The following is a 117,206-nucleotide window of genomic DNA, read 5'->3' as shown; positions in this document are numbered from 1 at the left end:
TGGAAAAAAAAAAAATCAATGACCTGTACATGCTAGAATTTCAGCAGCACATGAAAACCTGAATCATTCATAGAAATTTCTGGATATGAATTAAATACATATGTTTAACACCAGAAGTACTCATATAGCAGCACCAAAATGCAAGTTCTTCTCACCTTATTGGCCAGAATGATTTTCAGGAACAAGAGATCACAGGAGAATTCAGGGAGAGATAATGGTTTTAGCTGGGGTAGAGTTAATTTTCTTCACTGTGTTTTGGACTTAGTATGAAAATAATGTTGATAACACACCGATGTTTCAGTTGTTGCTGGGTAGTGCTTATACTAGCCAAGGACTTTTCTAGCTTCCCATGCTCTGCCGGGTGCACAAGAAGCCAAGAGCGGAGGGGGCACAGCTAAGAGAGTACATTCAAACTGGCCAAAGGGATATTCCATATCATGTAATGTCATGCCCAGTATGTCACCTGGGAGGGGCTGGCCGGGGGAGGGAGGCAGCAATCGCGGCTCGGGGACGGGCAGCGTCAGTCGGCAGGTGGTGAGCGGTTGTATCGCTTGTGGGGTTTTTTTCCCCTCCTTTTCCTTTTTATTATATTATCATAATAATTATTAACATTAGTATTTTATCACAATTATTAAACTGTTCTTATCTCAACACACAAGTTTTTTTCCTTTTGCTCTTCCGATTCTCTTCCCCACCCCACAGGGGTGGGGGGAGTGAGCGAGCACCTGTGTGGTGCTTAGTTGCCGACTGGGGCTGAACCACGATGGTCACCAGATTGACAGTGGCCCCAGAAAGCAGAGATTAGGTGTGCAGCAGGAACAAAATGAAAAACTATATTGGACCATCCTAGCACTAAAGAAGGCAAATTGGCAAGAGGTCTACCATACAGCACTGGAGAAATAGGTATGTCCCCAGAGAATGGTGGTTTGGAGTCTCCTTGGTACCCTTCTGTAGAAGTGAATTTTGAACAGCCATTAAGTCAGAAGTGTATGAGGGGGTCTCATTCCAGCCCCATGACTCAGAACCAGGTGGCAATTCCCCGCAACCAGTGGTTTTGCCTCCCAAACCTGGAAGTGAAGCAGGTAGTGCTGATTTCAGCTGAAAGCAAGAGCTGAGAATGAAACAACAGCAGAAAAAGAGGCTGGAGGAAGCAGTCTTATGGCTGGAGCTGGAAACTGCCAAAAAGGCAAAAATAAGAGTGCGCAAAGCTGGCTGGACACCCAACAACCTGTAGCCAAGTTCAGAAGGGCTTTGTACACAGTGGACATGGCACGTGAAGGAGGCAGGGGAACACAGTGAGCAAGTGCAGTGCACAGAAAGAGATAGAAACCATCATGCCTTTGCTTCCCACTAACCAGCAAGGTGGTGATGGTTACAGCACGAATCTCCGTGCACCCAGCCTATGGCAGTTCGTAAACCACTCATTTCTTCTTATCCCAAATTGCTGTTAGTGGATGCCTGCATTCTCAAACATGTATGCAAAAGCCGCATGACGGCAGTTGTACAAGGGGCCTAACGTGCTGACCAGAACAGATATGGGGCAGACCGATGGCAATGTAAGGGAGGAAAGAGACAACATTAGAGAATTAGCAGACAGAGCCAGGGCAGCTCACTCCCAGTCCACTTCTGCTAGTTTGAAGTGATGGCATTTCCCTGTCTTTTCACATTAAAGCATTGAAGTCTGGAGCTGTTCAAACACCAACTAGCAAAGCCACTGTCTCTCAGCCTTTCCTTTAAAATCTCACGGAGAAGTATCACCCAGTTGAAGGGGTTGCTTTCTGGTCTGTTCTGTGCACAAGAGGGAATGTGTTTGAGCACATTTTGTGCCCAAAGGCCTGCTAAGCTTAAGATGAGTGAGACTGTATCTCAGAGTTCTGTTAGTAAATATAAAATATGCATTTCCTCCCAGGGTGTTAACAGTCAGCTGGTCAGCAAATGAGCCTGTTAATGATCTCAGAGTACCAGTGAAAAAATAAAAATCACACACTCATCCTACGATACCTCATAAAGTACTCATTGCTTCTTACCCCAAATTACAGCAGCATGCAAAGACAGGGGAAGGGTATAACCCATCTATTTCACATTTTAAAAATTAATTTGGGGATTTCAGTGTTTGTGTTCTGTGCCGCTATAGAGCTGTGTGCCTGTATGGGAACATCTGTCATGTCTGCATGTGCATGCACACGTCCACAGACTTCACCGCCATAGGTGCAACTATTCCCAAAGGAAATGAAGAAGAGAATGAGAACCTGACCCTGGGTCACCAAGAAGTTCCCACTGTACTGAACTCAGAAAAAACAACTGCACAGGGAGTGAAGGCTGTTTAAATCATCATTCTGATAAACCTTTTTCTGTATGTTAGTCTTGTTTTGCTGTAGGTGCAGCCTCCCAAGGGTGGCTGTAGGAGGGACCACCGTGCTAGTGGCAGCCGGCCATCAGCACTATGACACAAAGCTACCGGATTCCTCAGCTCCGATACCTTACCCTGGATCCCCTTACCTGCACCCTTGATGCACCTTTTAAGGCTTCTCCAGCGAGGCTAGCAGAAGTGATTGTTTCTTTAAAGCCAAACAAAATACAGAATTGCACCCCAACAATTCTGGTCATGCTGCAGCTACCACGAGAATCACAACAGCTTATTTTCTTCTGTTCCACTCACCCTATGGTTTTTGTACCAGTCTCAAACCATTTGCGGTCTAGCCTAGAGTCATTTTCAGGAACAGATACTGGTAACCTAAAGACCAGATCCCATCATGTGGAAATTCCTGCACAAAAGCTCCAGCAGTTAAATGTAAGAGAAGGAAACAATTTGCTTTGTGTACCTAATATATGCTTCTCCATGCAGCTGGGATCCAGCCTTCAATTCTCTTTACCCTACAGTAAATCTCTGAAACTGCTCACAGCTCTCCTGTGAAGATTCTGCAGAGAAATCTTCCCTTGAAGAATATACAGCTGTCCAGAAGGTGAAGCTGGTCCTGCCTTCTAGCACACACTCACTCTGTAGCATATATGCAAAGATTTGGTTCCCTTCATTTCCAGTAGTCCCCAGGGTACGTATTGCTTTTGTGTTTCAAGTGATCTGTTGTAGGAAAAGGCCATTCCTTCATGTTTTTTTCTGTCCACGTTAGTTCTTTTTAACATGTCCTCTGTCTCACTGCAGTTCTTACATCTGAGTCATCACCAGTTTTGGGTTAATGGGGATTATACACAATCTCATGTGTAAACCTTGAGCTGTGAGTCATTCAAATGCTAAAGCCTCTGTTGCTCCCATCTCCTGAGGACTGCAGCGAAATCTCTGTTGGATAAACTACAACCCAATTACGTATTGTCTTGCTGGACTAACCCTGTTCCTTCTACATTGATTTTGTCACTGCTGCCTGAAGGGAACTTTGTGACCATTTGCATTTTTAAATAGGTCAGTGTGCGTGTGTCTGAGAGAACAGTAAGTAAATGTCCATTATGTAAAACAGCTCCTTCTTTCCAATAGTGAAAGATATATAGAAGGGCTGTTCTTTCCAATAATGAGCTTTGAAATCTCATTTGTTTTCTCTCCTTGCTTTTCAAAGTCATTAAGTGGAATAACCGATTGTCCATTTCTCCAGAATACCTCGGTCTTTGTCTGTTTAATGTCTGCCTCTTACATATTCCTGCTGCTGGTGAAACACTTAATGGAATTCCCACTGCTCCACTTCTCCTCAGGACTAATGGTCATGTTCTCCTCATGTCTCAGGCAGCATCACAATAACACGCTTTTTGTCTTCATTTACTCCCCCCCAATCTTTGCCATAAAACTTTTGCACTTGCACACCCTCTCTATATGAAGTCTCATTCAACCAAAGTCTCTCAGAAGTCTTTCAACTGCCTTCTCTGTGAGACACCAGGAGTAAACAACTTTCTCCAATTGTAAAGGGAGGATAATCAAGAGGCACAGAGGTTAAATAAGAGGTCCCAAATGAGTCTTCAGCAGAGCTAGGAAAAAACCCTACTGTTGCTGTCCTCCACTAGCAGACCAGAAGATTAGCTTTCTTACTTTCTTATGAAGTAAGACAATGAAAAATTTTTAATGGAGCTATGGGGGACACTGACTGTTTCTCTGACTCTCTAACTTCCAGCTTGATTTAGTGTTAGTACTATAATACTAAATTACGGTATTCCACCTGTTATAGAACATACCTCATCTAGAGTATCTTTATCTCCCAAGAAGCCTGACCACCAGATCTCACAAAGTTTTGAATCATCCCTTTTGACAGGGCCAGACTCTTTACAATGTGCAACAAACCCAACCAGCTCAGTGATACATACGGTCCTTGTAAGTGCAGATCTCCTCAAGTTTTGGTTGTTTGCCAGCAAATACTAAAGGCATAAGGCAGAAACTTCCTTAGCTCTGTCCCTCCAAGACATGTCTGCAGAAAGTGCCTGCCTCTAAAGGTAATGTTACTGTCTGCAAAGCATAACCCATACCAGAGAAGCAATGGCTTAATAAGCTACAGAACACATTGGTAACTTCTGGTACTTCAGGAGGTAGAACATAAGCCAGAGGTAAGTTCATTAGTAATATGCAGTTTCTATCTTATCGAAAACACTTTCATCCCCAAAAAACTTTGTCTCCTTTACTCTTTTTCCTCAGGGAGAAGAATGTACCTGCTGGCTGATGTTACCTTTAATAAATTTCCCCACAAGAAAATGAAGTGAATCAGCAAGTTTAGCTTCTAGAAGATGATCAGAGTGATAGCTGAAGGTGTGATTCAGGTAATACACAAATTTGTACACTACCCAGCAGTTTTGTGAAAGGTGGATCAATATTGCTTATGTTAAGTTCTTCCTGGAGAGCATACAGCTTCCTAAACCTTGGAGCCAAACTAAAACATGGAGATACTATGGTTAATAACTGCTGAAAGTTCACAAGGAGTACTAGAAGACTCCAGGGTGAAAAACGTACATCCCAAGTTACTAAAAAAAGGAGGTCATGTTAATTCTCATCTCACCTTTGCTGAGCCATTTTTTATCCCTTGTGGACAGACAAGTGACATTCCCTGAATGTTCAGGAAGGCTGAGGACTAGAAGATGAAATTCATGCAGGATTCATGCACAGTGTTAAGGGCCCACAGGGAAAAGCTGTTGACCGGCTCTCTTACCCACTCAGATCAGGGCTTTCCATGCTGGTCTGCTTGGAACCAAATAAAGAAATTCTTTCCCCCTTCCTCTTTTTTACTAAGTAAAGGGTCCCTGAGCATTCTCACATAGCTGCTACAGCCCTTGTCAGAGGTCAACATGGTGCAGGGAGCTATAAACCATTTCTTCGCGTTGGGGACGTATCTCACTCCACGGGGAGAGAGTATTTGTCATTTGACTACTCACATTAGCCGGCCAGAGAAGGAATTCTCACACATCCAAGCCATATAAAACTCCCAACAGTCAAGTACTACATCTGTTTTACCTTACTTTACCTACCATTATGTCTGATCCACATGCTTCAGGCAAAAATATCTGCACCATAGTTGGTCTCCTCAGGGGCTTGTGCTCCCTTTATGCATTGTCTCAGACAGCAGATAGAAAATGTTTTTAGTTACACCCCTAGATTGGAGGCATTTCTGTTTTCTGTTAATATCCTGAAAGCTGCAAGATTCACTCCCTTCTGGAGAAAAAGGAAATGACAGCTATTACTGCCTATTTTTGCACATCAAAATAGGAAGAAAGGATGAGACAGGGCTGGAACTCAGTAAAAATAAGGAAGAAAACCAATCCTTTGGTTTGCTACATTGAAAGCAACATTAAAAACATTTCTACGGTCAATCTACCAATTCCATCATAGACTTCCTAAAGACTCATAGGAGACCACACAGCTGACTTGGTGCATCCAGAGGAGTCCTAAGAGTTAGTAAACCAGTAAATACATGTATGACCAAATTTAAGTACTTTTTAGTGCTGTGAAATAATGATTTGGTAACAGCAATAAGTACTGTGAGTATACTAGGCTGCTGGTAAAAGAGGTGCTTTTGATGGTCAATAGCTGAGAATTGTACTGGTAAGGCACCAGAAAGAACAGAATTGATTTCACTGTGTCTTAGTCACACTGGCTTCACAAAGTTATTGGGAAGAGGCAGCAGATTAATCTCTGTCCATCTTAAATCACTGAAGTGCAGTAAGTATGTGCAGAAAGTCCAATGAGTGAAGAGCCTATTTTAAGGCACACTTAGCTCACAGATGCACTAAGATTATGTCTGGTCTGTAAAAACTAGAGGAAGGGACAGGTTTTCTAGTTCTTGTTCAGTCCTTTTGCTTTCATAAATGCAAGCACTACTCCAAAACAGTAAAAGAGGGTAGGTGGAGGGACAGAGGGGGACACTAATCTTTCCACTAATCTTTCCACTGCGTGGAAAAATATGGTCAAACTGTAAGCTAAGCTAAGATGTGTTCAAATGTTTTCCAAGTAATTTTCTTGTACAGTAAAAAGTATCTCTGTCTCTATGCCTAATTTTTATGCAGAGTTCAATGTGCTTTTTCATCCTTTGGGAAAGGTAAGAGAGGTTAAAAATCACAGACATGACTTTTTAAATATATCTGTTTTCATTCTTCGTATCATTAGGACAGTATTACAAAAGAAAACTTCACCTATTCCTTTATTTTCCTTACTATGTGGTAATCTATTTCTCCAAAATTTTCAGGTTCAATAATTACAAGAAAAGAAGAATCCAAACCGGTGCAGAGCTTCTCCCAAAGCTGCCTTCAAAACAGTGCCCAGAAATGCTATATACATAAACTCCACTACCTAGAAAGATACGTAGCCTCTTGCAGAACTCAGTGCTGTCTTCATTTTCAACATCTTCCCAGTGGTGGGGTTTGCAAAGAAAGATGTTCTTTTCTATGCAGCAGTTCTTCAAAGAATTTAGAAACACAGGCCTGGATGGGTCTCCAGTCCCCTGCTAGCACTAGGAACACATTTTAAAATTTTATTTTATTTTTAATAATCTTTGTAACCTGCATCTCAAAAGAAGGATGAGAAAATGTGGAGGTTTTCTACATCCAATACTTATTATTGTTAATGCTGCCACACATTGCACTCCACTTTGCTTCTAATGCTGTATTAGTACCAAGAGAAGAATGAAGATGGAAAGGAAAAGGAAGCAAAGCTGAAAGTTTGGTGGAAATGAGCTTTCCTCTGTCGCAAACCAACAGGCGAAGTTAATTGCTTATTTCACTGGGGGTGTGGGTGTAGAACAAAACCAAAACAACCTTATTGCTTATAAGCACAGCAGGGATATCTACCAGTGTATTTGCCAGCTTAACAAAATACAAGCCAAAACTCTTCCTCTTTCTAGATTACCCCCAACCCAGCCGAGATCACAAGGGAACTCCTCCCTTATCTTTCATGTTCTGACTTGTGGGAGTGGCCAGCAACCTCATCCTCAGAACGGGATCTGCTATGCTAAGCAGCATGTAAATGCAGAATATAAAGATGTGCCCTGTCTGCAGAATTCGCAGCCTAAATAACTTCTCAAAGTCTTCCACAGATGACTCTGAATTTCCTGCCTCATTTTTGAATTCCAAAGACCCTGCCCCAATACCACACAGACAATTCTGCCAAAAACAAAATATCAGGACAGTTAGCAAGAAGAAAATCTACCCTGACTACTAAGAGACCGCAGTACAGCGGACTGAATCTGCTCTCATTAGAAGTGTTTGGATGGTACGTGTCCTACTTTCATGCCACACTGTAAGGGCAGAGATGGAGCCTTGCTTCCAGAACTCTCCAAACACATTGGCACTGCACTGTTGACCTGACAATTCATTTCAAGCCAACCTAGTATCTCACAAGTCTTCAACTATGTAACATTTTGGACGTTACCTTCCGCTACTTCTATGACATTTTCGCAACTGTCCAAGAGAACAAATTGTGTTTCTAATTACAAAAATTAATGAGACAAGACTTGAGAACTGTGTTACAGGATCAGCAGACCCCACTACTCAGTGACAGAGCAAGCCAATTCATTAGCAGAACTCTCATATCCTGGTTGCTTACGGATTCCAGGTACACTATTAGTGGAAGAGCCTCACTCTTCCTCTATGGCTCCCCAAACCAGTATTTTGTCCTTTCTGTAGAATAGTCAGTTTCATGCTATGGCCCCAGCTCCCATATGAATTACGCTTCCTGGTATAATACCTCCGGATACTTTCCACCTCCCAAAGTCCATGCTGCAAAATATCTTTTCTAGTCCACATTCTTCTAATTGAGTAAAAGAAGAAGAGGACCTGCAGACTAGGCAACACATGATATTCCTGATGTGACATGACAATTAGCCTGCTGGCTGGTACTCTCAGCTGCCAGGCCAGCCAAAGAGAGAAAAAAGACTGAACACTTCATTCCTTTCCCTTTCACCTCTTCCCTGCATCAACTTTCATAAAAATATTTTAAAACGTGATGCTGAAATCACTGCACCTCCATCAAAACTGACTAATACTGCCCAATGTGTTAAAGAGATATCAGAGCAGTAGATTAACAGAGGACAGACAACAATCATAAACCTTGATCTTTCAGCAAACAAGGCTAACCAAGGTTACTGTTCCACATTATTAGCACCCAAAGAGCTTTCCAGAGAGACATTCCTTCCAGGGGAAAAAAGAAAATAAACCAGTGACATATAACAAATTCACATATAACAAATTATTTTGTTTTTTTTTCAGACACTTTGATAATTTCTCTGGCTATGAAGTACAGAACCGAGGATGTTCTGCTGCTTACAAGAAAACAAGTTTCCATGGTGTTTCCTGCATATCTGCTTTTGAAGTGGAAGACTTAACTGCTCTATTGCTTTTGAAGACTGGCCAGTATTGCAATTCAGAACGAGTATCCTCAAAGTAATTAGTAACTGGGTCAGACTTTAGAACTGAAAATGTGAGCTTAGACTAAGTGAAAGATCTCTTCCAGTCATTTAATAAGAACCTGAACGCTGGCCCTTTGCCAAAAAAACAAGCATAGTATCAGGCTGCTATCTGATAGATTCTCAGTAGGACATATCACAAGCTTCTGATGACTGATGCCCAGAAGTCTGGGCAGAATGAAAAAAAACCAACTGCTTACCTTCTAAGAATTTGCTTTCACTTGTTTTGACTGAGTCATAAATTCCCATTCCCCTCTTCAGTACTAGCATCTCAGTTACCATACTGAGCCTAAATGTGCTGTACAGGTAACAAGACCACCTATGAAATAATACTGCATGAACTAAATGTTTATTGCTTGACAGAAGCAATACTCTAAAAATGTGGTCAACTGGTTCAAAAGAAACAGAAAGGCCTAATCCTTATTTTGATTTGCAAAGTACTTCTGAATCCTGTCTTGACCAAGACTTCTCATCATCTCTGCAAAATGGTAAGCATTATTTTATTGGAGTGTTGTGAAGTTTATAGTTTATAAAGTGATTACACTCAGTTCTGTAGAGGGCTTCTGATATTCAGCGCTTGCACTGTATGCCCAGAAAAAGGGCTTTTGACAGTGCCTGTTAGGTACTGCATAGGTAGTTAAACATCTGATTTTAGCAAACATGGTTCTGAAGACGACAAAAGCAAATTTTTAAGTATTTTATTAATCAAACAAATTAATAAAATGTAAAAAAAAAACCCAGCCAGTGTCATACTCTATAAAATGGCCTTAGAAGACATTCAAAACAATGGACTGACCAAGTATTTCTTATTTACAGTTCAGAAAAATATCTTCTGGTGACACAAATGCTTCAAAGGTCTGGAAAGATCACTTACTGCCTGCCAGCTGCATTTGAGAAATCCTTTCAAAGTCTGCAGGAACTCAACCACGATAGGATGTAAGAGAGGAAAGAGCAGGTTGCTGTGCAGGGAAGTAGGGGCAAAAATCAACTGCTGCTTCCCACAGGAGCTGCTGTTCAGTATGAAGTGCAGATATTCCAAAATTTTTTTTTTTAACTACAGCTCATGATTTTTTTCCTTTTTTTATGGTCTTAATACAATTTTGCACAGTATATTTATACATTTGCAATAATAAAAGAACATTTTTAAAAGTAACGTATCTGGTTGTAGCAAACAAGCATCTGTGAAGGTGTCTCTCCAGATCTGTAATCAAACGTGGGTATCTCTTTCTAAGCAGCATTTGACTAGTTTGGATTGCTCTGCGTAGAGAGTACTCCATCTTGGTTACTAATGTTAACTATCAGCTATCTATCACAGGTGTCAGTGTACAGCTTTCATGGATTCTTCTGCTCTGTGTTAGCAGTTATCTGCAGTGTATGAAACGGGGATATAATCTTTTAGCATCAGGAGTATCTACAGTAATCATACCAGTTAGAAGTCTAAAAAATGAAACAGGAAAATCTAGAACAGAAAGAGACAGAGACTGTTGAGCTGCTGCTGAGCTGACAGGATAGAGAACCAGTAGCACAGAGATGACCAATGTTACTGATTTGGGTACAGTGTGGCAAAATCAGCACACTTGGCTTTGCTCTGTGCTTTAGATTCTGTTGTGTATTTCAAAATATTAATTTGTGACTCCCCTGGCCTAGAATTTTTTCCCACAAGCCTTTGTGGGGTTTTTTTTTGTTCTGTGTTTTTTTTTAATAGGGGAAAGGCATGAAAATAGAGGCTTTTTTCCCCTCTGTAACAATAACGCTATGGACTTACCTACACTAAAGATTCAACATTACCTGGTAACCTCGCTGTGATGTTTCTATCTTCCTTCCCAGGCAATGTAACAGGAATTTCAGGCACCAGCGCAGATTCTCATTAAATTCAGTAGTATTTAGCAATACTAAGGATAAGCTAGATTCCATGTGCTAAAAAGAGAGATGCCCTAAAGATCTCATTACTTCACAAATACTTGAGATTATTTCAATCTTCTGTTCTAGTTTTGAAAAGTCAGATGACGTTTATACCAACTGGAAATGTCTCTGGCACTTCTGCTCTCATTCAAGAAAATAAAGATGGATATACTGTCTTCTCATTAGCATCCTGTTTTGTGCCCCATCTCACAGGGAGATCTCTTCCAAAACTTTGTTTGTATAGTCACCACATATCGCCCAGTCACATCATGTCCAGCTGCAAATAGAAGAAACAGATTTGGAAGAAGCAGCATTGAATTCAAGTTATTTCTTATGTTTGTTTAGCACTTAGAAAACAAAGCAAATTGGGAAATCCTTATCGTGTAACATAAACGGACTGCACAGAATACTAAGCTGCTATAATGTACAAAAACAAACCTGAAAATCTCATCTTCACATAATCGTATGTGCAATGTATAGATTTTTAAAAGTGCAGTTCAAAAGTAAAAATCTGCCTGCTCTTGAAGCTTCTTTAAAACTGTCTACACTATCAGCTTGCTTAAGCCTTGGAGACAGATTTGTAATGACTCAGCCTGTAAAAAATGGCCAAAATATTTATTAAAACACCTCTTGAAATCCTTGAATTTCAGCAAGCCTATATAGAGAAGGTTAACTGAGTAGATTAAAACATCTTTATAAAAAAGATTTTCAGTTTTCAACCCACAAATAGCTGTTCTAGATCTACAAGCTTTGTTAAATGCTATTATAGTAAATTATAACAATCTGCTACCAAATGAGCAGCCTCACTGGCTTTTTTGAAACACACTAGAGGACATGTTTAACCTACGTAAGCACCCATGTTACTACATAACATAGTATTTGCCATCATGAAATTACACACCTGGTTATGTATTACAATAGCAAATAAGTCATTTCATGTGGCTCTTTTCTGACTCAATTCCTTAGGTGTCTTCTAAGCCATGCACTCTAATCTACTGCTTTAAGCAGCACTCACTCACTCTCACTGCACCTTTCAGTTACAGTTTAATTATAAAGCCACATCATGTCTTTATGGTACTCACCAAATCATCAACATCACCACCTTCATCTGTGGGAGGCAGAGTTTCATTTTTCTTTTCTTTTGGAGCCAAGAACTGAAAACACAAATTATTTATATGATACTGACAAAACTCAGATCCTTAATGTTACATTAACAGAATGTCATCTCTGTGTATCAAAACAAATCCACCTTTAATTAAAAATTATGAATTAAGTCTGTTTTGGTTTCCACCCTCCAAAATAATCACAAAGTACAGGAAATTTCGTAAGACTTGCTTTTAAAGGATTTTATGGTGAAGCATGTTGAATAACAGACAAGAGGATATACTTCTTCACACAACATACGGTTTAGCTATAGAACACCCTGTAATAAGGATGCCGCAAATATTAGTTCTTAGTCTCACGAGGAGATGGGGAAAGTTCATAGAAGAGAAATCCTTTGAAGTGTACTATGTCCAGAGAAACAATCTCCAGCACAAGAGAGTGGCTGGGACCTGGGACTGTGCGTTTTTCCTTACCCACCTGTTATTGTCCACTGTCAAACATGGGTTCTGAGAACGATGTAAATTTTGTCCATTACAGTATGGTCATGTTTATGTTCTTAAAAAAGATAATTTTAAATGTAATATTGTGTGTAACTACAAAATGCTGAAGGACAGCAAACCGCCCCCCGTTGACATGAATACATACATAAGCTGACCAATGGCTTGTTTAGCAAATTCCTTAAGTATGACATTCTAGTTCTGTGCGGAACTTAGAAGTTCCCCATTTAATTCAATTAACATTTAACAAATGAACAAAGACATGAATTTAAAAAACAAAAACCACAAACACACAAGATGGTTAGAATACCAGTCCTAAAAATAGAAAATTCATTATGTAAAATTCTATTGCTGTAGCTGCTGATACAATTCAACATATGCTTTCACTTAAAGCACGCATCCATAAACAGAAGATAAAGGTAAGTTGCTCAGATACAATAACAACTGAAATCAAACACACAGACAATATCTGGAGTACAACCACCTCTGAATTATTTTTCTCTAATCCTAACATAGTGAAAAAAAAATTAGCTAGAATAGCAGAAGAAAAATACAAATACTTGAATCATACTTTAAAAGTATCCAGTTGTCTACAAGTTTTAGTTATGGTCTCTTTATCAATATCTTTACTACAAAATCACAAATTTTCTTATTAAAATGCACCAGAACAAGTATACAGAGCCAGGAACAACCCTGCCCCAGATAAAAAGATGCCTGCAAGAGCTGGGGAGGAAGAAAAGCCACATTCCATGATCTTGAGTTCCATTGTCCTTAATTCAGAAACAACTTCACTATAACTCTAGATGATAAAAGGGAACAGCTGGTTAGAAAAAAACCCACATTAAACAGGCTATAAATACCTGTTTAGAGTTTAGGTAACTCTTTTGGTCAAACAGCTGGCTCCTGAGAGCAAGCTCTGTTTACCTGAGGATTTCACCTGTAACAGCCATGGAGGCTGTGGAAAAGGTCACAGGATCCCTATCAGAGCACCACCAGTCTCTGGGACAATATACTTGTACTGTAAAAAGCTTAAATATTACTTTACATAAATAAAATGTTCTGATCCTTCTATAGAGTAATAGTGACGGCTTTAGACAAGGGGTAAAACACTGAGAAGTTACCTGCTGCATCCCATTGTGGAAAAGTACCAGATATCATATCCATTAGGATGAAGAGCAAATACACCGCTTTTGGTTAACACCAAAGACTGAGGGTGTAGACAACCTCTGCCTTATTGTCTCACTACCCAAAGGTCAGACCTTTTCAACATCTTAAACAGCAACATCCAAGACGAATGTAGAAAGCTTACTCCTCAGATAACACTCCTGTTTTAACATGTTGACTTCAACTTATCATATAGATTTTGTAGCCGCTAAAAAATTGGAAGGTGACAGGGCCAGAAGGAATTAGAATTTCAAGACGCCGTATGTCTGTGTATCTTTCTTGCTGGAAAAGTTCTCAACCTAGTAGCAATATCAAGCACACACTATGAAACTAAAAGCTAATGACATTGTCAGCTCTGAAAGGCTTTTTGTGCCAGATCAAATTTCATTTTACATAGTTAATTAAGAGTAAAATGGTATTTCTGAAAGTAGCACATTTTTCAAAGTTTTCAAAATTAGCTTTCCCACACTAAATTAGGTAAAGAAAGCTAAAAGCTAAAGAAATGTATGATGAAGATTTGCAGTAAATTGAAACCTTAAGTTTCCATCAAATGCTGAACATCGAATTGTTTTTTTTCTAAAACCTGTTTTACATTGATGCAAAAGCAAATTACATATAATAGTTGTGCTGAAATCCATTATCTTCCCCAAAGCAACCAGAAAAAGCACCTGACATTTCTGCTCTTTTAACCTATCATCTTCATGCTCTAAAAAGAGTATCTCCACTATTGCAGAAAAAAAAAACCAAACCCTACCTAAAATAATTTTTCTCAGTGATAGGAAAATATGCATGGCTAACCTAGCTCAACCAAAAAGAAACAGAAAATTCTTATGTGTTATCTCTCTAAGAAGTAGCCTTGTAAGTCTTCCTTTGTCCTTCAAACAGCAACCCTATAAACCTGAAATCTTATATATGCAAAAGAGTCCTGAAATTGCTATCAGCTAGCGATCTGCACATAAGAGAAAAGGGTTGTGTATCATGTAGGACTACACGGACAGCCAATCCCTTGACCTACATGCTTGCATGTGACCTATTACAGAGGCGAAGAAAACTTGCATCTTACTCCATTGTGTGATATTTTAAAAGATCCACTATAACCCTTTAGTGTATCACCTTCAGTATAGAAAACAAATGAACCATTTTTTATATCTACTATAGACCTAGGAAAATGCTGGCTTTGTATCACACAGGTAACACTGCAGGTTTAACTGAACCAAGAACAGCTATATTTTAGATCAGCCCATAGTCTCAAGATAAAATTTTCTATCCCTACAGATCTTACTCCAAGAATATGCCGTCTTCTGGTTTCTTAAGTCAAAAGTCATATAAGCCCTCGACAGACAACAGCAAATCAGGGTTCTGTGTTTGGATCTGGAGAGTGTGTGGGGAGGTGCTTATCTAGTGCATAACTGGGATTGTCAACCGCCTAGTTAACAAAGAAATGCAACCCACTTATTCTTGAAGTCAAGGTAACTGCCATGTTAGGTAACTCTGTTGCAGAGCTGATTTCATGCGATCTCGCTTCCCCTATTTTAAAGGGAAGTTATGGCTGTTGTAGGACCTTAAATCAACCACAAAAGAATTTCCTGTATTGCAACACCTGGCTGACTGTAAGATGATGTTAAACAGAAAAGTAATTTTGAAGTCAGTGTACAGATGCTTTGTTCTAGCTTAGCCTGGCAGCTCTAAATCTAGTGCTTGATACTCTAATTTGTGTTGCATTCCTATGCAGGCACAGTATTTTTTAGCTACCACAAGCTCACAGTTAAGACAACACTATGCTATAAGGTCTTCGTGGCTAGTGGAGATCTTCTTAAGGCACAGTGGCTATTTCACACAGTATTAGCAGGTTTTGAGCATCAAAGGTAGTTTCAGACTAGGAAGTGAAGTTCTCAAGAAACATACTGTCTTAGGAAGTTTCCAAGTAAATTCATAGCATTTGGAATATAGAACAAAACCTGACACTCTTTAAAACCACCACTGAGGAAAAAGTTGCTCTATAAAATTATGACTCATGAGAAACAGCCAGTAGGTCCTCCATATCTAGAAGAAACCATCATATTCTGTCATTTGTACTCTGCACAAGTTCTTAGCTTGCTGGACTCTTAGTTTGTTAGCTTTTCATTTTCATGACATTTCTGTGCATTCTTCACCTTGAGGTAAATTCTTACAGATGAAAAAAGCAGTTTCTAAAATACAACCTTTTACCCACTCACCAATTCACCCATAGAATCCCCAAAGGGGGAAAAAGGATTCTGGCTCAGGAATTAGCAGGCCTCCTTGAGAGGGCTTTAAACTAGATACAAAGGGGGGAGGGGATAAAACCAGGCTTGCTAGGAATGAGCCTAGGGGTAGCATGCCTGTGTTGGAGAAGAGATCAATAGATCAGCTGAAGTGCATTTATACCAATGCACGCAGCATGGGCAACAAACAGGAGGAGCCGGAAGCCATTGTGTGCCACGGAAACTATGATGTGGTCGCCATCACGGAAACATGGTGGGATGACTCACACAACTGGAGCACTGCAACAGATGGCTACAAGCTCTTTAGAAGGGACAGGCAAGGAAGGAGAGGTGGAGGGGTAGCCTTGTATGTTAGAGTGTTTTGACTGTCTAGAACTCAACGAGGGTAATGATAAGGTTGAGTGCTTATGGGTAAGGATCAGGGGAAGGCCAATAAGGCAGATATCCTGGTGGGAGTCTATTATAGACCACCCAACCAGGATGAGGAGACAGATGAAGTACTCTACAAGCAGTTGGCTGAAGTCTCACAATCTCTAGCCCTTGTTCTCATGGGAGACTTCAACTTACCAAATATCTGCTGGAAGTACAACACAGCAGAGAGAAAGCAGTCTCGGAGGTTCCTGGAGTGTGTGGGAGATAACCTCCTGACGCAGTTGGTAAGCGAGCCAACCAGGGGAGCTGGACCTGCTGTTTACGAACAGAGAAGGCCTGGAGGGTGAAGGCTGTCTGGGGCTCAGGGACCATGACATGATAGAGTTCTTGATTCTTGGAGAAGTAAGGAAGAGGGTCAGCAAAACCACTGCCCTGAACTCAGAAGGGCAGACTTTGGACTGTTAAGGAGTCTGGTTAACAGAGTCCCTTGGGAGGCAGTCCTGAAGGGCAAAGGAGTCCAGGAAGGCTGGATGTTATTAAAGAAGGAAGTCTCAAAGGCACAGAAGCAGGCCGTCCCCATGTGCTAAATCGAGCAGGTGGGAGAGAAGACCAGCTTGGCTGAATAGTGAGCTTTGGCTGGAACTCCAGAAAAAAAAGGAGAGCTTACCGCCTCTGGAAGAAGGGGCAGGTGACTCAGGAGGACTACAAGGATGTTGTAAGGTTATGCAGGGAGAAGATTAGGAAGGCGAAGGCCCAGCTGGAACTTAAACTGGCCGCCACCGTTAAAGATAACAAAAAATGTTTTTATAAATACATCAGTGACAAAAGGAGGGCCAGGGAGAATCTCCCTCCTTTGTTGGATGCAGAAGGTAACCTTGCCAGGAAAGATGAGGAGAAGGCTGAGGTACTTAATGCTTTCTTTGCCTCAGTCTTTAATAGTCAGACTGGTCATCCTCAGGGTTGTCAGGCCCCTGTGCTGGGGGATGGAGACAGTATGCAGAATGAAGTCCCAGTTGTTGAAGAGGTGGCAGTCACCGACCTGCTGCTTCACCTGGATGTTCACAAGTCCATAGGGCCGGATGGGGTCCACCCAAGGATACTAAGGGATCTGGCAGAGGAGCTTGCCAAGCCACTCTCCATCACTTATCAGCAGTCCTGGTCAACTGGGGAGGTCCCAGATGACTGGAAACTAGTGAATGTGACACCCCGCTACAAGAAGGGTCAGAAGGAGGATCCGGGGAACTACAGGCGTCAGCCTGACGTCAGTGCCGGGAAAGGTCATGAAGCAGATCGTCTTGAATGCCATTATGCGGCATGTGCAGGACAACCAGGGGATCAGGCTCAGCCAGCATGGCTTTATGAAAGGGGGGGTCCTGCCTCACTAACCTGGTTTCCTTCTATGATAAGGTGACCTGCTTAGTGGATGAGGGGAAGGCTGTGGATGTTGTCTACTTGGACTTCAGTAAGTCCTTTGACACTGTCTCCCACAGCATTCTCTGGGAGAAGCCGGCTGCTCACGGCTTGGACAAATGCACTCTGCGCTGGGTTAAAAACTGGCTGGACGGCCGAGCCCGGAAAGTGGTATCAGGCTAGCAGCCTGATACAAGAATGCCCGTCTTATCCTCTCCATACAAGTACAATTTTTGACAGCAACTCTGTATTCTGCTTTCTTTCAAACAGAAGGCACCATTCTGCCTGTTAGAATTTGCTGCTTTGTAACTGTGACATCCTTGATTCATCACTGCAGTTACAGAAACGTTATATTTCTGTAGAAAAAAAATACCTGCAAATACACCAAACCTTTTGTTTCCGAAAGGATCGAATATGATCGCCAATAATAATAACAGCATCATCTACGATGTCCATCAATCCACAAGAGCTGCATAAAGTGGAAAATACTGATATTGTTGCATATATGGTGAAAACTAGCCATAGCAACTGTATATTGCTAGAGTTCGTAACGCCTTTAGAAAAAAAAGTATCCTGATTTTTGAACTCGTGTGACAACAATGAGATCACAGTTCTTTTTATCAAGCCCAAATAGTGATCTGGCATATATAAATAGTCTATTGCTGTTCTACTGAACTGAGTTCCTAAAGTTTCTGGTTTTTGTAGAGAATATTTTCAGATAATAATGTCAATACATGCTACTTTCTAAAGACTAATTAAAGGAAATGCTGTGGTACATGCTAGGGAATTATTTTTGCTCTGAATTGGGGCAATTTCAACTGTGTGGCAAAAGGACACTCTTATTCCTTCATATGAATCCTAGTTCACTCATCTAAAGATTTATCCACATAAGAAAGAATCTTCTGTTTCACAGAACAGGCTCTATACAAATAGATGCTTATTAAAAAAATGTTACCTTTTCAGCGTCTTCGCTAGTCACCAAACTTCCCTCTGCTTCATCTTTAGTGATCAAAGAAATTCTGTCTAAAAAAAATAAGATATAAAAATATCATTAGAAGGCTTCCCAAAAATGCACTTAATGTTAGAAATGAAAAAAAGTCTTCCAACTTCTGAATGTGTCATCACCACCAGCAAAAATAAAAAAATATTGCTCAAAGGAAAATGTGACTTGCATAAATGACTCATAGAATCACAGAATCATTTAGGCTGGAAAAGCCCTTTAAGATCATCAGATCCAACCATTAACCTAACAGCTACCAAGTCCACCATTAAACCATGCCCCTAAGCACTACATGTACATGTCTTTTAAATACCTCCAGGGGTGGTGACTCAACCACCAACCTGGGCAGCCTGTTCCAGAACTTGACAACCCTTTTCGGTGAAGAAGTTTTTCCTAATATCCAATCTAAACCTCCCCTGACACAACTTGAGGCCGTTTGCTCTTGCCCTATCGCTTGCTACTAGGGAGAAGAGACTGACCACCCACCTCACTACAACCTCCTTTCAGGTAGTTGTAGAGACCAATAAGGTCTCCCCTCAGCTTCCTTTTCTCCAGGCTAAACAACCCCAGCTCCCTCAGCCGCTCCTCAGATAACTTGTGCTCTAGATCCTTCACCACTTTCATTGCTCTTCTTTGGACATGCTCCAGCACCTCAATGTCTTTCTTGTAGTGAGAGGCCCAAAACTGAACACAGTATTCAAGGTGTGGCCTCATCACCAACGAGTACAGGGTGACAATCACTTCCTCAGTCCTGCTGGCCACACTATTCCTGATACAAGCCAGGATGCTGTTGGCCTTCTTGGCCACCTGAGCACACTGCCGGCTCATACGCAGCTGGCTACCGACCAACACCCCCAGGTCCTTTTCTGCCAGGCAGCTTTCCAGCCACTCCTCCCCATGCCTGTAACATTGCCTGGGGTTGTTGAGAGTCAACTATGATATAAAAATAAATTAATGAGCATATTCATAAGCTTGTGGAAGCATCCATTTAGGAAACTGCTAATATTATGACAATCAAACTAATGAGACACTGAAATCATAGATCACAGATGAAATGCTGAAAATCTATCAGAAATTACACTTTCAATCATTCACAGCATGGTCTTGAGTCCTTACCAGCCTTTGAGAAATTAACTCCTAACATACACAACTTATGCTGTGATTACCTAGAGTCTGGCCACCAAAGTGCTGGTCCTGCCCCCACTTTGCTCTTTGCTCCTTTGTTATGTCAGCATCACCATCCTGTGCAGTAGCCCCTCATAAAAAAAAAAGGAAAAAAACCCCACAAAAATCCCCCACACTATTTTTTACCGCAATAGTTTTTCCAGTCTAGCTCATCTCTTGGCTACACAAATGCTTGTGCCTGAATATAAAGAAGCTGTTGGTGTGAAAGCAAAGAACAGTGGATTCATAAAGGTTTCAGCAGCAGCACAAGCGTCACGCCACCTTAATGTGCCACAGAACTACATGGCAGGGTTGCATGAGAAAAGTGGACTTGCCAAACAGCCTTGCTCCTGAGTTACTAACTCATTAACTCACATCCATCCTCTTCTGGTGACTGCAGTTGCTCATGACAAGGCCCAATGCGTGCCACATTTGGTAGAAAAGAGGGGATGGATGGGTCATGTGGCAAGAAGCAGGGAAAAGAGGACTTCTGCTTTTGGTAGCAGCAAGTGAAAAGCAATTTAAGCTACCTAGTGAGAGCAGCTAGATTATGCATAAAGCACCATGATTTTCTCAACCTCTCACAAGAAGATAATCTGTTTTGTATGAAAATATCATCTGTTTGTATTTATAATTTTTTTTTCAAAAAATATACTCCAGTCGTTAAAAACTCTAGTTTGTACCAGCTAAAAATTATTAAAACACTATTCGAGCATGGCTTTAGAAGACCCAGGTTTCCTACTTCCAAAGTTTGTTGGGTTTGGGGTTTTTTGTTGTTGTTGTTTTGGTTTGTTTTTATTTTTGTTTGGGTTTGTTGGGTTTTTTTAATTAAAATTTCTTCAGAGAAGGTCCCCTACAATACTACTGGATGTAATATTCTTTCACTGTTTTCTTGTGCTGTTGTATTGTGTTACTGAACACATACCTATCTTTTATTTTGAAAAAGTTGAACAAAGTAGATGCTACAGAGTGTCTGGAGTTCATAATTTTGAAAGGCACTACACAAAAGCATATAATTGCATTTTATAGCACGAACTCTTAGGAGTTACAGCTGGGCATTTAACAGATTTTCTTAGCACTGGTTCCAATTAAAACCAAGAGTATGACGTAAAAGATTTTTTTTTAGTCCACCATGTTGCATATTTGTGAAAATGTTCCTTTATTTATCACTTGCGTAGTCTCTGAATGTCTTTTGGAATTGCACTGCCTTATATCTCCCAGTTTAATCATAAGTAGGTGTCATATTACCACATATTCTGTCCTTCAGGTTGCTTAAACACAAAATGATCAGTGACATATTTCAATGCTATCTATGCCTTTTTTGAAGCTTAATTTGGAAGAATCTTTTTATATCTCTGCTGCATGAGTTTTTTCCATTTATTCTGAAATTCAGCTGAAATTGTATCTTCTTCTCCTTACCCTGTAACATTTAATTTGTCTCTCTTCTTCCGTAATTAATTTATCATTTCAACAAGACTTGGCAAGGCATTATGGATATTGCTGATATGAAACTACTGGTGCAAAAAAGGAAGTTGCAACGCGGAAGATTTTTTTTAAAAAAAAAAACAGGCTGCAGGAATGAACCGTATCAAAATGCTGCTCTGAGGTTAGTTTAAGTGTCCCACTGCTAACAAAGTTTTTTCTTACATAATAGATAATACAACTACTAATACTTTTTTTTTTAATGCCATCCTACCTTGTATCAGTACCTCCCAGAAATCAGCTAAGGCTTTGTGTTCCACCTTTGACTTCAGAGCCTGCAGAAAATCATTAAAGCACTGCACCTTGGACAGCTGAAATAACAGCAAGATAACAGGGAAATATTAAAGTAGATTACTAAAGAGCACTGCAAAATTTATTCTTCATTAAGTCATCTAACATGGTGAACACAGAAGTCAGTAGAGATTTTGGGTTTTCTCTCTCCTAAAATGAAGGGTTCTAAGGAAAGGTGAGCTACAGAAACTGCCTTTCACAAAGCTAGGAAGACTTTCTTGTAACTAGCTTTAGTTAAGAAGAAATTTGTAGGATTGCTCATTTTTCTTTTACAAGCATCAGGTCACAGGCCTTGTATTTTTATGTTTAAAAGAAAACAAACAATAGCAAATAATACCAGAGAAGCTAGCCCCCATTCCAGTAAGAATAAAGACGTATAACATGAAAATATATTTCTAAACTTTCAAACAGCACAACAGGTTTTAACCTACAAATCAATTCTTTTTGCTGTAGCAATAAATTATCCAGTTTCTAATAAGCAAATAGGCCCATCATGTCTTTAATTTGAAAGGGATGAGAGTTTTCACATATTAACATTACCTTCATGGCCTCCTCTCTGAAAACTCTGATGCAATCGATCCCTTTCATGTAGTACTGTGAACCTTTATTTTCCAGGAACTGATCAATGCGCCTTATCAGCTGCTGACTCACTGAAAGACAAGGAGAAATAAATAAATCGAAGAATGCACAATTTCAAGACAAAAACATATTTTTCCTTTATATCTCTCTACTCCACATTCATCAAAAGAGTTAATCATCCCCCATACCACCTCAAGCTACTCAAGTTGATAGCTGTTATCCAAACTACTGACAATTGTTTCAGCCTCTCTGGAAAAGCTAGATATACTAGGAAGAAACCCAAGCATGGTCAAGGCAAAAGTCTTTCCCTGAAAGCCAAGAAAAAAAAGCACTGGCCTAGCTTGTTTGATAGAAAATAAACCCAGAATATTTGGGATCCTAAAGCTAAGGGAGGTTATGTTCTACAAGGCAAAGCATATCCCCTAAACATCCTTTGAAACACACGCATATTTCAATAAAAGTGTTACATTTAGAATGAAGGTTTAATAACATCAAAACAACAGCTGTAGGTGATTGGAGTTAAAACACTACCTTGTTATTGACATTAGAGTGTATCTTGTCTCTGTACAGGCAGTTTGATGATTTTTCATCAGGGCAATGCTGTTTATGATTACGGACATAAGTATTATAAACTGTGCATGCCTGACAGAAAGAAGCAGAGACAAACAATGAGACTTGTACCAGCAAGACGGGGAGCACCAGTTTCGTCCTCACTGTTGAGCTCCTAAAAGGTAGGTAGCTGTAAAACTCTGCAAACGTGACAAGTGAGAATGTCACGAAGACCTCTGCAAGCCCAACTAAATTCTGCTGGATTTCAATACTTTATTTTCTTCATGTTTAATTACAGGTGAGGAACTGTCCAGTTCCACCCTCTGCAGATACCTCAGCCTGGGAAGAGACAAGTGTGAAGAGCATACGACAGTGATCTACAAACTCATCAGCACCATGAAAAGGAATAACCAGTGATAGTCCACTGCCTCTCTCAAAACAAGAGCAAAGATTTGGGTTAAGAACAAATGAAAAAAAAAATGTACCTCTTCAAAGAAAAGCAGTTAACCTCTTTACCACAGGCTGCTGTGGGATGCTAGAAGTTTTAACAACTTTAAAAAAATGCTTGAACCAAATTCTCAGAATTCTTAAAAGAGGAAATCTATCAAGGCATTTTAAAGATGATGTTGCCATTGAGGAAGAAAATGCAGGAAAGCATTCTGGACAAGTCACAGCATCTGCCTGTCCTGTTCTTGTACTGTTAAAGACAGGTTGCTGGATTAGTAGAATCTTTAGTCTGACCTACAGACACTAAGTTCAGATGTTATGGGCAGAGATGTCACTGCAACTATTTCAGCCACAGAAACATCAACATAGAAAATCATCTGCCATAGTGATGGAAGAAACAAGGATAAGTAAACACAACGAGAAGCAGACATTGTTTAAATACTGTACTCCATCCGCTCGCTGTAAGCATACGGAGCCCTAGCTGTTATACTTAAGCTCTACAGAATGCCTATCTGAACTGAATCTGAAGGCAGCATCTCTGAAAACAGTGAAACAAGACGTGTTCCATACTTTCCCACTAGCTTATGTCTCTACAAAGTTTCTAAACAGAGGCAGATAATAGTTCTGTCCAATAGCAACTATCACCCAAGAAAGCATGCTGAAGTGCCTACTGCTCCGGAGGTGATCAGCTCACTCTTAATTTATTTTACCAGTAGCCGACAAACTAAATTGAAGTCTCACTACTTAAGCTACCCAAGTTAAGTCAGTCCATTTTTTCCATGGTTAACGATTTTCTCATTAAACATTCTAATTTCTTATGATTGCACTAATAAAAGCAAGTCCTGCTGGTGTTTTCAGTGGTGGTGGTAGGTTTTTTTATATGCTGCCTTTTCATTGATGTGTTAAATTAAAACCCCAGGCACTACGAGGGTGCAATAAAAGCCTTTACTGTCAGAATGATTCCAGCACACTGTTTGAAATTATCAGACACTCTACTACTTCTTTTGCATTTAATTTTTTTTTTAAATGCCTTTCCATTTGATTGCCCTGGCAGGCATCAGAAGAAAAGACTTTTCTTGCTACTGACTGTGAGCTGCCTCCTTTTGAAATCTGTTGTAAGGAACCAAAAAAACCCTGCAATGTTTTACCAGGCTCTGAAAGACCAGAATATATGCAGGAAACAGGTTACATGGCAACAATGTTTTAAGTCAGATTCTTCTACCAACTTGAAACAGCTTGGCTAAAATTGGGTCTGTCCATTGGATCTCCCTTAAATGACAGGCCAATGACTGATGAATTTAAAATAGATAAAATTCCTGTGTTCTGATTAGACTACCAAATTACTTCAGGGGGCCAAAAACAATACCAGAGACAGCCCAAAAGGATTATAACTGGAAGTTCTCCAAACTGGATTCTGTTCCTTTACACTTCTAGGTCTGAGAATTTTCTTTCTTTCTTCCCTTCCCATCATCTGCTTTTCCATTAGTGTGAAGCTTTAGTTTTTGGGTGTTGTAAAAAGTAGATTGCTCTACTTTTGCAAGCAGGCATGTTGCGCATAAAGATCCAGTTCTAACTCATCTGTGAATATTAGCATTAACTCTGATGTGTCCCAGACAAACCTCAGGCACTGGGGTTTGTAGCGCAGGTTCTAGAGTTACAAACTGACAGCGTATTTAAGCCACTGCTGTGTAATAATAATATTTCTCCTCTCTCTCAACCCGCCTCGTTCCCTCACACATTTAAGTAAAATGAAATACATTTTGCATAAACTGGAATTCTAGCACTACTAATAACCGTCAAGTTCTGCAGATCATCCCAAGAAATTTTTATCTCTTGCTTCCTCCGTCTACTGTCCCTGACTGGTTAGATAATAAATATAGTGATTAAAGGCTGGAGAACTACAGGTTAAAAACCAAACCAAACCCTTTGAATAGAATATCTTTCAGTTCTAACAGAATTTAATCCCTTCTCCACTGGCATTCAGGCACATTCTCTACTCTAAAATACATTCCATAGTGCTGTTACTTCTTCTGAAGTATGTCATGAACAATTATATTCACCTGTTTTCTCTATTTACAGTACAAAGGTGTAGTTGTATTCTCCTGTTTGTTCAGTTCAGTCCTTGGTCTTGATTACTGTGCCAACCAGATTACAGAATAATAATAGATAAAACTGTGTTACAGTCTAAATTCAACTCCTTGGGGATTCCCGCCCCAAATTAATCAGGGTTAAAAAGTAATTATTTCTGTAGATGAAAGACCCCTGTTGTTCCCAATCTTTTGATTTATCCACTGGAGGTGGTAATGATTTGTATTAATGGACAGTGCTTAAAGTAAGAGTCACTGACAAATGTGTTAAACCACCTGATAATTAATTTTAAACTACTCTGTAAGTATGATCTCTTTGTAACTGAAAAGAAGAAAGCTATTCTAAACTGGAAACTGTCCTAATTCTTAAGGACTTCATCTTTAAGCCAAGAAATAAGAATTGTAAAATCAAGAGCTGTTGAACGACTGAAGTGTCTTATGAGGTCCTGTTCAGTTTTGAAATGGTGCCTCTAAATGGCCTGTGGGTACGGATCAGAATGACTTAGGCTGGATGTCTGAAGGACATATAGTCCAAATCCCCACTGCAAAGTGGGGTCGCTGTGGATCAGGAGGCTCAGTGCTCCACAGACTTGAGTGCCCAGTAGCTCCAAAGATGGAGAGTCTCCAAGTTCTCTGGGCCCCTCTTTCCATGTTTGATTACTGTCATTGTGATTTTTATATTTTTTTCCCCCGTAACATCTAATCCAAATTCTGTTGCAACTCAGAGCTTTGCATCTCACCCGATTGCTATGCCCTTCAAAGACAAATCTGGCTTCATCTTCTCTGTGAAGCAGACATACAGAAAACTTCAAAGTGATTTTATATACTCAAGTATTTGGTTTGCAAATACTCTCCTAATGTCTGAATCATTTTCATCAAACTAGTCTCTGGATTTGGCCTACCTAGCAGTAGAGCATGAATAGTCTGAAATACACAAAAACATCCAGTAAGATAAAAATGCAGACAAACTGCAAAGACATATGCCAACAAAAAGTGAAAGTAAATACTAGGTTGGTTTTTTCATTATCTTAGGTCTAGAAAGGCAGTTAACTATACACATTTCTACAGAAAATCTTGCAATAAAATATCATCTTTGTTGCAACTGTCTGATAAATTCCCATTGCAAATCTCTCATACACAATTCTTTTATGCATATGAAGCGTCCAGTACAAAACCAGTGTTCTGCATTTTACTTAAGAAGCTGTCTACATGTCGTGGCAAAAGTGTGACAACTCAGACACAACAGAATATTTTCTGAAATCTACATGTGCAATTACTGACTCTTAACTTTATTTTTCTAGAAATGCCTAGAAATAAAAATAATAATAAATTTGCTATAGATATAAAAATGAGCATTTGGTACAATATTTCTCTGCACATTTTTTTCTTATGTCCATAAACTTACAGTTGCCATTGCAGATTTGTCTCTTCACTCACAATCAGTAATATAAAAAAGCTCTTTTAACTACAGGACTTCAGACATCATGTTCTCAGGTAGAAGGCCTGTAAGATGCAATGAAATCTGGCCTATAAACTTGCATAGTATTTTCTTTGGTTTTTAAATTTTCTGTGCATGCGTCAGTATCTTTTTTACCCCCCATTAAGCCATCCTGTCTCTTACAGAAGCCTGTGAAAATACAACACCCCATGTCAGACACCTTCTGCTCCCCAGAAATGCAGTCATAGATGGAAACCTATAAACAGTCGAACGGGATGAACTGGTAGTTATGTGGTTCCTCCTTTGGCATTACAAAGATGGCAAGCACTCACCGCATTTGAGAGTCTTCTCTGCAGCCGCAGCAGTGAAGCAGCTCATTTTATACCCTTGGGAGTAATGATTAGATTCCACTCAGGGAAACTAATCTATTTTATTTGCATTCATTGACAAAAATGTCAGAAGCTGTTATCAGAGGACTGCTCTTTGTGATGACTGTGCACTTGTAACCTGCTCAAAATAAGACCTGCATAAAATGACATCTCTCTGGCCATGAATGCAAACGAGAAAGTAAAGATATCTGGAGGGGTAACACAGTACTAGTTACATAAGCAATCAACATTAACCAGTAAGTTGACACCATCACACACAACTCACCACGTAAGCTGTAAGTGGGTCCCTACTGTAATAAACTACACAGATGTCCATTAAAAATTAAGTTGATTACTGTTTCAGGAATTAAGCTTCCAGTCTCAGAAAACCTATGTCTAAAATTCTTGTCAATTTGAAACTGAGGTTTTCTAAAGAAATGTATTTACGCATTAGTGACCTAGTTCTAACAGTGCATGCATTGTTTCTCCTGCTCTGTTCTCCCATGGGTCACGGCATCAGACACAGGCTGTATAACTTGCACTTAGACTTCTCGTGTGAATGGCACAAACCCTGATCATCAAATCCCAGTGAAGCCACCTCAGGAGATGCATTGGTACTCATTTTCAATGATAAATGTACCATCAAGACTTCCTACAAGCTGTTTAAAAAAAAAATATTCCCCTTGCCATACTTTGGTCTTGATAACTTTATCATTTTGGTGAGAGACTTGTCGACTGAAGAGGATGTGGCCATTAACTTGCAGCTTAACTAAAAAGCCACTGTACTGTCAGTATTTAAAGTACAACACTTCCTGTTTCTACAGCTTCTCTATCTCCCAAAGAAACCCACCCCCAGTCAAACAGTTGAAAGGCCTTCCTCCTCCCTGTGGAGGGACTCTGTTGCTATTTTGTTTTAAAATGAGAATGCAGGCTCTATTCAGTTTGGAAGACTGCACTGGATGCTCTTTTTATATAAGAAAGAAGCAAAACAGGATGCAACCTAGTAATTCTCCTGTCTGCACCCTGACACAAAATGTAATTTTAATTTCCAATAAACTATTTGAATGTCACACATAAAATGTCTTTGCAGGAGGGGATAAAGTCACATGTTCTAGCAGAGGGGAAAAAAGTTTCATAATTAAATAGGATATAAAATTACACTAAAAAAACCCTTAGAACCACTGAATAGTTTTAAGGCAGAATTTACTATTTACATAACCAGAATGCAAAACAGCAAGCCATTAAAAACATGCCTGTAATGTTTTATGTATTAAGCTACCTAAAAGGCTCTAAAGCAGAAAAAGGATTAAACAGTAGAAGAAAAGTTATATGCAGAGCATGTTTTTATTTACAGTGGCTCCTGTCTCTCCTTTAAATGGGTGACTGCGCTACATTCTGCCTAACTACGCCGTATAATTACAGAGCAGATCACACAAAAAATAAAAGCAGATTTCTGAACATTTCAGAAGCCATCCAAACATGTACTGCAGTTATCTCCAGCACAGCTACCAAGTGGACATATTTAAGCACTCTTTAGTTAAACCATCTTCAAGGGTAATCTCTATACTTATTTCTGCCTTAAAGCCTTCCTACGTGATAAAATTCATTACTGTAACAAAGTAGTTAACTGTTTCACAGTTTCTGTATTCTAATCTATTGTACAATGCTTTTTTTACTGCATCTCAGTATATCCAAAATTTGAGAACACAACTCCAAATATTTTTTCAACAATTTCTTCTGGATCTAATGCAAAATCCACGTAAAAAGCTGGCTAGCTGGCGTCTGGTAATGCTGGAGAGAAACAGCTATGTAGGCTTTAACAGACTATGTCAGAAATCAATATACTGCTGAACACACTCCTCAAACTATGTCCAAAAGGACCAAAGGCCTTGTTGAAATACCCAGCACCTCCCTTCAGGACCACCGGAAACTTTTCTTTCTTTAAAAAGAAATGCTACATTAGTGGCTACACAGCAGATGAGGTTTATCTTGCTACAACCTTCAAATCATCCTTTAAAAGAAAAAAGGACCCCATCCAACTTGCACGTTCTTTTTAAGATACCTTTGGACTACATCTGTCTCTGTATAGCTATTCCAGTAGGGAAATACCATACAAACAAATGGTAATTTATTTGCATTTTCAGACTTAGATCATGCAAGATAGTGGCTGAACTGTGCTTGGTATTCTTCCTTGCCTCTGCATCAAAACCCTGTCTTGCTGTATGCTGAGAATAGATTCAGTGCATACAGACCCTGCTCTCATCTTTAGGAGTCACAGACCACCTTCTTATACACCATGAATTCACTCGTGCTGTCTTTTGCTCACAAAAAGCAGTAAGAAACGATCCTTGCATGGGAAGATTTAAATCCCAGGCATCAGATCCTTATTTCTTCATAGAACAGAATAAGTACACAGCAGAAGACACGTTTCTCACACCATTCACAGCCAGCAGCCCTCCACTTCAAGCCAGAAAGATCCCACGAAGCCAGATGAGAAGCTGATACCCAGTCTGAATGAGGCAGGCAGTCAGTACCAGTGGTTCTTCTGTTAGAAACACCTGAGGAGTTGCTCACATGCCTCAATGCAGCTGTCTAGTGCCACCTTACACGAACACAGTTATCGGAGACTTTCAAATGGGGAAGGCAAATTTTGACATGGGAATTATGAGTGACACCTTTCTTTGCTGGGTGTCACTGGAAGCTAGGCAGTAAGCTCCAGCGCATCTCACATAGTGCTAGAAACTTATGTTTAGACAAATGGATTGCATTTACTGAACCCTGAAGATGCTACTAAATATAATTAAGATTGATAAAAGTAATTTACCATCTCGGAAGTCAGCATTTTTCTGCCTCACCAGAGTTCGGAAATCTTCTGCTGGGTTAACGCTGCCAACCTACAAAAGGGCCAAAAATGATATAATCATCTGCCAATACCCATTTCTTTCTTCTTGTGAGGCAACAAGAACCTTAAAATTTCTGTTTATTTTGATATTGAAACAGAGGCTTTATAATTCTCCGCATGCAAACTTATAAAACAGAAGTCTTACAATGTGTGTTAACTCACAGCGCTTCTAGCAAAGGCTAGTTATGACATGAGCAAGATGAACTTACACTTACTATGCTGCACTCTTGTAAGCCAACCATATTCTCTGGGGTTTAGAGGTCAGAAGTACAGTAATTCAGGCTATCTGCTAGTTCAGCTTTGAGACTTCCTGTATCACAGGCCTCTCACTAATCTTGACAGACGCTTAATGAGGAATGGGAGCTCCCAGGCACGTGGGTACAGAATCATTGGTTTGCCCTCCAGTAGGAAGCTCAAAATTAAAGGCTTGCACTCAATTCATCTACCCTTTCTGGCTCAGACGACATCTTAAAGCTGAAGCTCTAAATGGGCATACAAGTGCAGAAAACTTACAAAGGAGTTAAAACCAGGTCAAATATAAATAAACACTTACTGAAAAATGGATGCAATAACTTTAGAAAAAAAAATAACACTGCTAAACATTTCCTTTCAGGAATCAAAATTCTCCTAAGTTTATTTGAAAATTTTATGCTTTGCTGTCAAAATAATTACTCAATCTTTCAATAAGCTTGCTTGGTCTCTTCACGTTTCTTTTAATCCTGGCAATGCCACTTTTCAGGAAAAATCTGAAGTGTGTATTAGGAGTACAAAATATTTAAATCCTGTTAGATTTTTTTAAAAAAATCTCAATAATGCATCTTAAAAACCAACCTTTAAAGGATAGTTTAAAAACAAGTGAAGTTATCTCAATTAATATTACATCACCTTTTTTCCTGTAATTCAAAAAGTCAAATAAAGGAAGGTGTACATCTACCCATGTACACAATATCTGGAATTAAGTTAGACATTTAATCTATCAGCAAGATGAAGCCAAATTTGTGCTTTAGAACCCCAACCAGTGCAGAGAACAGCCTCTAAAATTGATTAAATATACAGATTCAACTTCTATGTTGCAGATGATATGAAAGAGAGCAAGAACAAAATTCAACCAGTGAACCCCAAATCTGAGATTCTGTTTTCTTCAGATCCTCAGGCTTGCCCCTTACTGTTCTAGACACTGGGGGAGAATTTTCTCCTAAAATATCCAAGACTGACGGAAACTTGTGCTAACATACACCTAATGGCATAGAAAGTTGTCTTTACAATCTCTAGCAGATAGTCTCAAATCTACAAGCAGGAGTGTTTCAGTCATGTTTCAGCTAGAAACCATCCTTTTATCAAGAATTCTGTATATTCACTATAATACTCTTAAAAAATTAATCTTCCCCTTTAATAATCAGATTTGTAAAAATAAGCTTACAGAGGTGACTTTGACTTCAGCAAGTTTTATGATGCTAAAGCTGCCTTCCTCATCTTCAATTTTTGGTTTCTTCAGGTTGGGTCCGTCTTCACTGCTGCAAATGAGAGGGACAAAAATGAATATAAACACTTAGAGCTAATTGTCCTGCCTAAGTAGGAGTCAGTAAATTAATTAAATATACACCGAACACTAGACAAAACTTTGTTATACAACTGTTCCCAAATTAACACTAAAACATGCCTCATTTTTCACCATAGGCTGCACAAAGCAGACAGTAGAAGGCACTGATTATTAAAGGTGCAAGATTAGTCATGCTTAATTCAGGAGTTAATTTAGTCACACACACCTTCTCCACCCTTCTAAATACATAATATCTCCAGTCACTTTATTTGGAACCAATATACTGAGTTAACATTGATAATTTGCAGTATACAATTTACAGTATATTACATGACATTTTGTATTCTCACCAAATCTTCCTAACATGAAATGGCAATGAAACTTAACATTTCAGTAAGAAATCAATTTACTCTCCAAAAATTACCTTCTAGTTCCTGTCTTGGAATTGATAGCTACAAAAACCTGTTTACACAGTGGGTTTTGAGTCCAGTGAGCCATATTCTCCGTCAGCACACAAAAGCTTTATAAAATTCCACTTACAGCAGTCAAAACTTGCTAGACAAACCCCAATTAAGTACATAAGAACTCTCTTAGGACATTTTAAGCTACATCTCAATATGCTTTCAAAAGACTATTTGTTATTTTTAAAAGCCTAATTGTGATTTTAGTCTACTTTCTAGCTTTGCCCTCACAGGTAACACATACCAAGGTGTACATTCAAACGAGGAACTTAATTCTAACACCTAACATGCCAAACTTTAGAGCACATCTTGGCAACACGAAAAAAAAAAACCAACAAACAGCTAATCACAAAAGAGGAAGAAAATCAGACATCGTGTTCCGTGTCACTTAATGTGACAGGCTACTGACACAGAAGGACTGATATCAGTATAAGAACACCTGAATGCTACTCAGCAATCTAAACGGCAGTATTTGTGTTCAAGGAACAAAGTAAGTTTTTCTTAAAAATTCTACTACTACAGTGAAAAGAAGAAACTGCTTGTCAATGTAGGGACAAAGCCAGAGATCCTAGACTAGGCACCACTTTGTGTACTATAAGATTGGAACTGATTTTAAAAATTGCACTGCACGTTACAGAAGCAATCAACTATTAGAGAGAACTTGTACAGTCTTTCTTTTTACCTCTATAGTGCACTTCCCCATTACTTTACAATCAGTGTCTATCCCACTTTGTTTCAGTAGTCTTCTCTGTCGTCTATTTAATTTTGCCACTACTGAAATGAAATCCCTTCTCCTCAGCAACTCCTGTCATCCAACATAACCTTACTTATCACTCTAGGAGGAACAATGATTTTGGTTATGCCTCAGGACAAGGAGAGGATACTTTGCTTCATCCTCAACTCTGCCCACTTTCTGGCTGACCTTGACCGAGTCGCTTGACTGTTTTGGACAGCCGATATGCCTGTCTGTAAAATGCAGAAACTGATACTTATCTAACAGCTATGAGTTCAGAACTTCTACCTGAACCAAAATTCTTGTATATTGATGTGTTTTGATGAAAGGTGCAAAGAACAATGAAAATTCTCCTATAGAATATTTTTCTCCAAAGGTGTTTTCCACTCAATTGCAATGTCTTGAAATCTTCTTCCTCCTACATTATTTCTACTGATTCAAAATGCTTTGGGATTGGAGGAAGGAAGAGAACATGAACGATGATGCTGCATGTAACTGCCTAGGACCAAATCTACAGCTGTCATTAATCAGTGCAGTACAGCAGAAACTAATGAATCCATAGCCATTGATACCAGCCAAGGATTGGACATTTAGAATCTGTTACTGGTAATGCACTGTCAGCAATATTTTTAAACTGTAAAACGTGCAAATACTGTTTGAGAAAAATTAATAAAATACAAGATTAATTTAAAACACCCACTTCTACATTTATATAGAAGCCTCTCACATACTACAAAGCTGGATGAGGTAACAGCCCCTCCAAAGCCAACCTAAGAAGGAAAAAGTAAAAATCTTCCCATTTTACTGGATTTTTCAAACTACACAAAGCTTAGAAAAAGTAAAACAAATGCTGAATATTATAATCTGTATCAAGATATCATGCCTACATTTATGCTGCCTTAATCCCGTTAGACCTCAAAAATCAAGCAGAGATGAATCAGGCCAATATGATGATAGGAGACACAAAGCAGTTTTAGAAAACAAAAATAATGGTCAAGAGAGCTTATACCCAACTTTTCCAAAACACTTCAGTGTAAATTATCTAGATCTGATAGTTTTAATAAATTTAATGTTAGCTGTTGATTAACATTTTCCTTAGTCATTGTTGCAGAATGATGTACTTCTCTTCATTTATGATTTAATTACATCACTCAGCTTTTCCCCAAACTCAGAAGAAAAACATAAAGTTAACACTTCTGTTGCAGTACTGAAAATACTACTGTTCCCATACATTATGCAGCAATACCAGGTCTTTTCGTATTTTGTAATCTTATTACCAGTCATTCTTTGGGGAGTTGAGACTGTATCCTTTTGCCTCCCTTACAGATTTTTTTTAAACCATTTTAATGCCCTACATCAATTTCTATCTCAGTTATTTTTATAGGTGCTTTCATCATTCCTCTAAAGGAAAACAATTTTTAAACAAAAGAGCTTTCCTTGCTTGTCAAACGTGCCTTTGGGACGATATGTTTTTAAGCAACCACCAGTAGTGGGTCACCATTTTTTGTTTAAATTCTCTCCCTACGTTGTTTGAACCCAAGTTTTGTGGGTTTGTTCGTTTGCTTTTTAATTGATTCTATCACTTTTTAAAATACACATATAAATGTATGTACGTATACACACACAGAGAAACCAGTGCACAGAGCAAGGACAAGAGAATTTAATCAGTAAGAATTCACAGACACACCAAGGCAAGACAGGAACACACAGCAATGAACAAAATAAAAACCAAGGTGTTTCCTAGTCTGTACACAGAAATGTGGTCATTATTGCAGAGCAGTAATGTGAGAAGTCCTACCTCATGTCTTCCCAAAGATAACATACTGAGGAGGCTCTAGTCAACCCAAGATAAAGGATATATGACAGCTCGGCTAAGCAAGGCCTCAAAATGGCTCAAAGATGCTGTTCCTAGTGCTGAAAGGACTGAGCTAAAAATGACAAAAGGGAGGGAGAACGAATTGAGAGCTCTCCAACATCCATGGGGACCCATTAGTTATATTATAGGCTTTCAATAAATTAAGCTCGAAGAAGCAGATTTTGTTTGAGCAAATTTACTTGTGGCTGGGGTGACAGTACCAATGCAGTTGCAATTAAGCATGTATTCTTCATATTTGCAGCACAAATAAACACAGTATAGGTAATAACAACAAAAAAATTATCTTAAAAACTGTTCAGACAATAGATGTTCCAGGAAGAGTCAGTAACAGTTTGATTTTTCAAGACATCCACATTTATTGCACAGCAGATAATAATGAAGCTACTTTTCTTTTGATTTGGAATTCAAAATGAAAGCTACAGAACAACCTAAATCAAGCATGCTGAGAAGGAACACTCATCTTTACAGCTAATTTAAAGCTTTGCAGCATTTATTCTAAACTAAATTAGACCCCTCTTATTTGAATAACTACCAGTTTTATATTTTATATAACTACCAGTAGGACAAACTGTTTGACCAGGAGACAGTAAGCAATGCAACAGGTTGCCCAGAGAGCATGTGCAGTCTCCATCCCTGGATGTTTTCAAGACCACTGGATGAAGCCCTGAGTTACCCGTTTAGATCTCATAGGTGACCCTGCTTTGAGCAACAGGTTGAACAAGAAACCTCCTGAGGTCCCTTCTAACCTGATGGATTCTGTGATTCTGACAACAAATACAGACATGAGGAAGCTACAGACAGGTTCCTGGTGTGTCTTGCCCCATAACAGTGAGACCACCATTATTCACAAAATACCCCAGACATACTGTGGTACCACAATATTCTCCACCCATCAGTATTTTTTCAGTGTGTAACTCATTGATCTTATGTTCAAGAGACTGTGAGATTGCTTCATCCAGCAAAAACAATTTGAGGTGTAAAAAAAGTTTCAAAAAAATCCATAATACATTTCGAACTTACTTGTCTTTGAAGATGTCTTGAGCAGTCTTCTCTTCTTTTTTCTTGACAACTTCCTTTAGGGGGAAAAGTGCTTTTACTTTTTCAACAGGAGCCTGACACCTTTCTTTTACCACCTGGGGCATCTCTAGCATCTCTAAAAGGTGTGGTTCAGTTGGTGGCAATGGCTCATTGGGGTGAAAAGCCTTATGCTGCAAACACTGCAAGAAACAATTTCAGAAAAACAACCCTTTTAGTTTATGTGCATTTAATATATTGGCTGTAGGCCTGACATCACATGGTACATGCAAAATGTCTTCCATACTAAAGAAACTACCTTCATATTGCTGACAAATATTCCAGCTCACAAGTGGATTCGAAGTCATATGGTCAGCTGTTTAAGGAGATTAATAATTATATTAAGCAAGAATGCTGATGCAGATGACTGTTCCCACACTCACTGGAATGAGTTCTATGAAAATTATTAGGAAAATCCCAGGAATGAAAGTGTCATCTGCACTTATTCAGCTTTTTTAACTTCGCTTAACCTTTAAAATGCAGTTCTCTTATAAAACAGTGACATGGGAGAGATTTCTACACATTCTAAAATTAGGCAACAAGATATATACCCCAACCATGTGTTCCAGTTATTGTCACAGTTTATTGTCCCTCAAAGAAAATATTTCCTCTTGGCCAATAAAACTGAGTATGCATACAAGAGAAATTTTCACCAGTTTAAGAGCAAATGGAAAGAGAGAAGTTAAATGTGCACAGGTGAGGCACAGAACGCAGCTGTGTTTGCAAATTAGCTTTGAAAAGAGTGAGGGAATGAACGGGGCCCGACAATGTACATCAAAGTTGGAAGAGATGGTAGGAGCTTCAGAGGAGGCTTTTTCACCAAAGCGTAAAGACAGTGCACACAGTCAGGGAGCCGAGCAGAAGGAGAGAGATGAGGTTAATGAGGCAGGCTACAGAAATTCCATTGAGAATTTTAAAAACAAAGTAGGCATCTCTTAAATGTTGTGGAGTGTGGGATAGCAGTGGAGTTGTACATGTATGTGCATATATATACAGAGGTACCAGTGCATGTTCACACCCAAAAGCATGTGATGTACATGGGAGAACAATTTTTCCAAGCCCACTGTACTGGGTGAATTAGACACAAGTGTGAAGGTAACTTACTCAGTAAACTAGGAATACAGCAGATATTTGCTCCCCAGTTGGCTGTCAGACATGACATTAATTTAAAAAACAAAAACAAAGCAAACAAAAAACCCCTCTATTCATGCTGAAAAGCTGCCAATAAAGAAAATCCAGACCATATGCTACACATCAATACTGATGTGCTTTCATGCTGCCATTAAGATTCCAATCCATATTAGAGCACACTTGCAAAAGGAGGCAGTCATACAAGGCTACTGATCTGGAAACACTTGTAATGATTTAAAGCGTCATTATTTTGAAAGAGAGTAAAAATCTTGCTGTAAGCTGTAGTAATGGCTCTTGTGATACAACATAACAATACCAAAACATTAGGGGATTGAATTAAATTCACAAAGCAAAAAAACTATGTCCCTTGTTGTGAATGTGTTTTTCAGGCTTTTGCATCTGGAATCTCTATGTGTGCAGCTGCAAGAGCTGAGCAGTCTGAGTAGCCACAGTCTCCACTTGTTCCTGTTTTTCAGAGTAGATGATGATCTTTGAAACCTGAAATGGTACGTACCATCAAAACTGAGGTGCTACACGGAGATGAAGTTGAACAGACTTAACCTGGAGTTTCTAATCCCAAGCAGTCCCTTTTAACCTCGCTTCCTCTTCTTCCGTGCCCAGAAAGAATCACTCCTGCCTTCACTGGCTAGAAGGCAGCCCACGCTGCCACTAGCTTCCAGACTCACCATTCTATTCACGCATGTTGTCAGAAATGTACTAGCTCCTCCTTGCTCTCCCTAATTTCCTTACATGTCCAGCCTAGAGATGTAGCTACCTTTCAGGAACTGAGGTCACGCTAAGATACTGCTCAACGGATTTAAGGAAGTGGGCTTTTCACATGATTGATTACATGGTAGCCATGGCATAAATGCATGAATAGATAGGAATTTACTACAAGAAAGAATTTTTCCAGCACCCAGGAACACACTTTTGTAAGAATACATTTTAGCTAATCTATAAATCCTACAGGAACCTAACAATACTTAAAGCCTTAGAACATGGGAGACAGATTCAGCTATCTAAAAGACAAGCTTCTAGTCTACACCAGTCACCTACTCACTCTACACAACCACAACTATCGTGTACTTATGATCTCCAAAACAAGAAGGATCAATTACATTCCCAAGGTTCTTTCTTCATGGATTATGGAATAGGTTTGGACAACCTGGCTTACACTAGTTAGCTAGCTTTTAGGTGGCTAAATGTGTGCAAACTGAATCCCAACAAAAAGTGTCTTAGAGTTCAGTTTACACCTAGTTTGTGGTGGTTTCAAAATGACCTGACAGATCCACTACATTCAACCAAAGGTAAGATTACTTGTTGCTGAAAGTCCTTACAGACTTCTCTGAGTTACCTCCTGTCCCCCTGCTGCTCTGCTTTTTGAAAAGGACATCGCTGTACAGTCCAACTACGTACAAGTGAGCTCAGTCCTCTAAGTAAGTCTGCTTACATGTGGTCTGACAAGAGCCATTACAGCATATTTAGATGCAGACTCTGCAGCTGGATCCCATGAACTATGCGATGCTGCAGGCCACCGTCCCCACAAACCTTCCCTCTGCAGGTCTGTCTCAGTACCGAACAATCATTGTTGAGCAATTTTTTAATTTGTCTATCAAATAAAATACACTGCATTCCCCAAATGTGCTTCAAATCCATATATTTAAGAGGAACAACTTAAACAATGATGTTGGACGTCTGCCACCACAAAAGCTATGGAGTTCACTTGGGCTTTTCTGGAAGCAAGGAATAAAAGTTGAAACTCTGGATATAGGATACACCTCATCATCCGCTCCAGCAAGCATTAGCAACTCCTTTCCACCCACTTTGTCATTTTCTGATGCCTACCACTACTTTCAGAGATGTAATTTAGCTTGATGTTTCTGTTTAAATTCTGGCTCTTGTCACTTACAACTCCAAGTATCTTCATGAGGCAACAGAGCAAGAAAATTAAGGGGAAGTTCATCTTTTCTTCAGTTATTTTTCCAAACCATCTATAGGTCTTATTCAGCCCAACCAATTTACTGGCTACATTCAAGAGACAATGTATCATTTTTCTTCGTAGTTCTTAATGATCAGCAGTGCCACTTGGTCTGAGAGCAAAATATTAAGAATCTGGAATATTTTGCAGCAAAGGAGAGAACAATCTTTTTGCAACTTATATGGATTAATAGCAGTTTTGTAACCAAGACAAAAAAATGTGGCTGTGCATGGGGAAAAGAAAGCACTAACAGGACTGATAATTAGGGCTTTATAAACAGCAAGCACTGTGGACAAGAACTGTATACTACCTAGTGCATTGAAACAGTCAATAAATACTTTTTTCCACCAGTAGCATTCACCCTTACAAAAACCTTATTATCCTCTAAGGAAATGGGCGAGTTACACAGTTACTCTCTTCTAGTAGCACTTGACTCAACTGCTGGGATACCACCATCATACCGTTTCAGAAGACACATAGCACACGTAAAGAAACATCTTTCATTGATAGGCAACATCCACCAAACCACAAGAATGCAAAACTGTATCTAGCAATATATCAGAGGAAATTTTATTCCCTATGTGTTTCATTTACAAGCAAAACCATGTTTGTTTTGTAATACCTGCGCTTTACAATCCTTTCTAAAAATGAATCATGCAGAGGTCAATCCATTTTAAGGCTTGCCCAGCAATAACCTTCTACTGACCAAATCCTGCATTCAGTTACACACTGTCTTGTCAATATGACTGGCAGAATTTGAAGGGAACACTGAGTTCAGGTGTCAATCAGAGTAGGATTGGAAGACAGTGGGCTTACATGCGCTCCTGAAACATAAATATGACCTTCAGAACATTTACTTTTAACAATACTGAGGCAGCATGGCTTTTGGAAGCTAGGCTAAGTTTCCCTAATTTAAAAAAGTACTTGTAAACTGAAAAAAATTCTCATTTGGAATTGTTGAGGTAGGATGAACATGGATGCTGTAATACCATTTTTGGTCAATGTTCAGAGTGGAGTCACGCACTTGGTATATCTCCATGGCTCTGTACACAACACAGCTCTGCAGCTGCATAAATTGCATTGTCATTTTCGTTATTTTTGAATTAGCCACGTCATTTTTTGAACACTTGAATTCCAATGTATAATTAAGTCTCTCAGCCTCGCAGTTGTAATGAAAATCTTCATGATATGGAAGGAATATAAATCAAAATGTAGACAGCTTAATACAATAACTGCAAGAAGTGTGAACTGTTCTGCTTGCCCATAAAATGCGTCATCTCAGACACCCAAATGGAATATTTTAAATGTCAACAACGTTAAACATTTGCTACTGATCAAGTTCACCTCAGTCTGATCTGTTTTGGAACCGCTGCTAGATGCAACAACGCACAGAGAAGTGACTCTGCTCAAGATTTGATGGGACACGGAATGAGGAGCTAAAGAGATCCCTTATTTTCAGCCAATTTCTCTCCTTGCCCAGAAGATGAAGACTGAGTCTATGTCTGTACCATGACTGTGGCAATACAGTCATGTACTGAGATACCCAAAGCAAGTTTTAACTTGTCTAATCTAGGTGCCCGTGAATATCGCTGATGCTGTTGCAGACACCTCAGCACAGGTGTCATTTTCCTTCCTTCCTGGAAATGGGAAATTTTAGGAATAAAATCTATGAACAGAAATCACTGGCTACCCAATAGTTAAATGCAAAAGAACTTATATTCCCGTGTTTACAGTGCAGATCCTTCCAGTGTGAATCAGAGAAAGACAGAAAGGTGAAAAGTCTTAATAACAGAAGTTTTTGAAAAATGCCATATAGTTCATCTCACCTGATACAACCTCTGAAAATGAGGGTTTGGCATTTTGCTAGGCTTAAACAGGTCCTCAAAAGTTTCTCCATCATCATCTTCATAAACCAAATTCATAGAATCAATCAGAGAGTCAACAGCAGATAACTGATCCGCTAAGGCAACAATTACATACAAAGAAAAATTAAATACCGTTGCAGATGGATGCATTTCTTGAAACAATTTATAAATGAAGATTCACTTCACATTGTGAGATTTTCACCAAGTTATTACATGCCACAGAATAAACTGCAGATATAGATGTGCCAATAAAGGATATGGATAATGGACACTGTAATAAAACCCCTGCTTTATTTAAGGACTACAATGTAAAGTCATAAAGCCTTTTTTTCCTCCCCCAAGACCTCAATTACTGCTGCTTTTCTGCATCCATTTTTCTTCTTTTTCAAGATGTTTTTATTTGCAACAGAAGGTTTATAGGCCACTTAGAAAATAAGGAGAACAGCTGGTTTGAAAAACTAAATGGCGTAATATAAATTTTAAAAGTTATGATTGCAAATTAACACAGTTTACAATAATCAACTATTGCTTTGGTAAGACAGGTTTTAGATTTGTTCTCCAACTGCTGGTTATAGGCAAGAAAACAGAAACTGCTTCACTAACAACCCAGCATGCTTTATATACCCTGACATGCAGATTCCCACTCAGTGGATCTCATAACAAATTAAAGAAGTGGGAGTGGATTTTAAACTACATCCATTTATGCTCATTGTTGTGCAAAATTCTCAGAACAGTGAGTCAAGCTCGGTGTGGCAGCATTTTCTATGGCTCTCCAAAGACACCCTCCATCTGAATCCGGACACCAGTAAGTGCATGCTTTAAAAAACAACATAACACAGAAAACACAGTCTTTGCCTTTGTACATGATATTGACAGGCCATACTGCAACTGGCTTCAGGCCCAGCTTTGTACGAATGGAGCTGATGCCTCTATTCTAATTCTAGCTACCTAATCACCTATTGTGGCTCCCACAAGGTTGGCCATTTAGTCTCACAAATTATTCCAAAGATCAAAGGATACGGGAGGGCTAAATCTCAGATGTCTATCACAGAGATCCTGTGAGACTAATAATCCCATAACCTGAGCCAGAAGTCATTTAATAGGACAGTTTTAAAAGACTGCCTGCAAACCTCAAGTCTGCTCAGCCTACAACTAAACTGGAGAAGTTCTGATACAGGCTTTACACTTCAAGAAGACATCACCATAATGTATTCCCAAAGGGCTGTTTTTTTTTTTTCCTAAGGCAAAATAATGATAAAGCTTATGTTTTCATTGGAAAGCCAAATATCCTTGGTCTTTTAGAGTGTCTTAAAGACAAGTAGGTTACTTTGTCCAGTTGTCCAGCAAAGGACTATCTTACCTGTAGGAATGTATTTTTTATTGTTTTTCAAGGATGAAAATATGTATTGTCTTAAGTCTTCCATGTAAGGTAGTTGCACATAGATGAGACACTGAGCAAGACAAAAAAGGAAACAAACAACTGATCTAATGTACTCCAAAGTGCCCTATTAGGGCAATACAAACATAAGAAAAATCCAAAGATCTACTATCTGTGTGTATCAAAATATTTAAATAAAATATTTACAGAGCAACACAGTTTTAAGTAGAATAAAACACAGGATTACGTTATAATATAGTGATGGCTTCGGTCCTCATTTTTTCTGCTGGTAGAATAAAGACCTCCCAGGTCATCTGATCCCTTTTTCTTGTGCAGAGTTCCAACCAGCTGAGCTTTAAATACCCCATATGTTGGTGCTTTGGGAGGTCTTATCATAGCTTACTGTGGTTCAAAAGTTGATTTTGCTTTTTTAATATTCTCAGCCTAATTTTTTCTTTATACAAATACCTCCTCCAGTTCATACCACCCTAAATAATTCCTTTCCATCCTTTATGTTTATACCCTTCAAAGTCTGAAGACTAAGTCCACCCCCACCTTTGTCATTGCTTAGCCATACTATACATATTTAGCTCTTTCAATAGTCCCTCATAAGATCAGCGGAAACATACGCTGTAAAAACTCTGACATACTGTGTTGCTTCTGGGTCTCTCAGAACCAAAAAAAAATATGTTTCAGATATGATTCTGCTGTGTATAGAACTTTTTTTTCCCCTAAGAAACAGACATCATTGTTTTTCTCCTGTTCTTTCAAATAACCTTTTCCAGTAAATAAATATACTAATGTCTTCCTAACTAACCCTCCATATGAATTTAAACAACAGCTTTAAATGCTGTGAGCTCCTTCCCTCAGTTCCAGTTGACTTGGAAACCTAATGACAACAGCATAGTTGGACATGCCTGAAATTCCATGCCAACTATCAAATTCAAACTTTGCACTACCAAGCAGCCTGGAGATAAATCCGCAGTTTAAGAAAATGAAAGAATCTAGTGCAACTTTGGATTGTACACAGAGGTAGGTAGTAACACAGCAAGAAAGCAATGATAACTTATTCCATAAGTATGTGATTACACTGTTTCTGGATTAAAAAAGAGATTTCCAAGATAACAAAATCAAATTATTACTATGTTATTAAAAGAAAAATCAGTATTATTTAAATCTGTGATATAGAAGATACTAATAAAACCATATGGCATTATTTGTCCATGTATTTTTTTCAATGGAATTTTCTTACTACTACTTATTACCTTCTTGTCCTAGGACTTGGTACCATTTCCTAAAATCACTCTGAAAAGTCACATTGGTTTCTTCTGGTATCACATAACACTGCAAATTCATACGGTTCAAATACTATCATTTATTAATTTGTATTTGTAAAGCATCAATACAGAGACTCTCTACAGAAAGGTAAGGGTGAAAAATACCTCATATGAATCCTTAATATATGGAAAAGCTGCCCCAATTTGCGGGTGGCATCTTCTATCATAAGCATAACGCACTATAGCTACCACCTTCAACTCATCCATTGCATTAACAAGGGCAGAAAAAGCAACTGCTGCATTCTGGGGGGAAAAAAAAACCACAACATAAAATCTCATGCAAGTTCTCATCAGTCTGCTGAAATACATCTTTCACAGTGAATTCAACAGCATTGAATTAGTCAAGACTATTTCCCATTTCAGCTACAACTTCAACACAAGCATTTTTCATGTTCAAAAATGAAGAAGCAGAAAGGTCAAGTCTCATCATGATAGTGGATCCATTCAAAGCTGAGCAAACTTTAGATCCAGCACGTTCCACCTTTTCTACTAGATGTGAAGAGCTCTCAGAAGTATTACAAAATTGATAAAGAGAGGGAATTCAGACCCTTAAAGGAACACATCTGAGTACTACAGTGAGGTTTTTACCTCTAATATTTAAAATAATTTGGAGGTCTGTTCTAAGTAACACAGTGAGCAAGGACACTGCTGCTCTGCATGACAATGGACTTCAGCACCAATTCCAGGTTCCCCATGCGCTTGCACAGACATAATATTTACCACTTTCTCATTATTCATGAGATATTGTTACCCCTATCTACAAGAAGGGCTTGAGGGAGGATCCAGATAATTACAGGCCCATCAATCTTACTTCAGTTCCTGGGAAAGTTATGGAACGAATCCTCCTGGGAGCCATCACAAGTCAAATGAAGCACGTGATTGGAAAAAGCCAACATGGCTTCACTAAGGGCAGATCATGCTTGACAAACCTGGTGGCCTTCTACAACAGACTTGCCTGTTTGACGTGGGGCAGGCAGTGGACATTGTCTACCTGGACTTCTCCAAGGCCTTTGATACGGTTCCCGACAGCCTCCTCCTGGAGAAATTAAGGCATTATGGCCTAGACAAGTGGTCTGTGCAGTGGGTGGGGAACTGGCTGACAGGACGCACCCAAAGGGTGGTGGTAAATAGCTCCTTTTCTAAGTGGCGACCTGTCACAAGTGGAGTCCCCCAGGGATCGATATTGGGCCCAATGTTATTCAGTATCTTCATAAGGGATCTGGATAACGGGATCAAGTGTAGCCTGAAGAAGTTTGCAAATTACACCAGATTGAGTGGGGAAGTAGACACTCCAGAAGGGAGAGCTGCTCTGTAGGAAGGTCTGGATAGGCTGGAGGAGTGGGCCATCAAGAACCTTATGAAGTTCAACAAGGAGAAGTGTAAGGTCATGCACCTGGGAAAACATAATCCAGGAGTGCAGCACAGACTGGGATCCACCTGGTTGGAGAGCAGCTCTGTGGAAAGGGACCTGCGGGCCCTGGTGGAGAGGAAGCTCAACATGAGCAAACAGTGTGCTGCTGTGGCCAAGAAGGCCAACAGGGTGCTGGGTTGCATCAAAAAGGGCATCACCAGCAGAGATAAAGAAGTCATTATCCCGCTCTACTCAGCGCTTTCCAGGCCACACCTGGAGTACTGTGTACAGTTCTGGTCCCCACTATACAAAAAGGATGTGGACAGGCTGGAAGGGGTCCAGAGAAGGGCCACCAGGATGATCGAAGGACTGGGAAGCCTGCCATACAAGGATAAGCTGGGAGAGCTGGTTTGTTCAGCCTTGAGAAAAGGAGGCTCAGAGGGGATCTCATCACCGTGTACCAGTACTTAAGGGGCAGCTACAAAGAAGATGGAGACTCCCTTTTTACACGGAGTCACATGGAGAGAACAAGGGGGAATGGACACAGGTTGCTCTTGGGGAGATTCCAATTGGACATGAAAGGGAAACTTTTCACAGTGAGGACAGTCACCATTGGAATAATCTCCCCAGGGAAGTGGTTGACTCGGCCACATTGGACACCTTCAAGGGTCATCTGGACAGGGTGCTGGGCCATCTTGTTTAGAATCTGCTCTTCCTAGAAAGGTTGAACTAGATTATCTCTGAGGTCCCTTCCAATCTGTGATTCAGTATTAATTTGGGGTGTAATCCAAATACTTTTCATCCTAATGGGCAATGGAACAAGACTTCTGTAGGCTGCATTAAGCATATTTGTTTTATTAACACAGAAAGAAGGGACAATTTCAAGTGCCACTACTATTCTTTTCTGTTCCACAGCAAAACACCTTCCACTTTAAACTTCAGTTCACCTTACCTCATCACCTTTCGCTGCAAAGACCTTCAGAACGTGGTTGCCCATGTAGTAATGCCTCTGGATCTACAGATTGAAACGGTCAAGAGTTAGCCTGATCTAAAACAAATGTCATTACTGTGACTGGACCAATTAAATTATGATGTTAAAGCTCTGTATATGTTTCATATCTCCATTTATCCCTCAATATGGTTACTCAGTCATATTCAGCAAGATGTTCTCATACCTTCCTATTAATGGGCAGGAATGAAAGACTACAGTACTTGCAGCTGTTACCAGTCTGAATAATCCTGCAGTAATTAAAAAATCAGTGTGGAAAACGATAGTAATTAGATATTTATACTAAACAGATTTAAACCTAACTGAAACCACATCTATGCTATTAAATTTTCCTAGCAAAGACACGTCAAAAAGGAGGTGAAAAAAGTCACATCCTTAATTCATAAAGCTACTTCAACAGCAACCTGCAGTATATGCAACTGTGCTGGCAAAGAAGCACCTCTGTTAGCAGAATTTATGCTGTTCATGAACATGGTTGACACCCCACCCCCCACACACACCCACCCCAAAATAACCCCTACCGTTTCATTAAGGGGCATTGCTGGAATAGCTGGAGCTATAGTGGCTCTATGACACACCCAGAGAAACACTACAATAGTGGAAAACCTGTCACAAAGACTGCATGCCACTATGGACACTGGTTAAAATGACCTTTCTTCATTAAAGAAAAATCTCTTCAAATTACACTGTCTCCAAACGAATGTGGAGTTTCATTATTTAGCAAGTTACCATAATGCTGTTGAAGTCAGTGACAACCTGCACCAGAGCAGATCTGTTTTAATGTATTACACACAATTCTTCAACTCGGGTTATTCTACCCACAATTATTCTTTGCTATTGTCTTTAAAAGCTCAGGAAATTTTATGTTCAGTATAGTATAAATATCTAGACATGTGTATCACTACACCTTTCTTGTTTGCAAAAAAATAAAAAGGCCCCTTTGTAATATTTTCAAGTATTATTTTTTGATTTACATGGCATTGCTTATAAATTAAAAATCAAAGTTTAAGCGGCCTCTGATCTTCTCTCCTGTGGGATGTGAATAACTCAAAAAATAATATGAGGTGTTTCTATTCCTTCTTTAATTATGTATTTGGAGCTGTTCCAGTTTCTCTAGTTAATAATTAATTATCTTTTCTCCAAAGTTTTTAAGAGAAACAATTTAATGTAAAACATACATTTGAATAGTGTCAGTATTATGATTCCAAACAATAAAATTCAGGAGCTGAAACGTAAGGAAAGCATGGGTCTTGAAAATTCCAGTTGTAGTTGAAAACTTCCTGATATTGTTATCTATATGGTGTAATTTTACTCCTGCAACCACATCTGAATAATTTTATTCTGCTGAGGTCTATGCAACTACTATAGGACATAGTTACTCACACTCCTAGTTACAGGACCAGAGAACACTTCATTTAAGATGTGATTCCTATTTGTTATGAAATCAACATACAAGAGAAGCACATAATAAAAGTTATCAAAAGCAATAAATATTTTGTGCACTGACAAAATATAAAACCTATTTATTAATTATTTGAGGCAAATTTATGTGAATCAAAAGTATTCCTACAACGAATTATATTCTTACAATTAATTATTAACTATGTATTTGAAGGTATTACCACACTATCTGACCAATGGGGGCAAAAAAAAAAAATCCATGTGAAATCATAGCTTGCTTACAGGAACATGTGATTCTATGATCTGTTTTCCTCTCATTTTGACTTGAAGTCTGAGTTTTATTGAAAACAGAAACTAGGAGGCCAGCCTCCAGCATAAGAAAATGCTGCATATGTGAAATACATCTTACAGAATTAAAACAGTAAGACTCAGCTATAGGCTATTAACATGTGAAAAGATGAAAGAAATTGTCTCATTGAAACACTAGGTTCAGACACAACATTTCACTTGTTAGACGCAGTTTTCTGGTACAGAATTTAGCAGTTCCTAACATCTCTCTGCCTTGGCCAGCTTAGGGCATATAAGCTGAAGCATGATATTTTTCCCTCCATCACTCTCCATTGCGTACTCCATTGTGTACTCCATCCATTGTGTACTCTCAGTACAGAAGCTTCTGTGTTACTTAACAACTTGAAGTTATGAATGTCCTCAAGGAGCAAACAGGTTACAGTTCCCATTTAGGCTGGCTTCTCATTCTAGTAAATCAACGTAACTTCCTGGCTCCTCAATTAATTGTATGCTTTGGACACTGCAGTAGTCTAAGGGCATATCTAGCAACATGCAGGGGTCTCTGTGCCACCTGTACTGTAAAGTAAAAATGTGTTTAATTACATCCATCTGGGAGTTAAGTTCCCACAGACACTTCCTATTTCATTAGCATCTTTCCTGATGTAAGTAACAATTCCTCAGCCTTTGTCAAGGGTTCTATTTTGTTCAGGCAGCGAGACATTTCAAAGAAGAGCGGGAAGGCTGGGAGTTTTCAGAACAGAAGGTGCAGAGCTGCCCTACAATTTCCTTTCAGTTCTGAGTGGTGAAAGGGACTGGGTGCAGTGAACGCCAAGAGAAGCAAAGTTTCAGTCACCCTGTGCAATATCCCGGAGAAGAAGAGTGGGAGCAGCTTAACATTTCTAGCAATTACTGGCACTCACATCTCTGTACTTTCTCCTCATGTGTCCTGCTTCAAGAAGAGTTTGTTAAGCCTTTGCCTAAGGCTTTCTTAATGCTCAAGTCCTATATTTTCCGCAGGAAATCACCTTGTGCTAGATAGCTTTTATTAAGGTACTTGCTCAACGTAAGTTTCTTATAACTTTCAGGTAAAACAAATGGCAAAGTTAATACCACAAGTACAGGTAAGCGCATTCAAACACGAAGCATCTCATTGAAATATGGAGAGTTTTTGAATGATGTTATCTTCATCTAAGTTCTATGAAGCCTTCACTACATAATAATTTTTGTTATAGTAGAAACAAAAAGCAACTCACAGTTCACAAGCTAATCCTTATGGAAATGAGAATGAAAGCAGTAAGTTCTCAGGCTTTCTTTACCATTTCTTTAATGTTGAGGGAGAGGTTTCTTCTGTTAAAAAGAACAAACTCATGGCTAGACAAAACCCAAAAAGGCTTCTGCATGCCCTGAACAGAAGAGAGGCCATCTTCTGTTGCAGATCTGGCATCACTGTTTATGTTCGTGAGATGAAATGAGACTACAATACCTCTGTCTCTACCTTGCAGAGATCTGAGTTCAGCGGCTCTTGCTTCACTTGAGGGCCCACGGGCCACATTTATGAGCTTTTCTCCTTCACAAGACTACATACTGTCTACATGTACTAGAATCAGCAAATAAGTCACCCCTCTAACTGACTGCAGAAGCCCTATTCCCAATACTGGAATCCAGTACACCACCACAGCTTTAGTGAATTCAAACTGAAATCAATTGCCTTTAACACTCAGGAAGTTGAATGGGAAGAAGTTTAGTACTGTACCTGGCAGGATCTGCTGAATCCCAAAACAGAAAAACATTTTGCTTCTGTTTTGTATTTCATTTGCTCTTCATCTTCTTTGGAAAAAGGAACTATATCACTCCCATAGCGAAACCCTGGAGAACAAGTGAAGAGCATCTGGTAAGCATATGGGCCTACAATTCTAACACCAAAATTAGCTCTCCGAGTATTTTAACAATGCATGTATGCCCCATAGCTACACTCGCACACGCTTATCAAATTACTTTCCCTGTTAACAAAAAATCCACAGACCCCATAGACACATTTATACTTCATGAACAGCAGTTGCCCTCCTTGTATATCACCTTATTTAACGTGGCTACCCTTGTAGAGCAGGAAAGAAAATAAGGGAACTGAACGTATTGCCCAAAGTTATGTTCAGAAATAGATTTAAGCAAATCAGAACAGATTTCAGCAAATAGACTGCAACACTCCCTGCAAATGTAATACAAAAAAACCCAAACACGCCACAAATCATGGATAGGAAATGACACCAGAAGGGATTCAGAGAACAAAATGTGTTAACAGTGGAAGTGAGATACACCCTCACACAAAATGGAAAACCAAAACATTCTTGTATGCAGAAGTGGTCTTTCTATACATTTCTGTGTTTTACTTCCCGTGCCTTACATGACAGAGGTATCTCCACAAAATAGGAAGGTGTTAGTTTCTCAGAGGCATCATCTGTTCCAACTGCTTATTCCCCCATCTCAAGCTACAATATCCTCCCTGTAACATCATTGCTTTATTATCCTGTAACAGACTAAGGATTATATCCTCAGGTGCAAAGAGCACATGGAACAGAGGTAAATCCCTGGATGAAAACAACTATATGTAGGCACATTTTCCTGGAAACTGAAAAGCAAACACACAGGCAGAATGAAAGAAATTTCAGTACGGGTGCTTCAAATGCAAAATATTATCTAATTATGGCATTTCTCAAAACATCGACAAAAATCCAGGAGGCATCAGCAGCTCTAACTATAAGAAATATCACACCACTGATAAGAGAAATTTTTGGTCTCTTTTGGTCACAATGAACTGCTCATCCCTTCTTTTTACTAGTATCCTGCAACCACTCACCAGATTAGGCAGTCAGGACATCAGCAGAGAACAGTCACAAATGCTTCAAAGTATATTCACTATAAAAATGAGATTTTTCTTTTTGTTTTATTAAAAGTTTTGAAGTTAGAAAACATCAACAGACTACTAGCTTAAAGAAACAAAGAAAATCACACTGTCATTGGGACATTTTTATCTGTTACTGCTGTATACACCTATCATTGCTACAATGGAAAGAGGTTAAATAAAAAATACAGTATTTATCTTCATTTTTCGATTTATTTCATTAATTTGACAGCACTTTCTATACTGTTATCTAAATAGATCTGCTCTTTAGAGTTAATACACTTGCCCTACTTGTGTGTGGTTTAAACAGGAAAGAAAAAATTTAGTAAATATATCTATCTATACAATCACAAAAAATTAAACATATTTACTTAATACATTTTGAAAAATAAGTAGCCTATTTCATACTGTTTCTGAGGCCTTTAGTCTTCTGAAGACTTTAATCCACTCAGAAAGAAGCTGAAGGTTATAAACCAAGTATTTTGCATACTGTTACTTCAGATTGAATTTGTTATGGAATTTAAACAGCAAAGCTAATAGACTCCTCAACACTAAACTTCCCTTTAATGGTTTCACCTCCCCAGCTGCAGAATATCTAGAGCAGTTGCTTATCTAGAAAAAAACCCCACTGTGATAAAAGTAGTTATGTTATCAGTACAACTGAATATTTGAAAACAGAATAGAGGTAGCAGCACCACTCACTACAGAACTGAGATATGGTCCTCCACAGAATACAGTTTAGGTAGCTGTAGTGCCTTCCAAGTTCCACCTGGTGGTATTGTTATTATTCCTAGTTCTGGCAAAAGTAAGAATTTTTAAAATATGTGAAGACAGAGAGTCTCACATAACAGCTCTGTGTTCCATCAGCTCACAGAATTTACATCCTAAGACCACAGCTAGGCTTCAAAGTATAAAACACAAAGGCAATTAGGTGATTTAAGAGCACAAGCCATCATCTTCAGTTTGTCTTCAGGGTACACATAAAGAAGTCATACCTTGAATAGTATCATCTTTCTGAATCTCTGTCTCTTCATCATCATTCAAGCAGTAAACAGTTTCTTTTTGCACATCATCTTTTCTGAGGGTTTTAGCATCCACAACTGTCCAAACTTTTTTCACCTTCTCTTCTACGACCTTTATATCAGAATTCAAAGAAAAGGAGTGTTTAACGTTTCAGTGGGATGCAGAGTGCTTACCAGAACACGCAAAACATTCTTAGACCAAGTGCTGCACTATTTTGCCAATAAGGAACTAATAATGACAGCCCCAAATATGTGTCTCTGACTGCTACCACAGCGCTTTCAGCACACTGTTTCATCTGTACGAGACCTAGCACCTGAATGATATCATGCTGACTGCATACTTGGTTATTCATTAAAGTCATGGGCTAAGTCCTTTGTGGAAGTCTTTTGGTGACAGGATAACGTGTAACTTGCTTTACTTTCACCACCCTCATAAGCGCTTTTGATAAAGCATTAAGATATATATTAATGATAAAAGAAGACTCAATGCTCACTCAGCTTGTTTGCCAAAATTTTGCATCAGACTTACTACATTACAGGAGCAAAATACCCTATGTTAGTGCAAGTTCCCCAAAAGGCAGAAAAAGATCCCAGTTGCATTATGGGACTGAGAAGGAAAAGAAGGAATAAATACCTGCAACGAATGAATGTTTCCCAACTACAGGGAAAGAAAAGTACTTTCTTTTCTCTCTACTTAAGTGAAATCAATGGTATACTTAGTGAATGAGAAGAAAAATTGAGAATTGGGCAGAAAACAGAAGAGGCAGAATAGATGATGTTAGTAGATATCACAAGTCTATTCCTAGCTCTGATCCAACTGCTGTATGACTTCAGGCAAGTCACCTGGTTCATGTTCCTTACTCTCCCAAGCTTCATCTATTTTGTGCATAAATACCTTTGGGAGGGGACTCTTACTGCATGTTTGTATAGGTCTGGCACAATATCTTAATAAAAAAATATTATCAATAAGTATAAATAGAAAGCTGTCAGTAGAGATCTCTTTCCAGGCTAGTATGCCTATCTCTCAGAAGTCAGATATATTTCAACTTCATAATACATCTCCCCGAAACCTTGCAATATTGGCCAGACTCTTAGTCTTGGGTTCAAATAACAAACCAGTTAATCTCCATCTCACCAGACCCATCAATGTTGCCACACTTTACATTTACCTATTAATTATTCAGCAACTGGAATTTTGTGCATTTTCTGTGTTTAAATACACTTACTTCTTCCTAGCACTGTATGAAGGACCCATATAAGCTGTAAGGGAAACAGACTGTGCACAAGCTCTGTCAACTCTGTCAAACAGTATAAAGCAAACAAGCTGAAAAAATACACCTTTTTTCCCAAACAATAGCTGGTAAAACATTTACACCCACCATTTTACATACACATGTGCATAATTCCTCTCATGCCTAGGGCTTAAGAGATACATATTAAGTCTCATTGAGCTGCAGACATATCACTGATGCAGAATGGAAAGCTTCACACAATCGCAGCATTCCTAATCAGGTTCGTCAACTTCAATACCATTAAGTGTCACTGCGTAGACGGCAATTACTTCTATTTCAGTACATCATGAATTTTAGTTCTTTAACATATGTGTACAATGTGGTGAAGTTAGAGTTGCTGTGGGAACTACAGCTTTAGATGTACTGGCTCCTCTACACATAAAATCTCTACCATAATTATTTTGGATGTTGTTTTGTCTTTTATTTTCTTAGCTTTAAGGAAAAAACACAGAGCTGCACCTAACTTGCTGCCAAAGTACATTAAAACATACGATTTTACAAACTTACTGATTTGTAGGCCACAATCCTTATAGACAAATTAGAACCAATAGTGAGCTGGCAGGGCCAAGCCATAGGTTTTCTTTCTATTTTCTTAAACATTGAAAGACGCTCCAGGCTCTCTCTAAATGAAGGAATCAGGAAAACAGAAATGAACTCTGGTGAACTGTGATAAAGTATTACAGACAATGTACCCTCTTCAAGGAGATGCAGGATTCCAATTGTTGCAGCTTAGACTGCATAAAGCATTTAAAAATAGACTGTATGAATAATCTTGTCCTTAACTATTGTCAGAAAAGAATGAAAAAGAGGTGGTACAGTAGATTATTCCCATCTCGAGCTTTTCTGATGGTGTCACATTAGGCCTTAAAGACAGTATGTTAGGTCTTGCGATTAAACTACACAATTGCTTATTAAGCATTTTACATTTATCTGTGCTCACCCAGTTAGGGTATGTCGTTAGCTGAACAACCCAAATTAGAAAAGGTGGTAAAATAAGTGGTAAAATGTTTTCTGCAGTAGAGGTGAAGAAATAAAGAATCCAGTTTCAATTAACAAAATTTTGTTTGTGTGGTAATTAACTTTTGACAGGTTTTTTTTTTATATATACACATTACTAATGAATTCATTATTTTCAGGGCATTTCTTTAGAGTGAAACAAGTTACTTTGCATTATTTCTCGCCTAAAGAGCATATATGCAAGTTCATAAAACACACAAAAAAGGAACTGTACTGATTTTATATTAAAGAGTGTTAACTCAATTGCACAACTTTAAGGAATGGAGTCCAAAAATTAAAAATGGACGGTAAAATTAATTTACAATATATTATTGTGAAATCAAATAGGCTTGCACCCCAGCTAATACAAACTGTATCAGCTATTTTGCTATAAAATTCCAGTGCAGAGAAAGTGCTCATAAAATTTTTTTATTGCATGATGAAGCAAAGATAGCACACTGTTGACCTCACCTTTTTCACATAATGATAAAACCCCAAACCTACTTCTCTTGTTTAAAGCACTAGTCTAGCAGAAGTTAAGATCAACTCCTGAAAACATTAGTACAAAATTCAACTTGATATCCTACTTTTCAACTTTCTTAGGATGAGCAGGGGGGTTTTTTGAAAATTCTAACAGAAGCACTGTTAGAAAGGAAAAAAAACCCTGAGATTTTTATAACTAGATAAACATTTTATTTCCCTTTTAAGTTTTTTTTTTCCTTGGGGAAAGGAAGGAAGGGAAGAGAAAATTACTGGCAATAGTGACATCAATATAGGGTTTTTTAAAAGTAAAAAGAACCTGTTATTACATCATTAAAACTACTGCAACACACACGTTAAAGGGTGATAGTGAAAATCAAATACCTAAGTGTCAAATGCCTAAAACTATCATTTAAGCTCAATTTATTAATTCTATCCTTTAGTTTCTTATATTTATAGAAGAAAAATGCTCCCTGTTACTTATAAATACCATATAAATATCTAAAGGGTGGGTGTCAGGACAATGGGACTAGACTCCTTTCAGTGGTGCCCAATGACAGGACAAGGGCCAATGGGCACAAGTTGGAGCACAGGAAGTTCCACCTCAACATGAGAAAAAGTTTCTTTACTTGTGAAGGTGACAGAGCAGTGGCACAGGCTGCCCAGGGAGGCTGTGGAGTCTCCAGGGAAGGAGACATAAAAAACCCGCCATAATGCGCTCCTGTGCCCCTGCTCTGGGTGTCCCTGCTGAAGCAGGGGGGTTGGACAAGATCATCTCCAGAGATCCCTTCCAACCCCTACCATTCTGTGAAAGAAGACTCAACCAATAAAACCCTAGTAAAGGCACATTTCAACTTGAACTTTAAAAATATGTCCCTTCTCTGCTCTGCTGCCTTGGGTTTTATGGAAACAGATTGGAAAGGTACGTCCTATCCAATAGTCAGATAATGAAACCCTAAAACAATACAACAGAGTCTTCTCATCTACTTTCCTGGCATGACTAATTTATTTTCACAAGAGTTTAAATATTTTTACCAGCAGGAATAATGAATATAGGAAAACAGAGAGTGTATCTAAGTTGGTAGATTATAATGACAGATTTGCAAGGCTGACTTTTTACAGCTTGATAAGCAACCTAACTGCATCTAAAGCCTCACATATTCTTAAACAACTTAAAAACTAAAGCTTTAATCTATTAGCCAAATGCCTATTTATCCAAAGATTCTGGATTTCCCCTGAAAGCATGGCACAAAGAGAGCTTATACAGTAGCAAGAGCGTGTGATTAAAAAAACATAAAGAAGGGGCCAAGCTACATAGTAGATTCATGCACATGGATTATCCTAAAGGATAAACAGGCCCCAAAAGATACTGCTTTTCTGTGCAGTCTTTTGATGCAATGACAAAGCCTGCTTTTTTCTAGAGACTGAGAATGCTCCGTTGACTAGTATGGAATAAATACACACACAGTGATACATGTTTCTTCATTAATCCACACTAATGCTCGAGTAACAGTTTAACTGGCTGCTGAGGTGCAAAGCAGATCAGTTGGACAGGGTGAGGGAAGGAAATCCCACAAATAAAATGATGAATAACAGCATGCAAACCTACAGATACCTCTTCTAAAAATTACACTTGATAATCTCATTACAGCTATGGTCTACTAAATTTCCTGAAAAACATGTTGTCTAAAAGATCACACTTCATAATTGTAGAATAGAACTACTAAGACAATAAAAATCAGACTTTTACAAGGCACAGAGACGCATTTTGCTTGTTTCCCAACTGAGACAACACCTTTGTGGAAAAGTCTACGATACATCAGTAGCTACAGTTTTTCAGAGACACAAATACATTTTTATTCTTTCATTGGTGAAACATTAAGTGAAAAAACATCTTTCAATTCTTGCATTAGGAATGCTACTAGAAGAGTATATTGTTTGGCACAATAGCACAGCAGTCTGTGATTAAAGAGCAGGATTCAAACAACAACATTATCCAAAACATTTGTGGGAGTTTGATAAAACTACTGAGCTAAAAGAAGTCTGAGACCAAGAAACAAAGGTCACCATTAAATGCAAATGTTATACCTGCACTATGCCACAAATTTCAATTCCTTCCAAAACATGTTTTTGAAATCTCATTTACAAAAACATTGCCTCCAAAATCCACCAATGCTAAGGATGGAAGAAAACAGATTTTTTTCTTTAAATGCAGATATAGAAAATGCATTTTCCGCTGAAATCTGTAACCTTTTCTACCTATTCTAAAGTCACTGAAGAATCTGCTTGAAAGGGACTGAGTTATAAAATTCACTGACTTCAGTGAAACTGGAAGACAAGTGACTGATTACTTAATTAATTTCATCTTTTGGGGAAGAAATTAGAAAGTAAATTTACAGTGTTATGAAGAGCATTAGCCAAGTTTACCTGAAAGTATAAATTTCTTCCAGGCCTCCTCCTTCATCCAAAGTATGCATCAGTTTCCTCACCACATCAATGCCTTCCTTCTGTTGCTCAGTTAAACTTTTTCTTGGAAAACAGTTTCTGTGCATTTGAGAATGTACACTGGCACTTGTATCTCCACCTCCATCATCAACATCCACTGGAAATGGCAGACTAAGAACACAAAGAGAAGCAGCTAGTTTGACTTTCTTTTTAATTAAAATAACCTACCAAAAACAAAACAAAAATTTTATCAGGATCAACAATTTCTACCTAGCTGCAGTCAGATGAATAAAGACCTGCATGGCTTGTGAAACACATGAAGTAGTATTTCAGGTCTACTTGGCACTGGTAAGATCTTCACCAGAGTGTTGCACCAGTTCTGGGCATCGTACGTCAATAAAGGTGTCCACATACAGGAAGGGATTAGGGATTAATGGCAATGATGATTAGAAAACAAGATCTATGAAAAAAGATTGAACAAAATAAAGCCCATAGAGAAGAGACTCCAGAGGGCAAGAGTCTTAGATACAAAAGGCTGTTGCAGAGAGGAAGGGAACAATCAATTCTTCATATTCAGCCTGCACTCAGGTTACATCATGGAGTCAGGTCAGATATTCAAAAACCTGATAAAGGCATTTCAAACCCTAGTCTCTAAAACCAACTGCCTGAGGACATAGAAGAGTCTCCATCACTGGAAATCTTTATAAAAAGATTAGACAAACACCGCTCAGCAATGACATACATCCGAGTGACCCAGTCTGAAGTAGAGGATGGTTCTAGATGACTTGTTAGAGGCCATTCCGGCCCTGTGATTCTCTGTCAGCTCTAAATGCCAGCAAAGGGGACTTTCTCAGCAGTGGGGCTATTAGGCGTTTCTGGGATAAATGTTACTCTTTGAGATTTTAGTAGCTTACAATGCTAGGTGAATTTCTGACTGAAGATGACACAATTTCCTGGACTTCAAGAAACGGATTTAAAAATTTAGCCAGGGGTTATAGATAAAATGATTTTGCTGCTTTTCAAAATATAACAGAATTAACTAAGTATAACAACCACAGAAAAGACAGACATGTAAGATCCTCTGTTCTGTGCCCCTGACAGTGACTGAAGATTTTTCAAATCTTTCGTCTGATTCAATTTTGAATGAACCACATGATACCTTTTACCACATTTCCACAAAGTAAAAGAATTTTAGCATTGTATTATGCTTTCAAAAAAGCAGCCTACAGATCTCTACCTTACTTTCACCTCATTAGTCCTCACTAAACTCATCCGTGGAGCAACATACAATAAGCAGAGTTAACAATATGCACAGCAATGTCACATATAGCAGAATTAAAGATCAAACTTCAGCAAAGTGTTCAGTTCCTTTTTAGGAAGCAGCATCCACTGACAAAGAGAAACTGTACTTTAAAGCTGTTACAAGAGCAAAAAGCTTCAAACCTCTGATATGTAAAAGTTAGATTACTTTCATTATACAGTGCTTAGAGACTCCTGTGATGAGAACTGTGTAATACCCAAAGCTACACAGTGCTCAGCATGTGCTTGGCTCTTAACGGGGAGGAAAACCAGCTATCTGCCACAAGTTACAACCTAATCAATAAACAGGGCATAAGAGATAGAAGGATGGGTTATAACAAAAGGACAGAGTTTAGCAAGAAATTCTTTTTAGACCAGTATCCTGAGTATTTTACATTTGCACACATATTTCTCAAAGCACCATTTGCTCGTGTGGCTGGGAGACATGGTGTAAATCTGCAGCTGATGCTGTAACAGCAGCATCTCCCTAGTGCTTCTATTAGCCATGGGGCTTTTCCTCTGCTATATTACAAAGAAAATGTAAAAACATATCAGAAATCTCACCAAATAAAACTGCAACATTAACTTGTGGTGGTAGAACCTGTGCCAGTCTGCATAGCAAACTACAGGCATGGAAGAAAGGTAGCCTGGGCTAAACACCAGGTTTCTGAAAGATGTAACTGGGGCTGGTAGCATGTACCACGGTCTTGCCATGTTCGGGCCCATGGTCTTGTGTCTCCACTGCCTCCAGTGCCAGCAATAGCTCACATAACCTAGAGGAGGCTTGTCAAGGCATGTTGCAAGCATATCTTCTCTGGCTGTGTAGACGGAACCTGAGAGCAGTCTGACGTTTTTACATCCAGGCTCTCCTAAGCACAGGCAAAAATATTTTTCTGTGGAGGACCAGCCCATGATTTTCAGTCATGCTCTCCTACCTAATCCCTCTTGTTATCTTGCAGGTGGGTCTGCGGATAGCTTTAATGAATTTATCAAGTTGACAACATAGCTTCTTACAGAATGCTGGATCTAGGTGAAAGTAAATATTGAAATGGTCAGGAGTAAAACCGCAGCTGTATCTTTCTCCTGTGAAATTATTTGTTATAAACAGCAAACATTAACATTCACACAAAGTTTTTCTTTCAAATAAATTCCTACTAGAAGGCCTATAGCCTCCTATGCTACCATCATGTGCAATAACTAATAGAGATCTCAACACCTCCACTGATTCTTTGGATCAATGCCTATACCTATACCAAGACAGCCAAGAGATTCCTGACATAACATGTAAGACATTGCTTCCATTTTCCAAGCCCACCACCGTGAATATAACCCTTCTCTTCAGACTTGCTTTTCTACTGACACCAGAATCAGGCTATAAACATCTGCAACACTACCTCATTATTTCTTTCCAGTAACTCCCTCCCCCCTACCTAAAAGGATCTAGGCTGTTGCTGTGACAAAACCACTGCTTCTGAGGCTATTTCTGGCTCACTGTTTCCCACTTCTCCGCTTACATAGATCTTTTGTCTCCCATTTCAGACTTTGGTTCTAAGCTATAAGCTTAATTTGAGAGGAAGTGATCATCTTTACATGTATTTGCACATCACTTAATCAAGGGGACTTGGTTCATAACCAGAATTCATGGCATGTGTAAGTGATATAAGTACTTGCACCTCTACAGAAACAACACACCAACTGATCACCAGCTCCTTCTAGACCATTATCAAAAAAGAATAATAATTTCCATTTAAAAGATGGCATAGTATTTAACAGCCACTTCCATACTTACAAAAACTGAAGTGAAATTCCTGTTTTCTTCAAGTTAGCAATGATAATTTCCAGCTGATCCTCACTGACAGGACTACTAAGGTCTGTAAACAGCTCAATGTGCCTCTTCTCATATTTCTTCCCTCTTAAAGTACATAAAGAACATTTACATATATCAGAAATATCTAGAAGGATATCTAATTCTTTCCTTGCAAAAATGAAACTTTACCAAAGTGATATAGTTGTAAAAAAACCAACCAAACAAACCTACTTGGTAGAAGCTGTTCTATCGTTGTTCATATTATTTATGGTAAGTTTTTATGTGTATTTGACTTCCCCTACTCATCCTATCCCCTAAAATTGAGGGCTCTAGCCCTCTGACTCTATAAATCACTAACTACATCTAAATGAACAGAATCCTGCCAATTTTCACCAACGTAGATAAAATGCTAATAAAATACGTTAGGTTGTTTATTGATTATACCAGGTATTTCCTTTGCAGCTGTAAGTCTGTCCTTGTGAAAATGGAAAATACATTTTAAATTACTGTTGCTAGCAGGGGTTCCATTTTGGTAAGCTAATTCAGTAGATTCATTGGATAAAATGGACTTTAAAGCCTACTTAATATGCTAAGAAGTAGTAACAATAAACATCAGAAAGTTCTGCCAGTGACAAAACAAAATTCAGTTAAACTGATAAAAATTTTTTCCTGATATTCAAGCATAAAGGGTGATTTCCTTGAATTTTTACCCCATAGTATTTTCTCAACTGAAGGTAAACTCCATATCAAAGGGTTTGGTGCATACAAGCAGCTTACCCACAAACTAACAAAAGCAGTTGCTCCCTAGGTATTCAAGGTTATACTCCATAAATACAGTGACTTTAATTCACTACTCAGTTTTAACCATTAAATTGATTCAGTTCTCATGACTATTAGACTTTAATAATAAAAATACAAATTGCATCACGAAGTCTAGCCTTCTGCATTCACAATTAGATGATACAATCTTTTTTACAAGTTCAATTTCTGTTTTGCGAGGAAGTAAGGCTACCTTCCTTTCCTTGGACCATCAGTCTGGAGTACCAGAAACAGTCACACTTCCAATTGTCCATTGACAGCTTTGTAACACTTGTGCCAACATTTTCTTCCAGCTTAAACAGTGTTTTTTTCCCACTGCATGCTTATCTCCCACACCCTGCATATTTACAAACAGCCATGTTATCCCCAACAGTTAAGTTGCTAGGTTGAAGAAAGTTACCTTTCCCCTTTGTTTTCTTTTTTTCTTTGTAAGATATACCATCACCCTTATAAATTTGGTAGCCCTTTTCTATGTATTTTAGCATATGAATAAATGTTTTTTGAAAAGAGATCACAAGAAATGTGACACTAAGTGAAGTCTTTGTGCCTTGCAGAATGGCATTAATATTCTCAGTCTACTGCAAAGTTCCCAGTTGCATCCAAAAGCTCTTATATTGTCTGGAGAAGCTAGATGTCTCGTGGGGATTCTTCAAGAACAGATTCCTGTAGTGTGTTGTTTGGGGTTTTGGGGTTTTTGGTTTTTTTTTTTGTTTGTTTTGGGGTTTATTTTTTAAAAAAAGCATTTTCCACATTTACACAATACTGGAAATGTAAAACCAACAAGAAATCAGATCAGCGCTCAAGTGCAACATCAGAATTCTGTAAAAGGCTTTGGTTTACATACTCACATTGTTTCCTTCTGAAGCAAGTCCATACACACAATAATTGCATCCAGAACTAAGCAAATTTAAGAAAAAAAAATCTCATCTAGAGCATGAATCATGTCACAAAAGTGATTTTCCTATTAATCAATCTTCTGTTTTCATCCCCTCCCGAACACTAACAAACATGCATTTTAGTTAACAAGCAAACAATTTTTTGAGACAAGTACTCCTCAAATACCTACAATGCAAGACATTCCTATATAACTTGCCTGCTTTATGATCTTGTCTCTTCCCCATTTATCTGATGGAACAGTAAAAAGATTGCTTCAGGGCCCAGTCTTTTAACTGTCAGTGAGGAGGCTCAAGCCCAATGAAAGAGCAATCTAATCTTTGCAATGTTACTTTGAATTCACAAACAAAATTTACTTGTACTTTCAATACACGATACCATTCTCTCACGCAAATTCTCCTTTAAAGCATCTTCATCTGGCAATCTCTTCATAGTTTCTTCCTCACCACAATTTCCGTTGGGAACATATTTTTACCACTGCACACAAACCTGCCCGCCAGCTGAAGAAGGAACATGACTCTGGTTCTGCTAAGAGACAGCTGACTAGCCGCACACTTCTCTGAAACAGCTCTGCCCGTCTGAACAGAGTTCACTACAATCATTTTATGGCCAGAAAGAGGTAAGACAACACAGGAAGTTAGAACAGTATGTAAATGAAACACACAAAGAGACACTACAGAGATCACCTTCTTTTAAAACTCTTCACAGCGCTAACAACAGAATACATTCAGACATGAACGACATTCAAAACCAGCAAGTGACGTTTGGCAATGTAAGAAATACTTTAATAGAAATCAATCTGATAAACCTCTATTCTGCGTTGTCTGGCTTCTGGTACTTCTGCTGATATATCCATAAATAATATTTTTTTTTAATAAAAAAGCATAAACCAAGTTCTGCGACACTATTTTTAAAAACACACGCCTTATTTGAAGTCTAAAATGATATTATTGCTATCTTTGCTCTCTTTAACTAACAGAGCACTTCATAAAAGCAACGATTCCCTAAGGCCAAGACTCCATATGCTAGCCTAAAAGAATGTACAAAAGCTGCTAATTTGCTTTTGAACAAATTTACAACCACGTATTAGCTGAACTCTGATAGCAGTTAAAACTCTGGAAGCAAACTCGAACCCATTTCACAACACTAACTTCCTGTCTCCTACACAGCTGAATTAGCTCAAGAGCTCTACAACAAAAGGATACAGTCTGCTGCTTTAGAGCCTGGTTTAATCACATCTTGAATGTCTTCCAGCAGATCAAAATCTGGTAGCATTAGTGACCTATGTACAGTAATGTTTTGGTATTGATCTCCACTGGCAAGGCCATTCTTAGTATCTTCTGTGCCAAACAGAACTACAGCAACTTCATCTTTACTCTCAGCAAAAACCTGGAAACAGAGAAAATACAAAACAGGTATAAAAACCACAGGTAGATTCATACACAAGTTTGTTAGGCAGACTCAAGCAAGCTGAACTAATTTTGGAACAATGTCAAGTAGAGTGGATTTACTTTTTCTTAATTTCCCAGTGCTATCCTACCAAAAGGTAATCTTACAGAGAGTTCAGTAATTTAGATATAATTAAACTAACAGACTTACATGAGGATATCTGGGATAAGACAAGTAAAATTGGCTGACTTAGTCCTTAAAATGAGCCTTCAGCACAGTAAATCTTAAGAAGGTTGAAATAATTTAGAGAAAGACAAGAGTACTTTTTTCCCCCTAAAAGTTTCTACTGCCCTAAAGAAAAAGAGTGACCAATCCAACTGCCACACCTCCACAACAGTACAGCTGAAACAAAGGGCTCTGTTACTCCTGCATAAAAACAGACTAAGTCTTACTAATTTCTCATTTATTTCAATGATTAGTAAATGAGGACAATATTTCACAGATGTCATTGCTTCCTCTCCCTTTTTAACAATTTTTAATCACACGTAAAGTCACACATACCTGTCGCTGCACAAACTTTGTCATAACCTTCTTGGCTTGGTCAAGTGAAGACTCCTCACCAGAGGCAGAATTGCTCATGCTAAAGCCTACATCCAGGCAGAGCACTGTGGCTGCCTAGAAAGGAAAGACAATACTGAATAAGAATGTAAAAAGGCCAATATAAGCATAATTATTTAAAAGGAGTAGTTCAGATCCTTGAATACACAAAACCTAAAAATCAAACTATGTCACTATTGGTTCCTTTTACAGTAACTGTTAATTCTCACCGAACCGAGAATAATTTAATCCTGTGCCATGTTCCAGGCATCTCAGTGGAAAACACAAACAAATCCTATGTTACACAATAATATGTTAAGAGGGGCAATTTCTGTTCAACCCCGTGAACATATCAGGGATCTAAGGGCTCGCTCGGAAATAAAATAGAGATATTTCAGTTGACAACTACCAGCACAACGCAATACAGCACATCTGCACAGCATGTGGCGGATATACAAGCTTGTTCCCTAAACTCTACAGCTACATCCACCCCTCGCAGTAGCTTGTAATACTTGTAGACCGCTGTTTGGTCTAACCCAAGAACATACAAATGACCGCACTCTTATGGCTTCCAGGGAGAGCCAGGGCATTTGTTGCTACCAGAGGTGTCTCTGCAGTGAGCACTGGGGTCTGCAGTACACAGGCTATGCTCCTAATGCCTAGGAGGATGAATTCCAATTTCAATTTAGGGGCTTAAATCCCACAAGCTAACATATGCATTTGCATTTCTGATCATTGCTTTATCTGGTCTATACAGAACAGTACCCAAGTCTTCCCCTTAATTGATTTATTTACTAGCATACGAATAAAAGAGAATTGCTTTTTGTGATTTTTTTTTGTTCAACTTTTATTAATAATGAGTATTACCTGCAGCATATTGCCCATTCAACTGGTTTTGCTAAATTCCTCTAAAGTTCTTCCACAGGGTCTACTTACCTTGATTAACCTAAGTAATTTTACCACGCAGCTGAATGAAGCTACAAGAGGAATTCAGCAAAATTATGCCCTGCATCTCCAAGGACACTGACAAAACGGCAGCTCAAATTTATTGTAACTGATTAAACCAAGGCTCTTCAAATATACATAGAAATCTTGCCTGGTGGCCAGCCAGTAGCTTAAATTACACTGCATACAAAAAAATTATTGTTTGCCAGAACACAGGAAAATTAGGTATTACCTAGTTTGGAGACAGTCACCTTGTTTTAAAATAAAAACTATATCCAATTTTCTAAGAAGTGAAGCTGCCAGAAGGATGTGGGCAATAAATCAGAAGATTGAGAATGAAGCGACACAAGATGCATAGTCTGATTTTGCAAAACAAAAGGGATGAACAGAAAGAAAAGGTGTTGGTTTAAGCTCTTTTGCATATGACCATGCAAATAACTCCAAGTATCTTTGTAAGCATCAACCAAAAGAACCTGATTCTTTATGTTACCCAAATAAGACATTTCTTAATATCAAGTTTTTAAGAATAATTTGCCCAGATTAACTGCCTAATGCTCCGTATTAGCAGCTCTCAAACAGTTTACTATCCTCCTCCTTTTCCAAAATACATTGTGCACCCACCCCATCAATTTAATAAGCACTGGTTTAACTCCCCAAATCCTCCCAAAACAGGACAAGGGGAAAAAAGAAGGAAGAACTAGCAACAGGACTCCACAATATGTCCAGCAGGTTATACTCAGTCTCAGAGCTCTATTCCTCACTCTGCCTTCACTGGTGACTTGTCTGGGAGCCAGGAATTAATGCCTCTGAGTCAGCTAGGTCTGCAGAAGCCTAGGGTGGAACAGAGGCAGTAACGGGGGCTGCACTAGGTTCTCACAAGAGCCTTGTTACTGCTCACCTGCTAGCTTAAGGAATTACACTACCAGCTTCAGTAACTGCAGACCCTCTGCTTGTTGCTGTCCTGCCTCAAGACACACCATAGCTGTCAGCTGAATTAATCCTGTGGTCCAAACCATGTAAACTGCTCTTCACAGCTGGCAAGACGACAGCAAAGAAACTCAGTAGGAGTGAGAAGCTGCTGTTTTGCTTGAGAGAAAATGATCAAGTGTCAAGTGCTAACACGCTCTTCTGGAAGGTAGCAAACTCCAAGGCCGGTGCCTCTTCAGGTATGTGGAATCCTCCTTCGGGAAGAGGGCAGGTCTCTCTTTTGGTAATCCTCCTCTAGATGTCCCTTCATCTGTTAGCATGCGCCTCTGCGTATCCAGTACTGCCGCTTTCAGGTGCGGTATGCTAAGTGACACTTTTAAGACACTCAGCCTGCGTGACTGTAGGACAATATTGTCGCACCTGAGCCAACACCAATCTGCTTTGCTCAAGTACTGATACGGGTGAAAACAGAACGAGCCTGCCTTTATCTCTAACCTCTCAGTGCTGAACCTAGTTATAATAAAGCTCAGAAAAATATGGCTACAGCAGCACTTTAGTCCACAGCACAGACAAAGCCTGTGTTTAACAGCTACTAAACTGCCCTGTATCGAAAGGGAGCTTAACACAGCTTTCACCGACAGGACTCCTTAAACACACCAGACAGACAAGCTGCATTTTTAATAGGGCAAAACTATTTCTACTATTAGTTTAGCAAGAGCAACAGCGGCAATTACTGCTGTGGTAGCTGCACTGCGCTCAAAACCGCAGCCTCCCCCGCGGCAGGAACACTGAGGTCCCCTTCAACCAGTCAGCTGCGCACCAGCAGCAGCTCGGAGGTCGGCGCAGGGAGCAGATACCCGGTTTCAGAGATGGGTTTTGCAACCCTGGCCCATGTGTCGTTTGCCCCTAACACCAAGTCAGCTCGCTGAAGGCAGGCCGGGCCGGTTCCGCCCCCCGTGGCACAGACAAGCCGCCTACGGGCGGTAAAGCCGACCCCGCCGCTGAGCGTAAGGGGACCGGCCACGTCCAGCTCACGGCAAGGCAACCCCGAGGCGAGGCGCCGTCAGGGCCCCCACCGCTAGCAGGGGGCGAGCCAGGCAGACACCCACCGCCACAAGCGGCCTCCCAGGGCCAAAGCCCACAGAGCGCCCGCGGCTCGCCGAGAGACCCGCTGTCCCGGCCCCCCCCGGTGGTCAGCCGCGGCCGGGCCCCACCCCTGCGGTATGCCCCCGCCACAGCGGGTCGGGAGGGCGGCGGACGAGGCAGGGGGGTGCCCGAAGGCCGGCGGGGTACTGGAAGACCCCCCCTCACTTCTCCGCTCCCCTCACCTTGCTGCTCCGCGCCATCTCGCTCGGTCCCGGACGCGGCGCGCCGCGCTCAGCACTCCGGCCGGCAGCGACGCGCCCTGTGCCGCTCCGCGTCCCCCCGGGAACACGGCGGCGGCGCCTCGCGTTCCGCGGGAGGGGCAGCGCCACCCAGCGGCGGCCCCGAGCGAAGGGGAGGGCGAGGGGAGAGGCGGGGTTACGCGGCGCCGTGTGGGGACGCGGCCTCGAGCTAGGCTGAGGCCGGCGCAGAGCGGGCGGCGAGGCGGGAAGCCCACTCCTCAGGTCACCGCCGGCCCTCCCTCAAAGCGCCGCACCTCGCAGGCATGGCCCTTTCTGCGCTTTTGCCCACGCAGTGAGCAGTGCGGGGGCAAGGACGAGCCCGGTTTGGCGGGACAGGGGTCCCAGTGAGAGGTGGCAGCAGGGCAGCGCTCTGGGGCGGGAGGGCCCCCCGTCCTCTCCTGCGTCCCAGCACCTCTCGGCCCGCATGCCCAGGTCTCTCCAGCCCCCTCTTCCCGGTGCCCGGGAGTCCCGCAGGACACACTGCTGGGGGAGCAGCCGTTCCTTGCAGGGCTTTGGGCTGGATGGGAGTCTCTGATAAGCTGCCTTCTGCCCATGGATCGCCAGTGGAACAGGATTTATTCCTTTATTCATTGATTAAAACATCAGCACAACACTAGCTCTCCCCCAACTTTAATAACAGAGGCTATTTCTTAGCCAAATTACATACAGGCTCTTCAATAAAACTGAAGCCCAATGATTTTATATTAGATGCTATATCACGTGTATCTTGGCACTTGTTGGATAGTAAATTATTAGCAGAGGTGTACAGAGAATGGCAAATATGTCATTCTCAGTGTATGCCAAAAACTACATTATTATCAATAATTATTCTCAAAATAGAGTGAAAAGTAGTGATACTAGTATAGCTACAAAAGAGTAAATCTCACATGAACACTTCAAAAACCTTGTACCAGAAAACTGACCCTGCAAACACAACTGTTTCCTTTTTGTATTAAGTGATGTCTGAAGACAAAAATCCTCTTTGCCTCCTTACTATATCACCATGCTTTGGAAATATTGGTAGTTGAGGGATTCCGTCTTCAAAGCAGTTTGCTACATATCAAAGGAACAGAGCAGCCTGGCACTGTGACACATTTTATGGGAAACCTGTAGACATAAAAAAAAACCCCAAGAAGTCATAAACTGCTAGAGAAAGCTGTGCATTGTCTTCCTGAATGTCTCTAAGGAGATTTCAGATTAATCAGTCAAGGAAATCAGGTCTTCTTACTATCATTATTATTGTTCCTGATGTTATCTTAGACCCTACGAACATTCACCACAGACCAAAAGCCCCTCCTTCGGTTAGCAATCAGGCAATGCCCCACCCCAACTCATTGCCAATATAGCTTGCAGTCGAGGCATAAGACAAGAGATGCGTTCGCACACACACATGAATGGGAAGAACAAAGAAACAAGAATTTATCAACTTCATTGATAATGGCTTTTCACACACCAGCCAAAAAGTGTTTTGCAAGACATCATAATCAGTGAACATTTTATTTTTATTCCTGGGTTGGGAAGTAAAACCCTAGCGCTAACTGCTGGCACAGAATATTGGCACAAAATCATCCATAGTCCTCTCTGAATCCTATATTTGACACAAAAGCTGAATCCCAGGGCTTTGGTCCAAACTCTCATGGCTAGAGCAGTCATTTTATACATTAACCAGAAAAACCTGATTTGGGTAGGAACTAGGAACCTCTGCTTTGCAGGAAGGTTATCATGCCTGGCCCAGGTACACCTGTTCCATTACAAAGTCTGAGTAAAGCTGAAGACACCTGTAACCATGAAAATCCATTTGTGATTTTCCTATCCATTAGCTCTCAGTCTGGCATAAATGGGGTCTTATAACTAACCCCAAACATTCCCCTTTCACGCTGCCAGATTTCCACCATTCAAAGGAAAACTGGCTAACCATTTCTGAAACAAATTTTAATTCCCATATCTTTTTCCTTTACAAGTCTGCACTGAGCTCCCTTATAGGTAATCATCAGATCTGACTAATGAACTCCATCTGGGAGCACTGGGACTTTCTTAGCCTGGATTAAGACTTGATGATCTTGGCTTGTAAACACTTGCGCAAAGATGCTTGTGATTAAATGGCCATTTCCATTTTACAGATTATCAGTCTCTGGGTATAAATAATAAATATGTGATGTCTCCAAGGACACAGCATCCAGGGTGATCAGCTGTAATCTCATTTGCAACAAAGTGAGTCAGAGCTCAGTCCCAGTGAGGTGCTCACTCATCGCTCTGCTTGCTCATTTTTTGGTTACTTTTATTCCCCCCAAAAACCTAAACCTGGATTAATGGAGTATGCTCTTGGGAAGTAGCAATGAGGGGCCTGCCTGGTGTTTAACTTCACTCAATGTCTTTACAAGGCAGCAAGGAAAATGGCTTTCCTGTTTTGTTACAAGAAAGAATGTATTATCCAGAGAGTTGCAGCAGGCACCTGCGTGCTTACGGCAGCTCTGAGCAGATGTGAATGACTTCAATATAAAAGCAGAAAGATGATTTGGCCTTTCTCCCCATTGGAGCAATTGCCCACAGGGTAAAACTATAGATAAACGCCTGGTGGAAAGAGGAATACCATAGCTATCTGATCTAGCCCAATGGTTTTACTGAAACAGATATGTGAAGCAGAACTTTCCACAGAAGAATTAACTTTGCAATCATTACATATTCTTCGCCTGGGTTCATACACAGAAGTGGGCACTAACTGCAAAGTGAGGAATTATGAACTGAAGTTCCTGAAGAGATAAACTAAGCAGGGCAAGGACACCGTGACACCAATCAGCTTTGTATTTCTACCAGTACAAGCTTGGCAGCAAGCTGAAAGATTAAGTAGACAGGACATTGACACCCAAAGCAAAGCATAGCTTAGGAACACATCTGTTAGCATCTTCCTGCATTGGGCTTTGTGAGGTGCACAGTTGTCTTCTCCCAAGAGGTCTTTCCAAACACCTGCTTGCAAGCACATGCCAAAACTCTAGTGCAGACAAACGCTAGTATTTCTTATGTCTGTTTAGTGATTCCTGATGGCCCTCTCAAAAGATGCAAGCCTAACACACTGTCTTTGGTTAGTTGCTTCTCTGGAGTACACCTGCAGGGAAAAGATCTCAAATGCTGGTTTCACTCTCCAAAGCAGAATTTGTCTTTGACCTAAGGATCAGCTCTAAATCCACAGGGCTTGTCCTCTGGCCGTCTATGACTCACGAACACTTGGCACATTACAAAACTGTGCCTTTCATAAACTTAAAAATAAAAAACCAAAACCACAAAAAAATTCTGGAGATTTAACAGCTCCCATCTGCTGGTCTACCTGGTCAGTCCATTTTCAGTTTAGTTCATGCAATCGAAGGAAATGAGTCGTCTAGGAAACAGAAGGAAGTCATTCTGCTAGGAAAATTAGAACACTGAATAGAAAGGATTATACCACACCATCCAATCTTGCCTGAAAACACAGAAGAAAAGCATAGTAAGGAGAGGTAATGAGCTACAGGAGTATATCATCTTGGGGTGCATCCTGCCAGGCACATTCTAGCTCAGGGTCTCCCAAACTGTGGCAAATGGGTGGGTCACAACTGATACACAAATGACTTCAGAGGAGCACACCCACAACTCCTAGTCCCACCCCACCACAGAGGGGAAAGGGAATACTTCAGAAATGCCTCCACAAATCCTTCTGCATGCAGCTGAGAGACTCTAATGCCACATGTTCATAGTTCCTCTTCTAGAGAACAGCATTACTGTTGTTTTTCCTCCTCACCACCCCCCACCCCAGCAGCTGAATTTACAGCCTCCTCTGACAGGTCTGTTTCTCTTCTCCAGCACATTTCTCAGGCAGAGTAAAAACTTCCACTGGCTCTAATACACCTTATAAGTGCCACAGAGAGGTAAAGCATGAAGTAACAAACTAACTCTGTTTACAACCCCTTTTCCCTATGTGTTATTTACCTTTTTCACACTATCACAATATCACATTAAGAATCACACTCTTCTGTAACAGATGTACTGTCCTGCAGAACTGCTGCCCATCCTATAGTTCTTCCACCCGATGTTCGTTATTCCCAATGAATAGAACAGCACATTTGCTTAACAAGTTGCATTCTGCTTTTTTTCTTTCAGACTATTTATGAAATTTTCAATGATCATTTTTTAGTTCTAATCTCCTCAGCCATTGTGCTTGCCATCCCTCTCAATTTGGTGTCATTTCCAGATTCCATAAGCACATTTTATCTTCAGCCAAGTCATGAAGGAACAGTGCTCAGCAGAGAGGGCCACTCCTGGAAGTAACCACTAGGCACAGCTCTTCATAAAACGTTCTAGCTGCTTTTGAAGCTATTTCATCATACATCAGAATACACAACAGCTTCCTAGCCTGCTTGTAAGAATATAATTTAAACCAGCTTCAAAACCTTATTAAAATCAAGGCAAATAATTGCTATCCAAAAAGCCTGTATGTCACAAAAAAAAAAAAGTTGATCTGACACCATTTCTTCTTTTTTTTTAAAAAAAAACAACTCTGGTTTTCTCCTTTTACTTTTTAATCTTCTGAGCACCTATAAATGGTTTAATTATTTTGCTAGTTTCCAGGAACTGGAACATAACTAGTCTATAACCCCCCTGACATCCTTGTACTCTCTCATCCCTTTTTAAAAGTAGATTTTGTATTTGTAATCTTACCCATCTTCTCAAGGACAATCATTATTACTCCTGAGACTGGCTTAGCCAGTTTTATATTTCCTTTAGAAGCAATTCACCTGGCTCAGCTGATTTGAAAACATCTCCACTGTTTAAGCATACTCTGACTTTTTCTGTTTTATCTTGAATCACTTTTTGCTGCTGGTGTTAATTGTGTTGCTGCCTGATTGTGGGTGACTTTTGTAAAAGGACAGTCTTCCACAGCTGTCAATTATTTAATTACCTCAAAAGGCAGAAGCATATGCTCTGGGCCCAAAGGTTTCAGCCCAGCTGAAACCCATATAGCTGTCAGGAGGAGTCTATAAAATGGAATTTAATTTAATTTTTAAAAATGTATTTTTCTTTAAGAAGTAAAGGGAATATTAAAGTTGCAAAAGTCTGGCTCCAAAATGTGAGGAAATTCTGACATTAAAGCTCCTCTTGCAACCTTAACCACATACTTTGTATCTATATCATGATATCTATATGATATCTCATATATATGTGAGATATATATATCATATATATCATGATATATATATGATATGATATATATCATGATATATATATGATATCATGATATCTATATCATGATATGGATTCAACTACAGGGGCAGGTACTTTTTTGTCCTGCAATGCCATAGTCTCTTTCAATACATATTGGGATAAAATTAGGGCTGTGCACTAAAGGAGTCATAATACTCTAGCATCAATTGTTACAAAAACTGGGAGACATAGAGCGAGAGAAGAAACTATTATGATTAGGGTAACTGAATGACATTTTAAGAATTAATTCTCAGGTTTTGTTCAGCAGGTTGCCTGTGTTTTGATTTACAAATCACTTGAACCCAAGTCTCTCACCAGTAGGCACTGGTTAAGTGAGTCACATTTTCTTAGTGCTCAGTTTGAGATACAGTTAGCTCTGTGTAAGTGCTGTTCACCTGCTCACAGGTGTTCATGAGAGGAGCTTCACTTTCAACACAGAAAATGCCTTATTGTGCTAAATGTTCTGAAAAAATCAGCTGCAAGGCATCTTAGAGGGGCACTGAGATTCGATAGACATCTTTAGCTTTTAAAATCCATGTGTCTTTGTTGCCACAGACAAGGTTATCGGCATTTATGTCACATGCTCTTGCAAAAACCAGAAGTATTTATGTGAAGTACTTACATGTTGCAGTGGCACGTGTTATTGAGAGATTGCCTAGCACGATGTGTGCAAATCGGTTTTGGCCACACTTTGAAATATAAGGGCAAAACAAAATGCTGGACTGGCTTTTCATTAAACGCTTTCACGTGCCCCGCTACATAAGCCTGCCATGCCAGAGAAAGAATAGCATGAACTCCTGTGATTGAAGGTTGCTTCAGATTGCATATCTATAAGGAACAGCGAGGGAGGGATTATTTTTATATAAATATATTAAAAATTGGCACGATGTAACTGCTTAGTATTTGCCATTGCATTTTCATGGTATCTAGACGACTATGGGTGCGTTTTAAGGCAGAAAAAAAAATACCGCAGTGAGCTTTTTCCCGTTTTTCAGTTTAGCCACTGGAGGGCAACATGATCGCAGTCAGCTGGGCAGAGGAAGCACTACAGCCTGCAGAATTAGGTAGCATGTACCACCAAACTGCAGAGGAATTTCTGCATACAAGTGTGGCACATATCAGACGATAAGAAAAAAATACGTAATTTTTATTATATAGTTTTACATTGCATTTTTTTTTGAAGGTGGATCTATAAATTTCTTCATACATCTCAAATCTGTTAAGCTGGGTTTCTGTTTATGATGATGTTTTCATGAGTTCTAAATCCATAGATTAGCCAAAGGATTTCCGAAGGAGGCGATGTGAGGCCCACTCAGCTTGGTATCACGAGAGGTGAAATACTTCCCTCTGCTAAGTAACTAAAAACCTGACATGTTTCTACTCTTCGAAATAACTCTGGCAGACTTTTCTCGATAAGTTGTTAAATCCATTACAACAGATTGTGTCTTTATTACATTTTAGAGGACTATCAGTAGCGTAGGGTCTGATTTACGTTAAAATAGAAATAGTTTGGCTCAACTGAACTCTAGAGCACCTGTGCTCCTGGAGAGTACCAGAGAATTCACATCAGATATGCTCACTTTGAGGAAAGCGGCAGCTCAGCAAAAGAGTAGCAAATAGTGTTTGAAAAAAGTTAAAGCCAGTGTTTTAGAAAGAGTTAATAAGTACAAAGTACTTATTATTAGATGGCACCTTAGAAACTGGGGGGAAATGCAGGCTGCATTACAGGACAAAGCAAAACAAGAACGTTCTGCCCAGAAGTCTTGTACGGGCGACTGCTGCTTCAGGCTGGGTTATTGCAGAAGCAAAATCTCATTCATATTGTTCTCCACATGATCTTGGATTACCAGTCTTTCTCTCTGTCTTGCCTCTCTCTGTGCAGTAAGTCTTTGGTTGCAGCCATTAGCAATCCAGCTGTGTTTTCAGCATCTCTGGAAAGTGCTTTCATGCAGCAGGATTGTTCTGGACAAGCTAGCTAGGATAACTCACTATGTGAAGGATTTGCCTTGTGGATGCACAAGGATAAGCCTTTAGTATCCTCCCCATTTCATCCTCCCCTCAACCATCATGCACATGTGCATACACACGCACACACGTGCTGGCTAATGGTCTAATTTAATCCTCGTAGCACAGGGATCTGTTCCTTATCCATCCAACTGGCCTGCGGGAGGGGACAGGGAGTCTTCAGCTGCTGAACAAGGCTCTTTCAGAGCTGGGAGAGAGGATCCCATTTTAAACCCTACTTGTTTGCCTCTACCTGGAAGCAAACTGAAATCTGACTGAAATGATGGAAGTTTGGATCTTTAGAGAAATACCAGCCTTAATGCACTTTAAAATGGAGCACCGCAAACATGGAGAATGGGATGTCATGTTTTAAAGCTTAATTGTTATGAGTTCCCAGTTTGTACAGTTTTGGGGGAAATAGCAGCAGTGTGAAGGAAGGAGCTGCTCTTTGAGAGGAAAGAAGGGCTTAAGTTGGTTTTTTATTTGCATAAATTGATGCTTACCCATGACGCTAGCAGATAACATGACAGTGTCAGATGTAGAGGCAGGGGAAGAATAATTTCACAGTTTCCCTGTCAATTATTTTTTGCAGGATTTCCATGGAGGGAAGGGGGTCATCAAAATGACAACTGCTGATTACTGCAGGGTTTTTGTACTAGGCAAGGGAGACGTTCAAGTTTTTATAACTTTCTATCGAAATAAATGATAAATTTAGCCATGAAAAGAGACTTGATTTTAGGGTGGAATTGGAGCCTCAGAGCAATCCTGCTATAATCATGGGGCTGGCTGAAGTCACCCCTACCACAGGAAACTCCGGCCTTGGGGCATGTTTCAATATTAGAGGTCACCACTTTAGCAACGTGTAATTGCATTGTAGGGGAGTCAGTATTATTATCTGCTTTTAGTCACTAAAGGTAGCTCTACCAATACATGGTTGGTGAGAACTGAGCTGTCATTTAGCAATGACTTTACATGTGCCCTGGGATAATACTGCTTACTATATTAAGTATTTCACTTTTTTTTTTACTACATGCAGATACTAGGAATTATTTCTGCTCATTTCTTAAGTCACAAGGGAGCTCATTTGAATAAATTAATGAAGGTTAAAACTGCTTGTGTTCATTAATTCTGCATCCAACTTTTAAATGGTTAAAATGTTAAGGAAAATCTCCATTATGATGGAAGGATATTCTAGTAATTGCCTGTAATTATAAGGGTGGCTCACTACAAATACATTTAAATACATCATAGTGAAAGACATTAGAAGATGACACTTCCATAGTTTAGGACAAGTAATGTATTTTAGAAAGAAAGACTGAATAAATGGCATGCTCTCCTTAGGCCAACTAGCCCAGGAGCTGTTGGATTCATGCCCAGCACTGACACTGTCAAAGCCATTCAGTTTATTTATGATATTTGGGGTTGTTAGGATCGCAACTGCAGGTGATTCAGATAACCAGGCTATAATAAATTGAGGTACACTTGTGTTGTATCACAATGAGCTGGTTTGCTGTTATTTTGTAGTAGAAATAGATTCACTTGCCTTATCAGTGAAGGAGCAGAAAGAATTTGGTGTACATGTGAAGATAGTCAAAGGCACCTTTAAATATTGGTCTTAATATACATTACTGATGGAGAAACTTGCAATAAACCAAGCCCCAAGGGAACATGTTGCCTGGGAGGTGGGTTTCTATCCTATTTGCCAGGAAGAACATACTATCAAGTTCACTAGTTATCTTTTTTGTCTTGTGAAGTTAAATTTCTGGCTTAAAGAAGTGGTTGGGAAAAGGAGCCCTAAGACAGAGAGATCACACCTGGGCAGAAACTTTGTATCTTAGAGCGCTCCAGGTCACATTTGTCCATGGCATACCTAATTTCAATGGAGGTAAAGCATGACAGATTTTAGCTGCTCTGTTTTTTGGGGAAAGGTTTTATGTTTTAGCTAACAAAAGCAAGGGCATTTATTTAACACAGGGACAAATGCATTGTTAGCCTGACTCAAGTGTTCTCTTTATTTTAACACTTTCTGACAGACTTCAGCTACCATGTAATGACAAGAAATTAAGGGAGACTAAAAGTTAAAGGAACTGGATGACCAAAGAGGATCCACGAGAGCTCCTCGAGCCTTGCTTCTCAGGGCTGCCTGTTCAAATGCAGCCACACGTCACCCATTTACATGAAAGGATGCTTAGGAGGCTTTTTGAACCCCAGGGCAATTTACCCTGTTATTAAACACACAACCACAAACCCCCTCTCATCATTAAGTGGCTGCCTGTTGGAAGAGAAATCATGCTTTAGTAGTTAAGATAAGTAAACATGATGTCCCTTCTAATTCATCAAATTAATTGAAAAGTTGTGTTTCCAAATGGATTCACCCACTTTTATGGGTAGTGGTATTTAGAAAACTCTGGATTTGCTTCAGCCTCTCTCTCTTTTTTGTGAGTTCCCATTTCCAGACAGGGGATAAATCTGGTTGGACTAATCTACTCAGAAATGAGTCTGTGTTAATCTAACTGCCTCCATATCAACAAGCCTTTAGGAAGAAGCAGGAAGGAGACTGATCCCACAGGTAATTCACTGGACAAAAAGGGCTTGCATAAGTTTTGAGCAAAATTGTGTCCATCGCAGGGCAGGAACGTGGGCTGTGCATCCTTATTTTGTCTCTTTAACACTAGTGTGATTGCATGCTTCATTGTGCAAGAGCAGACTGGAGTGGCTTTTCTAAACTAGTGGTTGTAGTGTTGGAAAAGGTATCCACGGGTGGATAAGGTGGCCACATGGATCCATGGAGCGGCCCCTGCTGATAGTCTCAGAGTGAGGAATTACAGGATCCCAGCCTCAGGATTCAAAGCACTGGCCTAAGGGATTAGAAGGGTAAATTCAAGAGACTAATTGTGGTTAAAAGCACGGTTCACGCTGTGACTGTTTCAGTTCTCAGAGAAACCAAGTGGAATGGGTTAAGTCAGCAGGCAGAATTAGCACCTTCTCTCCTCCTGGTAAAATACACGGTGCAGTCATTATGGGTGTGTTTTGCCTGATGCAAAGGTCTTCAATAGGAGAGTCTCCCAGTGCTAACCATTATCTTATAAAATGATTACCTTGTACCTCAAAGGTGAGAACTGCAAAGGCTAATGATCTAATTCTCTGGGCCCACTACCTCCATCCCACCCTGCCACACCAGGAAGCCAAGTGTCCTTCACCAGGTTCTTGACCAGAGGTGGGACGTCCTCGGTGTACATCCACCATGCAGGGAATCCTGTTCCCTTGGCAATGTTTGCAGCAGGCATCACGTCAAGAGCACCTTCCTGGTATTTCCAGCTGTTGTGTTGGACATCACACTGCCTGTCTGAGGAAATCAGCCAAAGGTAGCCTTTCAGCTCGAAGAGCTGTTACACTGAAGCTGTGCTAGCCCTCAGCTAGGAATTTCATTTGGGTTTTCCAAAGATACACATCTCCTTAGAAGAAAGAAAATGCAAATAAGCATCTGCCCTGTGCTAGCCGGAGGGTAGGACTGTAGTAAGACCATGTGGGAGAACACCAAAGGTGTCATTTAATCTTGAGACACCTTGAAGAACTGTATTGGTGGATTCTCCTTTGACTTGTAACAGAACCATGTCTGGAGTACTTAAGTGCTGTAAGAAATCTTCCCAGCACAGCTGTAAATAGCAGCTCCAAGTCACAGACACACAGGCCATATTTGTAGAGTTAAATGTACTTCCTATTTTGGTATGGAAGTGTGTCCCTCCCTACAGATCCTTGGGGCTAAAGCTAAAGAGATACCCACTGAGTGAAATTAAACCAAAAAGTTTTCATTTGAGTGCTATGAAGTAAAAAAAAAAAAAAAAAAAAAGAAACCTAGAGCCCAGAGATACAACAGTTCTGGACAGGGACAGGTTAACAAGAGGTAAAACTTAGACCCATTTCAGACACACTTTAAAGTGAGTCTTCAAAGACAATGACTTGTAATCAGTTATCAGCATAGAATGACTGTGTCCATCCCACAGCACTGTTTTTAACACAAAGTCAAGAAGAAGCATGAGAGCAACACTCTTCTAAAGCCACGTACATCTTTATTCTCCACCCAGGCCAGCAAGGATGGGAAAAGGGGATGCAATTAAAAATAATAATCAGCAAACACACATTATCTTTACTTAAAAAAAAAAACATCCAGACTAGAGTAGCCAGAAACACACTCGACAATCAGAATAACTGGAATTCCCTGCAATTTGACAGTGGCACATAAGCAGAAATTACTCATGAGTTTCTGAAAGCAAGGGTAGAACAAGACAAAAATTTGTGCTTTTTTCTATTACAACAAGTGATTATGATTATATATTTTGCAGCAGGCAAACCGCTTTGGGGGATATGGGCAAGAGAGAAAGCTATCCAGAGTTGTTTTGAGAAAAGTTTGAATAAAACTTTTACAAATAGCACCAGAACTAACCCCAAGCTTAAACTAGCCCCCACCAAAATCAATGGCAGAACACCCTGACTTCGGCAGGAGCACAGGCAAGCTTGGTTAAGTGTAAAGAAGTAGAAAACACACGATGGAGTGTTTCAGTATATCCCCGAAAAGGCGGCTTCCAAACCCAGAAGCATAGCTGCCATGGCAGAGGGAGGGTAATATGATTTCTCTGATGCTCCTTTGTGTTTACATAGCAGTAAGAGGCACAGATCTGGTTTTGTCTCCGCTCTGGCAGGCTGTTTGCAAGTCTGAAAGCAAATCCTGCAGCCCAGCAGACATTTCACATGGCTGTATTCTGTAATGAGCTAGTATTTATCATTCGAGGCCTCTGTAAGTGAAGGCTCTTTGTGCTACTGACCCCATTCGTCTAGCCTTGAACAGCTGCTGTTTGGCAGGGATGGCTGAATGGGGTTTTCTCCCTCTGCAGCAATGCACACTTGCCAGCCATCCTTCCCCCAAACCCACTTGTTCGCTGCATGTTGGGGCCAAGATAGACAATCCAACCCTTTCATGCCAGCAGTGTCCCTCTAGGCAAAGCGTGAGAACACTTGCCAGCAGGCCTTCCTTCCCATTAATGCTTGTTAAGCATCACTTCTTCCCACCCTTCAGCCATGTGGGAGCCTGTGATTTCCATGTGGAGTATTAAGCAGACTGGCTGCGCTGGGTCACTGCAGACTGCCAGGACTGGCATGACTTTTTAGCAGGGCCTGTTGCCATAGGACAAGGGGTAACGGTTTTAAACTAAAGGAGGGTAGATTTAGGCTAGATATAAGGAAGAAAATTTTTTACAGTGAGGGTTATGAAATGCTGGAACAGGTTGCCCAGAGAGGTAGTAGATGCCCCATCCCTCGAAACTTTCAAGGCCAGGTTGGATGGCTGTCTGAGCAACCTGAGCTAGTTAAAGATGTCCCTGCTCACTACAGGGTGGCTGGACTAGATGACCTTTAAAGGTCCCTTCCAACACAAACTATTCTATGATTCTAGAATTCTATGACCTATTCTCAGTTTCTGTTAATTCAGAGGCATATCAAGCTTCCTGACTGAAACAGCCCTGTGAAAGGCATTTCACTGCTTGAACCAGTCCTGGGCATATGTCAGCCTCTTTGAACCCCACTGAATTACCTGCCATTCCCTCACAGGTTGGGGTCTTTTGTTTTTTTCCTGTTTCCTGGAAGTTGGTCATTGCCTTTAAAGACTTAGCCAGTAAAAACTGAAAGCTGTGCATCAGGAAGCAGCAAACACAGCCTGGCTGTACCTGTAAAGTGGGGGCCAAGCCTGCTCTGGATATTTGGCTTGTACACTACTCACTGTTAATCCTCAAGCCAGCACTAAAAGGCTGCTTTGGCTGGACCTTCCAGAGAGTTGGACTAAGGATGCAGCAGGGACTTTTTACTTATTTCTCAGTGTCAGGCCTGGAGCGTTGATGGACTTTTCTATATGTCACAGGTTCCCAGATGTCCTAACCAGGACAGCCAGTCAGTAGTCTTAACCCTATCCCTGAAATGCAACACGAAGCATTAGTTGCTGTGAAATCCATCTTCTGAATGCTTCTCTTCGCCATTCTAAAACTAGAGCAGCTCCCCTTCTGGTAGGGAGACTGGGGAAGTGAAACACCTATACAGACATGAGTGACTGTGCAGCCTGACTGACTGCACACTACAAATTATCTACCTACACGCATGCAAATGGTGGGCTCCTCTGGGTTGGGGCTGAGCCAGACTTTCTAGCAGCACCAGCTGAACTAGAGCACTCAGAAAATCAAACATGTTTCAGATGTGTAACTAAGTCCCCATTCCAGTCCATAATACCTTTCTTTTATTTTCATCATATCCTCCTCAGGCCAAAACCACAAGAGTCAATCCAGAAAAATAACTTTTCTGCTAGCCATTTTTTTAGAGACAATTTAAATTTCTCCAGCCTACTGTGGCCACCTCAGCCTGGTGTGGGAGCCCACTAAGATGCCATGCAAAGTCCCAAAAGGAGGGTAAACAATTATGAAAATGAGACACGAGGGGAGGAGGATGTCTAATCCATTGTTCTTTCATATAATTAACCAGGAGTGTATGGGGAATGTAGATTTCCAGAGTTGAGACACCAATGCAGTTTGCACTGGCACAAAAAGACAGGCTTAGGGACACCCCTGTTCTGAAAGGGAAGGTCCAGCAGCTTTTCCATAACAGCAATGTGAAAAAAAGAATGACTATTTCAGTGAGTCTATCCCATCCCAAGCACCTTCCACTCCACTTCCCTAAATACAGGTGCCGCCAGTCCACACTTGCGTTGCAGTCACATGCAAACTCATCACCTTTCCTCAGAGCAGATGTTTCTTCCCTATAATGCAACTGTTTGAGCTGCACACTGCATACGACTCTTGCAGTCCATTCCTTCCTAACAGTGGACCTATCAAGATATCAAATGCAGGTGTGTCCTAAGCACCTATCTGTGCAGCTACCATCTCCTGAGGGTGCCTGGTGACCTGTGCACTGCACCACAGAGAAAGCCCTATTCTTCCATCATGTGGTGGGTGTGTTTCAGGTCAGCGTGGAGGTCACGTGCCTTTGTCAGAGGCTGTGCTGTCCTCTCCCAGTGAAAGGCTGGGCACAACTATTGTAGTGGTCTGTTTTTCAAACTCCAACAGTGTCTAAGCAGTTAGCCTACCTGGAAGGTTTGTTGCACTTGTTGGAAGGACTGGAAGAGGACCCTTTCTAGGAAAACTGCAGGAAGATTACATTTTGCAATTTAGCCTTCACCTCTGAATGATTTCCTAGCTCCTGAAGGTCATCCCCCGAGTAGAGACTTCTTTTCACTGAATTGACAGGTCACTGTTATGTCTCATTCCCTAAAAGTAAAGTCTAACTTTACAGAAGTGGACTTTTCAGTGTATATCTCTGCCACCCCACAAACAGCCCAAACCCCACAGACCTGGATTCCCAGAAGTTGTAATTAGCTAAAACAGATGACAAATCCTTGGAGAGCCATGCACCTCCCCATCCAGACCATGTGAAGCTAGCACGATTGCATTCTGTGACATTTAAAGGCCACTCCCAGCCCAATATTTTATTCATTAAGTTTGTGTTTAAATATATATATATATACACGTTTAAAAAATCAGCATGTTATTTTCTAGGTGAAAACCACTCACATATGACCAAAATAGTCAGCCAGGAAAAAGGCTCAGACTGCTGAGGTCTCAACCCCCTGTGCAGAGCTCTTGCCAGAGAGACTACCTGAGATATTATCAGAATCTAGCAGCTCGACAATGCTGTACGGAGAACAATCTTCCAAACCCAGCTTGCTGCAGAGCCAGCCACAGAAGCCCTTCTCCATATCCCTAACAGCATGCCACCAGTACCCAAAGGACCATGCTACCTGGGCCACAGCCGAGTACAGGCCTAGGGAAAAAGACACAACCATAATTATAATTGGGTAGAAGATGATCAAAAAGGGACAAAAGGTGATTTTGTGCCAGAAGGTCCTCTCTTCATTGTACACCAAGAAGATGTTGTACCATGTAATGGTTCCATAGTAGAATGAAACCACGAAGGACACTACAAAAATGATGGGGAGGCAGATGATGGTCCAGAGGACGATGTGAGGCCCCCTGTCCAGCCCAACATCACATTTCTTCTTCTTCTCAGGTACGTTCTCTTTAGGAGGTTCCTTTGACTTAGCCAGTTCCTGCAGCTCTTTCTCCGTTAGTGTGACATGGATGTCCACCATCTGACCCTTCTTCTTTCCCCTGGTGATTGTTCCAGTCAAAGTGACGTATCGGCTGTCTAAAGGCATGTTCCAGACACCTACGAACACAGATAAACTCATCTACATTAGATTTATTCTCTGTATGGAGTATTTTGTGTAAATCCCCAAAGACAATTAGGTAGTGTGTATGGAGTTAGCTAAAGATGGAATGCAAGAAGCAATGCAGTATAAAGAAGATTATCACAGAATAAAATGGAAGAAGAGCTGATGAGGGAGAAGACAGGAATTCCACATGACAGAAATCACATGGGAGAAGGCTCCGGCATCTGCACTGGGGACAAAATGTGAAGTGCTGCAGGAGTATATGGGAAAGAGTAACTGAATGAAAAATGGTATGCCTATTTTCTCTGGTATCCCTATGGATTTATTCCTGAACAGCATGGACACTTGGGGTGAGTTAGATAAAAACAACTAAGAGTCTCATTCTGGAATAAGCACATCCACACACAAAATTATACTTGAATAGTTAATATTTCACTTTACATTTGCACTGTATCTCAATGCAAGTTAATTGTCAAAGTTTTGAAAATCCTTACAAACTCTCATATAATTACATTTGCATTTTAAGGGACCAACAAAGGCACCAAACAGGAAAGTGTTGGGATGTGTGGTAAAGTCACAAATGGACTGCCTTAGCTTCCAAGTGACATTGGCTTAGGATGGTCCCTGCAGTAGTACTGGCCATAAACTCTTCTATTGGGCTAAAATATGCTTCTTCCTGGTCTTAATACTGACTAGCTTGGAAGGAGGTCTTGAGAGGCTTTTAAAAGGAGGCTGAGCAGTTTGAAGTGGCCCACAAAGATAGGATGGCAGCAGATAAGCCATGAGGATAGGGGTTGGGATCATGGGGGAGGCTGGTATGGCTGATGGACCAGGAGCACGCATTCACATTTAACCCCCTCTCAGCCTGCACTGCTGATTCACAAGAGTATTAGCCATAGGACCTATCTCCCATATTCTTCCCTGCAAAGGTGTCCAGGACAGATATCAGAAGTGAAAGTGGCTCCCAGGTGCCCCACAATGACCTTGCCAAATAATCACTCTTAAACAGGAAGCTGTGCTGAGAATATGCAAACAGAGGGCAACAGCAAATCCTAGATGAGTAAAACTCCCTGTCATAGGTAGAACCACTAAATCCATCTGCTTCCATCCTTTTACTTAACAGGCATTTGTTTTAGGCATGGACAGGGCCTTCATCACAGCATCATTGGCTTAAAGCATGTGCAGCATTTTTCTGTATCAACCTCAACCAGCACACACATTTAAAACTAAAAGTGCAGCAACAACCAACCTCAGCAAAAAACTGCAGGAGGCACACAAAATCAGCTTGTAATGCTTTTTATTTCAGAACGTTTTCATGTATGAACTCAAGCTCTCCTTGCCTGCAGTCTCTGAGAGGGTTGGTCTCACAGTCACTTCCATTTGACCTCAGTGCATGCTGGCATCAAAAAAAGGTTTATGGAGAGTGGTTGTTCCCAGAAATACATACCATCTGCCATGGACTGACCCAGGAACTTGGAGCCTTCCTCAGAGCTCCTCTCCCCTCCTTCTTCATCCACCCGTTCTTCTTCCACCTTGTTCTCATTCTCTGACCGATACACTATTATTGACTCAGGACGGGACTCTTTCTTCTTCTTTTTCCTCCGGTCCATAGTGGCTTCCCCATCAAAGGTGACACTGGTTGCCACAGCCCTTCTCATGGAGCCGTGGTGAGGGCTCTGGCTTCCAGACTTGCTCTCTTTCTGCATGGTCTCCTCCATCCCACTGCTGCTCTCAAGCACCTCACTTGGCATCTTGTAGCACTTGTTTCCAATCTAGCAGCTCCTGCACTTAGAAGTCATTGATTAGACAACAGTCCCATGGATGCTTTGTTTTGGTAAGGTGTCCCACTGCTGACATGCAAACTATGCACTCCATTCCCAGCCTAAAATGAGAAAGAAGGCTGAAAAAGTGTCTCTTTTTAACCAACCAGAAAAAATTGCCAGAATTTTCCTATAAAGGGTTACTTCCAACTGGTTTAAATGTCATCTGAATATCCTTATTACTGTCTTGAACATCAATTTTATTACCTGGATACATGTTTTATAATATCACCTAATCCTGATTCTCAGATTCCCATTTTAAATATAACAAACCAAAGCTATTGGAAAAGGAAAGAGTATTAACATTTATAAGAAAAGATTAAACAAGCACAGCTTACTGGGTGATTTTAGCATTCCTCTGTAATGCTGGAAACAAACAGAAGACAATAGTTTTGGTCCACATGCACGAGAATGAAGAAATGAAACCATAGACAAAAATAAGTTGACTGATTTAAGGGACTGGCCTACATTAGAGACAACTGCAGCAGGAACACTGTGGTCGTCCTGTCTATATCAGTGCCAACCTTTCTCATTTTGAGTGTCTTCTGACCTACTGCTCATTGCAAGGATATTACAAAAAGTAATCAAATGATGTCAAAATGAATGATGTTTCAAACCTTACCAATTTAGCATTATGTAGCGCTGTCAGACCTTAAAAATGTAGTATACACAGCAGATTTAAAGCAAAATCACTATTAGGATGACTTCACTGGGGAGAGAATTGGAAACCACAGAAAGGTCTTCTGAATGTGCAGGGAAAACAACCCAAATCTTCACAGATCTTTGTAACAAATATAAGGGCTCAGTTTTTTACTCCTCATTCAAGGAAAGCCGCCTAAGTAAAACCACATATTTAACATGCATCGAGGCAGACAAATCCTGCTCTATGAACACAGAAGACGCAGGATGAATGGTTCTCAGATTTCATAACATTTAAGTAACTGACAGTACCAAGTACTCATGAAGTATTTAGGTACAAATCTGAATACACTGAATAATGTTTTAACAACTCTGAAGAGCTCTGTTGAACATTTACATGAACGTTTATATTTAAAATATTCACACATGACCAGTAATTAAGCTTCTACCTAGTACCTGAGTCATTTCTTTAATAGGAAACTAAGAAACAGTCATCATAATTTATAGCCCACACAATGCTGGGAAACTGTTTTACTTGAACAGATGCTAGAAAAAAGTTGAGCATTTTTAGATTTGGCAGTATGGTCCTGGCCTTCCCACAGATCCAAGATTTTGCTGGTTTGTTTTGAAATTTGTTGCAGACTTTAGATCGACTGTTTATGCCTTGTACACTCATACACACGTGCCCACAACTTTTAATTGCATAATTTTAACACCTAAGACTGTGGCTGGTTGGCTTTATGTGGCTTTAAAGAACTCAACAATTCAGATTATTTTTTGCATTATAGAAAATACATCTTCCCTGTTGATCAGAAGACACATAAAATGGAATTTAAAAAATCAAGAATCAGCATACCCCAGAAATTGGACTACTTCTAAATCACTGGGCAGGGAATCTCTCGGCTAGCTCTGCAGCATGGCTGGGAACAGACTGTTTAGATTGCCATCTGAGTTTACACCTGCCATGCAAAAATGTATGCCTAAATTTGCAGACATACTGGAAAACAGCTCTATAAAACACTGAATTTACTGGAAACACTGTCCGCTCACTGCATTGTCAAGTGTTGCACTTGAGAACTACATAGAAGCAACTTGATTTAAATATTCCACCCTTGATCAAGTGAATCAAGAAAGACAAGGAGCAGTGATGATGAATGCCCTAGTCTGGTGCACCAAATAAGCATGGTTCAGTGTGTGGGTCGTCTGGGATCACTGCCTGTGCATTCTCCTCCCATCCCAAAGTCTGAACCCAACAGAGAATGGAGTAAGAAGAAGAAGGGAATTTTGCCCGCTTTGGGTCTCTGGGAGAAACATCTTATCACCTCCACCCCCCAAAAAAACTATAAATGAGCTAATGAGAAACAATTCCTCAATACGGTTCTTGTACCTTGTCTACCTGAGGAATGCGGCCTTTACATCTGTTTGGAAGCAGCGTGCAGATAGGCAGTTTTTCACATACCATAATCTAGAAGACAAATGGGATATGCAAGAAACTTCACAGTGAAATCTAATGCTTTGCGTTCTACTTCCCCCTTCTAACTCCAAAGCAAACCATCCACTGACTTCAAAGATTGCAAGCTCTTCTCTTAACATGTTAGCATTGGCAGGACTCCGAGATCCCTTCACATTCATTGGAATTACACATAAGCTTTTGTTCAGTTATTTTAAAAATGCCTCTATGGGTCCATGGAATAAATTTATTCTATGGAACAATCTCATTCTTTGTAGCAAATTCATCCAGGAGGTACAATAGGTTCCAACATTTTTCTCTGAGGATCAAAAATAAAACTTCATGGTTTGCCTCTATGAAATCCTAAAACAAGCCACAGAGAAGCCAAAAGCATCACTGCTGGGATGATCTACTAGAAGTCTGGAGACATGGAAGTTGATTTGGGATTAGATTCCCAAAGTTCCTGGCTGTAGTTCCATGCTCAGTCTCTACTGACTTGAAAAGGGGATGACTTGCCAGTAACATTTAAAAATAACCCAAAGCTATAGGCAAAGATTTGTGGTTGAGCTTTTTTTTCTTAGAAGTTTATCCAGCTGTGACCTTGGTTAAACTCACAGTAGATGATAAGCTAATGTCAGTTCTCGTTGTGATGCCAAAGCCTTAAGGACTACGTCAACCTTGACTATGCAAGGAGGGGCAAGGTGATGTTAGTTTTGAATCTGGCACAGATAGCATTGCTACTGGAAACCTGTGTCCAGTTCTTGTGCTCACCGGGCAGGCAGGATGCTGGTGAATGACCAGAAGATGCCTATAATACCTAAATTATTTTGCTATGTCTGATGTTTCCACAGCCACTACGGCAGCTATTGCCACTGTGAGTTACCACCAGGACTGGAAACACACACCTCAACAACAGGGTTATCAAGTGGTGGCAGCTCAGTTTCTTCTCTTGCTCCTGAGCTGAGGGGAGGTAATGGGCAATGGGGGGCAAGCCCCTAAGAAGCGCTGTTGCTGTGGCTGCATCAGAGTCCCAAGGATAAGGAAGTGAAGGAGCACAGATTATTCTGTTTAAGGCATAAGGAGGTCAAATCTGATGTCAGCCTGTCTACATCAGAAACAAAAACATGGTGAAGAAGATCCCTTTGATCCCACAGAGGAGGATGCAGTAAGATAAAAAGCTGAAAAACAGAAATACAGGGCAGACGTTAGGTAGGTGTTTTAACAAAGTGGGTAGGTGGCACTTGATATACATCATGGAGGACTGTGGAGAGTTGTCCCGTCACTGGAAACTTCCAAATCTGGACTGGGTATCTTTGCAGCAGTTTGGTGACCAGTACTTGACCATAAGAGGTGTTAATGTGGGATTGTACTAGGGAGCAGTCAGAGTGAAAGATCACAAAGATCCCTCTTGATCTTAAGCCTGTTTTCCCAGTAGATGTTTATTCTTTTCTCATCTGTTTCTGCCAATAGAGCAGCTGGAATACCCTCTGCCACCTGGTCCAGACCTTCTGAACACAGCACTTCAAAACACTACCATCAGCCCCACATCCCTTAGGGATGCTGGTAAATCAAACAGGTTCATGCCCCAGACTCATTTTTTCTGGGAATATTTTCTCCGTAGCTGCAAATAAAAAAACGAGCTCTTGCAGAAATCACAGTTGTGTACACAAAGCTTATTTTTCCTCTCCCTGTTCTTTAATCAGCCCTCAGTACTCCACAGCACTAACTCTTTCAGCCATACACCGAGATCTTCACCCCTTAAAAGCCTTGCTGTGGAGCTGAAGTATGACAATTGCTGTGCATCTGATATTAGTGATGTCTCCCAAGTGGAAGCACAGGAGCAGACAGGAATCTAATAATTGTCCATGGGAGGGAAGGAAAAGAAATGATCAAATCGCAGAGATAGCAGGGAGCAGTTTATTAGCCAAATAATTTGTTATTAATCTCCATGTGAAAACAGATGGAGAACCCTGGGGAGGCAGCTCTGCAAAAACACTCTGTAGAGGAATTTTTAGAAGCAGAGTCTTCTGTTACTATGCAGGAAAGCTACTGCTGCTTACGCTTCCCATGACAGTATTAGTCTTTGACACACAAAAAAAGGAGCCTAAAAGCTTGGCCTCGCACCATTTAGGTCAGAGGAAGTTTTTTCCTTTGGTTTTGGGCTTGATCTTGCTGCTAACAGAAGAGAAATTATCCAGTTTGAATGCAGACAGGAAGGAAGAACATTCCCACAAGATAATAAAATCCCTGATCTTAAATCCCTGCTACAGCACAAGTAACATTTTTATGACTGCTCAGAGCATACATGACAGGAAAAAATGTAGACGGTAAGCAGTGAGGAGCATCACTTTTTATTTTTATAGTCACACAAAATGTACAACACATAAGAACAACTGGCACTGTGTCTTCACTCACATCATGCAGGGTTATCTGCAGAAACAAAAAACAGCCTGTGCTTTAAAAGCACTGTGAGTTACCCAGGATGGGGAAGAGATAAGGGGAAATCTACCCCAGAGACACACCTTGAGGAGGACTCCCCAGCCACAGATCCGCCTTTGCCTGCTCCTTTTACTCCATAGCCTCCCCATCCCTGATTCCTTCTCCACCCAACCCTACCTCTGATTTTGTGCACGTGCATGTGTGTGTTTCTGAGGATGCATGTTACCCAAAGGATTACTTCCAATCCCTAGTATTTTTAAAGGGGTTATCTGCAGGCAGATTGTACACATGAAAAATAGATGATACCAGGTGAATCCAGATGTTCAGGACAGATCTGTCTGTCACCAATCAACCACGTTATGACAAAACACACTAGTATAATGCAGGACATGCAGCCCAGACACTAAAAAAAAGCATGTGGCAAGACCTATGCAAGAAGACACGTTTAATTCAGACCTTATGCTGGGAGAGGGCCAAACAGTAGGCCTCCCTCAACAGCTTTGGATCTGTTTTAAATGCCTAAATGACTCCACATGATCTTTCACAGAGCCTGCTGAAACAGACGACAGCTGTCTCCATTTCATGGTGAAATAGCTCAAACTAGATCACACAGTTACTTGAATCTAGCAAATACTCAAGGCTGTGATGAATGACACATTAGAAGGTGAGGCAGGAACAGCCCCGCCCTATCAGTATTAGCATCTGTGCAGCTTGCGGTGAGCTTGGCAGGGATTTATCTCACTGAAAATAACCCTTTTGCATTTTAAAATAAAACAAAATGTGATTTTCAACCAGACAGATTCTGTCATCAGCTTTGCCATGCAGCTACTCCTAGAGGAAAGAATGTCTAAGGAAGAGGAGAAAAACTACCCCTCATGGCAGTGGCCAATTTTGAGGCTGCATTAAGTATCTGTATAACAATAGCAAGAGGCACAAAGAGAAACATCTGCCTATGCTATCCCAGCAAGGAAGCAGAAAGCAAACAGCAAAACTAACAGATCACACCCGTCTTTTCCTCCCTGCTTAATCCACAAGCTTTAAGACACTTTCACTTCTTGGAGAAAGAGACAAGAAAAATGACCATGCTCTGGGTGTGCATCCAAGCAGGAGCACATCTCAACCTGGACTGCCAAAAGCAGATGATGGCACTGAGTATCACAGCAGAGGGGATAACACAGTAAGATGACTCATGCCACCAAAAACTTCATGGGTGTTTGCTAATGGAGGCCCCCTGCCCTATGCCTTCCTCTTGGGAGCAGAGGGTGCTAAAAGCTTAAGCTAAAAGCAAAGGGAGGAGTGAGCAAGCGACACAATCTCTGCAGGCAAGCACTGACAGACCCAAGTTTGCCCTGTCCTTACGGTTTATCACTGGCATACGGCTTCTGCCTGTCACCAGGTGGCATTAGAATCATAGAATTGTTAAGGTTGGAAAAGACCCTTAAGATCATCGAGTCCAACTGCTAACTTATCACTGCCAAGTCCACCACTAAACCATATCCTCAAGCACCATGTCTACCCTTCTTTTAAATACCTCCAGGGATGGAGACTCAACCACCTCCCTGGGCAGCCTGTTCCAATGCCTGACAACCCTTTCGGTGAAGAAGTTTTTCCTAATATCCAACCTGCGAGCATTGCCCCACACTAATGCTGCTGAGCAGCTTCTGGACCAATCCCACTGGCAATGCAAGCTGGATGTGTGTCAGCCAGCATGGGTTGACCACCACTGAAGTTGCAGCTGCAGCAAGACTAGACTTGCTTTGGTGTGGGTTAAGGGCTCACTGGGTCCTGGTGCCAAGCTGTATGGCTCAGGCCCTTTGTCCTCCCCGCCATCCTTCCATGAGACACCCAAATGTTTGCTGACAGTATTCTACGGATACAGCCAAAACAACAAAAAAAATTAGTGAAGAGAGGCCTTCCAAAGTATTACTAAATTGTTTCTGGATGACATTTTCAAAGGATTTTTTTAAAAGTCAAGGACATTTTACAGAGTATGTTTTATGAATCAGTTCTTTTTATTTTCCTCTGCTGTTCCGTAACTTTTCCAAATGTCACAGAATAATAACTGCTGTGTAGATCAGTACTACTGAAGGCTGGAAAATAGCATATAAGAAGAGATGCGCATTTTTATTTTATATTAAATGAAATGCCTAATTGATTTTCTTGCATACCAACTTTTTCAAAATCCCCGAACTGTACTGTTCTACCTTTTTTTAGAGTGAAAGCCTGGAGTGCTGTCTCTCTGTCGTATCCCCACTTCTATGTCCCAACTGCCAGAAGAAAGAAAAATTGAGACAAAGGACTCAAAGCTTCCCACTGCCTCCACAGGGATGAGATCAGTTTCTTTAGGTTTATTACACTGTGCTAAAGATGTCAATGAATGGCACATGCACATTACCTTTTAAATAGAACCACAGCTTTAAAAGGAGAATGACCTGGAAACAGAGGTTTGTCTGAAACCCTAAGGGCAATCCAAGTGTTTTAGATAAGAATCTTGAATAAACTTAATAGATGTCCCTAAATCTTGGAGGAAAAAAATTCTCATCGATAAAGCGGAGACATGCTCTTTCTGTTCCCCTGCTCTAACCCTCACTCCTGCATTTGCCAAAGCAGGCCATCCTGCACCGTCAAACAGCAGGTACCCATTGTAATTCCTACCCCAGGTCACTGCAGGATTACATGGTACCATAGGAACAGTTGAACCAAGTGGGTCCCACCAACTCTAGCCCAGCATCCTGCTTTAACAGCAGTGCCCTTAGGCTAGGATCAGGTTTAGCATCTGTTTTGATTGGTATAATACCTGATCCATCCCCAGTCTGAAGCCTTTATATTAAACAGGATTGGAAGATGCACTAGGAGCTTGCTCCACATGTCAAACTGGTGATGTGCTTCCTCGAAGCATCCAAGCAGATGCCTAGAACAAAGTAACAATGGAGCAAGCATGCAGTACGTGAGTTTTGAGCCCCTCACTTCCCTTTCCAGACTGCAGAGAAAACACTCTACACAGTGTATACCCACACACCTATGCAAGTAAAAAACACTGGGAGTTGCTATGACTGCAAACCGCAGAGCCATGAAGCACCAGTGGTGGGTGTGAAGCACTCACGCTAACCCAAGACACCACAGTCCTAGCTAGCTAGAGACCTAGCTGGCAGGTGGTTATTTCAGTGAAGGATTGCAAGACCTCAATTTCCTTTCCTTAGGAAATCATGCAGTGTTCTGCCAGGATGTTTTAATGCATGCTGGACTCTTGCCTGACCTTTACAATAACTAAAAACTAGGACCTGTGTTAGCACCTCTGGCTCTTTTGTCTTCCCTTTCTACTCAGAAGATCCCTGACCATCTTGGTCTCCTCTCCTTTCCTGCCCTGCTCTGACCTGGCAGGATCAAGCACCTGAGTGCTTTACTCAGCCAAAATCAGGACAGACTACACAGAAATACTTGCAATTAGAGAGCAAGAAGTTGCAGCCATGCAGCCCAATGGAAAACACAGTCAATTGTAAATCCAGTCTGGAAAGGATTAACTGAAAAATACTGACACCAAACTACATCCTGTGTTTTTTATTTGGGCAAGATATTTGGGGGCTTCAGTTCAGAGCTTTCTCCAAGTTACACCTAGCTACTGCCCAGGAATTGCTACAGAGCCAAACTGCACAGACATGAGAACTGGAAGATTCCCCTGGGAGAGATTCAGGATTGCTTAATGCATTGCACAGTAAATATAATCTAAGATATTTAGACAGTATCTCCAGCAGCAGGAATTAGTTGGCTCAGGGGACTCTCGATTGGATACAAGTGCAGATACAGATCCATGATGCCAGGGTATTAAAAATGCAGCATTTGCAATTGCAGACAAGTGAATGCTTCAGTATAATTAGTATGGTATTAGCAGGTTATGCAATTATTTAGAAAGTCTAGCTATGTACCAGTTTCAGGCAGTTTGATGCTGATATTCTACACCTTGCATCACTGCGAACTCTGCTTTGAGTGGGGTATCTGTCTTTGGTATGTCCTGTATTTTTCTTAATCACTGTAATGAAATTCCTAGGGATAATGATGGAAGATTGCAAAATCCTGATTATCTCCTAATTAGACTGAAACCCCGAGATACCACTGAGAGCAAAGTACCTTTCCAGAGGGGAAGTCCCCAAAGAGATGATTCAACCTGAGAGCCTGATCATCAGCTGGGGCTGACCAGGAGGCATTCTGACATGGGAACCAGAAGCCATGAAACAGAAATGTTCTCACCTGCTGGAGAGAGATGATGAAAGGAAAAACAGCCACAGCACAGAATGCACAGGCAGGAGGTGAAAGTAGCAGGGATTTCCAAAGAGGTCTTTTGCATAATCCCACAGGAAGGACCAGAGAGGTAAGGGAACAGAAACTCACACCAGTTTTCATTAGTTTTTGGCTCAATCCAGGCATTTCTTGTAAGGGGGGGGGGGGGGGGGCAAAAAACAATTATTGTTGTTATAATTCATGCAGTTTGGTATTCCAGGAGAAGAAAGATATGAACCTGCAACGTCTGTAAGAGCAAGGTTCTGGGAAAGCAGAGGCTGCTGGAGTGCAAGCCTGAATTTTTTCTGAAGGCTAACTAGCAGAAACCCTCTGTCGGAAATTGACTAATTGACTTTGATCTTAAAGTTTTATTTCTGGCACCGAGATTCTTTTCATTAAATCTCCTCTGCTCTCACCTCCTTGTGAAACTGCTGTCCCCAGGGATACCTCTCCCAGGGCTTGGATCCCATAGAGATTTCTCTCCTGTTCAGAGCCATCTGTTTCCTCACATCAGGTTGGTATTTAACAACTCTGAGACCTTCCCCCTTGCCAACATGGATTACGAGCTATGGGAGGGCACAGACCCCATGAAGGACAGCAGGCTATAAGGAATTATTAATGCAGTAAGTATTGCTGCCAGGATTTTTAAAGCACGGCAGCGTACTGGACTGGCAGATGTCATCAGCTGAATAGCTGAGCCATAGGCTGGCAAAGCGCTAAGTCAGGTTTTGACAAAAGTAGCCTTCTCTGAAAATGCAGAGTTTCCTATTCATTTCAACAAATTGAACCAGTTCATTCAAAGCCAAGACCCAATCTGGGAGCTATAAAAACAGGAAATCTAGGTTTTCCTCTTCAACCTATAAATAAAAAAGTAGATGTTGAAGAATGACGTGCTAATCCCACAACTCTGAAGGAGCTGACAACTGGAAAAAAAAACTACTGATGAATTCTTTTTCCTAAACATGTCATTTTGATTTTTGAATGGTTAATATTTTAAGTGATAAATATAACAAGGAAAAAAATCAGATGGTTTTTAACTTCAAAAATGAAAATGAAGACTCCGAGGCTTTAAATGCAGATTTATTTTCTTCCAAAAGCAGGCTGACACATACTGAATAAATAAATAAATAAATAATCAGCTGTCTAATCAGACACTATTTCCTAACACATAAAAATTAAGAATCTGAACATTAAATTTCTAGAATAACATAAATATGTAAGTAAAGCCTTCTGCTTACTGAATTTGCCAGTATGGTTGCACGTAGTGACAGACTAACATGTTTTAATGCTACCAATAAAATGAAATGAACATTCCTTTGTGAATAAGAAAGTACAAGCATAGGAGAAGACTAAAATCGATTTCAGTTAATAAGATTTTCTTCTTTTCAGTTTAAATAATTTTAAATTTCAACCACTGGAGTAAAATCAATTCACACAAAGGTACACTTTGAATCCTTGGTTCAAAGGCGACCCACACGACAGTGAATAGAAGCCATTGTCTTGCTGAAAATATCTGTGAGCTTTGGTTATCTCAGCTCTGTTCTTTGTGGATAGATTTTGTACCAGGAGGGGCTACCCTCCACTGAATACCAAGGAATGGATGTCTCCTTTTCTTGCCTCCTTACTCTCCAGTCTTTATGCCTTCCCTCTTTCTCCTCCCACCCATCACTCACAGAACCTTAACTCACGTGTTCAGCCCCTTATTTATGGCACTTCTATGGCTATCGAGGAAATTCCAAAAACCCAGCAATTTATCCTGACACGGAAGAAAAATCATTTCATAGTGCTCTCTGGGAACAACACTGAAATCAAGCAAGTCATATGAGCGGAGAGGCCCGCTGGATTTTCCTTGGTAGCCTGCAGCTCAGTTGGGATGGCAGGCAGGTTAGCAGATGAGTATCTAGTTCACTAGCACAGATAAGTGCTTCTCCCTGGGATTAATAAATGATTGCTCTGATATGGCCTGCCTAAAATATGTAGGGCAGCCAGAAACTGTTACTGGGATCTGTGGAGTCTCCAGATTGTGAAAGATGATTAAAAGGGGGAAAAAAAATTATTGCAGTGTCACACACGGTGCTTCACATTTTGCCTCCAGAAAGTAATACTGTGCTTTAAAATATTAAAGTATTTTGCAAACATTACCCACCCAAAAGGCAGCGTTGTATAACAGTTGCCTCACGTGCCTAAGTCACCATGCAGAAGTCCATTCCTGTCTTGTCACCCTTTACTGAATGAATCTGGACACACCGTTAACTTCTCCGTGCCTCCCCTTCCCTACCCTTTAAAGGAGGATATATAGCTTCCTTTGAAACACACTAAACTTCAGGATAAAGATGTTATCTTACAATTGCCTCTGATTTAAAGTATTAAACATTAGAACATCTTTTGGGAAAAGTAAATAAAACCATTTAACAAATGAGAAAACCAAAACAGACTCAATGATTCTTTCACTTTACTTATAAGTGACTCTCAAATTTTTTTTTCTCACTCTCTTCTTACATTAGCCATCTCACCTAAGGCAAAAATACCAGGACAAAATTGAGATACACTTTCAAACATCTCTTCTATTGAAAAGGACAGAGGAGATGCCTGGAAAGATACTGAACACGCGCACACACGCTCCTGGGCACATCAGCGCTGGTTAAAATCACCTGCAATGGACAAAGATGCTCTGTCACTTCACTGTGGGATAGAAAGGAAAATAACATTGGTTGTCCCTGTGTCATCTGATTAATTAATACCGAGCTTATCGAGGGCGATTTTAAGTGGAAAAAACCCCACCATGAAGGCATTTTAGCACAAAATGGCTATCTTAGAGACATGGTAAATGATATCACCTCAGCCTTCATGGCCTCTTCCCGACAAAGTCCACACCTCGGGAGAGGATTCTCCGTCCGCGGGTCCCTGGCAGGAGCCCACCAGCAGCTTTCTCTGCTATTTATGACACCTTTAGAGCATTACACCGACTTCTGCTGGCCGGGGCTCCGCTCCCCATGCTCCTGAGGGAGTCTTCCCGGGTCTTTGTGGAAGGTGACCCAAACCGGTACACAAATATACGAGAAAACCTTCCCTTTGAAGCAGATGAGACCACGGCTGGGAGGTAGGGGGGTTTGTCCCCCAGCTGCAGCAGGCAGAGGCGACCCCGAAGCACCAGGACGTTACCTAAGGAACCCACCCCTCATCCCAGGTGCGGCCAACGGTCTCTCCACCACGGGGACGGAGAGACCCGTGCGTTACCGACCCGTGGATAACCTGCCCTTAGATAACCCTTACCTGCCGCCCACCGGCTCCGGTGCTGCCCTGTGCCGTAGGAAGGCGGAGCGCCCCGGCTCGCCGGGGCTCTGGTCACCGCCACCAGCTGCTGCTGACCGTCCCCGGCGCGGGCGGGGCCGCGCGTCACGTGGCGGTGGCGGCCCTTGTGCGAGCCGCGGTGTGAGGGGCGGGACGCGAGTGAGGAGGGGCGGTAAAATGGCGGCGGCGCGCGGGCTGCTGGCGGCCGGGTTGTTCCGCGGGCAGGTGGCGATCGTCACCGGCGGCGGCACCGGCATCGGCAAGGCCATCGCCGCCGACTTGCTGTCTCTAGGTGGGCGTGGGGGTGAGGGGGGCTCCGCGGGGAGCCCCGTTGGGGGGGAGCAGGGCCCGGCGTGAGGTGAAGACGGGGGATGGAGTTTGAGGGGGCGGATGAGGGAGCGCTCGGGCGCTGTGGTGCGTTTTGGGGGCAGGGTCTGCTCTGTGAGGAGGTCTGTGGGTGGGACGTTGTGACAGGAGTCAGCGAATAGCGAGGTGAGGTTGATGTGGGGCTATACCTTTTGACCTGCTGGCACTTAAAGGGTGTGCCCTTTTAAATTGTGCGGTCAAAGAGACGTTATGTTGAACTCGGACCCTTTCTCTCGTACTCCTTCTTAAGCGAGATTTTGTCTCACTTAACTGGAGGATTTACCTGATTGACCTGAATTTTACAGAGTAGTATGGTTTTGAACTGTTATCTGCACAGTAGGCTCAGAGAGCTTGTGCTTCTGTTTCAGTGCTTGTGACAGAATGTCCTGAAGTTAAAGTATATGTTCAGCGGGTGCTTTGTGGGTTTTCTTTCCATGCCAATGACAGTGGTAAAATCTGGAGTGAAAGGCACTCTTCTGAGTCATCCACCTTGCAACACCTTTTGTGCAGGTTTCAACATAAGTAGTAGGGATCATCTGCATCAGACTGGTTTTGGGTAATGTTTATTATTGTGACTGGATTCACTGTCTTTGAAATACCAGCACAAGCATAACGCCTCACGGTGCCACGCTCCCTGTGGTTTGCGCTGTTGAAATGTGCACCACGTCGTTTCACTGCATAGTAAAGAACTTTCTTTGTTAAAACAGACTGTCTGCTGGGAGACATCTCTGCCTCTTCTGGCCTTTGTTGCCCCAGCTTTCCAATAGCTCTGTGGTGCTGAAGTGAGGGCTAGTTCTGCTACGTTTGCATTGCTGGGTTTTTTAAGGTGTCCTTACGTGCTTCCTTAAAGAGATGCATCATCACGCTGTTGGCTGATGGTGTTACCCAGTTACCTTAAAATTGTACTTAATTTGATCGGCATTATTTTTCTCAAGCAAAATACAAATAACAAGAGTGTATGTCCATAACATCCTAAACAGAAAACGAGGCTGCAAACCTCTACACAGCAAGTGTGAGAAAATGAAGAAAGACCTATGGCTTAAGTTTGTCTGAAAAACCTTCCTTACCTGCAGACTTGCTGGCTAATCCTGACAAGATGATGACTGGGAACTATTTCCATGTATACCTTGCACTTTAGGCTGTATTTTTTTGGAGGGGGGCTTGCTGGACAGAGAATGCTGGTAGGAGCAGTGACAGACAGTGCCCGTCATGATGTATACTGTTTTTATAACCAGTTTCCTTTGAAACCTTCTGGACAGATTTAAACCTTTCATCTAGAAATTTGTGCTCTTTTCCCCACAACCATATGAGGAAATGATCTGGTCATTCTTTGTGAAGAAAAATAAGCAAAGTATTGTCAGCTTGTACAGTAAGTACCAGATGTTCCTCAGTGAGTTAGAATATCCCCCCTCCCCCAAGTAGCATATTTAGCAAAAATATTGTCTTTTATTGGACCTTATTCTAAATCAGTGTGTACTTAAGTTGATAAATATAACTGTGCTACTGTGATTTAGTATTTTGTGTTAATCTGTAATTGTATGTGCCATTTTATGAGCTCTAACCTGTGTTAGTCAGGTGCTTGTGCAGGTGACTTAATTTAAAACATCAGGAGGCCTCAGAGACTAATATGTTTACATGTGTTGTTTTAAGAAGCCACTGATTGAAGGTGAAGCTCCTATCCATTCCTAGGGATATGTAGCTGCAGCACTTCCTTCTTCCTTCTGGAAGAATTAAACTCTTCTAAGTTTTATGTATAGTTTTACAAGACAGCCTGAGCCAAATGAACAGCTTGCTGCTCTTTACTCCCACTAGTTATTTTGAGTTGATTTGGGTGTTTGTTTGATCACATGAGAGGCCAAATTCCACTCAGTAAAATAGTAACAAAGAAAAAAACCCACCTGACAAGATGTTAACATTTTTTTTTTTAGCTGGCCGAGGGTGTTGAATTCACTTGTGTTAAAGCAGATGAGCAGCAGAGCTGGTATGAGGGGATAGCTTCTGCTGGGATGCTGAGATTATGGAAGGAGGGAACAGGGAGCAAGATCTCCTTGCCTACTTGGCATTGGAAGCTAGTAACTTGCTTATCCGTGATACAAAATTGCATGCCTCCTGGATTGGCACTGGGAATTAATTTCATGTGGTCTGTTTTAGTCTATGTAGTAGCAATTGGTGAAGCCTTAAAGCAGTCTGTCCCGAGTCTGCTGGTGTGACAGAAGAAACTAACAGATTGTAGTGTGAGTGCTTGCTATTAATTTGGAACCCGCATTGTTTTTCTCTGAAGAGTCCTGCTGCCTCCAAATGCTGAAAAAAAACAGCAGGCATGAGCTCCTGCCTAGCTTTTTCCTCTTCTTTCTGAGCTAGGATTCTACAGTCTGTGGCAGTGCCATGGGAAAGCCTCTGTTCCTGCTCGCTGTAGTCTGTGGATAGGGTTTAATCTTGTGAGGCTATCGTCCTTTCCTTCAGACTCTGTAGGGTTAAAAAGCAGAGCGTTACATTTGCTCACCACTACTCTAAATTACAGCCAGGCATACAGTAAGATTATTTTTGTGGTTTTAGGAGCAAGCATTTTTTTGTAATCAAGACCTGCTGGAACATCTTTAAATCGCATAATTGATAAATGAGGCAGCTGTGAGCAGAGGCAGCAAAAGTGATGTCTGAAAGCTACTTTGCTGACTCTGCAACTCACAGGCTATCTCCTCTTCTGGAGGAAGGAGAGGGAACCTTGTGGACATTTTTCTGATTGCTCTTTTCCTGGCACAGTGGGATCTTCTTCCTAAGAAGCACCTGACATCAGTCATTTCTCTCTCTTGCAAGAACTTTTAACACTGTATCTTCTAGTCAGTGACTAATAAACACACACCCTACAAGATATCTCCATGATGTTATTAAAAAACTAGCATAACTGTAATTTTAACTGCTTTAGCTGAAGGATATTTCATTTTGTCTCTACAGGTTGCAGTGTTGTTATTGCCTCTCGTAAATTTGACCGATTAAAAGCTGCTGCAGAAGAACTGAATAATACATTTTCTTCCATAAGTCCTGCCAGAGTGACTCCCATACAGTGCAATATCCGCAAAGAAGATGAGGTAAAGACTAGAGATCTCGTTCTGGGCCTTAACATGTCAAAAGTATATTGTGTGTAGAAATTCTCAGATCTCCAAAGGTCTTCTCTGGCCCTCTCAAAAGTGTCTTAGATCAGGAGAGATGTGCAGTAAAGCACTGTTAAATTGATCTAGATAAAGATGTGGTTTCCGAGGGAAGGCCATTTGTTAGCTACCTGAGCAAGAAAGCATTTTTAATTGCAAATATTTTTCTGACCATGCATGCATATTTCAGGTATTTCTGGGAGAAGCAGGTCTCCAAACTACAGCCAAGCTGGAGCTGGCTTAGCATGGTTCTGTGTCACATTTGTGACAGCAGTGAGGGGGCGTTAACTTGTGAAGATGGAGACCTCAGAATGGTTCCTTCAAAGAGGAAGTCACGGCTTGAAAAATCAATGCTTGTGACTTGACCCAAGTGCTCTGTGTTGTCAGTTTGCTTGTATTAAAGAAAAAACCCCATAGGTGGTATTATTATTATTTTCAGCCATGTTTCAATTTTGGTTACAATTTAAGGTGTGCCTCATTACAAATTCTGTTACTATCCCAGTTGAGTTTTCTTTTTTCTTCATGTTATAAAACTGGAAGATCAAGAGCAAAAGTATTTAATCCAGGTTCTTCAGAAGTCTGCATTCACCTCCTAATTTTTTGATCTGTGTAATTAGATATTTAGAAGTACAGCATCAGGTGAGACTTTTAACTTATTGAAGACAGCTAGAAAATATTTCACTAGCCACTGATTGCTACATTTTTCTTAACCTTTCAAAGTCTTTGTTAAATGCTAGCATAACTTAAAGAAATAGTAATGACCTTCAGTAGCTACATAGATTCTGGAAATATCCTAATATACAACCATAAAGCAAATAAAAATAAAATTCTTCCCTCATGGAACAGCTTGTGCCATAAAATATTTATAATGATATACTTAGACTTGCTTTCCTGAAGGAGATGAACCCTGGGGCTGTGCAGTATGCCACTTCACCTACCAGTGAGTTTTAGGTTTGTACTTACTAGCATCAGCGGTGCAATATAATAGATTATGACAGATGTCAGAGGGCAACTTATAGGATTAAAGCTACAGGAAAGAAAGAGGTAAAGAGACAGAAAAGGCTTAATCCTTCTTTCATGCCACTGTTCTTGCAGAAAGTACTCTGGCATGAATCTTATTTCTGCATCAGTTTTAAAATTAATTTAGTGGGAACTGCAGTGTTCTGAGATGGTAGAGGGCTTGGACGATGAAATGAGGTATTCCTCCACTTAACAAACTACCGTTCCTCCTTTGTTTCCTGTTTATTGAGTGTGGCTAAATACATATTTGACAAAACAGTCTTAGGTGGCTTTGGAAACTTTTTCTGAAGCTGCTTTTAAAGCCTTTTTTAATAGTTCTGTGTTACAGGTAGCCGTGCTGATACTTGAAGAAACTTCTGTCTTTGCTATTACCCTGCAATTTCATCATAGAATTGTCTTGTTTCCAGTTTAGTTTTAAGCTCTGATCAGTTACAGACACACCAGAACTTAGAACTTTTCATACGATATCAGGTGTCTCCTGCTGGTGGAAGTTCTTGTAAACCATTGTAATTTCATATCCATATCTGTTAAAGAGAGGGTTCAGAGGAATAAGGTAGATTAAACTCCAATCTTGAATTTGTCATTGACTGAGTCATTGACTCAGTCTTATAGCTTGACTCACTTCAGTTCTCCAACTGCTCTTACTTCTTTCTGTTGAAGTCGTATTTAATAAAAAATCACTATGAAAATTTCATAAGCCTTTTGTGGAAGTTTTGAATAAGGAATGCAATTTCTGTTGCTTGTTAACATAAGAACTTAGATGTACCCACTAAACAAATATTTATCCATTCCAGATGCCCATTTCCAAGACCAGATATTTTTACTGGCTAGAGACATCTTGTGATTTTTGTTCTTTAGCTCTTGTTTTTCTGGCTCTGTCCTCCTCCATTAGTTTTTCAATGCTGAGATTCTCAGATTGCTAAATCCTGGCCACATGTTACTTAATTTCTAAAGTTACTATTGGACCAGAAATGTATGGATCAGTTTCAGCTTTTAACTTTGTAGTGAGGATAGCACTTCCTTACACTTAGGTGGTTAGTGTTTGTAAGTTGAAGCTAGATAAACCTAAATTAACAACTGGTAGCTTGCACTGCTAAAAACTGTCAGAACTGAGGGATGTGGCAGATTTTCCACAATCCACTGCTCACTATTGCTTATTTTTTATATTTGCTAAAAGCAGCAATGGTGAGTACTTCTTTTTCTAATTTGCACTTGATTGTCTTGTGGAGACTAGAGGAGAAGTACCTTTGGGCTTCTACTTACTCTAAAAGAGCATTGTACATCCACTTTCAAAACCTATTCCATTCTTAACCTAAAATTTAGCACCTGGGACTTGGAGTCTTAGCAACAGGGATCAGTGAAAGATGTAGTGAAGGATTTTCTAGCCTAGGAGATAAATCTTGAGCAGAGGCAACACAGCAATATAATCTAGTAGCTTCATGTTTATAATTGAAGATGAGGTGACAGGGCATTTAAACTCTTGGCTTCCCTCCCTAAAGAAACAAGACTTGTACAACTGTGTTGGCTCTGTATGCTATTCATTTATAGCTTTACAATTCATTGTCTGGTTTCAGCTTAGTATGAGTGAAGAGTGTTTACCTCAGAAATTTGTGGAAGCACACTGTTGGGTAGAGAGGATGGCCTCTATAAGTATTGCCTGTGAGACATTGCATCCTCTTTCTCAGCTCTTCTGCCAGGTACCAAAGATTGTGTGAAGGCAAAAGACCTCATGAAGGTTTCAACACAGGAAAAAAACTTAGGAGTTCAAGCCTTCTTAGATGTCAGAACTGATCCATCACAAGCAACAAAGCTCAGGAAGCTTCCTGAAGAACTACATAATTCATTTAGTATATCCTTTTCTGACACCTTGCTGAAACTTTTCTAAGGGTAGATCTTTCTCTTAAAGAAAGCTACTGTGATTACCTGTAGGAACAAGCCATCTGTTCTTACTGTAGCATGCTTTTTTTTTTAATTCCTCCAACCATTGTTTTGCATTTCTCTGAAGGCTCTTACTGATTTTTGTCCTGGTTTTAATTTTATAGTCAGGCAAACTGGAGGGAGAGACTTCGCATAGAGGAGACCTAAGAAAGATGAAAATGCTTTCAAAATTGACAGGTGATTCCCCCCCCCCCCCCCCCCCCCCGGCAAATCTTAAAGGAACTGACCTGCTTTGAAGATGATGCAGGTTATTCCTCTTGTGTGCCCTAGTTTGAATCTTGTGAAATTCCAGCATTAGAAGATTCTTCCCTCATCACATAGTGCAATATGTCTGTTAGAGCTTGCTCTGGCTGAGGAAGAGTCAAAGAAGGTGCAGTGAATTAATGGCTGCAGAAGCTTGATGGCAGATATCATGGGAACAGCTTAATGAATTCACATTTTTAAGTCTCTTAATCTTCATCCTCAGACGCCCTCTTGCTTCCTAGCAAAGCTTACTTTTTTTTTTTTTAATGTGCAAGAAATAATCTTGCTTGATGGAGGATTTTCAACCACTGCATAACATGTCAGGCTTATTTCTGTCATGAGTTTGCTGGTGCTGCTTTTGGCTAGTTTTCCATTCAGTGTTTTGTAAAGGATAACAAACCTACAAACCTGTTAACGTTTTCAGAGATGAAGGAGCAGAGGGTTCTGGGATGCTGGTAAGAGCACCTGAGGCTTCTGTTCTTCTGTCTTCATCCTGAAGCAGTGATTGTGCACGGGTCCCTTATCCTGTGGTCTGGAGTGTATGTAGTGATTAACATTGCTTCTTATTAATTATGAAGCTGAAGTGATTTTAGTTATTTGGGTATTTTCTAGCACTGCCCACATTGTGTTGAATATAACAAAAGCAGGTCAGTTTGTTCTTGCTGAGACACAGGCCAGACTGCTCTGTGTGTGTGTCTTTTCAAACCAACCTCTTTTCCCAGAATCCAAGCATCTAATTAATTAATTCCAGTGTGTCAGTGGAATGGTGGCCAGAGTGGAGGAGAGAGTCCCCATCCTTTTTCCATTGTGAAAAGAGCTTTCTATTTATCTTTGTAGGTGCTGGGAAGGGGAAGCGTGTGCTTGTGTGTCTCAAATAAATGTTAAGCTACAACAAATCTATTGACAAGGGAAAGAAAGACATGAGGAACTTTTTATCCTTGTAAAGCCTTTGTGCTATATGCTCTGGAAAAACATTTTTTTTTAACTGGTATCTAGATAAGGAGAAGATGTATATCTAGGTCAGTGGAAGATAAAACCTTGTACTTAGAGTAGGCCGCTGCTCTTGAAGTCAGCAATTCAGAATTCTGTGCACAGTGTCCCCTTTCCATAGTTGAGCTCCAGCAACAACTGCTGCTGGAACAGACCCCAAGGGGCTACTATTTAGCATTTACCTTGTGTCTGAGTTCACCAGTAGCTTTTCTTTTCCAATAAACTTTATAGCCTAGCATAGTCTCAATTAGTTTATAAATACTTAATCCTGTCTGTGTGAAGCCTGTAATGGAAGAATGTGGCTTGGTGGGGAGCTGTGGATAAGAGATTTCTGTTGTACTTCAAAATAACACAGCAATAACACAAAATAAAAATACCTGTTATCACTGTGCAAAAATGCCTACTAGTTCCAGTCCCCAAATAGCAAATCTCTAACACTCTGTAGTGGGTAGTTTGCCTGTTGAGTTTTATTCAAGTTCAAGGTGGCCTGTGAATGCATGTGAGCATTTGTCCCTTTTCCCTGTTAGCGAGTACTGTCATCTCCGTGATCTGTGAAAGTGTGCTACTGCGTAATGCTTTTGAGTTGCAGTCACACAAGAAAGGTCCTTACTGAAGAGATAACAGGTCTTCTGGTTATATCTGAAGTGCCTGATTTTGTTCTTTTCAGTCTTTTTCAGAAGAATGCCCTAAACTGTTAGCTCTACCTTGTGCTGTTTTGATTTGTGTCCAGAGAGAGTCCTTATTAGCTTTTTTAATGAGGTTCTTTCTGTGTTGATTTTGAATATTTAGGAATAGAAAGGAATTTTCTTTAGTTCTCACTGTAATTTAAATCTGTTCTACCAGACCCTCTTTCTCACTGTGCTGGTGGCTGCTGTCACCATGTTTACTGTAATTGGGAGGAGCACTGCAGCGATGGTTTCTCTACAACACAGAAGATATTGTGAAGACTGCTACAGTTGGAGCCATCTGAGCTGTCAGCAGAGAGCCTACTAGCTTTTGCTGGCTTTAGGAAAGCAGAACTGATATGCATTTGGGGTTGGGTTTTTTTATTGCCCTGACAATATGGTGCAGCAAGTAGGAACAGCAACAGAGTTTCTTAAGATATAACATGTGAACATGTGAGCTGTCATAGCAGGTTTTGTTCACATGTTAAAAACTTGCTTGTAATGTATTTTCTCAGTGGATTTTTTTCTGTTAATTTGCTGTTTGTAGGGTGTTTCTTTTACTCTTCTTAGCATTTCCCTTTTCTCTCTCTCCCCCACTGCCCCAGTCTGAATAGCCTTAGTCTGTTCAAACATTCCTTTACTGAAACCATTTCCCTTCCATAACGGAACCCATACTTAAGTGACCTATGGAGAACAATATTCAAAGCAAGATTCTCAGGCTGATGGGGAGAAGAGTCTGATTTGCTGCCTAGCAAAACACAACTTACTTTTCCCTGTTTGTGAGCAAACCTGGAAGTGTTTCTGGCACAGTGGTGAAAATGGGCAACCTGAGAGCAGCAGAGCAGAATTTTGGATTGTCCTAAAAAGCACGCACAGCCTGCTCACCATGGAGTCCTGTTAAACCATCTTGAACTGTTAGCAGCAAAAGCTGTAAGGCAGCTATTTATGAGACTGAGTTGGTGATACTCTTGGTGAGATACAGATCGTGCGTTGCTTGTTCTTTTATTTCTGATGTTTTCTACTGCTAACTCAATAGAGAGGAAGGTTGACTGATATCCTTCCCCTAGTCAAATCTGTTTCAGCAGCAGCATCGCTCCTGCTCTTTGTTTTTTGGGGTTTTTTTTTGTCTGTGTTTTCTTTGACCACAGATACTAGATTAACTTTTTATATATGCTTGAGTAGGAATAACTGATGCATGGTTTCTAGTTATGGTTGGTAATGTAAGCAGGAAACAGTCATGTTGTCCCATTTCCCCAGTTTCTTGAGATAAAGGTTAAATTATTAAGCAGTTGCTATAGAGTTCTTATTACTGTATTGTAACAGGAAAAAATAAATTGGCTCTGGTAGCCGTAAAATCTTTGAATGCTTTGAAATACATTCCCTCCAGAAGTTCTCTGTGTTTAGTGTGTGCGGCAAAAGCGTTGTACTTCCAAGACAGAAGACAATGCAAAAGGCTTAGAGCCTAGCTCTAGCTCCTAGAGCTTAGCTCACAGCCTGTAGCTCAGATCAGGTCAGCGTTAGAGCTAGGTTTAGATTCTCAAAATTTTTTTCCTTCCATATGAACTTAAAGGCACTCCTCTTCTGCACTGACAGCTCTTAGAGTGAATAAAACGTCTATTGCGATTTGCTGTTAATAACTTCTCGGAGTACCCAAAGGTAAATAGCACCAGACAGTGCTCTTAATCATAAGTATTCATCCTGCATATAGAACAGAAGGTATCTATGTAGTCAAACATTCACCCTTCTTTTGCTAAAGAAGACAACTTGTAGTATTTCCAGCGCTTCTTAGAGTTCATGTTTTGTAGGGTAACAAACTAACTTTCCTCGTCTGCGTAGGAGGATCGGCTGTTTCCAACTCCTATGTCAGAGCTTTAGTGAATGTACAAAACTAGGTAAGAATGTTAAAACTTCACAAGATGACTTATGTTTTCTATTTAAAATGCTCGGGTATATGGGTCAGATCAGAAAACCAGTAGCTACCTTATATGGAACCCTTCCAGCATCTGATGTGAACACCCCCACCCTTGTGAAAAATGTCAGGAGATTCTTAGTTAGGCCTTAACTAGCAGGCTTTTGTGTGTGTTCATTTTCCCAAACCTTCAGCAGCTTCAATCCCCTTCTTCTTTCAGTGCTGGTATTTTATGTAGCACCTACATTAAGCCAGGGAGATTTCCTAAGTAAACATGGACTCAGCCCAATCCTTTTTGGCTGACTAAACCTGTCTTACCAATCTTCCAGTCTCTCTGAAGGCTGATACCTCCTCGTTATGTGTGAAAAGGATACGAGAGAAAAAATACTGTCTGAGAATGAAATTGGGTATATAGCTTAATCAGCATACCACACTGACAAATATTGTTTCAGGTAGAAGCTTTGGTGAAGTCGACACTGAGTCTGCATGGGAAGATTGACTTCCTGGTGAATAATGGAGGGGGCCAGTTCGCCAGTCCTTCTGAAGCCATCCGTGCCAAAGGCTGGAATGCTGTGATAGACACAAATCTGACAGGGACCTTCTACTGCTGCAAAGCAGGTAAGGACTGAATGTTAAGCTTTTTTTATTTATTTGTTTTGTTTTTTACAGCAATGCCAGAAGACAGGAAATGTAAAGTTTCCCTACCTTCTTTTCTTCACACACTTATCTGATGGTGGATATTTGTTTTCATGACTCATCCAAAGCTTTACATTCAGCTGTACATTACATTTGTTCCTATATGCGAACATACATTTAGGCAAGTATGATCTTGTTAAGGCCACATCTGGGGAGTCAGTTGGCTTGGATACCCATTTAAAAGACTATGGGAAAACCACTTAACTTCTGTGGCCTGTATTCACTATGTGTAACGCAGGAAAAGATTTCTCTCCCTCCAGGGATGTAAATTTAAAGTTAAATGTAAGTATGAGACATGATTCTCAGATGGCATTGGGAACTTGGAAATGAAGGTAATTCACATGGAAGCATGAAATCTTGATTTCCACCAAAAGGCTTCTTGACAAACACTGAGCCTTACCTGGACCACAGCTGTTGTCTCACCAATCCAGTGGTGAGGCTGTGGTACAAAGAGCAGATTGTTCATTTAAACCTGCGCAGGAAATGTGTAGTGTAATTGGAGTTAAGACTTCAAAATTGGCTTCCAGTTGACAAGTTCATTTGTATGCATTTCTTCTGATATTTATAGGTTATCTTCCTCCTTCATACAGTGTACAATGCCTGGATGCAGGAACATGGAGGAGTCATTGTCAACATTACTGCTGCCGTGAGAAATGGGTTTCCTGGAATGTCGTAATATATATTTTATCTTTATATATTCCTGTTTGTTTTTGTTTTTTTTTTCCCCCTAGAAGTACTGATTGCTCCTAAATGCTTCATTTTAGGAAGGTGTGCACTGGGCAGCAGTAGAGTATTAAAATACAGCAGTCAGGTCAAGAGAGAGCAATAGTATCACTTGGCTGTATGTGTGGAGATCTCTTACTAATTCAGTAGAGACTACACGAGTAAATGGCATCTCTGGTCTTTGTCAGCTTGTTTATAAGAAACTATGAAGCAAGGCTTGCCAGTAAACCTTTAACTGGAAATTATATGCTAGCGGGACTGGTTGCACTGAAATGTAACTTGTCTCTCTCCAAATTTCTGGAGGGTTTGCAAGAACTGGCATCTGTTGTCTTCTTCTACTGTCAGTTTACAGGTCTCGATAGTCTAATGAGTTATCGGAGTTGGACTGGGAGTAGGTGAATAGGAGGAACATTTCTAGTACGTTACCAGGTTTTGGTTTTGTCCTTCGGGTCACGTAATGCCTGCCTTTCCCATTGTCTGTTTTACTCTCACTTCGTAGCCATCTTTCTTGTAGACGGTCTCTGCAGAGAATCAGTTCTATTTGCTCTGCTCCTTTCTTGACTGGGGGAAGGCTTGTGGGTACAAACATACTAACGTGTTTGTAGTTCTTGTATACTGACACAGCTGTCTGCATGAAAATGCAGCACCCTCTCCATATCCTTATGTGTACTATATTTGCTCAAATTCCTTTACCCTCAAATGGAGGTGAGCAGGAGTCTTCTGCTTTGAAAGTTTTCCTCCAAAAAAGTTCCGATTTGTTGAAAGAGAAATAATGCTCAGAAAATTGTTTCAGTTATTTTATTCTGCTGCATTTTGACAGTTTCTTAATTGAAAAAAAAAAAATCTGAATTCCTTCTTTGAAACTACCTTTTTTTTTTAACTTTGAAATTGAATTTCTATTGAAGAAAATAGAAAAATATAACTTGAGCAAATGTTACATTACCTCTCTTTGTCCTGATTCAGGGTTAAAAAATTTCAAAATTTAAAATTTTGAAGGAACAGCAGAATATTTTTTCACTATCTTATTCTTGGCAGTACGAAATAAATTTAGAGATCCACATGGTGGTGCTGAAGCTACAGTTATTTGAGTTTCTCCACTCTGGTTAGGTCTGGTTGAATTGTCACAGCAAATAGGCTGAAGCTATATTTGACAGTTGAACCAAGAGATAAAAAACATAATTCTGAATAACAGTGGAAAAAAGTTTCCCAAATAACTGTTGTGTGTGGATGTAGACGGATAGACAAAACTACTTTCATTTTAAATTCCTGTTGAATTGATACTTCTTTTAGAAATGTATTATTGAAAAAGACTTGCCTTTACAAGTCCAGCCATGACTCATGCCAAAAATCACCTGAAACAGTTTCTCATAAGTATTAATTTTGAACATGAAACTAGCCAAATTTGTTTGCTCACAGTATGCCTGGAGATTAGTTATTTTTGGCCTAAACATATGAATAAGTTTTTTCTTAAGTTTTTCTTACTCCTTTTCTGGTATTTGAGAAGCTATTGTATTTATTTCCTCTAAGTCTGCTTTGCTAGGCTAAAGGTACTAAACTCTTAGTTTCCTCTGAGTCCCACTTTCTGTTATTCATCCCTGTAGTAATTTTCTCTGTATTTGTTCAAGCTTGTAATAATTTCAGACTAGTTTCCTATAGCAGCCAGGTGTATAAGATCACTCTGCCTATGGTCGTCCCTCTCTCCATCCACCTATACTAATTTTTGAATGGTGGCTTATTTTAATCATGTTTGTCAGATGATCCAAACTATATTTCGGACCACTGTCCTTCCAAGTGTTGCTTTACCTGTGCAGTCTACCTTTCATAGTTTTACACAGTTTGAACTTTGCCTCCAATTGTTTTTCATTTTATAAGCCTACTTCTGCAGTAGAGTGTAGCTGACCTCAGGTCACATTGGGTAAGAGATGATAAGTATGTCCAGAAATGGCAGGAAATCATAGTATAGCTTCTTTAAACTGTGAAGGTATGGTCAAACATACAAACTAGAAAATCTCACTCTCAAATGGTTGGTCCAGCCATAGAAAGCTACTGTGACTACCCTAGTGAGGCTGCAGTAGAATTAACAATGGGCACTGTAGGCTTCTTTTGTTTTCTTTTCCAAATAGGCATACAGGAGCTGCAAGAGCTGCAGTGAATAATCTAACCAAGACTTTAGCTTTAGAATGGGCCCACAGTGGTGTAAGAATCAACAGCGTTGCTCCTGTAAGTAACGGCAAATGATCTGACTAAACTTAGCCATCATACATCTTCATGGTTAAAACTTCAAGACCAAAATGGATTTTAAAATCTATAACCTGTAACTGTTTGTGGCTTAATTCTGTATTTATTTATAATTCCTTCATCTACGTTCTTCAGGTAATTTGAGAGTGTTCTGTAGGGTTTGGGTGACAAGCCAGAGAGGTGGGATAAAATTGCGTCTGCTGTCTCCTTTGACTTTTTTCTAGCTTAATGAAGTGATACCTGGGAGGAGCTGGTGACCTGCCTTACAAACCCTTGACAAAAAATTACCAAACGCTTTGTGTTTCAGTAAAGGTTACATTATTTCTGAGTTCACTAAACTTTTTCTATTTGAGGCTCAGGTATGCTGATGGTTTCCACTGGTGTTTACAAAGTTATTTTGAAAATCAGAATGTGTCACAGAATGTCTTTTACTTTGTCCTCTACATGTTGAGTTAGATTAGTTTTAGGCGTCAAAAAACTATTTGGAGTGGACCTTTTCTCAAAGAAATTATCTGTAAAAATCTGTGCTCCGATTTTTTTTTTTTTTTTTTTTTTTTTCCCCCAGATATATGCCAATAGGAAACCACTATACAGGTCAGCTAAAATATGCCTGCCACATTTCTGAGGAAATAAGTAGCATGTAGCAGTTGTTTTAAATAACTGTACGGAAAGAGCAGCTATATTTTCTAGTGCATGGTGCTGCAGACATAGAGGTTGTATAGAAGCCCTAGCTTTGAGATTGCCTGGTCTGTTGTGATTTATGTGATCTTCACTCTTAACCACAATTTATTTTGCACACTACTGCTTTGAAAACAAAAGAGAAAAGGTAAACTTTGTCCAGTTACTTCTACATTCAGAATTTATTTCATCTCACAGTATAGTTAAGTGTCAGATTTGTTTAACTGCTCCCTAGGAAGTTCTTTCTACTGCCTTTGTAGGGTGTCTGTATTTCTTGTTGTGCCTCTTGTCCTAAAACACCTGGCTCGCTTTCTTTGGCATAGCACAGAATGCTTAATGGTAGCTGTGTGATGATCATTCAGGTCTTACGTAGCCTCTGTGAGGCCCAACTCACCTGGAGGCTTGTTAAATACTAAGACCTACTGGCTTGTTTTTCCTGTTTGTTTTTTCTCATTTATCAAGTCTTGGGAAAGTAATTAAGACAGTATTATTACATGAATATATTTTTCAGGCATGCTAATTATCTAAGGAATCATACTAATTATACTTTATAGCACATGTGAAAATAAGTTTTTGACAAGCAAACACTTTAGTGGTTTGGCTCTTTCAGAAGTGTTTACTAGCTTTGTTACTATGCTGGCAACAAAAATCCATGTTGTAGTTGCAGTAATACTTTATATCCTGTCACCTATATGGACACCCTAGGTCTGCAGTAGGGGTACAAAACTCCTACTGCTTTATAGGAGCAGAGTAATGTGTAAGGAGTGGGTACACAGAGAGGGAAACACACATTCTAAAAAACAGTAGTTTCACGTATGAGTTACTTCCCCTGCTCCCAAAATATAGTCACTCACAGTTCACAGATATCTTAGAAGAGAAATCTTAGCATGTATTCCACGGATGAATTAATATTTGGTTATCTTACTTAAACTTGAGTCCCAAAGATTCTGTCGTAACTAATCTGTGTAACCCCGTGTTCCCATTGCTGTAGCCTTAATCTTCCCTCTCAAGTCTAAACTGGACTGTATAATCATCAGAGTAAAGACAGTCACCTTTTTCTATTTCTCTTGCAGCTAAGGAAGGAGAGTCTGAATTCTGACTCTGAAATCTGCATCCATAATTCACAATAAGATCAATCTAGTGTTCTTAGAGATTACAAGAAACTGTTGAGAACTTGTTCTTAGGGCTTTGAAGCTTTCTGCTGTAAGCGAATATGAAATGCTTCTAATTTCAAAATGGTCTTTGAGTTTCTTCTTTATATTCTCCACTTTATAGTTATTGAAGTGACAGTGGAGAACTAGAATAATCTGAATTATTGAGCTTCAATAGAGATGTGGCTAGCAGCCAAATTACCTTCTTGTATAAATTGCACTATTCCATTCAATTTAAAAACTTGCATCCAAGTGCTGTTTAGATAGTTTAATCCACAGAAAATCCCAGTAATGACAACTTCTCAATTTTACAGTTATCACAATTTAAACATAACTTAATTTTCACTATGCTCTTTTAAAATAGGGAATAGTATTTTCAGAAACTGCTGTTGCAAACTATGGAGAACAAGGTACAATGTTGTGGTTAAAGAGCATACCAAAGGTTCCTGCCAAGAGGTCAGCGGTTCCTGAGGAGGTAATGTATTTCAGAACATTTGTGATATGTCTACTTCTGTGTCTCTATTTTTAAGCCACGTTATTATTATGGAGAATAAAAGAGACTTATTTTGAACTGTGGTGGAATATTAAGCAAGAAAAAAGCTTGTAGTAATGTCTAGTAGTGCCAAGTGGGAGACCTAACTCGTAGTCACTGTTACATTGAAAATTTAATTTAGGTGCCTCTTACAGCTGAAGTGTTTCACAGCAGACGTTAGTTCCTGAAAAGGTTGACTTCCAGCAGGGAGGACTGAAAGAATGAATATTAATGTGAAAAAAGTGTATCTTAAAAGTACTTGGCTCTCTTCCACCAAAAATGTGCGTCTTTAAACTTTTTTGTCTGATTTTTGGCATCTGATGCTGATCTTTGAGAGCTTAAGAGCTTACCGGTTTTCACCTGTTATGTACTTGATGTTTGTGTGGAAAGATGGCTTTAAGACCATTACAGTTTTTGTTACTGAGTAGAAAACATTGCTACATCTTGCCTGTAAAAATTTTTACAAGCGCCTTTGACATGAAAAATTCCCAGCAGTTTAAGAAAGATTAAAATTGTCATTCTTTTTAGATCTCTCCTGCAGTGTGTTTCCTGCTATCTCCAGCTGCTTCTTACATAACTGGGATAACCATGGTCGTGGATGGTGGCCAAAGTTTATATAGCCATACCCTAGAAATACCTGGTAAGAAATGGGCTACAAAATCACAGAATCACAGGTTGGAAGGGACCTCAGGGATCATCTAGTCTAACCTTTCTAGGAAGAGCAGAGTCTAAACAAGATGGCCCAGCACCCTGTCCAGACAACTCTTGAAGGTGTCCAATGTGGCCGAGTCAACCACTTCCCTGGGGAGATTATTCCAATGGTGACTGTCCTCACTGTGAAAAGTTTCCCTTTCGTGTCCAATCGGAATCTCCCCAAGAGCAACTTGTGTCCATTCCCCCTTGTCCTCTCCATGTGACTCTGTGTAAAAAGGGAGTCTCCATCTTCTTTGTAACTACCCCTTAAGTACTGGTACACGGTGATGAGATCCCCTCTGAGCCTCCTTTTCTCAAGGCTGAACAAACCAGCTCTCCCAGCTTATCCTTGTATGGCAGGCTTCCCAGTCCTTTGATCATCCTGGTGGCCCTTCTCTGGACCCCTTCCAGCCTGTCCACATCCTTTTTGTATAGCGGGGACCAGAACTGTACACAGTACTCCAGGTGTGGCCTGACAAGCGCTGACTAGAGCGGGATAATGACTTCTTTATCTCTGCTGGTGATGCCCTTTTTGATGCAACCCAGCATCCCATTGGCCTTCTTGGCCGCAGCAGCACACTGTTCGCTCATGTTGAGCTTTCTGTCCACCAGAACCCCAGGTCCCTTTCCACAGAGCTGCTCTCCAGCCAGGTGGATCCCAGTCTGTGCTGCATTCCCGGATTATGTTTTCCCAGGTGCATGACCTTACACTTGCCCTTGCTGAAATTCATAAGGTTCTTGCTGGCCCACTCCTCCAGCCTATCCAGATCTCCCTGCAGAGCAGCTCTCCCTTCTGGAGTGTCTACTTCCCCACTCGACTTGGTGTCATCAGCAAACTTCATCAGGCTACACTTGATCCCGTTATCCAGATCCCTTATGAAGATATTGAATAACATTGGGCCCAGTATCGATCCCTGGGGGACTCCACTAGTGACAGGTTGCCAGTTTGAGAAAGAGCTGTTAATGCCCTTCAAGTGATTTAAGTTGTAAAATGGGAGGACACAAAAGTAAAATGCATAGTTTCTCAGTCAGCTAAGTATGTTGTTTTATTTATTTTGTTCAGATCATGACAGATGGCCCTCACCACCAGAAGGAAGAAATTCAGAAATGCTTAAAAAGCTGCTTTCTGGCAAGTTCAAGCCAAAGCTGTAAAAGAATGAGATTTCACCTTATTCCCATTTGGACAGTTGCTGGTAATTTTGCTTTGTGATTTGGGCTTATTCTCAGTAATATAACTTCTTTGCTCATATGTAATTCCATTGAGCACCTTGAATTTTGTTAGTTTAGATTTAAAACGTGAACGGCTGTACATAGTAAATTTCTTCTCTGTAAACACTCACTGCGCTGAAAACATTCAGTCCCTTGGGAAGGGAAGGCATAAAAGACAAATTCTCCATATTTACAGGCATTAAATAAGTAATGAAGAATCTCATTTAAGAGTGAATAATTTAAAAAATACCGATTTTTGAAGTGAAGGGGGCAGAGAGGGAATGTTTTGGAATCCTTCTATTCCAGGTGAATTTGGGAAGAAGGCAATTTAAATCTCTCTTATCATTAGTTGCATCAGCAACCCTTAAGGTAGCTGTTAGCTTTACACTATTTCTGTTCAGCCACACACTTGAGTGTTCAACAATCTAAAGACTGAGTAGGTATTTCTCTGAAGAGAATGAAGAATAAGGCAGAACACTGTTAATGTTTCAAACTAATACAGCATATGACACTGAGAATTTTTTGAATTGTTTGAGTTTGCAGATATAACAATATAATGGAGCTCAGTTGGCTGAAACTTATATTTGATAATAGACTAATCAGATAATGAACTTCTGCTTTCCATCCCTGTAAGTTAAAGCTTTATAGATTCAACAATTTAACATGCAAAAGCTGTGGTGTATATTGCGGTGCTCTCTGCAGTATGCTGTCCTGTTAAAGGAGAACCTTGGAATCCTTTGTTTACCGGTTAAAACACTTTCTATCCATACTGTGTTGTCTTACAATGTTAACACAATTTTGTTCACCAGTGTCTCTAAAATGGGTGTGACTTGTGATCAATGCAGAGATTCCATTTTAAAAACAGAAATCTTGCAACATATTCCTTGAAGAGGCTATATTTGTCATTACTCACTTTTTTAAATTCACTTCCAGGCAAGTGTTCCCATGGCTGAAAACTTTAATCAAAATATGAAAAATACGTGATGACTGTGTTTGCTGTAACAACTGAAATTTGTGGAATCAAGTTGCTGCTATAGAAGCAACCTCTTTAATACTTACTTTTACATTCAATCCAAAATGATCTGCCAGTTGTTTGTTCTCTGCAAAGATATTTAACTTCTGTGTCTTTCATTAAAACACAGGAACTTACATAGGTACACGTAGATTGCTTTTTCATTAAAATCTGAATGCCGGTTTTGTGGGGGAGTTAGGGTTTGAGCCAAAATGCTTTCTCCATCTGATATATCCTCTTTCCTTAGTAACTGGGTGGTTATTTACGTGGTTGTGAGAAACTTGTACAGAGATAAAATCAGCTTTTTTCAAACCTCTTGTGCAAGGTGTATTTTGATTATTGCAAATATTAGTCCAGGGTACACAGCAAGAGGATGCCTGGAAGAAAATGCACCTGTTGGATAAGTAACTCTAGAAGCCTAGGCAATTACATTTAAGTGAAATTTAGTTTGTTAAAAGATTATTTCTACAATATTAACATCTTTCTTTAAAGAAAGTTAAACATGAATAGGCTTGAGACTTGTGGAATTTACTTTCTCTCTATATGTGACTGAGTTTCTATGATACTTGTGGACAGTACATTTGAAGTTAAATGGAAGTGAGTCGATGAAATTACTTTTATTATATCCCAGAACTGTCCTCTACAGGATTTGAGTATAGACTTCGAAACAATTATTTTATAGTGTTGCAGATTTCCTCTAACTTTGCTGGAGTCTGAATATTCATAAAGAGGGGAAGTTTATACATAATGATGGTGAATCGCGTCACTTATCTCAGTGGAATGGAACATTAGAAAGGTGTGCATTCTCCTGCGTGGGAGATGTGTTCAGTCTGCAATTAATAAACTCCTCCACCAGTAAGAACTGGAACGAACCTTTCCACTTGCACTGAATGCAAGGAACTTTTATTTGACCTTGCCTCCTTCAACTTCCAGCAAAGCAATGGATGTCTTAAGATATCTAAGTTAGCTCTTCAGAAGAGGCTTGTTCTGTGTGTGCTTTTTCCCTGGCCAGAAGTTGAAATGGCCAACGTTTGTGGAGCCATAATGCACTGCAGCGTAGTGCAATAGGAGAATGTACTCAAAGTACTCTAGGGAGAAGTACAGTGTAAGAATACAGAAAATACATCCTCAAAAAGAGAAGGGGAAATATCAGTGTTCTCTACTTTTTTTTTCAGTAATACTACTAATGTCCTTTATGTGTTGAGGCTTACTGTGCACAATATTAAAATTCTTATCACATTATATTAGGTATTAGGATAGTCCTTTGCCATAATGGTTTCACAATGATTACAGCCTCTTTTTTTGTCTTTTCTTTTGCATTTTTTTTCTCTTGCACCAGAGAACATGAAATGTTAATTCTCGGAACAGAGGTTTTATTTTGGTCTTTGCCTCTTTGGCCCATTTTTATGCAGATTAAATTATTTTAAAAGTTCTGCAGTGCCTTGCAGAAACCTGGTGTTGTGTCAGCTGGCAGCCCAAATGTTTCAGGTTTCTGCTGTCAGTGCTGCAGATAATATCAGCTGTAGCAAAGCTCTTCCTATGCCGTTGTAACAACAGCCTTTGATCAAAGGGCATTGAGAGGTTAAAAAAAAAATGGGTGCGGTAACAGAAATATCCTTGATGTGTATAAGATTTGGATATCTGAAGTTTAGAGAACAGGGCTTGATTTTATTTTTTTTATTTTACAAGCAAGGTGAGAATGCAAGTGTGGGAAAAGGGCTAAGGAACCTTAGGGGGAACCAAGAAGAATTATTGACCAAACACTGAAACTCAAAATGTTTGCTGCACTGTACGGTTGTAATAAGCAAAGAGAAGAATGTTACAATGACAGTTATATTTACCATTCTGTTAGACATCTCTCTTCAGTTGCTCTAATGTTTACCTCTGGCTAAACCTGTACCTATTCTGCCTACCCCTTATCAGATATTCATTTGACTGATAAATGGGTGCTTATCAACTGCTACTTTACTCCACTGTCTGGTGTTATATCTGAATATGTGTCGTAGAGCTTTACAGCTATGAAAGCAGTGTAGTTCCACCAATGGGAGTTTTTATCAACTGTACTTGCCTTATGTTTTTCAGATACTC

At 40.2% G+C, this 117,206-nt stretch overlaps 3 protein-coding genes across 6 annotated transcripts; 1 reads left to right on the top strand and 2 right to left on the bottom strand.

The window, feature by feature from the left end:
• Positions 1 to 9,560: 9,560 nt before the first annotated feature.
• XRCC5 (X-ray repair cross complementing 5) lies at positions 9,561 to 66,560 on the bottom strand. 2 transcript variants are annotated; one of them, XM_064451303.1, is made up of 21 exons: positions 66,440 to 66,560; positions 63,204 to 63,317; positions 62,459 to 62,642; positions 61,208 to 61,256; positions 59,523 to 59,645; positions 56,417 to 56,605; positions 53,021 to 53,135; positions 51,195 to 51,333; positions 49,054 to 49,166; positions 45,555 to 45,617; positions 43,357 to 43,494; positions 41,897 to 41,987; positions 40,498 to 40,631; positions 35,509 to 35,705; positions 31,299 to 31,392; positions 29,801 to 29,870; positions 22,049 to 22,158; positions 21,432 to 21,528; positions 18,527 to 18,594; positions 11,864 to 11,935; positions 9,561 to 11,058 (listed from the first exon to the last, which is right to left on the bottom strand). In XM_064451303.1, exons 1-21 carry the CDS (start codon positions 66,455 to 66,457, stop codon positions 11,044 to 11,046), a joined length of 2,193 nt encoding a protein of 730 aa, XP_064307373.1. In that variant the 5' UTR covers positions 66,458 to 66,560; the 3' UTR covers positions 9,561 to 11,043. The 2 variants fall into 2 exon arrangements, with proteins under 2 accessions (XP_064307373.1, XP_064307371.1); XM_064451301.1 differs by lacking the exon at positions 9,561 to 11,058 and having other exon boundaries at positions 11,828 to 11,935.
• Positions 66,561 to 77,777: 11,217 nt separating this feature from the next.
• On the bottom strand, positions 77,778 to 96,111 carry TMEM169 (transmembrane protein 169). The gene is made up of 3 exons (XM_064451297.1): positions 95,892 to 96,111; positions 83,443 to 83,877; positions 77,778 to 81,991 (listed from the first exon to the last, which is right to left on the bottom strand). Exons 2-3 carry the CDS (start codon positions 83,744 to 83,746, stop codon positions 81,369 to 81,371), a joined length of 927 nt encoding a protein of 308 aa, XP_064307367.1. The 5' UTR covers positions 83,747 to 83,877; positions 95,892 to 96,111; the 3' UTR covers positions 77,778 to 81,368.
• On the top strand, positions 96,046 to 115,430 carry PECR (peroxisomal trans-2-enoyl-CoA reductase). Of its 3 annotated transcripts, none has more exons than XM_064451299.1 (9): positions 96,046 to 96,201; positions 99,228 to 99,361; positions 106,639 to 106,804; positions 107,473 to 107,554; positions 109,729 to 109,825; positions 112,037 to 112,147; positions 112,733 to 112,844; positions 113,961 to 114,090; positions 115,040 to 115,430. In XM_064451299.1, exons 1-8 carry the CDS (start codon positions 96,087 to 96,089, stop codon positions 114,047 to 114,049), a joined length of 906 nt encoding a protein of 301 aa, XP_064307369.1. In that variant the 5' UTR covers positions 96,046 to 96,086; the 3' UTR covers positions 114,050 to 114,090; positions 115,040 to 115,430. The 3 variants fall into 3 exon arrangements, with proteins under 3 accessions (XP_064307369.1, XP_064307368.1, XP_064307370.1); XM_064451300.1 differs by adding an exon at positions 97,535 to 97,644 and having other exon boundaries at positions 96,140 to 96,201; positions 113,961 to 115,430; XM_064451298.1 differs by having other exon boundaries at positions 113,961 to 115,430.
• Positions 115,431 to 117,206: the final 1,776 nt, after the last annotated feature.

This window comes from Phalacrocorax carbo, chromosome 5 (genome assembly GCF_963921805.1).
Source record: "Phalacrocorax carbo chromosome 5, bPhaCar2.1, whole genome shotgun sequence".
NCBI classification, from domain to species: domain Eukaryota; kingdom Metazoa; phylum Chordata; class Aves; order Suliformes; family Phalacrocoracidae; genus Phalacrocorax; species Phalacrocorax carbo.
This window is presented reverse-complemented; position numbering and strand designations above follow the sequence as displayed.

Bases quoted from the DNA above. Each gene is read 5' to 3' on its own strand.
- XRCC5 (XM_064451301.1), bottom strand. The intron at 49,167-51,194 runs GTATGACTTCTT...CTTGTTCTCCAG, and splicing joins GAAAGATGATACTATTCAAG to GGTTTCGCTATGGGAGTGAT. The intron at 45,618-49,053 runs GTACAGTACTAA...TTCAATCTGTAG, and splicing joins GATTCAGCAGATCCTGCCAG to ATCCAGAGGCATTACTACAT.
- TMEM169 (XM_064451297.1), bottom strand. From the start codon at position 83,746: ATGCCAAGTGAGGTGCTTGAGAGCAGCAGTGGGATGGAGGAGACCATG. The intron at 81,992-83,442 runs GTATGTATTTCT...CTGTGTTCGTAG, and splicing joins GGGTCAGTCCATGGCAGATG to GTGTCTGGAACATGCCTTTA.
- PECR (XM_064451299.1), top strand. From the start codon at position 96,087: ATGGCGGCGGCGCGCGGGCTGCTGGCGGCCGGGTTGTTCCGCGGGCAG. The intron at 107,555-109,728 runs GTAATATATATT...TTTTCCAAATAG, and splicing joins AATGGGTTTCCTGGAATGTC to GCATACAGGAGCTGCAAGAG. The intron at 109,826-112,036 runs GTAAGTAACGGC...CTTTTAAAATAG, and splicing joins GAATCAACAGCGTTGCTCCT to GGAATAGTATTTTCAGAAAC.